Below are 142,452 nucleotides of genomic sequence, written 5' to 3'. Positions count from 1 at the left end.
AAAATTATTTTGGACCTAAAATATCTGTGCTTCAATTTTATGGGTAATTGAACCTAATGTGTTGTCATTCAGAAAGTAATTAAGACCAATATCTAGAATGCGGTGTCCCCTTCCAGTGAGTGATGGGAATGAAATGACAGGATTCATTGTGCTGATGGCTCACTTCTGGGAACTCCCCTTGCAACCTTAGGTCCTCTCATAAAACAGGAATTAGGCAAAACATGGAGGTGGAGCAAGAGGGTGTTCCTTGGGCTACACCTTGCACATGTTATCAGCTGCACATCCAGGGTAGGTGCATTACCTGACTCAGAGAGAGCCTGGAAAAGAGGTTTCCCTGCAATTAGACGCTTCATCTGGATATTGTTGTACTAAGGAGACAGGAATGGTCAGAGAGGAGAGAAACCAGATTTCTGTTGTGAACTCCATGTCAAACAGACTGGCACCCTGAAGGTCTTCTCACTTCTTCTGTGGCACAAAGATACCAACTGAATCTGGCTAAAGTCATCAAATCTATCAACAGAGGTAACACAGACATTGCAAAATCACCTTGGCCAAGAGCTATGCTTAGCATGAGGCTTCTGATTCTTAAACACAAGAAACTACCCAACCCTGAGCAATTCACCATCCTTGATGTGATGGGGAACTGCTCCTAGGCCATGCCTACAGGCCTAGATGGACATGAACCAAATCAGCTGCAGGCCATGACTGGGTGCCCCTGAAGCCCCCCAGCATCCTGCCCAGCCCATCTGCAATGATGCAGCAGGTGCTGTGGTGTCCACCCCAAGCTAAAGTGATGCTCTGGGCTCCCTCAGTCCCCTGTGCAGACCATGACCTGCAGTCCTTGGTGATATGAAGGCTTGTGCTTGGGTCATGCAATCAAGAAAGGTAGCATGAAGGAATCCATTAGCTCAAAACACAAAGGTCAGCTGCTACCAAGGTCAGTGAAGACTCTGAGTTGAGATTTGCTGAAGAGAGAGGCAGGCTTATGTCAGAGTACCCATTTATATCACAATATTTGTTTTATATTATATTATTTAATTTAATAACTGGTGCACTGGGACATAATTGTGATCAAAAGGTTCATGCAAGGTTAGAAACAAAGTTGGTTGCAAAGTAACAAAACCAATCTAATCTCTTGCTGTGTAGTCCTATACTTTGTGAAGAAGATAATTGTTACTTACAATGGGTATTCAACATGAATAAAAACTTCATAATTGAGAATGTGTATAATGCCTATTTCTCAGTGTAACTATGGAACAGGGAAGGAGATAGTAAGGAACAAGTAAAATAAACTTACTTACCAACCAATACCTCCACAAATATTGCATCAAATAACATCTCAGAGATGCTATTACAATTGCACTGACCTAGCCAAACATTGAACTTTTTAATAGGAAAAGTCAGCACCAAGCAGAGATTTCTTATGACATTTTTCTCTTCCTATGTTATTTTTTATCCTGTTATTTGAACGCATCAGCTCTCCCCTTCTTTCATGACTGGGCAGCTTAGCGATAAGCCAGGGCATTACAAAAGTTTTCTCCATCTTTGAGAGCAATATGTAATATCATTAGATTTCCACAGTTTGCTTTGGCAGTGACACATTCAACAGACAAGCTGCTCTCCCCATTGCAGAGCTGGGACCAGCTCTGAGTAAGCAAGATAGAAGAGGGACATTAGCAGAAACCCATTATCTCTGTTCAATTTTTCCCTAAGAGTAACCAAGGCTTCTTCTGTGACAGAGAATAAATGAAAACATTTATTGTCTGATAAAAATTAGCAACCTGCTCTAACACCTGCCCATACCAGCTCATTTCTTTGTCAGCTACATTGGAATAAGGGGGCTTCAGGTAATGAGCAGCAAATGACGGTGACAGCTCCAGCAACCACAGCTCCCACCACTCAAAGACCTGGCTCAGAGAGCATAGGGGTGAAGCTAAAAGCCCTGGCACCGCTAGTGGAAGGATTCATCTAATTGGTGCATAACTCACGTTTCTGCAAACAGAACAAAAGAGCCCGGTCCTGTTTCCCTGCCTGCCTCCATTCACACCTCCATGTCTGAGCTGGCGATTACCACATCACCACTGCCCAAGCTGGTTTTGGGTCACCAGTCACTGCACCATAACGTCAGCACATTTAAACTATTATCATTCTTCCTGGGCACTTCTGGAAGATGAAGTGTCCCAAGGTGCCAGGCTTGCAGCCTGCTGTCACCCTGGCCCATTCACTAGAATATGATCAACAAGTGATCTGCTAATGGGTCATATTTCTGCACCAGAGCCTCCTGAGCTGCTGCACCAGCTGGCAGTGAGGTGTGACACATCAGGAATGTCCCAGTTTGTTGACTGTCACAGATTTGCTTTCACCTTCCTGGAAAACTCAGTCCCAGGAGTCGAAAGTCAGATTTTCACTCCCTACTTCAATGCCTCCGATCAGCATGTGCCAGTTAATGACGGTGTGTAATAATCAATAAACAGCTCCTGGCGTTCAGCTGATGGTGCATTACTGCCAGATAGGAGGGGGAAGCTGAGCCGTGCAATTTCTGCTCTCTCTGCACGTGTACAACCCCAACAGCCTCCCATACTAGTCCTGCTGATGTCGTCATCACTCCCGTAACTCTTTGCTGTCAGCACATTGTTGTATTCTGGAATGACAGCCGCAGTGCCCTCCCTGCATTCAGTGGTATGCAAACAGGCAGCATTTTAGGGATTTCCAAAACCTATGCTCCAGCATAGAAGTGTCAATGAGGGTGACAGGGGCAGGTTATCCCAGAAAGCTTCATGCTTTCAGGATGTGAATTTGGATACAAAGTTAGAAATAAAAAAATTCAAACCTTTCAGGCTTTAACTCCTCTAGTCAGATTATTACTCATTGCCTACATCATCATTTGATCAAGTCTGATTCTGCATATGAGTTTTAATAATGATAATAATGATGATAATAATAAATCACTCTGAAGGGCCTGTGCAGCATCACAGCTTCTGACATTGGAGCAGATGAGGTGATGCAACTGGAGAAGGTGAGGGGACACAGAGGATTCCCATACTCTACTCTCTCACAGTAAGGGACAATCATAGTAACTCCATAGCCAAAATAAGATTCCGTCCCTCAGGTCAGCCTGGGGTGAATGGCTGCTCAGACCTCCCTCATACTGGCACACTGAAACTGGGACAAAGATGGATTGCTGAGATACAGAGACAAGGGGAGCATTTGTTTCAGCTCCTGCTAAAACACTAGCCTGGGAATGCTACAGAATAAGGCCAACACTTTCTGCATTTCTTTTCTCATCAGGAAAAGAAAAATACAAAAGAACAAAAACCAAACCAACAAATGCGTCTGAACATTTCCTCTTTTACTATGGCTTCTTTTCCAAACTAGATTCAGCACATGGCATAAAACCCATTTCAGAGCAGCTATGAGCAATATAAACCATTAACCTGAAGGTGAGAAAAGCCATAGCCCATTCCAATGGACTATTAGGTGCCCTGTGCTGAACCCTTACACAGCGATTGAAGTGTTACATTATTGAGCATCACTTCTCCTACAAGAGTTATGCCATGTCGTGTTTCTTTAAAATACCAGAGAAAGCCATAACAAGAAAGCAGACTTGGCCATGGAGACAAACATAGTCAAATAGATGCCAGCAGAGAACCACAGCAAGCAACAAGCCAACATTTTCATCACTTCTGCATGATGAGACTTCCTTTTGCCACTTGCAGATGTGGCTCTCCAGTCTGCCCTACCACCACCACTTGTTTCCTGCTCAAGTGAAACTTTGGATCAGTTCAGATGATGCATACAGGGACCAGCCCCTACACTCTCTACATCTGTCTGTTGACAATGGGGAGCCTGGTACACTTCATTGACTTATCAACCAGAATCCTTTCACACTCCGGACCACCCCAAGCCTTTGTTGCAGCAAGAAGGGTCTTATTTGCAGCCAGCACACAGGACTACTCCACTTTTAGGGCTCAGTATTCCAGACGCAGCTCATAAGAACCCCCACAGGGTCTGTGACAGACAACCCATGTCCTGATGTGCTGGTTAGTGTGGATTGGACAGGGATTTGTTACTGGGACTGAAGTGACCAAAGTGGGGCTCTGCAGACAGCGCTCCACAGGAGTGACTCTCCTAAAGCCTTGCTATCTCCCAGCTTTCTTCCATCAGCACAAATCCCTTCTAGCAAAGCTTCCATCTGAGGAAGGCTTGTGAAAGATAGAAATGGGTCATCTTCTCCAACAAACACTCTGCCTTTCCCACCCTGGATAACCACTTAAAAGCATTAGGTGACAAATGTTTGTTGCCAAGCACTGCAGAAGGCCCATGGGGCTTGTCTTCTGCCACTTCTGTTGGCAAATGAACGAGTGCCATAACAACATGACAAGGGATTTAAAACATTAAGTCTCCCCAGACACCCCCTGGGGGTGCTTTTGCTATGAGACACAGGCTGGCAGCGCTGCTGCTCGTGAGATGCCACGTTCCCACATTTCCTTGTTTTACAAGGAATGGATTTCTCTGCTTAGTGAATCTTTAATGTGACAAAGGGAAGGGGCACTGTAGCAGTGCTGCACTGCTTTTCTTGGACACCATGATGCAAAAGGCTGCCTATGGAAGAGTGCTCATGTTGCTCCTGGACCTACCTTTGTATGGCCAATCATCCAAATAAATAAATCACTGACAGAGAGAATAAAGAGAAGAGAGTATGAACATTTTGGCTGAGGAAATTTTATTGTGGGAAGTGCTAGGAGGGGAAATAAAGTTGGAGGGGATGGACATGACAAGTCACCTGGCAGGATGGGATAGTCAAGTCCTGGTCTCTCCCCTCCCAGCTCTTTGATACATGCCAATGCTCCCCTCAAGAATGCATAGGAGCCCTTCAGTGACAGCCCACAGCACATTTCAGCCTCCACCAGCTGAACCTGCATTATCAATGGCTGTCTCCTCACTTCCAGTACCTGCCACTGTAAATCATACCGCAGAGCAATGCTTAAGAGAAGGCATCTAAATCACAAAATAAAACAGGTCAGAGCTGCAATTATGATCAGTGAAGCAGACATCAGTATGTTGTGCATAATTAAAATGACTGTAGGACTTTTCTATAAATATCAGCCAGAAAAGTGTCTCTTTGTGTGTGGGCATAAAAATGAGATGCAGGAAACAGCCTGCTCCGATGTGACAACATGACCTTGGAACAACTTTGTTGCCTCCACACTGGAGTAATTGGACTGTTGAAATGTCTGATTGTGTCCCTCTTGTCATCAGCAGCAACAAAGCCTTTGCAGCACTAAACGTGTAACTACTAACAGTTCAATAAAGATACAGAGATAGACTAATTCTGCCGTGGCTGCTGCGCCTTGAAGTTCTCTACAGCTGCAGCTCCAAGAGCAAAAGCTCTTGTTTTCTCCTTTAGAAGTCTGAACTCAGCCAGGAAATGAAATCCACTCAAGATGATAAATGGATACCATGCAAAGCTTGTCTTACACACGTCTTTAAATATTTTACTTACAGACCATCAATCTTTCCTCCGTATGCAGAATTCTCAACTACTTTGCAGTAAGGAAGCCAATTCCTTCAGGGAATTTGGGAAGCGAAACACATTTCCACTCCTCTCAACACTATGATGACAATAAATATGGAAATGTTACATGAAGAGTGGTGCCAAAGCAGAGAGCTGCTCCAGACCACTGTGTTACTGGCAGACTGAGCTGTAGGGCACAGGCTGGCCTTCTCTGGTGACACAGGTCATGGGCAAATCCATGCAGCATATTTGCATCTCATGAATCCCACTATTCATGCGGTTTCATTGGGAAGAGCTCAGAGCCAACAAATTAAGTCAGAAATGCTATGGGCAGGCTCCATTACAAAACTTAACTGGTGAATAATATTAATGGGCAACACAAAAGAAATACTTCTATTATCACAGAGACAACACAAGTTTGGCAAGTGACAACACGCATGGTATGTTTTTATTCAAAGCTATTTCAAAACACAAATACTTCAATCAATAATCACTCACCTCCCATTCAATAACCCCGTAATCCTCTTTTGTCCAGCATAATGCCTAGACACATTTTTATTGACCCAGTAGTAAACTCCTAGGATGTACCATTCTTTGACTACTAATGGCTGGGTATATTTCTCCCTGAGTCAAGTATTTATCAGGCAGAAGGCAAATACGTGATTCATTGACTCATAATACATTACAGATAAATAATAAGGAAAGACCTATGAATCATTCTTGTCAATGTGCTGGAAAGATTTGCTGGATGCATGGGGGGTGGGAGAAAAAATGATAAAAAGTGTTAATCTGAAAGAAGAGGGAATAGGTATTGAGGCATAAGATCACTTAGGGGGCTAACGGGAGCCACCAAGACCAGGCTATTAGCACTACCCAATGCGTTGTCTGATCTGGTGCCCAAAAACACAGCACTGGCACATACTCCAAATGAAATGCTCCAAATTACCCCAGAACTCAAGGTGTGGGTGTAAAATATATATGGTGGGGCAGAGAGTGAAATGGTGGGATTTCAGAAATTGAAGAAATGTTTGCGGATCTTTCACAAGCTGGATGAGGAAAAAAGCATTGAACAAATGTATCCATATTAATGACTTTTCATATGAAATATTAACATGCTGGCCAGCATTCAAAAGTCACAAATTAAAATAAAAGCCAGCAATGAGCTGAACTGGAACACTATGGAAAATGAGAGGGGGGAAAAAACCCAGTGGAGGAAACAGTTGTTATACAGCTGTTATTCTCAATCACTCAAATATAGATCTTCCTTGTAAAGAATAATAGTGCATCAAAAACGGTCATCTCCTTAAAATAAGCTATATAAAGCACTAAGGGGAGAAGCACATAATACATGACATTGTTGCAGCATTGTCAGGTCACCATTTTCTTTTTAAGGTGTTATACTGCTAGAGCTTCTGTTGGGAATTCTCTGTAATAAATTCCCCTTTTATGTCCTTTTTCAGGACTGTCACTTAAAGGATGCTTCTAAAAGATTCAGAGATCTCCAGGAATAACTACAGGAAGCTGGTGACCTCAGCACAGCAGCGCCCTGTCAGATGCCCTACTTAACAGTGATGTGTTTTCGTGCAGGACAGGAGTCAGGAACCCTAATGAGGCATCTGGATGCCAACCAACTCCAGGTTCAGCTCCTCTACTGCTCTGGGAAACCAAAGGTGTGACTGGAAGAGCCCCTCCTAGCAGGCAGGATTTGGGCAAACTGGGGAGACAAAAGCATTTCAGGAAGCTGTGTTGATGGAGCACAGTTATCTTTAAGAGCTTGCCCCCTATAGAGGAAAGGATCTCCCTTAAGCCATTCCAACTGCCTTAAGTTTAGTCCTGAAAGAAACCTATTTTGTAGCAAAGCAGATGGGGCATATTCTGCTATCTTAAGGAATTAATTTGATAGTGTTTTTATTCTTCTCAGAGATACATATGTTGTGTGTGTATGTAGATATGTCCATATACATATATATACACACACATGCACACATCTCACAATCACTGACTCCACTTTACAGGCGCTCTTGGCCTTCACTCAGGTCAGCATTGGATGCTTCACCCTCGCACGCACACAGAGCAGCAGCCAGTTCTATCACAACATACGTGCAGCATTTCAACCCCAGCCATGGTGAGAACAGAGACACAACATCACAGGGAACAGATTAATGTACACTTGCAAAGTACAAGTCCAACACCATTGTAACTCGGTGCTGTGCTAAATAAAGTGGAAGAAATGTTCTTAAGCCCCAGCCTCCACAAGGCACGGCTCCTGCATGGACTCACGCAGCAGGATGGTGGCCAAGCCTGGGTGTCTAAGCAGCACCTTCTGTCTTTTACCAGGTCACCCATTTCCTGTTGCTCAAACTCAGAAAGAAGAAATAAGATCTGTCTGTTAATACATCCCTCTGTCAAAGCCTGTTAACTCCCCATCTGCCCTTCTCCATATCCCTCACCCTTGCAGGAGACAAACTCAATTCAAGCCAAGTAACATGAAGAAAACTCATTTCCTTTGAACTTATTTACAAGTTTTACCATTAAACTTGCCCACATTATGCAAGCTGCTTGCAATCTTCCTAATTCTCTGACTTTAATTATATAATTGAACAACCTAAAAACTCATTTTTTCCAGGAAACATTAAACATTACCATCTTAATGAAATTCTTAATGAAACAGTCCTCTCTGCATGCAAATGACTGGCACTGGATTTGCTTATCACACTGATAGGAAGGGCATTTGTCCTTTTGCCTTTTATCAATCGTCAAGAGTGACAGGCATTAGAAAATGACACTTTGGATGGATGGATGGATAGTGCAGACAGAACCACAGACAGGAGGAAGACATAACAGGGAAACATGAGGAAGCAGCCAGGAAAGGTCAGTAAGCATGAATAAACCCAGCACAGATCCACAGCTAATGCAAACTTTTTCCTTAAGTTCAGCTAAGTCAGAAGGGCTTTGCTTTGGCTGAGCTTTAACACACAGGAAAGGAAGAGCCATAGCTGGGGCTGGATGGATGACACAGCCACACACTCTGCCATTGCCCAGCATAAGGAAGAACATATTGGGCATTTTAGACACTTGACTTCTATAAACTCTTTCAGGACACATGGCTCAGTGCTCCTCCTAATGCCTAAAGGCACTGCAATGCCTTTATCTCTGGTGGGCTCTTTGCTCCATAGCAGCCAACTGTATTGCAGGGACCCAAGATGTCTGCAAGGGCAAAGACTCCAAGGCAGGCTGCAAAGGAGCAGGGGAAAGTACTGAACTACTCACATACCCCCCATCGCCTTTATCACCTCACCCACTAACTCTCCAGTCCTTATTCTATACCAGCTGCAATGCAGAGGAGCATCTGTCCCCTGCCAACAGCACAGAGGTAACCTCCTTGGCTCCATGTCCTCTTTCGGTATCTTCCAATGACACCGCTGCTGCTCCACACAACAGATCTTTGAGGCATCATCCCCTCATCATTCCAAACACGGCACAAGATTTCGTTTAACTGTTTTCCTAATACAAACCCATTCTGCTCCCTTAAAGTGCTTTTTGCAGGAAAAACCCTGCCTGTGGACACGCAGCTCATTTCTTGTGCAGTACCAAGCTCTGCCCAGCTGAAGAAATCTTTGTCACGAACATTTTTGGGTGCATCCATTCCTTCACTGTCACTTTGCGCCCTCTACTTCTTGGTTTTGATACCAGTTCAAAGACACCGGGAATGTCTTTCATTTTTACTCCCATCAAACACATGTGTAGTTCAAAGACACGACCTTGGTGTCTGTGCTTCTGCAAACAGCACCGGCCTCAGTGCTGCACAAAAACCCATGCCACCAAATCAGCTTGCTCGAGACTCGTCTAATTCTTTCTAAATCTAATTCCCACAGAGGTAAAGAGCAGAATAATTTTATTCAATAAGCATTAATTAGTTATTTTTTACCTCCACTCTCCTGTACTTTCGGTGTCCTACCCCTTTGTCCCACAGACACTCCTCACCATGCTGCAGCTCCTAGATTTCCCTGGTTATTTATTGATAATAAAACTCAAGCCCCAGGTGTCTTTCCCTGGTTTACACTTGGATCTGCAATGATGTGCTACATGGTCACAGTAAACTTGAGAATAAACAGACATAGTTTGGGTTAGTAATTTAAAAGGAAAGAAGGAAAACACAAAGCGATGTCAATGTCCTGGCACTACCCTGACCAGAAGGTCTGGGGGGAACCACAACCTGCATGATTTAAAGATCCAGTAGTGCTTTGGAGATGGGGGTCCAAACCTGACCCCTCTGTGGTCTCTACAATCAGCATTCTGCTGCCTCAGAGTCCTCCTGTGTCAGCTGAATGTGTGGCATTTTTAAGATGTGAGGGCAAAATGGTCTCTTCCATTTCAAGGTGAAAAGCTGGAAGCGTTTTTGAGTCAGCTACAAATATTTGATAAGCTAACTGTGGGGTATTATTAACAGAAAAAGAATTAACGTTACTTAGGTCATGCGCGTACTCTGGGTGAATTTCTTGTGCTGCTTTGAAGCAGAAGTTTGCTAAGTTCCTCCCCCCATTTTGATTTCTCAGCTAAAAACATGTGCTGAGTTCTCCCACATTTACAAATAGATTCTATTTCTATCTCTCTATCTTTCCTTGAAGTATTATTCCTCCTCCAGTTGCAGTCCTACTCAGTGTTGCACTATGATACTATCTGTGTTGGTAACACAAAACCCTTTTAAAACACTGGTAAACAAAGAGAATCTCGATCTTGTGACAGCTTACAATACTAATCAACACCAGGAATAACCTAACTCACAACTAACACAGTCCTGGCGCTCAAACAGTCCGTCTGAAACCAACTGATATATTTGCCAGTAGAGGAAGAAAACATCCACAAAGCACAAGGGATCAAAACATGGCCTGCGAGGCCCAAATCAACTCATTAAAAAATAGATGGGAGCAATTCCATCAGCTCCAGTGGGAATTCAATCCTGCACACAGCTTATAAAGCACTCCAAGTGCCTTTCATTCGAGGCTTTCTACAGGAAAGGTGCATCATTATTGCAGTAACCCCAGAACCTTCCCCTCTTCTGGTTTGCTTTTCGCTATATGATTCATTCCACTCTCTCAGCGTATTCCCTAGTTGTGCATTTTTGTCCTTGGCATTGCTTTCTGTCCTTTGCATCCCATGTGCTCTATGCCTCAGCAATTATTTATAGAAGGGACTCATCCACCCCCAGATCCGTGCCCCCAGCCGTATGTCAGCACAGATCCAGCTGTTTGTCTCCCAGGAATTCAATCACCTTTCTGCTCGCAGGCTGCAGCTCGGCATTCATGACAGCTCATCCTCTCTGCAGCAGCTGAGTTCCGTCCTCCCAGATAGAAGATTTCCATTTAGCTTCCATGCCAGCCATTTCTATGTGGAGGTATGAACTCCAAATGAGTGAAAGTGCAGTCCTTGGAACCTGTGTTTCAGGCTTGCACAACACTGAAATCCTATCTTACTCTAGTATAAAATTTGGCTCTATTCATCTCAACAGAAAGCATTATTTTTTTCTTAGTAGCCTTTGTGATGGAAAAGAAAAGCAGCCCAAAATCACTCCTGCTTGAATACACCAACCTTAACACAGGGACAGATTCCAGCCCACTCTGACACATGGACTGTACTTCTGCCCCATTTGATTTTCTCTATTATACTTCTCCCTTTCCCTCTATTCTTTACTTGTATTTTTGCCTTCCCTGGTGGAAGTCTGCAGTGACAGGGTGGGGAAGGGAACCCTTTAGCAGTGGGAAGGAGAGCACAGTCAAGCATCCTAGAAATACACCAAAAAGGTGCTGACTCCGCTCCTGAAAGCCAGGAACGGCCTCCTCGTCACACTCCATAGCTCTGACCAAGGATGCCCTTTCTGAGGAAGGCATACTGATGACAAGTGGCCAGCCCATCACCACCTCCCTTAGCAAGAAGTCAGTGCAAAACATCCTCTCCTCTCACTCACATCTGTCTCATTGACTGTGGAGATTCTGCAGATTACAGCAGAGTAACCGCATTATTCTGACTAATGAGAATGTAATGTTTCATTGCTGACTTCCACAGTCACTTAAATCCATCCTTATCTAATTAATTTTACAAAACAAAAAGTGACTAGCCAAATAAACTGCGCATCATCTTGACAGCCAGTGAAATTGTAGCGATAATGTTTGTTCAGAAAACAGACTAAGGAAGTGTAAGGGCAAGCAAGGAAGAAAGGCTGAATGAACTACTTGATACATCATTTACTTCAAAAATCAGTGCAAAAGTTGAGGAGGGCAGCCATGAACACTTTGGCTTTTCAGACCTCGACCACAGGCACTACAGGGATAACTGTCACAGCATTAAGTTTCCTGTCCCAAGGAAAGCTAGCAACCAGGTGTAGAGAGAACATGTTGGGCATAGCCACTGGCATCCGTACTACCCATATGCAGATGTGTGAACACACAGATGTGGCAGAGGTTTGCTAGAATTACACTGTCAGTAATCTACTTGCAAAGCCTTGAGCTGGCGCAAAAGAAGGGACAGGACTCGCTGCTTCTTGCTGCATCCTTTCTATCACCAAAGAAATATTTCGCATGCCTCATCCACACAAAAGTCAGGAAATTGCTGGTCCTACCTCTCCTCATTTAAAGAGAGGCAGCACATCCAAAAGCACTCAGAACACAGTGATGGGAACAGACTTCATTAAAAGGGTAATTAACAAGACTATTCCCCAAAACTTTGTCCCAAGCTTAGGAGGCTGAAGGCAGGCAGCTGCACAAGTGCCTATTTCATAAGGCTTTAAGCAAGAAGCAAAAGGATAACAGATTAGGTTCTCAATCCATCAAGTCTCACTCAGATAAACTGAACTTTTGCCTTAGCAGGGAATGCAGGCTGACATCTGAGAAGGGAAAACAACCCCACCACTGACCCACTTTAGCTCTGTACAAGTGTCACCCCATCATCCTGCTACTGAAAGGCACGGAGGCTTGCAAGTGACAAACTGAACATAGCCAAGAACACGGAACTAAGGCAGCCACAGCCTGTCTCGGAGAAGCAAAATTAAACAGCATCAGCAATGACCCATTTCCTCACCCAGCAGGGACCAGCGGAGCTAATCTGGCACCGGGAGGGAACACGCCGTGGGTTTTCCCACACGGAGAGAGCGCTTGCTGCCAACATGCACAACACTCCCACTAATCCACCGTGCCCCAAAGCAGTTGACCGCTTATGTTTAAAGACACAAGTGGGGATTAAAAGGAGGAAGCCTGAAATCCAACTGACTTGAAGTTAAACAGCAGGGAAAGCGAGCTGCTGAGAAACAGCAAGGTGCTCTGGGAAGAGATGCAGAGCTGCTGTGGGCCGGGGAAGTTGTGCAGGGTCTTGCAGCACTTACCTCCCAATGACCCCCTCACCACATGGGTTTTGGTAATTTCTGGGGGTTGTTTTTATCTATTTAAAGTTGAGAAAGGAATTCCCTCCCTGTTCACCTCTTAGGGTGAACTACACAGACAGATCTTTCCCTACTGCCATGGGTAGCTGCTTTCACTGAAATAATCCAAACTGCAATCACAGCTGCCCAAAGTGCTTGTTCACCCCCTCGCTGTCCCTGCCACACTTCTTGCCTTGCCTAAATCTACAGCCATTTGCATCCTATTTGCTACCATTTACATCTGCCCGTGTGTTTCCTTAAAAACCAGAAACCATCTCCTCAGCTGGTATGGACTGGCAGAGATCTCACTGCAATCAGAGCAGTGCTCACTTACTCCAGCTGAGGATCTGACCCCGGTGCTTAAGCTGTAACAGAAGTAGAATCGGACCAGGTCATTACACGTTTGGGAGTTGTCCAAGACGCTTCCAGGTGCTACAGAGAGCAGTGCCAGCAATCATGCAGTTCATAATGCTTTCTCCTTCTCGGAATCAAATGGGGGTGATCAGTACAATAGGTATGGGTGCAGGGAGCTTATCCAGAAAGCCTGCTCTTCTGATTAACACCCATGCCATAAGGTTTAGTTGCAAGGTTGGGAGTCCAGGGGCACACCCCAGCCTACTTTACAATTCAAGGCTTACTTGCATTCAGTTTTTTGTTTTCAGTCCAAAAAGCAAGAGAGATCCCATAAGTCAGGCAGCCTGGTGTCTGCTGCGCACGCCAAGACTTAATGTGTGCCACTTCTGGCAAACAGAGCTATCATCTCCACATCCAAATTTAGACAATGAAGTTAAATCTGAAAGGAAATCAAAGCTACCCAAAAAATCCCACCAAAGGAAAACACTGAAACAGGAAGGGACACATTTCACACCCAGCATCCAAAGGAAATGTGGAGGTTTCATTCTCCCCTTTTTTCCTTCAGATTGCACTATTTTATCATGGTTTTTCCCCATCTCTCTGTGGGAAGGACTGCCCAAGACAAAATAAAGGACACCAGACATCACCTGATCATACCCTGAACAACCACATTTCCAGCTAGAACATGTGGCAATTACATTCAAGACCTTGAAAGACTGCCTTCCCTGATACACATGGCCTGTTTCATGGTATTCTATAGTATCTTTGGGGTTAATAATGATAATCTTCCCGAAACACAGCTACATCTGGCTGTGGAATACTACATATTCTGCCTAACCGAAGATACAGAGAAGTCGGAAAACCCTCCATGGAATATTAAAACACTTAAAACAGCCACTCCAGCTCTCACTAGAACAGGCTGCTACTACTTGCTTAATAAGGTGTTTCACAAGACAAAGAGCAGCACAGGATGATAGCAACACTGAAACCAGCCTCAAACCAGAGAGCTGTGTCAATATGTCACTGCATACACATACCAGCAACGAGCCTGACCCTGCAGACACAGACAGCCACTCTTCCTTACAGGAGGAGAATTCAGTCAAAACCTGACAAATACCATTAACAGGAAAGATCCAAGATCAAACCCATTTCATTGTATAGTTATTTTTCCATTCAGATGATGTGTTCTGGCACAACTTGCCATACCCACCACTTCTGCCCCATTCTCCAACACCTCTGCTACACCAGGAACAGGAATACAGCTCTTCTTCTAAGCAATCTCATTTTCTTCCTTAGTTTGTCTATCGCTACTTATGTCTTGGGTTAACTAATTGAATTCAGGTTGCTTAATTGAAACATGTTTAAGTGCAGCGCCTATTTCTAATGCAGCAGGAGAGAGGGGAAGATGCCAAACCGATGAGTTTCAGAGCTGTCTGCATTGGTTGGCAGGTGGGGAGTTTTGTTACCTTGACATAGGATAGGATGCTCAGAACAACATAATAGAGACTATTCCAATTTCTACCCAAGAATGAGAGAGAAAACATTCCTTTTGTGCAACAACATTTCTGTAAGTTTTGTTTAGCTTGCGTGGGATACAGTTAATTACAGCCATTTATCAAAGTGGCACAAGGTAGCATTCACACAAAAAGTTTTTCCTGCAGTCAGAATCCTTAGTTTTATATGAGACTGGTTTGTGCTAATTGAATTTTCACTTGGGTAGATAAAATCTTTAACAACTCTGGAATAACTAAGTGCTCTTTGTTCAATGATGTGGATCAGAATGATTTACAGCACCTTTCACATAATCATGCTAATTTTGCTTTCATATGATTAATTAAAACAATATGTTCTTTCTTCGTAAAATAGAATTAGTGCACCCATGGAGACAGGTTTTATTGCAAACTTCTTTTGCTGGTAATAAAAGCAATTTTCACGCACCATCTTTTTGGCAAAGCTGTGTAAACACACTTAAGTGGGCAAGAAAACTGCAGGTGGAGTCAGATCCCTTTGTGGTGTCACCAGATCGCACCAAAGACGGTTTAGCCCCAGTGCTGCGAAGCAGAGCACAGCCAGCACAAAGCTGGCCTGGACTTCCCAAAAGCAGAAGTCCCTTCCCACTGCCATAGTTTCCTATACACAGGCTCTCTCATCACAACTACAGGCAAACTGAAGGCCATAAATGCAACAAAACAGAAACCCAAGCACTACAGTGGATCATGCCTGTGGACTAATCCAAGCTCTGGATTCAGTACAAATGTGATCTTTCAGCACCATCCAAGCACAACTGGAGGGATCAGATTGTCTGACTGTGGTCATCAAGGCTGACTTAAATGGCCCTTGAGAAACCATCTGCTAAAGCAAAGCTTATGAGCTGATTCCTTGGCTCACTGCTCAACTACAGGGATGCAAAGCATCGCTGAGTCCCACAGCTATTGATGGCTCTTCTATGCCGGGGTGGCTTTTGAAGCAATACTGATGTTTCCCAGCGAGATCAAGAAGCTCAGAACATTGAGCATTGTCAGTAGCACTGAAGTGCTGCAACTCATCACATTAGTGCTGGTTAATAGAAAAAAAAATAAGCAAAAGGGAAAAACAACAATAAAACCTCATGTGAAACCATGGAAAATGTTTTGCATGATCTCTCTCACCACAACACTATGACTCTACTCCTTCATTCAGAGCCTGCACAGGCATCACAGTGTTAAAGATCACTAAACAAGAACACGAGTGTCTTGCAAATCTGCTCAGGAATGCAAGGAAGCAGGGCAGAATCATCTTCTGCCATCCATATTCAATTCAGCAACTTCCCTGCACAAGGCTTACCCACTCTTGGCTAAGTGATTACTGAGAGCCACCAGTTACTTTTAGGCAGGTGCAGTGACTAATGGTATGAACAAAGAGTCAATTTTAACAGAGATACTTGGCAAAGACCTGAAACCATCCAGTTGCAGATGATCAAGCTCAACACAGGTTAATTCACCCAGAAAAGAAACCATTCTGAGCCAAAGCGTCAGGCAAGAGCAGCCCACCACATGATTTTACAGCCTTTAAGGCCAGCAAAGGAGTTCTGCCTGGTGCTGTAACCTCACAGGTGGACACACCACAAGCTTCTTGCACTTTCCAAGCAGACATGAAGACCAGAAACTAACCTGGAGTCTGTGGCAAGTCGTGTAGCACTTAAGCAAGAATTGGGATTAAAGCAAGAAATTCAAGCAGCAACAGGGACCTACATTGCTCATCGGCATTGTCAGAGAAAGGAGAAGAAAGGGAACCCAGAGAGGTGCAGCAGAACAGCAGTCCAAAAGACACCTACAAGTCCTAGAGTTTGTTAATGACATGGAGTTACTGTGCTGTTCCTCCAAGTAGCTACAAACAAGGTGAACAGCGCAACCAAAATAGCAAGTTAGGTAGGGCTACACCATGTCTAATCCTTGGGGTTCAGATATCAAGAAACACCATTGTGGTAGAAGACATTTCAAGAAGGTAACCCACCACCACAGCACACAGAGAAACCTGCACAGAGACATAAATGCAAGGAGAGTGAAGATCAGTCAAAGCAATCACTTGGAGGGGACGGAGGGGAATCAAACTGGACAGATTGAAACGGAATATAACTAGTTCTTGAACCTAACATCAATGCTAAAATAGAGCTGCAAGTGCTGGGAGGAAAGCAAAGTGACTTCTAAAAAGCAACTGTGAAAAATTTAGGCATCAGATAGAGACAGCCCATCAGCAGGTAAAGGAACTTAAGAAATCAAGTTTAGGACAAGCTGAGCGCAGATGGAACAAGCACATCCACTGATGCAAGAAAACACAAGCACGCACAAAGAGACTAGAAAAGGCATCTTCTGAGCAAGGCAGTGCAGCTGATAGGGATACTGAAGAGGAAATATTTAAACCCAGTCCTGATTCCTATCAAAGGGTGAGATGCAGAACAAGCCAGATAAAGAAATAAAAGGAAGAAGTTTGCGTACAGGTGTTTCTGGACCTACCAAAAAGCCTCCAAGGACGACTGCGCAGGTTTTCACTAACAAAAGTGGTAAACCCAGGGATGCTTCAGCTGGAAGAGAATCTTTTAGCACTAGGGCACATTTGGCAATTGCAGGGAGCACGGCCTCCTCTTGTTCTGGTAATTTGTGAGCTAAAATGTTTATACTGATCTTAAATAACTAGAGAATACCTTTCAACTGTACCAGTACTTTATGCACTGTCAGACTGACACAGTTCCGCAGAAAGGTGGATACAGTGCTTGGGTCAAGGACATATCCATAACTGTTTTAAAGTCATGTTTGAGTTCTAGAGTGAACAAACCCTTAACAGAACAAAGCAGCAAGCACACCTCACACATGTGTGGCCATTCCTGGACTCCCAGCAAGCAAGTGCTTAAAGACCAAAGCATGGGCAAGCCTGCACCTTCTGTAACTACATTAACAGTCACACTGGTTTTGGTGGAACAGCCATAAGCTTTGTGGAAAGCACACTTACTTTGTTGTGTTAGGCACAGAAGCCAGCGTCTCCTCAGGAACTGCTCAGAGCCCATGAAGTAAAACATCTTTCGCATGATTGAAGGAGCATCGCTACACTCTCTGCTGCATCTCCACATCTCAACTTGCTCTCTCCAGCAGACATAAAGCTGTATGATTACTTAAAAAACTCCCTACCACTACAAATAACTCACTGTGCACACAGTTGTCTCCGGGGCAGAGGATGAGCATAACAGCAAACTGCATGTGACAGGTCACTTAATGCATTTCATGGCGATGCTTAGGGCTGCAGTCAAACTACCTACTATCAGACTCTAATTTAGGTGTCATGACTGCTTCTCTTCAGCGGCTGATAAGCAAGTTGTTGTCTAGGAGCCCTGTCCAGTTCCTGGCCTTAACTTCTCCATGCTCATGCAATACAGTAGCTGTGGCAGGTAGGGAAGCTACCATTGGCTTATGCCCCTTGGATTTTGTAGCACTGAGGGCACAATAAAACCTCCATCTAGAAAAGCATGGAGAGAACAGACCAACACACTGCTTCTAGCTAGGGGTGGTCTGGACACTGCTGGTGGTCAGACAGCATGGCCAGTGTGTCTGTCCTCTTGCTGCCTCCACCACAGTCCCACTGCAGCCCGAGCAGGCTGTGTGCTTCATGCTCCTGCCACCTCCTCCACTGACAGGCGTTTTCTGCTTCTGTAAGATTAATTTGATGACTGAATTAAACTAATAATTGCCTCACTTCCAAATGTGGTCTCTGGGTGCACTTGACTTAGAACGTGCTTCTCCTGGGAGGTACCAGGCAGTTCTGGTTGTATTACTTATGGAATCTGGGCTAATTTAATTAATTTTTGATGGAAAGTGCTCAATTTTGCAGCCAGTAGCTGTCTGCATGGCCACACACAGTGGCTGATATCTTTTCACTTTCCTTGGTGATGCAAGAGATGATAAAGGGCCCAATTAATAAAGTAATTTTGAAAGGGAGACCTTCTGTTAATGGGAGAACCAAAAGCAATTCACCATTTGGGAGAACTGTGGTTTCCTTATTTCTATCCCATCAACCACTCACCCACTCACAATATGCCTCTAGTAAACAACTGACTCCTGAAGAAGTCCGTATGCCCACACTTTCACAAAGTCTTTCAAAGCAAGGTAATGATTACAAGCTTAATTATAAATGACATCCTGAAACAATGCCATTTCCCTCTTTCATCAAGCATCGCCTCCAGTTCCACGTGTGTTCCCATAGGGGCCAGCCCATGACCACCAGCCCTGCAGGCACGAACAGGGTGCTTGCATCCCATGTTAAGTCTGGCAACTGACAATGCAGCAAGACAGCCACAGTAAATAACAGTAAGCAGTTGTTTTAGAAGGAAGCCAGTGCTGCGCGGACAAATTCCATTTGCCTCTGGGATGCCATAGGACCAGAAAACCCAAACCCAGAAGAATGAACACGCACCCCCAGCAGCATCCACAGACGTTGGCAGCGGCCAGCCTGGTATCTCATGACTCCCCTTGGGACACGGAGGAGGGCTTGAAAGAGAAAAGCTCGATCCAGCATCGCTGACATTATAAGGCCTCTGGTACAATATTAAATTAGAGGCTCTGTACTCCCCCTAGGACCACATACTGTTATTTGTAATGCAGTTGAGCTGCACTTAAAATGAGGGCTTGCGAGAGGAACAGGATACCATAAAAAGAATTAATTTTCTCTACTCCACATCAGAGCCACAGCGCTCAAGTGAGTCCTTTGGAAGCAAATAACCAAAAAGCAATAAACCTATTAAAAGAATAAACTTTTACTGCACCAAAAGGGTGAAATAGTGACCTGTCACATGAATGGCTCGGAATACGTTTTCTGTTTTGCAAATCAAAGCACATTTCCCAGGGAAATGGATCTCTCTTTTTCTGAACAAATGCTTCTTTTAGGATTAGGCATGTTGGAGCTGCAGCTTGACTTTACAACATGGCTGTGCATTAAGCAGATTTTTAGTAGAGCAAAGAACTTATGGATGCAGTTAGTCAGCAAAAAATTAAAAGAGGATGAGCACAGTAGTCTGGCATTAAAAACTGAGAGACGCTATTCTGCATGCAAAATGCTCTGGAGCTGCAGCTTTCAGTCTGTGGCATGATCATGTCTGGTGCCCACTGCTTTGAGTAGGGGCACAGACCCTGTTTAAAGGCAAGTGCCCCATTTCCCAATGACTGTTGCTCCCAGCTATTCTTTGCCAGTGACAGCCATAACCTTGCACCTATGGCAGGTCGCAGCAAGGGCAAGGCCGATTTACTTAAACCTCTGTCCTCTGTTCCCCAGGTTTCACAGCAGGGAATGACCACTTTAACGTTCTCTCATAGGGACCTCCATCAGGTTACGCAGGTCCTGTGTACACAGTCAGCATTCTCAGCCCGACTGCTCCGAAAGTCCTGGCGTCTGATGACAAGAACAGGTTTGGCTTTCCTCCCAGCTTGATGCAGGCAGGTCAGACATTCAAATCCACCCATGCAGATGGAGGTAGGAGGCTCACACTTTATAAGCAAACAAATCAGACATCTTCAGAAAGACTTCAGGGAAGGACTCAGGATTAAAATGGAAGAACCAGCAATGGTTACACGTACCCAAAACACCCCTGCGGTGGTGAGAGGGAACTCTGCCTCACCCACAGCCCCCACACAAATTCATTCATTCTTCCACACTGACAAGGTTTTATTAACCTGAAACAGATGTATCCAGACCTTGATGAGCTCTTGCTGCTTTTTAATCTATCACTCAGTGAGCTGCTTTTGCAGGGAGTGTTTGACACTGAGCAAGAGGCATCAGTGCTGGGCAAAACCTAACTTCCCTGCTTTTATGGGGGCTCTGAGCATCCATCAGGTGTGCTGCTCACACAGCCCAGCCAGGCACTGCTCTATGGCAATTGGGCAGACATCACAGCACTGTCTCTCACTCAGTGTTCCTCCTTCTTTGAGTACTTCTCAAGCAGAAACCCAAGCAGATGGTATCCCTCCACCTCACACCACTTTTGCGCTCTGCATTGCTGAGCTCTACATCTTTTTCTTGCTCTGAATGTGGTAAGGTGCAACATCTTTTTATTCAACCTTTAATAACATGGAAACTGGCATTTAATTTTTAACATTAGCTTAAAACCCAGGTGGTTGCTGAGCTTTACAAATCAGAAAATCAATCTCCTTTTGGGTTATTTAGAGAGTTCAGGAGTCCGACATTTACTGCATTCAACTAATCCCTTCCTCCCGCTCTTCCTCCTCCCTCAAACACCCTAGCAATTTTGCTGGGCTAAAGGTAGGGGTAAGGTCAGACAACACAGGGCTCCTGGGGTACTGCAGGGGCCATAAACCAACAGGAATGAAAGCAGGGTATATATACCCAGTTATCAAGCCCGTTTCCTTGCCAGGGCAGTTCAGTGCCCCACGACACATTCCCTTGTGCTTTATCTACAGCTCTTGAATAGAGCTTGCTACTATTTGCTTCTGGTCACTAGGACTTGGCAGCTTTTAGGATGACCTGCAGGCTGGTTTGATCCTTCCTGCAGAGGCTGTCTTGTCTAAGAAAAAAAACCCCGAAAACCAGTGTGTAAAGGAATAGATAAGAACATGTTCCCGCAGAGATGAGCCCCTGAGGTTTTAGGGTTTCATGCACTACCAGCAAGTTCATCACACTTGTGAGACGTGTCCATGCCACCAGTGTTTTAAAACCTACATTAGAGAACAGACTGCTTTTTCTTCTCTTTGGATTTGCTAAAAGGAAAGATCAAGGAACTGGAATGGAAGGCGGGGGGGAAGCCACAAGTAGGACCAGTTCCAAGAATCAGCTACTTGTCAGCTCTGCAAAACAGCTGTTAATTTATAGAGGAGAAGCGTGCAGGTTCTTTCAGAGCCATATGTCAAAGCTTTCTCACTAAGATACCTGGCTTTATTTGGCCTTCATATCATGGACCAAATTGGATTTCTCTGGTTCTGGCTAAACCGCACAAGGGTGATGTACACTGTGATTTATTGCTGTAAGTGCTCAGAATGCCTCCCACTAAATTTGTTGTGACCTTATCACACTATTAAAACCTGAAGTAAATAAGTGCACTGAGTAAAGGTCAACGACACACCAAATAAAACAAACAGGAAACAGAGGGGATAGGACCTACTCACTCACATCGCTGGCACGCTCTAGGGAATGAGATTGCTGCATGTTCTGGCAGCACAAGGGAAGAGCCCAGAGCACGCAGAGCCATACAGAGATAAGGAATGGGGGTTAACTCCCCAGAGCAGCCCCCAAACCTGCAGCCCACTGAGTGTGACAGCTCTGCTCATGCTTCTCAGCTCCAGAGGCCCCTGGCTCAGGCCCCATGAAGAACAGCATCCCTCTACTTCCAACCTAGGTTCACAGGGCTCCCTCTGCACATAGGATCACAACCCCAAAGCCACTGGAGAGGACTCCATACAAAACCATTCAGGATTACACATACTGCCAGGAGGTAACAGCCTTCAAGATGAGCCTGAAAGGAACCATACAACTTTTTTGCCTGCTTTAGCCAGCTTCCTCTTCCTAAGGGGGAAGATGCTCCCAGCCCATACTCAAAAGTACTCAAAGCAATGAGCACAAGCAGGTTCATGAGACCTTCCCCTTCTCAGACAAGATACCCTGAGCTAGAAGTTCCCCATCTCCACAGCTGCCCTGAGCCAGCTGGACCCAAAGGGCTGAACAGTACAGCAGAGGCGGGAGAGCAGAGCTGCCCATTTCTGTAGCAGACTTAAACCACCAGATAACAAATCAATAACACACCAAATTCATCCCTGTCCCCCTTTTCAGTGCACCAGTTCGCACTCCTCTCCAGACAGGGCAGGAACTTCTACAGCAATAGCTCTGTTGCCAGGAGATGCTCTAGAGAAAGAAACTTTACACTGTGGTCTGAAGGTGAGAGCCACCAGAAACAGATCTAGCTCAGAGTTTTAAACAAGGACTCAGTATTTCTGCTATAATAACTGTATTAATTTGATTTCCTATGAAAAAAAAACATATCTAGGTCATGCCCTGTATTGTCTTTCCCAAAGATTCAGACCCCATCGAACACCTGAACAAAATCAGTGCCAGGAAGCAGAGAAGCCCTTGGAGAAATAGGAGCAATGTGAAAAAATGCAGACAATGACTAACAAAAAGAAAAATAATAATTTAAATGCCTGATTTAAACAGATTCTTTGCTGTTCTGTAGGAGGAGATGCTCTCATCTCCATGTGCTCATTACAGCTAAAGAGACCAATAAAGCTTTGTGCAACTCGGCACAACAGGACACACCTGCCTCAGGGTCAGAGCTGGCTTCAGTGAGAAGCAAAAGTTAGGGGGTGGAGGCATCCTTCATTAGGGAGCATCGAAAGTGTTTGAAAACCACAAGAAAAAAGGAAGAAAAAACCCAAGCAGGCAACAATTTCTGAATAAAAACTGAAGCAAGTTTGTGCCCTGCGTTCAGCTCCATTAGAAAAGGCAGTTTTGTTCCAAAGTAAATATTCACATTTCAGGTTAACAGTGAAGTTTCTCCCCAAATATTAAACTGAGCATAAAATTCAGTATTCCAAACCACATCTCCGATTGGTACATCAGCAAAGGTGAGCGAGGGCATCAGCAGCTCCTTCTTTGTAAGTCCAACAACAGTTGTGATAAATGCGTTATTTTCATAATTGCTCCATTATAATTTAGTAACAAGCTCACATTCATTTCAAAAGTCTCACCATGAGGCATTAGCAAGCAAAATAATTAAAATTAAATTAATCTGAAACCCTACTTATGAGAATCACAGAATTATAAGGCATTAATAAAACAAAACAAGTAACACACCATGAAATTTACCTAACACCCGATTAAAAATCAGGACTTCGAGGTCAAAACAGAGCATTTTTTGTACCTAAAAGCATATAATTGCCTTTTTGTGCTGTGTGAGAGCAGATAACCTGTCACAGCGCTAAAACACCACGGGCGCTGGGCAGCCGCAGAGGGCCACCACGCCAAGGCTGGTCCCAGAGCCCAGCAGCACCAAGTCCCCTCCTCTCACCCATCCCCTCTCGCCCTCTCCCGCGTTTTCCTCCATAAACTGAGGGATGTTTCCCCACCACTCACTCACTTTCGGCAGGGCAGCTCCTTGGGAAGCTTCTCTGCAGGATGCTGCTACCTTCCACCCTCAAGGTTAAGAAATTCCTCCTCTCTGGGTGCAGGGAAGCGCCATGGCTGCTGTCTTCTCCCCACCCCGTAACCAGACCTCACCCATGCTGCTTCCCATCCCTACTAAGCCCATTACCCCCTACAACGAGGGGCAGCTGTGGGGAGAGGTGCGCAGCTCCTAATCACAAACACCTTTTCACCTGGTCTGACCTGGGTCCCATGTACTCAAACCAGGGGGTTTTAAGGAGAAAAGGCTGGTTTTAAACAATAGGCACCTGCTGTGCCTGTCTGCTTTGTGTTCATGCTCCTTCCTTGCATGGAAAAAACCACTGTTTGTTCCTTGAGGCTTCTCAGACTTTGTTGCACCATCCATTACCTTGAAGCTGCTTTATTGTTATCTGTTTTGGGGAGCACTAAGCCCCACCTTAGAGTGCTCTTTCAAATGTCCCTCCATTAGGTTGTAGCCACTTTTAAACTAAACCCCTCATAGTTCTTTTAAGCATGTGTTGAACTGCTCTTGCTGGAGGAACATGTTTTCTCGGCAGCAATGGAACTTGCATTAATGCAAATCAGCCTTTTCTGTAACACATACATGGTAACCTTAACGCGTTTCTCTAGTACATCTCAATATGTAGGTCAGAAACAGCATTAAGAAAAATGCTACAGATCAGATTCCCATCTGCCATGCCCCACAAGGAGAACTAATAGCATCATTTTATACAAGTAACTCGATCTCAGCATCCATTTTTACACTTCAGAACGTATGTCCATGTTCAAAAACATATTAAAGCAAACACTGAATTCCACCCCTGTCACTTATCTCCTGTCTCTGCCTTCCTGAATGAGTCATTAACTGCATTTCATCTGTTCGGTTCCCAAATCCTCAAATTCAGCTGAAAAAATGGAACCCCTTTGATCTCAGATTGCTGCTAATTCATTATTGATGACCCAGTCTGGAAGGAAGGGAAGAAGCTCCGTCCCCATTAGTTGTTCCACTTAGTAAGTTCTGGTGCTTCAATTATGCAAAACCCAACGCTGAGGGTGTGACTGCCTTCCACAATGTGGGTCAATGGGGGGGAACAGAAAAACTGGAATAAAGCTGGATTGAATTAGTCCAGCTGTAAATCTTTGTAATAGCATAGATGTCACCAGAGTGATGCCCAACACTGAACAATCCTGTTTGTTTTCTGAGCTGCTGCTTTGTAGAATTCCCAAGGCATCCATTAAGGGTTTCCCGGTGGAGAAGGACTCATTCTCCCTCACTCACATTTTTCTGGTCAAGTCATTAGGCTGTGTGCTGTAATGACCCTTTCTGGCCCAAGGCACTAAAAGCCTTGGAGTAATATATGAGCTGGTGAATGAGTAAGCGAGAAGGAATAATTAACACAAGTCATTTTGTTCTCTGTTTTGTAGAAGGGAAACTTCCACTTCTTTCTGAAGATGTCTGAATTATAAATGTTAGGAGTATGAGCATGAAAACAGCAACTTGCAGACATCACTGGGCCAAAGTGTGTTTTTCTACAGGGATACTCTGACAGAAGCAGGACTACGCAGCAGGGAACTCAGCTAAAAAGGCTTATACACTTACATCACCTTATATGAATAACCAGCAATCAAAATATGGATATGCCTGCACCTATGTTCAGTCACCCAGCAGGTTTTGGGGCTTAAAGAATCATTTGACTCACATTTCTCTTGGACAAAACTGTACAAACATGCAGCAAGCTCTCAGGAACCAGGGGGAAAGTGAAGATTGCAATTGGATAAGTGCTGCTCAGACAAGGACTGATTTTAAGCAGGGGACATCCCACTGAAATCAGGTGGATCAGCTCTTCAGGACATTCTGGTTCCATAATTCTCCTGAATTCACCCACATTAGCACAAAAAGAATGTAGTTGAATTTTCTGCTAGCTTTTGTCAAGTGACTGATGGGCTTTGTGCTTCAGGAAGGTATCAACACCAGTTGTCCAGGACCAGGACCAGGTCTGTCTTCTGGAGCCCATCACAGCTTTTCTTATAGGATCTTATAGGATCTCTGCTCTACTTGTCACTGGTTTTCTATAAACTTCATTCTCCTCCATACGTGTCTTCACCTCTCAAACTTGGTCAACAGATCCTGGCACTGCTGGGAAGTCTGGCTGATACACAGAGTGCAAAGGCTTAAGCTTCCTTCCTGTAGTAAACTGTGCTAAAGAAAAACACAAATATTTTGCATCAGAAATTCACATCCTTTTCTCTTCCATACAGTGAGTTCCTCATAGTGACAGAGTAAAGTCAAAGGCTTAGAGCAAATAGAGGAAACCTCTTCACACTGCATTTATTGCCAGAGTATGTCAAAGCCATCACATAAACCTCCTTGTATATTCTGGTACATTTTAAGGGCTAAACCATTAACCTCTTATATGGCCAAATGTATCAAGTTCTCCAGGCTTCCCTTGCTTTGTCCATACTTCCCTGCTGAAAACTCTTTCAAGAGGTTTCTTCAACCTGGAAATTGCAGAGTAGACAATGGCCTTTATAGACAGACAGATGCTACCTGTCCTCACAACCATCGCTTTTCCCCTCTTTGCCACATGCTGCAACCCACCCGATCTTTCTTTTGCCCTCCTGCCATTCCCAATTCTGATTCCCACCCAGATTTCCCCTTATTTCTTAAGAGAAAAACACACCCCAGACTTACACACGTTGATGAGAGCAGGATATTGTTATCTTGCTTCCTTCTCCATGCCACAGGCGAGTGGAATCCCATGGGAATCCCATGGAATCCATGGGAATCCCATGTTGAGGCCAGGAGGACCAAGACCATTGATCAAAGGCCAGTTCTTGACTTACATTTTGCACCTCCTGCTTTGCTGCATGTTCTCCTCTTGGTTTTATTTCTCACAGACACCTGGCAAAAGAAAACCCCTGCACCTCATAGGCATTTTGATCATTCATATTCAACTTCAGTGACTGCAAGTGTAATAAACAAGCACTTATTAGAATACAATCACTTCTTCTTAGGGCAGGCAGTTTTCAGGAATGAAATCACAATAATTACCTCTAAGAATATGTATGAATAACAAACATTCAGTCCTCCTGGGCTTGTTGTTTCATTCACTTGCATGGAAGCCTTCCACTATTTCCCTTGCCTTTTTTTGCCTAGCAGAGACCTTGCTTTTAATTGGATTAAATATTCAGCAGGGTTCGACCCCAAATTTGTATGTAAAGAAGCTGTATGTGGCAAGCAGCTCATCCTGGAATCCATTAAAGAGGGACTAAAATGAGATTATTCCAAGAGCTCTCCTGCATTCATAGGAAACCAGATTTACTGCTCCTGAAGAGCAGCTTTTCCAGGCCAGGGAGATGCAGGTGATAACATTGAGTCCTCCTGGTTTTCCCTCTTGTCCACAAAGCGGAACCATGCACATTTCTGAGCTCATTTCATACCTGAGAAATGGCTTCCCATGCACCGATAGCCTGTTATCCCCTTCTACACCGAGACCAATTGTACTTTAAGCACAGTGATGTGCCAACACTGCCTGTTTCTGCAGCCTCTTTCCTTCAGCCCTCCCTTTGTATGCTTTGCAGGCCCCCATGAAATTCAGCTGAGCACTAAATGGAAGCAATGGAGAATACAGTAACCTGTACAAAACAAAAACAAACCAGTCACTAAGGGGCAACTACAATAAGCACACCTCCAAGAGCCAGAAAGCAGGTTGAAAAGCAGCCTCAGCATCACCCTGCCATGAGGGGGCTGACTGCATCCCTACCACCACCCCGGCAAGCACAGCCACCCTCTCCTGAGGCTTTAATGAAACTGAGGCTCACCACATAAGCGGCATTGGGCAGATCACAGTGCCAGCTGCAGCCTGCCACCTCAGCTGCTTCTTCAGAAGAAGAAACCCCACTTTAGCAAGGTAATGAACTGGTTTTGGGGACCTGCTGTGGACCTGTTTAATGGCAAAGAACATGGGGAAAAGGACAATTCTGACTTTCTCAGCAGGGAAAAGTGACACCTTTGTAAGTCAGAGGCACACACTTTCAGGCTGTGGCTCTTTTTGAAGGGCAAGCCCTCTATCAAGACTTGCCTTGCTGGTTGCCCTCCAGGGACCTCATACAGCAGTCCCAAAAGAGGCCTTGAAGTCATCATCTCCAAACAGACAGGCTGGGATGTGCCTCCTCTGAGATAACATTCCTTCCCGGGAGGATGTACATTTGACTCCAGGACTACAAACAGAGGCCAGGGTGAAGCAGCAGCATGTTCTCCTATTTCAGGTGAAGTACAGCCTTTCAAGTTGCTCTTCAAAACAGAGCATCTTCCTTTGGACCACAGAGGCATACACAGCTTCGGCTGCTGGTAAAAGGTCTGTGCTCAGAGAGGCTGTGATTAGAGGCCAAACAAAACAGGATAAATCTGTAGTGGTTTTGAGAGCATGTTTTACTGACTGTCACACACCTTGAAGTCTTGAAAGTCTGTTGATCCCAAAAGGTTCAGGCCTCTAAACAGAAGTCACAGGAGCCAAGGCAGTTTTCTTTGAAGTCTTGCTTCTAGTTGCTGTCAAACCAAATGAGCTGAAGTTTGGCTCTCTGTAGATAAAGGTCTTACATCTGCACTATGCCAGAAGAGCTCCCAGAGCACAGAGTAGTTCTTCTGTGCCATGCAGATTCCTGTAAGAGTTAATCACTATAAAGGTCTTTGGGTGAAGGACATTAAAGTCGTCAAGCCCCATTTTTTCTTACACACTCCACATCAAGCTAGTTCGTTTTTTCCCTAAGGGTGAACAGACCATTAGCATGGCTCAGTTCTGAAGTAGAAACTTAGCTGATATAAATGAACAGAACTCTGACCCATATTCCTAATTCACACCTTCTTGCCAACGCAGGGTTAGATGTTTGGTGGTGAAGCACAACCAAGATAACTACAGTTAACTATAAAAGCCTTGGCTTCAACAAGGTTAAGGACTCATCAACTTACCTTCATTGTGATGTCCTCATTCCAAAACTAGAAGAGGAAATAGGCTTTCATTTCAGTATCCTGGAGTTTTTCCACCCTCCATATGAACCCAGAAGCATTTTATAGGAGCCTGTGACTTCTGTCATCTGCCAACTCATTTTCCCTGGTGCATTGGCATAGAAGCATGCTGGGCAAAAGCAAAAACCAACCCAGCAAAAACCAGTGACCATGTTTGGATCTAACCTAGTTTGGGAATCGATGGGATGCAGGGGAATCTGAACTGGCTACTCAGTTCTGGCTGTGTGGAAAAAAAACTGGCTTCTTTTTAAGCTTATTTATGTACAGATCAAACAAACAGACTTCCAAGTGCTTTCATTTAACTTTGATGCCAAACTTTGATGTCTTCACCATTTGCAGTAATCATTTTTATGTGCATTTAGTATTATTTTTTAAGTATAAAATGCCACACATAAGACCAACTTCATTTGAAATACGCAGCATTTTTGCTATTTGAAAACTGTGTGGTTTTAATTTGTTTCTTATCAGCAGAACACTTCTGGGGCAAAGAGAGCATCAAGTTTAGAATGCCTTTCAGATGACTTAAATTCACATTTTATGTTTGTATTCAAAAGAGCTGGCTAATAGAAGGGTGCTGACATCTTTTCACACACTTTCTTTGGCATGTGTTATATGCAAAGTAATGGTTACTTCTCAAATGTTTGGTGCTCTGCTCCATGATGAGTACCCAAAGGTGACATTTCCACACCGTTTAATACACTTGGATCATTGCTCAAAAGCCTTGTGCCCAAGCTGGGGAGGAGAGGTACCCCAGCCTCTCAGGACTAGGATTTAGTTGATGATATATCAACCCTTTGCTTTAGATGCAAATATCTACCTTTGTGTGCTTGAAAGCCCCATTTCCCCCCCAAAAACAAAGTAAAGGAGCATTTCTCATCCTAGCTCTGTATTTCTGTCAGGCTTTTTCCTCAAGAACATAGGAAGCCAGAGATAAGAGTGCAGCTTTTAATCAAAAGGGGCCTGAATGATTTCTATTGCATTTAATAACCACTTCATCATCGTCACTAGATGAAAGTTCTGTATTGGATTCCATAGCTGACAACAGTGGTGAGGTAGAGGATACTCTTCAATTAGGAAGTGATACCTCTCTCCTTTTAAAACCGATGGAGGAGTACAGTATCTGAAGTTACTTTTTCACTGCTGAACACTCTGGCTAGCTTTAATCTAGGTAGCTCAGAGGCTTACAGCAATCTAGTACCAATAGGATGGAGCTCAGTTTCTATCGCTGTATTTAACAGAATTAGGGTCAGAGTGATGCCATAGCCATAACGACCAGAAATCTTCCAAGATTCTGTTAAGAAGACAGTACTAGATGGCTAAGGAAGCTGGGAATCATTCCCAGCAGGCATCTGCTAGACAGAAACTGAGTTAACTCAGTACTTAGGATTCATGTAAGAGATGACCCCTAGGCTTCCAAAACCAAAAGTAGCCTTTTTAAGTTGGGATTCCTGCCATGCTACTCCTGTTTAGAGCACAGCTAACCTTCATCTCACTGAATCAAGAGCACATCTTGAAGCAGGAAGGATTACCGCTCTGCTCCTGACATAGCCACATATATTCCAAACATTTTCTTTGTGTTTGCGTATATACACTTACAGCCCTAAACCTCCCCATGGGCCTGACTACTCTGAGAACTTAATGTACACACAAACTGCTTATGTTCCTCAGTTGAAACTACTGGAGCCAACCTGGACCAGCTGCGCAAACAAGCCAGCAGAACGTCACCACACACATATGAGAAGTCCTCACCGAGCATCTCATGAAGAGTTTGAAACACTCTGGAAGCATCAATTCTTCCATCGCTTTGGTTTACAGAAGCAGTTGAACAGCTCAGACAGGGGTCAGCAGAGATGCAAGCTCTGACACTATCCCTGCTAAAGCTACCACAAGGACAGACAAGAGCTACAAATTAAGTGAGGAAAAGGAGGGAACTCAGATATATTAGATTATATATTATTATATATTATATATTATATTAGAACATAATTACAGAGCCAACTTCCATGCGGATGTTAGCACCGCATTTTTCCAGAAAGAAACCATTTATGCCATTATCCAAGAGGACAGAGGAGAGAGGAGAAAGTTTTCCTCTCGAAGGCAGCTGAAGGAGGAAAGCACTGAGAAGCAATCATTAGTAAAATAATTGGCTGCCTGCTTTGCACAGTTGCCACAAAATGTTTACGCTGTCAGTGCCATGAATGTGTTGGCTTGCCAAAGGCACAGCTGTGCCAAGGAACTGTCTGCTGCTGGGGCTGCTGTGGCATTTCACCTTGTAGGTACATGATGCACTCCTGGGTCATCATCCCGATTCCCCTGCTATCCCATGAACCATTGGGAAACTTTATTATTAGCCTCCTTCTGAAACCAGGAATGCCATAATTGCTATCAGAAACAAGTAGAACACTCAAATCCTACTTTTGATAAACAAAGACACTGAGCTGTCTGATAAAGGATGTGAATTAAGTGGGTCTTAAAAAAGCAGTAATAAATTGGAAGCTTCCATGTCAAAGAATAAGCCTGTTGTTTGTTAATGCTGTAGATAGAAAGAAACACTGATGTCTTACATTCAAGGACGATGATACTGAGTTTACTGCTCTGTCCTGTAGTGGAGTAGAAGTATTATTTAATGGAAGTATTTTTGTTGCTTTTCTCTCCTCATTTTCCAACTAACTTTAACAACATACACCTTGAAGAATGAAGGATGTCTTTGCTTTGTACCAAAGAGGATGGACATTGAAAAGAGCTCCTAAGAGACCCAAAAGTGGTTAACTGAGCACCGGCTCACTTATCAGCAAGCAATCATATTAAAGAAAGATATGGGCTAGGAAGGAAAGACATGCACCACACAGTAACTTATTCATATATTCCGTGTGTAAAGTAAGCTTCTAAGAGCACAATCCTGAAAGATGCTGCAGGCTCCCTGCAAGTTACTGCTGCTCTCAGTTCTGGTGGTGTGGAGGATACTCAGCACACTGCAGGATTTAATTCTGAGGGCTAACTGATCCAAAAGCCAAACTGTTAAATTAATAAAAGCCCTGCATGCTAGATCAGGACATGATTAGATTGCCTGTGCTGCAGAGAGATTATCAAGTGAATAAATCTAGCATGTGATAGATAAAACAAATACCTATTAAAAATACAAATCTCTCAACACTAGGAAGAGATGCATTCCCAGTACAGACTCTGAAAGCCTTCAAAAAGACAGGCGTATCCAGTATCAGAACAGATGGAGATGAACAATAATTGCTTTTCAAGCATCCATCCCCACAGAAGTAGTGAGCACAGGCCCCCTAAAGAGACAGATAATAAAAGTGAAAGAAAAATGAAGAGTATCTTTGAAACACTTAGGATTAGATGAGAATAGGTGGGAATCTCAGCTTTCAAATGTGACATAGTACAGACAAACCCAGACATTTCTAGCTGCTTAGCTGATGGTTTAGTTGCTATTGCCTTGATCTTGGATAGAAATTTTCACTGAGTTTTTGTAGGTAAGAGAGGTTTCATTGCACCAGACTTCTGACCCTTAATCTTGGCTCCAGTCAGCCCAAGGTAAATCCAGGTCATTTTGTCCCTTCCTTTCCCTGACTTTAGAAATCACTTTCCCCTTACAGGCACCAAAGTTCCAGTTGATTCACACTCAGATTTCTCCAGGTGTATCTCTGTCATTTTACGTTTACCTAAGGCCCTGGGCACACTCAGGATGAAACTTAGCAACAGTGCTATTGAAGAGGTTGCCATCAATAGGGCTCTTGGGTGGCCTCTCCAATTCACATGGCCAGGGCAGAAAGCTAAGGCTCTGTCAGTTATGATATAGCGCATTGGCAAAAGGCATTTAGTTGCTGCAAGGGAAACTACCACAGGGCAGATGTCCCACCTCCGTTCTACACCACAGTGGGGTTCAGCTATATCACCTTTCTGGTGAAAACTTCACTGATGTGCAGCCCTGCCAAGAATTTTTCAGTACATTCCACTGTACTGGAATGATTCAGGGAATTCAAACTCCAGAAGAGAGGGCAGCAGGATGAGACTCATTATTAATGATTTAATCAGCCATTTGGGGGGGTTTCTGGGTTGGTGCCAACTCCACCTTCAGAGTTTTAGGACACACACTGTGTGACAGGAAGTAGGGCTTCTGTACACTCTCTCAAGCTGTTCCACTACACCTGATTTATAGCATGACACCGCTTGTTCTAGCCCATAACCTTGAGCTTGTAAACTATACAGGGGAAAATTTACTGAGTTCATCTTGAGGCACTATTGGGCACTATTTTAAGTGGGAAAAAAAAGAAGGCAAGTAATCAGGGGCAGCTTGAAGAGTTGGTTTTGAACATCAATCCTTTTATGGCCCAGTGCAGTGCACCTCACAGTCCACTCTGTTTTCACTTAATTAAGGTTTTAATTTACATGGCCAGCATACAGTAAAGGCCCATGTTTGTCTTGCTCTGGAGGAGATAATCAATAGAAGAGGTGTAGACACATTTCACTGCTTGTTAGCTGCATACCCTGATGGAGTTTACCATAATAGCATGTACAAATGCCTTTACTCCACTCTTAGCTAGCCTGTTTGATTAATAACAGAAGCCAGAAAACCATTTTGCAACTTTTCTATTAGGAAAGACAATTATAATCCACACAGCAGAACAATTGCCTAGTGGTAAAGGGGTCCTCATTAGTGTACACAGGAAAGCAACAAGAGCTGGGACACAGCTGCCACAGGTACTTACTGCAGTTCTGATGAGCAGCCTAAAAAGGACTTCGTTTTTGCATGATCAGGCTGAATATGAGCCAACATGCTCTCATCACAGTTATAGCAAACTGCATACTTGGCTCCACTAAAAGCATGGCCAGACAACCAAGGGAAGTTATCTCCCTTTCATCGGTGCTGCTGAAGCTGTACCAGGAACATTGAGTCTGGTTTTAGGTTCCCTACTGCAACAGAGACAGGGAAACTAGAGAGGACAGGATGAGGGCTAGAGAACGAGATCTGTGAGGACAGGTTGAAGCTGGGCTTGTTCATCCTGCCAAAAAGGTTATTAGGGTGATATGAGAGCAACAGGAGACTTACAGTGGGATAGTCAACCACTTCTCAGTAGCACCAGGCAACAGAATGAAGGATGAGGATGACCAGAGCTTGGGAGGCTCAGGCTGGGCTTTGTAAGAGGTTCTCAGGGAGAGTAGCATAGCACTAGTACAGGCTACCAGAGGCGTAGCTGGATTTCCAACAGAGACTTGATGCAGTGTTAATAATGGTCCTAAATCCAAGCTGATTTAAAATAAGGGTATTACATGAACACAAATATGGTTTAAGCCTCCATTTCATTATATTTTGAGGAAAAAAAAGGGAGTGAATCGAGGTCCATATATAAAAAATTCATTTTACCACACAAAACTCCTACACAATACACAGAAGTAGCACCCACAGAGGCAGCAGTTATTCAGATGCTTTGCCCCACACGCTTAGTTTCAAGAATGCTCTGTTCAAGTGTATCACACAGACATTCAGCCTAATTTCCTCAGCTAGTATCTGAGGTGGATGCCTAATTTGCCAAATACAAAGTTACACTCTCCTTGGCATGTTCTCTTCAATGGCAGTCTGCCCTCTCTATTAGCATATAACTTCCCTGAAACAAGAAGAGAGTGTTGGTGTTACAGAGCAAATACAAAATTATCTCTGCATTTGCTGACTACTCCCAAGAGAGATCTTGTTCCTTACTTCAGCCTAGTACTCAGAAGTCAGTTCCTGAAACTCTTCTCTCAAGTAGCCCTAGGTAGGGCTCCAGCAAACACTAACTTGTGTGATTGTTATTGCTGTTACAGTCTCGTTTGTTTAGTAACTATTTTAACTTACATGGCTGAAGTGCAGCTGGACAGATGTCACTCAGCAATAACTGCTTGTTCTTTGAAAAGCTTGAAATAGGGGCATTTCCAACAGGACTGTATGGTGAAGAATGTCACACTTTGTTCCTATGGTTCATTGAGGATATTAGGAGCAACAGTATTTCTATTTAAAGGAGAATTTTGTTTGCAAACAACTTTTCAGCATCCCAGCAGTGTGCTTTCATAGGGACTGGCAGAAAGCAAACAGTGATTCCTGTTGTTCTTCACTCCAGTGACTGAAGTATTGCCCAAGCAACTCTGCAATGCGGTGGCAGCACTGTTACACACCTTCCATTTGTGCAAACAAGAGTAATGGGAAGATTTGTGCTGTGTGACCTTGGTCTAGACAAGTTCATGCCATGTACAGTGACACAGCTGAAGCACTGGGCAGAAGCCCTAATGCAGTCCACCTCACAACAGCAGTTCCCAGTACAGACCTGAGCAGGTCCAGTCACTATCCCATTTACCTTCCATGTTTGTCAAGAGGCTGATGACCACTTTATAACGCTATTCCTGAGTCTTTCTTTACCTTTGATGAACCACCTCCCCAGTAACTGCCCAGGAGTTTTAAAAAGGAAGAAAAAATGATCAAAACATCCAAAAAGCCATCAGGCTGACAGAAGTACTTCAGCTTTCTCACTGGATACTTTAAGATGCTTGTGAAAACCTGCTGTTGGGCTTGTTAACTTTTCCTCAATTAAACCTCCCATTGCTGAGCACAGCTCACAGTGCTGCTCTCTTCAGATTTCCCTGAAGCCTTACTACACCTTCAGGCATACTTGTTCCTTCTCCAGCTTCTGACATCAGCACATACATACATGAGTAGTGAGTTTACAGTGCCCCCAAACGTCACTCACAAAATCAGCATCAACTAGAAGGTGCCACTCTCCCTCCCTCCTGGTGATGGCTCATTTAAGAATGTTCCTTTATTGGAGGGTCACAGTAATAAATTATCATCTGCTAAAGACTTGTTGAAGTTAGCATGGCATTTTCTGCCTGAATCTGTATCAAATACTTAACTGAAGTGTAGATGTATCACTTGGCAAGAAAGCATAGCAGAATCGAACCCCTCAAATTTTATTTATATATAGAACTTGACAGTATAAAGTTTTATCTCTAGATCTTACTGAATTTTAGAAAGGTTCAGACAGGTTTTTATAGCAATGTTTTGATACTTCTATCACAGAAATCACTTCAGACACCAGTGGCAGGCAGAATAAGCCAGCTGAAGCCCCTCATGTCACCAAGTCTCCCATCTTTGTATGTTACTGACATGACCATGGAGCTTCCTTGGCCAGCATCATAAGAATCCATGATAGGTGATGCTTAAGAAGGCAGAAAGGGGTACTAAGGAGTAAGAGGAATGTTGAAAAGCATGTCTCGGTCTTCCCACTTAGTATTTTGAGAAAGAAAACACAAATGCTTTGCTTGCTTTTTGCCTGAAAATTTTAAAAGCCAGGTCTGTTTATCTAAAGGAGCGTCAGAGCCACTTGCTGCACAGCAAACAAGCTGGAAAAGACATCAGTGGCATTCTCACTTCTCTCCCCATCTGCAGATTCATAACCATAAGGACACAACCTTGTCTTGGAGGTCCAGAAGGGACCAAAGCAAAACATACAGCATGCAGGAGAAACAAGCCCTGGAATAAAATACCTAGAAGCCAGATTTTACATGCTTAGATAACAAGTGCTTATTAAGCTTGGCTTATTTTGCAATTCCTTAGTCTTCTCCCAGATGATTGACTCCAAAAAAAGATTAAGTCATTTAAGTTTGCTACAACTTGTAAGAGATTCAGTATGACAAAAGAGTTTAACAGCAGCCGGCAGAGCAAAGCAGAGCTGTTTATCACAGCACAACAGAAACAGTTCTTCAATCCCCCATCAGGGACTGCAGAGATAGTTTTATCAGGAACATATCTTTCAGAAAAAAGTTACTAAGTCGGAGGTTTAAAGCAGCTAATGTGTCTGGAAATGCACTGCAGAAAACCAGACTGCAAGCAAGCACCCATTAACAATCCTGAGCTATGCATGTACTGCTTGTGTAACTTCATAATCACTCTTTAACATCATGAGACCTTTTCTCTGGTAGCCAAAAGAAACAGCTGTATACCACCTTCATTAAGACACAAAGATAATATGTCTCCTTACAGGAACTGTCCCAGTGTCATCATTCAAGTACTGCTCAAAGAAAACACCTGTAAGAAAAGCTACCACTGGTTGGTGTGGTAAAAGTACCCAAATTTAAGCAATTTATCTGACATTCTAACGTTCCCAGAATGGAAAAGCAAGGTCTAAATATCAGACATTTACATAAACAAGCAACTACTCATTCTTCTTATGCTGGTGTCATTTTATGCTGATGTTTTTATCCTGATGATCTCTGGCCATCTCAGTTGAAAATGTGACTGAGTGAAATGAGATTCCCCCCTAATGATGTCAGTCTTTTTCTCTTCAAAAGAGTAATGATAAAAATTGAATTGTTTTCAGAGTCTGGATTTGTATATTCAACAAACCATTCCATATTAAATCCATGACGCATCTTACTTGCCTCAACATTACAAAAGCAATTTGTTTCCAAAGCAGAACCATTAGTTCACTCTTCAGCAAGACAAGCTCTTCTCCATACCGTGCCTGTTGCCCACACCAAGTTTCCAGACAACAACCTGAACCCCATGCACATACCAGACTGTTAAAGCCATGGTCAGAATCAAGAACAGTTTCAACACTGAGTTTTCACTGCCACTTCCATCTCTGGCAAACTAAACATTGCCACCTACCGACTGACAAAACCTGAACTTTAAATGGGTTTTTATTCCCCACTCCCAGACACAATGCCCAAGATGCACAACAGACTCTAAGAAAAAAGCATGACAGCCCAGATAAAGAAACCATAAACTGAGGCCTGATAATCTCAACTATTATTGTTACTTGTTTTGTTCCATTGTTGTAGCTACTTTGTCAAATTTTAGCAGTTTTAGTGTAAGTCTTGATCTTGCAAAATGACTGTCAATCACTGATTTTTACAATAAAACACCCAACCATACATAACCAAGACAGCTGCATGAATGTAGGACAAACACAGCTCCTGTCAAGCTTTATAACCGCACTGTATACTCTAGATCTGATAGTCCAAGATAGAGCTTGAATGCTCTGGTTCAAATAACTCAGAAAAAGTAACATCTTTTGCTGCTTTTCCAAGACTTTTCCATACCTATGGTTTAACAAATAAGAACAAAAACCTATGACCACTCTGGCATCATCCAGCTCCAGCAGCACCAAAGGTATCACTAAACCATTATTTTAATTATTCTTTTACATAATTACATTATCAAACAAGAAATACCTAGATAGTCACAAAAGTTTGTCACAGTGTATTAACAAGAGTTCTACTCCGCAGCTGCTGCACGTATTCTTTGGCTTGGTCAAACCCAGTCTTTGGTGGCTCTGGAGGAGGAGGGGGACCTTCCACCAGCTTCACAAAGTAATGGCACCTGACGATTTTCATGATGCCAAACATGCCTTTGGCATGGTAACGAATCCGCTTCGTATAGCGGCCTCTGCCCGTCGTTGACTCAGCTGAAAGAAAACGGCAGGAGGGAGAGAGAAGAGTGTTCAGTGACTCAACTGCTACACATCTGCAAGGAAAACACTGTCTTGCCAGTGTATTTTTCATGGCTGCATATGAAAAGTTAATTCTACTCAGGATTTCCTCCTCCATCTTTCTTCTAATACAGTTAGGAGATTACTGCTATAGAGGAACCTGTGAGTTGAATTAACTCTCTTCAGGAGCACCAAAAATGTGAATTTAGAAAGCATGCATGCAAAGATGAGTATGTAGTAAAGGAAAAATACAAAGGAAACCACACTGAGCACTGACTGGGTTATATAGCTCTTCTGAAGGTGGTATTAATTCCACTGCTTTTCAGCAATTTGTCTCATGAATTCCTGCAGAAGCCTTACAGAATTCATTTCTCTCCTTTCTCCCTTTATTGCATTCATCATGAGTATTTTCATTATCTACACATCCAGTCCTGCACTAGCAGATACACCTTCTTATGGCAGAGGCCTGGAAGACTCCAAAGATTTCTAATCAAATCTGCTCTCCAATCCAGGTTATACTTGAAGCTTATGAGGTCAGCTTAATAACATTTATGCCATATTTGGAAAGATGGAATTTTTCTCCCCTTTGGACTAAAACCACAAACTTATCCTGTAGTCATCTAGAGCAAAGCCTTCTTATAAGGAAATCTACTGTCAATATTCATTTACACTGTTTCAAACAGAAGTTTAGGTTCTGATCCTGCAAATCTAGTAGTACTAAGCCATGGGCAAAGCTTCCCCAGCATCTACATCTACTGGCAACAATAAAAAGTAGTAACTCTTTGCTTCTTGTTGTCTAGTCTTTCAGGATCATGTCAATCATCTTCCTCTTCAGGACTTTCTGTTCACACAGAGAGCAGAAATTCAACTCTAAGATGAATGTCTTAAAAAAAATGCACCCAGGCGTCAGAAGAACACCAGTCAGACACCAACTGTAAAAAAGTGATGGTTGAAGGCTCAACCACCACACTAACTTCTGTACATGTGCCTTTCATGTTTTGGTAAAGCCAAGTGTACCAGAAACTATCCTCTAGCACTTCAGCTGATTTAAAGCAACAAAACCTCACTTGAAAGAACAGGGGGAAAAAAAGTACCTATATGTAAATTTGATTTGAATTCCACGTTGTGCTTTTTTACTGCTAATTCCTGCGCTTCTAACAGAACCTGTAACAAAAGGAAAAGAAATGGAAATGCTGAGTAGGAATTTAAGCAAAGCTATTTCTTATCTCCAGATAACACGGAACAAATTGCAAACTTGTAGAATACTTTTTCTGTAACTGACTTAGAGATCTATATTGTTAAAAGATAAACATCTTGCACATAAATATGTTCTTTGCATACAAACTGAAAAAGGTGCAGTACAATTTTATTGCATTTTTGGGGAGGAAAGGGAGTGGAAAAGATGGTTTTCACCAGCCTTCCATCCATGGACCTTTGTCTAATTACACATCAGACTGAAACAAATTCCACAACGGGCAAAATGAGCTTAGGCCATTCAACATTTTCGGCTAATACAGAATCCTACTTGGTCATTATGATGCCAGAAATCAATGCTTTGGCCAAGAAAATGAGTAATTTGAGCCTCCTAGTAACTACAGTCTATGAAGAGCTTTCATGCCTTTACAGAACGTGATGGTTATCTTTCATCTCTCACAACTTTAAGAACCAAAGCACATACATGGAGCAACTGTTAGTGCAAGGATTCTGCATTGTTTACCATAAACTTAACACCAAGCATTGTTAGAGAGGTACCCAGTGGTTTATTATTGTTTTATTATTATTACAAGTTAAACCGGCAGCACAAGGGACCTCAGCATATTCCTAAGTCACAACATTACATGACTGCTACAAAAGCATTGTCTGACTGTGCTCCCAACGGGCTTAATAGAACAGAAAAACACAGAAACAGAAACAGAAACATCTCCAAACTTCTGGTGATGGGTATTGATTTGACAGTTTTCTTGAAACTAGGAATGTTAAAGAATCCTACTGCATACCTCTTTGATCACCTTAGCTCCCTTTTTATCATTGAATTCCAGCTGAGCCAGAGCCTGATCAATGGACATCCCTTTTATCTGCAATCAAAGTGTTAAAGTTACCTTCTGCAATTACAAACATTTCCCTTCTCTTATTCAGAAGACAGTATTGAAATTATTTTGTGATTATAAAAAGCAAATCAAAGAGTTTCTCTAATTACAATTTCTTCAATGTAATATCTTAAATACAGAACTTCTAAGCTAAATATTCAATAAATCTTGATAAGACATTTAATTATCTTTTCTTTAAAGAGAAAACCAGTCCATTACTATCCTTCAAAGCTCCCCTTGCCAGCTACTACTAGGCAGAAGCAAACACAAAAATGCTTCCACAGTGCATGATCTGCACCTGATCCTGGGTACACATTTGAGAGTGTAGTAGGATAAAGCAGCTAAACCAAACTACACACAGCCGCTCGCCTGCACAAATGCATGTTCTTCCCCAGGACTCTATTACAAGGATGCTGATTAGACTGTGCCTGAACAAGGCTGTTAAGGCAAATACAGCACTTAAATTTGGTGTTCTAACAAATACAGTACAAAGCACTTCTTGCTTACCAGTTTTGCCAGGTACCACATCTTATCTTTGCTGTATTTTATCTCCCTCCGACAGTGATATATTTCCTAGGTGCAAAAAAAGAAGTGGGAGGATCAGTAATTTTGCTGTGAAAACAAGAATGAAGAATATAAGTCCTATAGATGTTCTTACTAAGAATAGAATAAGATGACTTCTCCTACTATACCATGAATATCCCAAATCAGGCATACTTTTGAAGCTGAAAGCATTAAAAAAAGAGAAGCAGCTAGACAATCACAAACTTCTTTTCATCATCTCTTCACTTCCTCCTCCCCACATTTTGAAGCAGTCTAGGACTGACATGCCCATTCAGTCTTACAAATACTACTCCTGCTGTCAAGTCAACTTACTGGAACAGCAACTAAACAATATTCCAGAGTGAACTTCATTAGCTCTTCAGAAGTGAAGAGGGTTTTAAGTCTGACTGGCATGAAGAGCTGTCTCAAAGACCCAGTTAACATTATTACTGTACTAACAGGGATTAAAACTAGCAAGTTTTAACATCAATATTTTTTTTTTTAAAGAGGTGGCATTTGTTATGAACAGGTTAAAAACTGGTTTAATAACAGAGTTGGTTGATAGCAGCGTTTTCATAAACACTGTATTAGCCAGCACAATATTTCCATGTCCTAGGCCATAATGTCCACAGAAGCGATAAATGCTTAAGGCCCAGAAAAGCACATGTCCAAAAACCCCCAATCCTTTTGAGATGCAAACACTTTGCAGCCTAACAGAGGCCACAGCACATTAATTCCTAATGAAGAACAATGACAAAAATGCAATTTCAAAGTATCAGTTCTTGAGAGTGAGAAAATACTGAAGAATAAACCTAAAATTCTCCCAGGTTGTGCTATAGAGAAAGCAGCACTGGTTAATCCCTTCAGTCATCAAACACAGGACACTCAAGTTTTCAAGCACAACTTAAGAGGCTTGCTCCTGTTCACAGGTAACTGTACTTCCCAGGGACAGGGAGAAACAGGCATAAACCTGCTGTTATCAAAACCCAACCTATTATGACTGTATTGAAAAAATCTGACCAGGTTATGTATGCTGACTTTACCAAAAGTTGTCTTGAACAGCAGCAGAAGACCCTACACTGAGCATACAGGTAACAAAAGGATGTTTAGATTCTTTGCTGCAGTTTATGGCTTAGTAAAACACAAGTTATTGTGCACCAGACTGAAGAAACAACCCCACTGACAGCCTACATAAAACAGTTTCCTAAGAAAAACACCTCAATAACATGCCACATCTGACTCACACATCCCTCCCCACAGAACTTTAGAACCTCTCAGTACATACTGAATGTTTTGAGCAATGGCTACGACAGAAAACATCTGAAGAGCTTAATTAAAGGGGAGAACACAGCAACAGGCAATGCATTTTATATTCTGAGGTCCGATAACGCAGAGAAATTAAGAAGTGAAAAGAGCACGTCCTCTGTTGTACCTACATCAAAGGCACCACTAGTTCCACTACTCAAGGAAAGTTACATTTATATCTTTGTGCACAGAAGCAACAATACAGTGACATTCCTCCCTAGTTACTTACTGTCACTACAAACAGTGTATAATGACGCATCCTTGGTAACTTCTACCTCCTTGTAGTTCAGACTTCTACACAGAGTGAAGCCTCAGCAGTCTGCATCACATACTTGCAACGTGAAGCTTCAATATAATTTTGAAATAAGAAACATACAAATTGATGTTTTTACAATACAAGTGTGTCAAAATAACTAAAATCTTAAATAACAGATGAATAAACTATCAAATCAATGTCTTGTGGAGTCACTCAGAGACAGAGACAATCACAATCTAATCAGAAGCTGCCAAACACAAACAGGTAAGTAAATTCCCTGGGACATCCTTACAGCTGGTCTGCGAGGTTCTCCAGGCAGTTGTGGAGGGTAAACAATCCTGTTCTTTTTCTCCCACTTTCCAATTTGCTGCAGAGCTGTGCATGATGTATGGATGCATGACAGAGGAAAAAGGCTACTGGCTGCTAGCCACCTGCAAGACAAGACCACAGTGTTTGCTGCTGAACATCAGGGCTCTTTGTCCCTATCCAGTTTATCTGTAAACTTGTGAACTTACCTGTCCTGACAAAGAGAACTGACACATCTGAGTACTCACAAAATAAAGCTGTTCAAGTCCTCTATAGCTTACATTGAAAGGATGTACATTACTTTAATTCAGTAAGAAGCCTCAGGCTTCCTAAAGCAAACCATGATAGTGGTTTGGTAACTGACAGGCACAAAGCATGAGGTTCCACATTCAGTGTCCCAGGACTGTCACACAAGGATGTAGTCACCTCTTTGTTCTTATGAAGAGCTTATTACTCCCACAAACCATTTACTTCTTTCCAAGACTATCCAGTACACATTTACCTTTTACCTACAACATTTTGGCAGTAAACAGTTCATTTTTCAACTGTGGACTGAGTATCCACGAAATAATATAAGTTCATAAACCTTCTGAAATTTGAAAGGAAAGATAATCTAAACTACTTTCCAAATGCAATCACATCAATGTAAGCCAGTGACAGCAAAAACCTCCAGTTCCGAGCCGCTCACCTCAAATTCAGAAGAAAAACCAAGCTCTATTTTGCCCTCTGCTGACCAGATGAAGCAGTACAGGGCAGCCACTCCTCACTACAAGAAACAGGAGCTCAAGACCAGATATTGCGAATTTGACTAAGGCTTGAACAGCTTTGTGTACATATTGATCAGTTTCAAAAGGCCGTTGTACACCTTAAAGGTTTCACACATCCTATCAGTAGGGAGTAGCAGAATATACAGATTTAAATGTTACAGAATATTTTTCCAAATATTTAACAAAAGCAATTTATTTGCTTAATACTTAAATTTTTTCCCTCATCAGGACAATAATTTATCATAACCAGACACGTTATCATGCACTAATACAGGGAAATATTTGACAAGCACATGAACATTATTTTGCCATTGAACAACTTAATCACTAATGAACTTCTGGTATTAACAGAACATTAATACATTTAACAAACTAAAGAATCATGCATTCCCCCCAACCTTAAGGTAATCCAACCTCATATGAAAAGCAACTCTATCATAACGTTAGAACAGGACACAAACACTTGTAAGCAAATGGTGACAAGCAACAAACAAAACCACATTAAAGATGGGCAAATAATGGGAACAGGAAATAAAGCTTTCTAGAAAGCATCATGCATAAGCAACAAGTGGGACATACACAGACTAGAAGAACTGAGTAAAACAACATCAGCACGTAACTGTTCAAATGCAAGTCAGTAAAGCACAGGAAACAGACACCCATTTCTTCTTCCTTCAGTGACACATTTGGAGTCAGGGATACAGCCAGAATCAACCAATGCTCCCCCAGCACCACTCTGCCACTCCTCCAGAGTGACCAGAAAGACCAGCAATTACAGAAAAGCAAAGACTAGGGAGAACGCAGAGAGAAGCAACATGCACTACATTCCTCTGACCTGCACCGGACACCACACCATGTCACAAGCACATAGAAAGACACTACAGGGTCACGGAGCGGCCTATTCCCCGCAGCTCCAGGATCACGTCAGCGACACACTCACCTCTCCGGCCGCACCCAACCGAGCAGACCGCGCACACAGGCGTTACCTATAAGAAATCAGCATAGGTATAGGCGACGAATGAGCAGGCGAAACCTTCCTGACACCAGCGCTCTGTCCCGGCCCCTCACACTTACCCGCGCCTGCAGCCCACCGCGCCGCCATCTTCCCGGCCTCGCTTCACGACAGTCGTACGCGCGGCGAGGTGCGTTGTTTTGCGACGGCGTGCGGAGCGCTTGGCGGCAGCGCTCGTGCGGTGGGCAGAGGGGTAGTGATGGCGGCGGCAGGAGGGGTGCGGGTGCTGCCCGCCTCGCCCAACTGGTACAGCAGCCGCTGCAGCGACGCCAGCAGCGACGGCCGCCTCTTCGGCTTCGCGGCGAGGCACCGCGTCTGCCTGCTGGAGATCGGCGGCGCCGCACCTAAGTTCTACGGTACCGTTACAGCGGGATGCCGGGCCCCGAGTTTCCCTGTTTTATACGAGCCCCACGGGGCCGCGCTTCCGCCGGGAGCTGCCGGTCGGACACGTGGGGGGCGGCGGGACCCATGGAGAGGGGGGGATGCTGAGGATCTCATGGGGGTCTGATGGCGGTCTCTGTCGGTGCAGGAGAGCTGATCGGGCACACGGAAAGGATCTCCGGATTCGCGTTTTGCCACTGCCCCGGGCAGAGCAGCCTCTGCGCCACCAGCTCCGACGATGGGAGCGTCAAAATCTGGGATACGGAGGCGCTGGCTCCCGTGGTGGAGCACAGTCGGCACCAGGTGGGGTGTCCCCGGGGGCCGCGGTGCTGGGGAGGTGGAAGAAGGTAGGGAGGGATGTTCGGGTGTTGCACACAGAGCGGAGTAATGTCGCTGTAACCACGGTTGAATTTAACCGGAGAAGCTGTGGCTGCCCCATCCCTGGCAGTGTTCAAGGCCAGGTTGGACACAGGGCTTGGAGCAACCTGCTCTAGTGGAAGGTGTCCCTGCCCGTGGCAGGGGGTTGGAACTGGATGAGCTTTAAGGTCCTTTCCAACCCAAACCAGTCTGGGAATTGATGATTTCAAAACCAATGAAATAAAAAACACTGAACGCTTCTGGCCAGCTTTTTGTTGTAGCCTTAGGCCAGTGGTGTTGTTACATCACCTTAATAAGCTGTTGGTTACCATCAAAGCCTCAGTAAGTGCCTGTGCTTGTAGTGTGTACTCATTGCACTTAACCCAGCTTGCTTTAAATCTGTTCAGCAAGTTACTGTTTCACAGAAGACAGACCAGCATTTGAACAATTATTTGACTCAGGACACCATATCGGCCAATGCCCAGAAGAACTGCAACCCTCTAGAACAAACCCAGCTGATGCTGGGGTGTACTTACAGATTATTTTCTATCTGTTATTCCATGTTAGATGGTAGCAAAACAGCTTTGAAATGTATTCAATCCTCTTCTCTTCAGAACACGATTTCAGCGCTGCACTGGTCACCTCTTGTGAAAGATCTGATTGTGTCTGGTGATGAAAAAGGAGTCATTGTTTGTTACTGGTACAACAGAAGTGACAGCCAGCAGTTCTTCCCTGAGCCTCGGACAGTTTTCTGTCTCACTTGTTCGCCTCATCATGAAAACCTGGTGGCAATTGGGTAAGTATTCGTTAAGTTTTGTTTTCCATTCTTCTTATGCAAGAACCTTATTGTGAGTTTTTGCTACACAGTTGTAAGGTTAATTTTAAGTGGTTTTCTGGTATAGAACAAACTAGAAATAACATTTAGATTTGGTAAACCTGCCAGACCCAGAAATCTGTAACAGTGTAAGGGCCCAGGTTTGGTTTGCTGCTGTGGAGTATCTTAAAACTGTAATTTTTTTTATTAGACTTGACTGGAAGCTGTATTACTAATGAATTGCTGTCATTCTTTAAGCCAAATATACTGGGTCTTGAACAGGTAGCTGCAGGTACACCAGTGCTAAATGGAGCTCCCCTGGACCGTTAGGCTACTGCTGGTCCCCTTGTGGCTTGTGATTTGGCTTCTCTGAAATACAGTAATGGTGATCCTAGTAAAGAGCTTGAAAATTGACTTAGGTTTTATTCCAAAAGGATCCAAGAATCTCTTCATTAATTTAAATCTCTGGTTTTAGCTACAAGGATGGCATGGTGGTTATAATTGATATCAGCAGGAAAAGAGAAGTACTGCATCGGCTGAGAGGCCATGACGATGAAATACATTGTCTGGCCTGGTGCCCTGTGTCTGGTGAAGAAAGGTTATCTGCTTGGCAAGATGAGCTCCCAGGTATGTAGAACTGATTAATAGTTTATAAAGTTGGGTTTAGTTTGTGTAAATGTCCTTCTAGTACATTGAATTCCTTATAGAAAGTCAGAAAGTCGCTAAGCAAAGGCAACTGATAAATTCAGTAATGTATATTCTGCTAAAAATCAATATATTTTCAGGTAATTTCTATAAAGCTTTGACTTTTCAAGTATAATAACATGACTTCAATGGTATTCAGTTGTTCCTTCAGAGGAAGGCGAAGTTCCAAATGGGGAGCTGACACCGGACACAACCACGAAGAAAGGTTGTTACCTGGCTTCAGGAAGCAAAGATCAGACCATACGAATATGGAGCTGCACTAGAGGCAGAAGTGAGTAAGACTGATAATGTGAGATAACAGTAGGTGGAAGAACTCTCTAAATGCAGCCTTGATTGGTTAACTTGATAGTATAAAGCATGGGGAGCATACTTCAGATTGACATGACTTCTTTTTCTCTCCGAGAATGTTGATGTGTTTGATGTTGAGGGTCTAAATGATCCATCTTGCTTCCATAGGTGTAATGACTTTGAAATTGCCACCCACAAAGAGAAGAGGTGGAGCTGTTGATCCCACTGTTAAGGAGCGCATTTGGCTGACTGTTCACTGGCCGCCTGGGCATCCCACTGAAATTGTATCCAGCTGTTTTGGGTAAGCAGGGCACACAAAGCCTGGGTACCAGCAATAGCTGTGGATTCATTTATTGATCCTTAAGGAAGAACTAGGTAGGAAACGCTGACGTCCCTTTCTTCCTTCCTAGTATAACTAGAGAGAATACAGACCAAGAGTTAACGTGTGAGTTCAGACTTCTAGAAAACTACTAGTCCTGTAATTTATCTGATAATCGAACTTAATATTGACTGCTAATGGTACTTACTGGGGTTTTGTCCATCTACTGGGAGGAAATGACGTCAGTTTTCAGTCTAATAACTAAGGATATGGCTTGTAGGGTGAAAGTTGCATGTGTATATCTGCTTATAGTTGCACGATGAGGATGTGTGTCAAGCTGTATTACTCTTGTACTTGCAATACGTATACATGTAATATAGCATCTATTATTATATTAACCTATATTACAATTTTGGAGTGAACAATGAAGTACACATTTACATCTTGCAGAGGAGAACTGCTGCTCTGGGATTTGACCCAGTCTGGCAAACGCAAGTGGACTCTTCTAGGATCTTCAGAAGGACAAAATCACTCCCGCATTGTGTTCAATCTGAGTTCTGTGAAGCACCAAGACAAAGAGCTGCTTTTTTCCATTTCAATGGACAGAGATGTAAGAACCATTCATAAAGTTAACATAAAAACAGCCCTACCTGTACACTTTGACTGAATGAGCCTACCTCATTTAGGGCCGCAGATTTTGTCCTACAGTTGGTTTACTGCAGCTTTTTGTAACACCATTGCTTAAAATTTGTCTGAGTTCATGTGTATATTTTTGTTAGTTTATAAGCTCAACCCTTACCATGTTGGCTTGAATCATTACGACATTCTAGACGTGAATGGTAAGCATTTAATAAGGGAGTTTACCATCTTTTTCCTGAAAGTTTCATTTTAAAAAGGTCTTTTTCCTTCTTAAAATCACTTACTTGGTATAAACTAAAGGGGTTTTGGTTTTGTTTTGGTTTGGTTTTTAACTTTCTGCCTTTTCCAGGCAGGAGAGTGCCTCGTATTTTTAAGTTAGAAGAGGATCATAGGATTAAAATGTAGTCATTTTGTCCATTCCATTACAGTCTTCCAGCTGTTGCAGCCCTGTCTGTGACATGTAACCTTTAGGGTGTAGACCACACACTAAGTCAGGCCTTGAATCTGACCTTTTATCTCACTCATGCTTTGCTTTTCCTTGTCATACCAGTCTCTCTAACCATTCCTTTTTCCTTACTCTTCAGGTGAAGTGCTGGGACCTATCAACTCTTGATTGTACCTGGACCATGCCCTCCCTTGGGGGATTTGTCTATAGTCTTGCCTTCTCCCCTGTGGACACGGGCTGTCTTGCCATTGGTGTTGGAGACAGCATGATCCGGGTGTGGAATACTTTGTCCATGAACAATATTTATGATGTTAAAACCTTCTGGCAAAGCATAAAGTCCAAAGTTACAGCAGTAAGTGTCCTTTTGAGTCCCTCTTTTTTTATCTTTTCACTCCCATTTTTTTCTTTCACTCCAAAGAAGTTTCTTCCCAACTAACAATATATAAAGCCAGGTTGTTCCTTTTGTACTTGATTCTTTTGGTACACAATGCATTTTAGAATCTGGCAACAAATTTTCACCTACCCTAGGTACTTGCGTTACATCTAGTGAAATCAGCTGAACTCCTGCTGGCTGTTTCACTGCTCTTTGACTTTTGTCCTCCTTCATGATCCTTCGTTTCTTTATCCATGGCTGCCCTGGCTCTGCTAGGAAGTTTGACATGCTCAAAACCCAACATGGATGTCTTCAGTTGGGTTTAACCAGTGGTTAGCCAGAGGCTACTGCCTGGTGAAATTGCTCACAAGAGGAAAACATGGGAGTTATTCACCAAAAGTTTTCTCACCATTCTACCACAGTCTCCATTTCTATTTTGTAAGGCTAATGTCAAATAGTATTTCAGTGATTTTAATCCCTTTCATCTTATCCCATTATAGCTGCTAGGGGGAGAGCCTTTGCTCATAGCAGAGTGATCAAATCAAGTGGCTGTAGTTGTAGTTTGTGTCATTCTGAGTCTCTTTCTGTTTTGCTTGCAGTTATCCTGGCATCCAACTAAGGAAGGCTGCTTGGCTTTTGGAACAGATGATGGAAAAGTTGGAGTATTTGACACCTTCTCCGGCAGGTAAGAAAGTAGCTTTCAAATCCATTAGTGTCAGATCCGGCTGGTACGTTACCATGCAGAGGGGCTGTGGTCTTTTCTGAGGTGTATCTTCACTGTTTAACAAGAGTAGGATTAAATTAAAACTAGTCAAACAGTTGGATTGTCAGTGCATCTTTTAATCTCTCCATTATTATTTGTTAGCTTCTGAGGTAATCTTTAGTTAAAATGCATCACCAGAAATCCCCTGTGCAAGAACATCAGTTGTAGAAGATGTTAGCCAGAAAGGCATTTTCAGAGAATGAAAAGCAACATGCAAGTAAAGGTCATCAGAACAATTTTGTTATGATTTTAGTAGTGTCCTGCAGGAGATGCTAAGGAAGGCTTGGCTGTGCCATGGCTTTAGGATGTTAAAGCACCTGGTGTCTTATTTCACCACTGGAAATATGTTGCTTTTATTTTGTATTCTTCTCTGCTGAAATCTGACTGTCTCTGCTTCCTTATCTCCCTGCCTAGTGCTAAGAATAAGCCACCTCAGATCTCCAGTACGTACCACAGGAAGACCGTATACACATTAGCTTGGGGGCCTCCAACACCTCCTCTGTCTCCTGGTGAGTCTTCCAGTGCCTTGTGACAAAGTAGAATATCCATGCAGAGCATACAGATGCCATGATGTTGGTATAGCATCCCTTCATAGGAAAAGGAGCCCTATTTACTTGGTAGCAATCCTTTCTAGCAGCTAAGGATGCATTCTGCTGAAGGAGCTGTTAATAGTTTTGCAAGGGAGCAAAACAACCTTTTCCAGTTTGAAATCTAGGAGCTTCAGGAAATAGGTGTGCACCACACCTCTGTTCTTACTTCAGGGTGTTACAGACCAGTAACTGTCTGCACTGGCTTCCTGCAAATATGTGTTCCTTAGCTCCAGAAATCTGTTTCTACCATGTGAACTGATCAAAACAACTCCATTAGCTCTTCACAACTTGAATTTAAGGACTAAACTTTAAAGGGAGTTTTAATGATTGCAGTGATGATATTATGGAGAGTTCTGCTGGTAGAAGCAGAGGATTGAATTGTGAGAATTTTAGTCAGTTTCAGTACAGGCAACTGAAGCATATCTATATCCTTTTAAAATGTTTTGATTTATAGTAGGAGTGATTCCTTCTGGGAAGACTGATGAAGAACGTGGTATATTTAGCTTTTTTTTCTCCATTGGATAGGAGGAGACGGTGAGCAGCCCTCTGTAACGTTATATAGTTGTGCTGGAGAAGGTATTGTTTTTCAACACAACCCCTGGAAGCTTAATGGAGAGGCAAATGACATCAACAAAGTCATCCGAGACACTAATTCAATCAAAGTGAGTACAGTTTTGAGGGGGTTTTATGGATTCATGGTAACCAAATCATAGTTTCTATGCCCTTGTAGTTGTAGGTTTCTGATTTTGCCTTCATGATATATCTGTAACAAATTAAAAGTTTGAAACCCAGTCTCCACAGATGAACTTCAGACATGTATTGACTCAAACCATTTAAACAGTTTGTGCTTGTCTCTGAAAAAGGGTCTCTTTTCCCCCTGATCTCAACATGCGCATCTGTTTCCAGCATCAGTTACTCCATTTTCTTAACCAGAAAAATGAAATTGAAATAGAGTCTGGTTTTAAAGCTGTGTGTGGCTGTTCGAAACAATCAGTTCATACAGAGCTTTCTAGTTTCAAAGCACTTGAAATAATGTCCTGAATAATGTCCTGAATAATTGCTACTCCATCCAGTTGCACATCTTGCCCTGTTGAATGAATGTGAAAGAGATTGAAGAGTTTTTGTTTTCTTTCTACAGCACAAACTGCCTGCACGTACAGAGATCAGCTGGAAGCCAGATGGCAAACTCTTGGCTCTTGGAAATGAAGATGGGTATGTGTCACTTGAAGGTTAAGGTGGTTTATGTGCTGATCTGTCATGAAGCAAAAGTACTTTTTGTTGCCCTGGTTTGTCTCTGTTTTTTCACTGATGATGTATTTGAATTGCGATAATACAGCATTCCTTGCTGTTAGCTGGTTTAGTGCTCTTGGCATGGAGGATCCACATCATCATGTTAAATTACTTTTTAAGGATCCACTCATGATTAAAATGTGCTTTTGCTGATGTGCTAAGGGAGGGTTTGAGTTGAATCCAGAAAAGAAACTCATTTAGTTATTCTCTTTCATATTCTGTAATTCTGCTCATGCAGGATAACAGAAAATTCCCATTTTCACTGACTGCTGGAATTCTTACACTTTTGTTCTTACTTTCCAGCTCAATTGAAATATTCCAGGCACCAAACTTGAAGTTGCTCTGCACTATCCAGCAGCATCATAAACTGATTAATGCTATTCGTTGGCATCACGAGCATGGGAGCCAGCCAGAGCTGAGTTACCTGATAGCTTCAGGCTCAATCAATGCCACTATTTATGTGCATAATCTGAAGAGCGTCATAGGTAACAGATTATATCCCAAGTTTTGGCATCTTGTTCTGGTTTACTCCCAGTTTGTTTTGCTGCCCATACCTGATGCTTTTCTTTCTTGTTTCAGAGAGCACTTCAGAAAGTCCTCTGACAATAGCAGAGCCTTTTCGAACTCTGGCTGGGCACACAGCTAAAATCACAAGTCTCTCTTGGAGCCCCCACCATGAGGGAAGATTGGTGTCTGCTTGCTATGATGGTACTGCTCAGGTATTGCTCTACAGCCTCTTAGACGTGTACTTCTAGATCATCCATTGTATAGTGTTTTAGAGCTGACTAAGCAACAAAGCTTTTGTGACATAAATGACTGAAGTAGTGCACCTTTACCCTTGGGAACCATATCCTGGTTCTGGATACATGATTGCAGGTATCTGTATGGTTTTGCAACTCACAAATTGATCTGTAAGTCCAGTTGTTACCATTTTCATATTGGCACTTTTAGATCCTTAAAAAAGATGTTACACAAACGTACCAAAGGCAAACAAAGGAGGCTCTGATTTTTCTCCATGGTAGTATTTGAAATACCTGTTCAACACTCATAGAGAAGGTCCTACAAGTGCAAATCACTGAAGAGAAAATGCAGAGTATTAAGGAAGATGAGACTTTCTGAGTAACTGGATTTCTTCCTTGTTTCTAAGGTATGGGATGTTATGAAGGAAGAGCCACTCTGCAACTACCGAGGGCACCAGGGCCGGCTACTGAGTGTCCAGTGGTCTCCAGTGGATCCAGATTCTGTTTATACAGGAGCAGACGATTTTTCTGTTCACAAATGGCACATTTCAAAGCAGGAGCATACACGGCCTCCTCAAGGTAAGCATATTCAAACGTCAGATCCTTTCCTGAACACGATGTTGGAACTGGGAAATAGAGGGTTGCCACACTACTGTGATATGATAAATTCCAATGCTGAATTCCAAAGAATAAACTGTATCTAGGTTTAAATTGAGTTGTATCCTTACTTGGAAACTAATTGTTGATCTCTACAGATAATACCCAGGTAACTTTTGCAACCTTTTACAGGCAAAAAGAGTATAGAATTGGAGAAAAAAAGAAGTATGCAGCCAAAAGTCAAAGCCAAGAAGAAGAAAAAGCCTATAGGAAAGAGCCCAGGCAAGCAGGATCCAAGTGATGCCATGAATGGAGATGAGAGCGCAAGGGAAATGTTGCCAGAGGAAAATGGAGTGTCGGACCATGAAGGAGAAAAAGAAGCTCAGGAGGCAGAGTTGCCTGATAAAGTCTCCACAACTCGTAATAATCAAATCATCTTAGTTCAATGGTTCCCAGACTGTTCAGTGCTCAGATCATCATCAAGTTCAATATTTTCATGGAGATTTTCTCATAATACCTATTGAAATAGTCCTGGTGAAGAAGTATGGTTCTGGAATGTATTTAATCATTTTCTAAACTAATTTGGGCTGAAACAATGTCATTTTTGATCAGTGTTGCCTTCTGGTCATAAATCTTAAAATACTGGTGGACCTTCGTTAGTGTCTGTTGACACCTTATTCAGCTTTCTGACAGTTCTGTAATGTTTTCTTAATACTTACTTGTCCTAAAAAGCTATTCAGTGCCATGACAAAACAAAGCTTACTTTCTGCGTATTTCAGAATCCATGTAATGGGATGTGAATATGTCTTAAGAGTTCTGCTGTGGGCTCTTTCATGAATTGTTTTTCCTTTTTTTTTTTTATCAGTTACCTCCACGGTGTCCAAGGATACATCTTCCTCTGCATATGATTATTCATCACTAAGCTTGCCAAAGCCTTTTGTGACCCAGAAAGCCATTCCTGTGAGGAAGGATCCACCTAAAGAGAAAGCAAGTTAGTATGTTTCAGGTCCTGCACCAAGGTCCTCATTCTAGGCACTCTCAGAGCGCTTTTAAAATCTCTTGAGCATTTTAAGTTGCTGCTTCTTTTACCTGCCGTGATTGTCAGCTGTTCAATGTGGGCTTAGATGCTGCCTTTTAGTTGCTAGTTTCACTCCAGGCAACATGGGCAGAAAACTATGCCAAGTGATCAGTATTCAGAAGTCATAATAGAAGTGCATGTGGCACTTGGCATCTGGTTTTTGTTTTCCTGTGTGAGGAAGAGGGGGTTTGGAATACTCTGAACTGGAGAGTTCTGCTGTAGGAAACTCTTGTAGCTCTGCAGCAGCAAGTAAAATGTCTGATTTTTCAGCTCCTGATGCTTCTCTGAAGAAGAGGAAGCCTCGTTCTATTCTACCCTTCAGCACATTCCTGGACCACAGATCAAAAGACGAAATGCATCAAGACTGCTTGAGGCTGGCTGCATGTCTGAAAACCAAAGGTATCAGTCTAAAATTAAATTACTTGGAGGATAGGGGCTCAGAAGTATTCAGAAGCACATGTCCAAGAACTTGACTTTGACCAGTAAGCATTATCTTTATAAAATCCTTCCCTTTATCCAAGTGTGTGACTAGTTGTGGTCTCTTACCTGACTTCTGCAGTGTTCCAGCACTCTGTAGCCACTCCAGCCAGGTTTTGAGTAGGATACAGCCAGGCTTTGATTTGTGGAGATAGAGTAGAATTCTCTGTTCATGTGCAAAGTGTTTTCACCTGCAGAGGCATAATATGGGCAGGAGAAAATAAACCATGAGGAAGGTGTTAGTCTTCTCACAGTATTGCTTCTTAGAGCATGCAAAGGGATATGCTATGTTTCAGTTAGAATAAATGCTCTGCACATATATGGTCCTGATCAAACGTAGAAGTAAGTTCTAGGTGCTCATCTGACAGAACATAGAAGACTAAAGTATTTGCCACCAGTTGAGTGCAATGTAGTAGTAGAGTGACATGGCAGGTCCCAGTTCCCAGTATTGTACCAACTATTCAATATTCATTCTTCTTACCTGGTTTAGATCATAATGAAGATGTGTCCCCTGACCTCAAGGATCGCATCCACTTGGGGCTGTTCACAGACAGGGCTTCTCTGCACAAAATGATTGACGTGGAAGGTAAGTGGAATAATGAATCCACTTTGACAATACGTCCATTGTAACTTATGTTCCAGGAGAAAACAGATTGGGAAAAATGCTTGAATAATGCTGTTGCATTCCAGCTGATTGGAAGTGTGTTTGCTTCCAACAGGAAAACATCACTTGGAGAATGGACATCCAGATCTCTTTCAGCAGCTCATGTTGTGGAAGGGAGATATGAAGGGTGTCCTCCAGGCAGCTGCTGAGAGGGGAGAGCTGACAGACCAGCTGGTGGCCATCTCACCCATGGGTATGTTTGGTCTTATAACACATAAGCAGATGGAATTAGCTGCCAAGGGAAGCCTCCTTCTGATTGCTCAGGGTTGGAAACTCGTGATTGTTCCAGACTGGAAGCTGCTTCTTTAACTGCCTGATAACAAAAATCAAACACAAAACACATCCTATTTATGACTGAGACCTGAATATTTCCACATAGGGATAGCAGGAAACAGAGTGGCTTCCTTTGGGACTCCTTGAAGGAGCAGGCCCTTACTTCCAAGCATAAAGTTGGTACTTTGTAATATGTTGTGGTCCTTCCAGCTGCCTGATGTTTTAAATATGCTTTAAACTTACTTTACTGGTAGTGAAACCCCTACAGTTGGTTAAGAAACTAGCCTGAGGCAGAGAAGAGGTACATGATGTCATCCCACAGGAGTTCTTCCAGTTTTAAAACTTTGTCTTCTGTTTTGCAGTTGGGTATCAGGCCTGGGTTTGGACGGTAGAAGCCTTTGCAAAGCAGCTGTGTTTTCAGGAGCAGTATGTGAAGGCTGCCTCCCATCTCCTCTCCATCCATAAAGTGTATGAGGCCATTGACCTCCTGAGAGTGAACCAGTTTTACAGGTTGCTGTACATTTATGTTTTCTAATGGGTTAGATTTGATATTTGGGTTCACTTTTTGTACACAGTCAATTAACTTCCCTATCTTGCTTCTTTTACATGCATTAGGGAAGCAATTGTAATTGCTAAGGCCAGGTTGCGTCCAGAAGATCCAATGCTGAAGGATCTCTACACGAGCTGGGCAGCAGTATTAGAAAAGGATGGTCATTATGCTATGGCTGCCAAATGGTGAGTGGGACTGGGAAGAAGAATTGGTTCCATGCCTGAAACAAAGAAGGTTCTTGGTCTGTAGTAGCTGAAATCAGTTAACTGGTCTGGTTGTTATTTGTCTGAAGTGGTTTCTGAGCCTGATCTCACTTGACTCCCTCTAACATAGGTGGGAAAAGAAGCTCCAGAGGGCATTTTAGAGCAGAAGGTACAAATGCTGTACTTCAGGAGAGCCAGCTCCTTCCATAGGCATTACTGGAAGTCTTTGAAAATGAGTCTAGCAAGAGTAAGAGTAGGATGTCTATGAAGAGACTATAGGGTGTTCCCAACCTTTGCACTGAAAATGTGCAGTGTAGCACATGTATCCTGATCACTGGGTCATACTGCTCCAGTCAGATTGTTTCAAATTTGTGACTACCAAAATTACTAGCACTGCTTGAAATACTTTGGCTTGGAATAATGTCGTTTGCTTGATACTGATTCCAGTTCTGGCTTATGTTCACTCTTGTGAAAGTATTCAGCTGAAATCCAGAGAAATGCAGTAAGGATAAACTACCGTAACCTTCTTTCTTGAGTCTATCTATTTCTATTCCTCATCCAAGCCATGCATGGTGTGCACATCACCGGAGGTTTCAGTCCAGATTATTAGGCTGTGTGACTTCCCCTTTGTAGCTTTGCAGCAGATCAGGTACTGTATGTCTGTTGTAAACTCTGGTGAAGCAAAGTGATGACAGCTCTGAGAACCTGTGGAAAATACAGGTTTATCTCTAATTGTGTGTGCTGCAATACAACTCAAAACCAGTATTTAAGTACTAACCAAGTTGACTTGCCTTTCTCTCTTTTCAGTTATTTGGGGGCTTCCTCACCCTATGATGCAGTTAAGGTGCTGGCAAAAAAGGGGGATGTGACATCCCTTAAAACTGCTGCTGAGCTTGCGCTGATATCTGGAGAGGAAGAGTTGTCAGCAACTTTGTCTTTCAGATGTGCCCAGGACCTGCTGCTATCCAGGAACTGGGTGGGAGCTCAGGAAGTCCTTCAGCAACATAAAACTCTATTTGTGAGTTTGGTAGTTTCCTCTCAGCTTTCTTTAGTGTTGTCTCACTTCAGATTAACATGTACCTCTGCAGAGGCAAAGGGCTCATGGTGGGGTAACAGTCTATCACCAAGCTGCTGCTAGCCATGATGTTCCTACGTTTGTCTATCTGCAGTGGTCAATAAGGGATTGCTTTCTTTGGGCAGCAGCTCAGTGCTCTTGATTTATTTATTTTTCTTCCTTGTTAAAGGGACAGAGACTTGTTTTCTGCCTTAATGAACTGCTTTGCAAGTGCCTTAGTGAAAGAAATCCCTGCAACCGAAAGAGCCCCGTACCTCCCTGCTATCACAGCTGGGAGCTCAACAGAGAGGCCTCATTTTTGGACATGGTGATAGAAGTGTGGCAGAAGGTACTGGGCATGGACACCACTGAACAAGCCACATGTGCATGGGAGCAGCTGCACAGTGTTGAGCATCCTCCTTCTACCAGCAACACACACCCAAAGCAGGTAAATGGATTTAGATCCATATGCACACTAAGCTTTACTATGGCATATGCAGGAAAACACAGCCCATGGTGCTGTGCCAGCCGTTCCTAAGGGCTGATGTTGGCACCCTGCTGCAGAATGAGGCTATAGTGTGGGAGATTATAGGCAGCTGGGTCAGCTTGCATACCCACCAGTTTGTCTACATTTGTTTCTGTGCATAGTAAGAACTATATGGTTCTATATAAAATTTTTATATAAAATATATATTTATATATATTTATTATATTTATATAAAATATATATTTATATTAAATATATATAAATATATATTTATATTTATATAAAATTTTATATAAAACTATATAAAACTATATAATATGGTGTCGGTGATGAGCACTGAGATGTGCTGGCTGTGACTGGCATAGCTGAGTGGGCTTGGCACTGAGTCAGGGCTTTGTGTCAAGCTGTTGGAGTCAGGGCTGCTTGTTGTTAAAACAATCTGGAGTTCAGAAGGTCTGTTCATTGTCTGGTGCTCCTGCAGCTCTTGTCATTGACCTTTGATGTGCTCCCATCTCTCATCTGTTTAATAGGACACAAGGAAGCACAGCTGCTGAGTTTACCATTATAAGTAATGTTGAAGTGCTCTATCACCTGTGTAAAGACGACTGCATAAATTGCACTGTTGTTAAAACTGCTTTTGGTTAAGTGCTGTGTTTTTTTGCTCCTCCTCAATGTTCATACTTTACAGTATTTATCATGCTCCCTGGTGCTTCCTGTAGGTGCTTTTCCATATCTCCCATGACCTGAGCCTTGCAGCCCTGAGCTGTCAGAGCGCTACTTGGCATGAGGCAGTGAAGAGTATTCTTGGAGCTGTGACCCGCAGTTATGATGCTGGTAATTTCACTCTGATGCAAGAGATTTGCAGGATCATCCTTCCTGAAGGTAAGGTTCTTCTTGTGTATCTCTTGGCACTGACAGACAGGAGGATCTTCCCTATAAGTGTCCATTATTATCAGTAGGCATAATAACGCTTGGAAGGAGCAAGACAAACCCATATCTGTGGAAACCTGTGGAATTTGGCTAGTGCAAGGGCCATTGGGGTGTCAGAATTCAGACATGCAGTCTCATGCTAGAACAGAGTACTGTGTTTAAGATGCCAGAGATGTCTGCCTTTGCTTCCTTGCTTCCTGCACAACTCCACCAGCATCTGAGTAACTCTCTGGTTTGGATCTCCAGGATAGCTGTTAATTTACCAAACCTGCTCTTTTTCTTCAGAAAGTTCTAGAACATATTTGTAATCTTTGTTGATTTTTGTTTTTTGTTACTAGGCTGTGATAACTTGAGACACAAACTGGACAGCACACATCCTCAGAGCATGGATGCTTGCAGAAGTTTAGAGGGTTTTGTGGCTTACGGACTGCTGTATGACCTCTGGTGGAACCCACCCAAAAACTCCCTTGCCTCACAAAAGGCTGGTTTGGATCCTGTGCTGTGTCCCAGTGAGCGAACAGGTCTTGAGAAAAGTTACATTTCAGGTCAGTCGTCCTCTGAAGAAGCTCCTGATCAAAGTGCAGTTGAGATGGATGAAACTTGCTGCCATACAACTGAAGTTCAGAGAAGCGAGGCAGAAAGTGATTCAAGAGCTACCTCGGTTGATTTAGTAGACAGACAGTCAGAACTGAATGGCTGCAAAGTGCTTCTTGTAGAAGAGATTGCTGCTTTACAGAACACCCAGAGAGATATAGCTGAGATCCAGCAGATTTTAGCAGATATGATCCGTCAGCATCAGCAGGAGAGGAATAATCTCCAGGAAAACACAACTGGAAGCACCCAGGAAAGTAACCTGGAACAAAGTTCAGAGACTGAATCAGACAAACCACACTCTGACAGCAACCAGCTGAATGGGTAAGCTTCAGAACATGAATGAATGGATTGAAAGTTTTGCTGTTTATGTATGTTTGTGCAGCAGATTTCTTGCTTAGCTCAGATTGCCTCTAATCTCAAGCTCATCACCCAGGGACACTTCAACATACAGGTTTCAACACTTCAGAAGTCTTGCATTTTTCTGGGTCTCAGCCACGATGTGCATTCACTTACTGCAGCTGGAGAATTCCCCGATACACAGAGTCTGTTGTTAACAGTGAATAAATAGGGCAGCCTGAAAAGGGGAGGGATAATGAAAAGGTCAAGTGTGGTCCAAGAGGTCTGTCTGTTTGCTGAACGGTTACTTAGGACTTTGGCAAGAATGAGCTAGAGCATGTTACACTTGTCCAGCTCTCTCCTGTGCTTGCTGTACAAGGAGAGGCGATGTGGTCAGTTAAGCAAACCAGTTGCTCACAACACCTGCTCTTTTCTTGACAGTAAGGATGAAGTAAAGCAACCAATTACACTACCTGAGCTCACAAAGCAACTTCTGAAAGCAAAGGAGAAACTAGCAGAATTTCCAGACAATTTGAAGGTAAGTTTTCAGAAGAGGCATTGTGGTTCTGGAAAAAGACAGTCTTTTTGTAAGGGCAGCCTCCTCATAGAATCCCTTTCATACAGAAAGTAAGGAACAGTGACTTTCTTTCTGATCCTGTGGCAGTTTTGAGAGAGAATTGACACATGGCATCAGGGTGATAACTTTCTTTAAACTATGAGTTTCTCCATGCAGTTGGAAAGTATAGGTAAAGATCCTGCATGGAAAAATTTAGTGAGATATTCATAGAGTCATAGAATGATTTGTGTTGGAAGGGTATTCTGAATGAATCTCTCCCATGCATTTTAGAAGCAATCCCTTGCTACTTAGAATTAATTATGTAAACAAAATCATTGTGATAAACAGATCGTAAATTTAAGGTATAAAATGGCCTTTAGGAGCTATAAAAACTACACATCACATATTTGAAAACAGTGTTGCCTAGGTTGTCTCATCCCCTGTGTTCTCCAGTCTATAATATAACTAAAGGTAATCATGGTGATTGTGCAAAAGGGGGCAAACCTGGTTATAGGTAATGCTAATACACTGGAAGAAGATTCAAAAATACATTCAGTTTATGACTATCTGTTCTAAAGATACTGCAGAGCAGTGTCTTTGGAGAGCTGCTGCCTCAAGTATGTTATAGCTGAACAATTATGATTGAAAGACATCACCTCATGTTTGTTGTCTTGCAGATCTTCCCATTCCCCGATGTGCTGGAGTGCTGTCTTGTGTTCCTTCACACTGGGTCTCAGTGTCCTCCTAAGCTGTGGGAACAGGCTCTGGATCTCCTTAGGAACCATGGCAGTGCTGGTGCCTACAGGAAAGGTGGCAGGAGGTTCTTGACGTGACATCTTGAGACCACACTGTCTCCCTTGAGCCGCCTACACTACCACGGCTCTTCTTTCTTCAAGTGAAGGCTTATTTTGATGGCTGGGGTAATTTTGGATAAAACCACAATAAATCGCTTGCAGTCAACTACTACTCCTTAAGGAGATTATGTTAGCAAATTGCAAGGCAGTAGGTTGTGGGCTTGAACTGTATACAGGACTTTTGTATAGTCTTTTTTTATTTGATGGTAGTTATGCCAATGAAAGCTCTTACTACTGACATGCAAGAGAAACAGTTTGGAGCAGCTATATGTGTCTTTCAGCAGAAAAGGAATAGTAGCTATCCTGAAGAAAAACAGCGGTTTCTGTAAGCAAACGGCCCTTTACCCGAGTATTGTTCTTAAAACTATTGTGCGTTTATCTTCCCTCCTTTCAATAAAGTCTTCTACCAGCATGAACTGGCATTTCATTTGATGTATAGAAATCAGTATCAGTCAAGGGCACAGGCACTGAAAATAAGCCTGGGGTGGTTTTGTTGTTAAACATACTCTGTAAATCAAAGTTAGTAGGTAAGACAAGTGTGCTATGATTTAGCTTTGCATGGTGAAGCCACCTGTACAGCATAAAAGGGAGGGTGAGATCTATATTTGTTTCCAGCACAACTAGCAAAAGGTAAGGGATTTTTCCAGGTCAAGAAAAGTCCCTGCTTTTGGCAACATCCATGGCTGAACAAACTGCTTTCTGCTCCAGCAGGGGTAAATGTAAGGTACTGTATCAAGTTCTCTAGAAAAGATGCTGTTTTAGAAGTGCCAAAACCAACCCTAGATTATGGGGTCTTGAACATTCAACATTTCAACCACTCTTACAGCTTACCTGGAGGGCTTTGCCTGTCTTGTTAGCAAAACTAACTCTTCTTAAGAAAAGAACAAGGCTGCATAAGCCTTAGTGACCACAGCATCTATCTTAGTAATTTCTAGATGCAAGTTTTTAAATGCAGCAAAAAATGATGTGGTAGGATGGGGTAAAGGGTGTCATTAATCTAGAAAGTTTCTAAGTACTACATAAGAGTAGGAGGAATGGATGTATCAGATCAAGATCTGTTCCAGATTCTTTCCAGCCAAAACGCAGACTTGCTACTGATAATTTCCTGCTCCAGGCTGAGTAAGGCCTCAGAACAACTTGAAGAGCAGTAGGTGAAAGCTGGGGGTTATACTACAAGATGTGGTGATGCAGTAAACCGCTGCCATTAACTTAAAATTCCCCCATTCTATACAAAGTATTTGCAAACCAGGAGGGGGAGCCAGTGCTTCACCGAACAGCCTCTTGCCCTTCAAGCAGTAAGTTTAGATGGAGCACGAGAACTTCTAACAGAACACGAGCGAAACAGCTTTGGCTAATGCTGCACTGAAAGAACACTCAATACCACCAGCTGTGTTAAGGTGAGCAGGAAGAGAGCACCAGTTCCCCAAACTTAAGCCCAACTCCCATCAGCTCTGTACAATAATCTCCAAAGCAGATTTTGCTAAGAACTACCACAGCAACACATCATAAATGGTAAAAGAAAGTTGAGCATCTTTGAGCATGTATCAGAACTTCAGATAAGCCTCAATTCTGGGAATTTTAGTGCTTGATGGAAAATCCAAGCCAAAACCTGGTTTAAAAAAAAAAATTTATTTTACAAAAATTAAAAACAAGTAGTATTTACAAGCATTTGAAAAACCAGCTCTAAACCTCAGCTCCTACTCATAAATTGGTTAAGCTTGTTTAAAATGCAAGATAAAGTCTTAACATTTTAAGCTTGCCCTGTTGAAAAGGGTTAAAGGGGCTTTTAAGAAATATTAGAGCTGTTGAAAATAGAATAGCTCATTGTTTAAAAAGTCAGAATCCCAAATTGTTCCTCCATCCTTTAATGACTTCAGATGTTTATAATGAAAAGAAAGGGAGCTATTTCATTTGTTGTTAAGCAGATAGACAGTAAAATTAGGGGCTGGAGAAGAGGAACAAGTATTGATCCTGAAGTTCTTGTGTTGCAAGAAGAAGAAAATTTGGAGGTTAACTGAAAACTGAAGTCAAAGCCTTGGTCCAAGTCTCTGCCAAAGGCAAACTTCTAGGCCTCAAGCTATTTCCAGAACCGTTTCTTAATACCCGTAAGAACTAAGCTGAGGCTCAGTGTGGGTCAACCTGTACCACACAGAATTAGAAACTATGGAGAGCTGCTCAAATCAGCTCCAGGAATATCCATCCCCACTGTTGTTCAAGCAAATCTCTGAATATTTTTAGCTGCAAGGATCATTTTTAATGTCACTGTTCCCAAACCTCCGCAGTGATCAAAGGGAGCCATTTCCACAGACCACACTAAGATAAAATAAGCAACACATGAGGTGAAGCAGTCACCCTCACAACATGCAAAAGTTTTAAAATAAGCTTTATAAAGCACAATTTACAAATCTGTGTGCATGTCTGTGTCCATTTTCACTGGATTTCCAGACCCTTAGCCCTATTCAATATTCTACCCTTCCTTGCAGATTCTGTACAGTATAAAGAGGAAAAAAACAGAGGTATATACAGTAGGTTCTTTTGCCCTTGGTATTAAAAAGATGGCAAACCACAAATGCTGGCAGGAATTCAGTCAACTCTCTTCTTCTGGGTTTCAAATGAAGATGTTGCTCTTCAGCAAAACTGCAGGCCTTGTGCAGGCTGGATGTGCTGTAGATGCCTTTTGTTTGAGATAGTATTAGGGAAAATGGTTGAGGACAGCAGCTGCCAATATGGTAAAACCACGTTGTGCTGAAGGGTGCCACTCATCACGGCTGCATGTTGTTGATAATAGCCAAAATGCTCATTTTCTCCTGGGCTGAGTCCACATCTTCATTCTGTTTCTGAGCCACTCCTGTGCCGAGGCCATACAGCCGCCCGCAGTACTTTGCATCATCAATTGTATCCTCAAAAAACAACTGCAGGTTAAGAAAAGGAAGAAATGGGTATTGTTTAGCTGTGCCTCCAAATCAGAAAGCACCCAATGTAAATTAAACAGTTTGTTTGAAGTCAGCCACTTCTAAGATGCAGCATGTGAATTAAAGTAGGCACATGAAAGAGGAGTAAACCAAAGTCTGTGCCAGTATCAACACTTCCTATTGTTGACAGTTTGAAGTGTGATGGCCACAAAGCTCAAAAAAAGCGCCCCCCCAAAAAAAAAAAAAACCCCACATCGTGCACGTTGACATTTATGGATAGGAACTGGAGAAAGGAGAACTGTAAAGAAGAACACCACAGTACCTCTTTCATTCTGAAGAATGCCATTCCCGTGAGGAGAGAGTCCGATCCTGCCTGGTGCTGTCGTCCAATTCGCTGCAAATCCAGCTGATCCGCCACTTCCTGAAGGCCACCCTGCAATGAGAACACAACAGTGTTTATGTTGGAAGACCCACCTCTTACCAGAATTGCCACACTTTTCCAAAGCGTGCTGAGTGAAACACAGTAGTAAATATTGTTCAAGAATGCATAAATACTCATCCCAAATTCAGGAACCTTGCTTTCCTGCTGCAGATACTTCAGATGACTGTGGGTACATTCATAGGTTATAAATGCTGGCCCTCTCTCTCCCTCCGCTCCCTCAAACAAGGCTGTGATTCAGTAGATAAGTTATTTTCAAGCCTCTGAGTGTCTACCAGTTAATCAAGTTACAGACCAGTTCATGTAAGAAGAAATACTCCACCTTGCACAGGGAAGATAAGCAATGCTGCATTGTAATTAGCTTCTGACATTACTGATACACAAACCGGAAGGTTATGGGAACATCCCCTATGTAATATACATATTGATAAGGCTAAAGCCAGGGAGGCATTATCTATGAGATACCAACTTAGTCATAGGTGCTTATGTGTGACTATGAGCATTTAAATACGTTCCAGTTCAAGGATGACATCTGCAGCAGTTCTGTCACTTGGCTTTACAATTTACAGGGTTGATGCCTGTCATCACTTGCTTGCTAGGGACATACAAGTACCTTGAGGTTTTTGCAGCTCTTCATTAAGTACTTTACATCATAGATAGATGGGAAGAAAAGGTTTAAGATATGGAAAAATTCATGTTCCTCTTCTGGTAACCTGGAATCTGTCAACAACTTCACCATGTAGCCAAAGTCATAACCACTGAAAACAAAAACATACAGAAAACCAGATAAGCAGAAAACACCTACACTCGGTATCAATATCTCGTTTTTCACAAGTTTTACATCCTGTAGCTTTCAGACCTTCACATTTTCTGACATTCATAAAACTTCTCTGGATCAGAGCCAGGATTCACCCTGATCATCTATGTCAGTGTAGGACTTCCAAATGCTCCCTGGGTGCCTCACTAACCTCTTGTGGAACAGCTAAGCCACTGGGAAGAACAAACTTTTCTTCCCAACGCTGCAAGTTTCTGTAACTATGGGCAATAGAGAAAAGCAGGAAACCCTGTAAGCATCTGTTGTCACTACCTCCTCCTCTCTCAAGTCCTTTCACTTGCGATGGTATCAAGGACCAGAGGATTTGTCATCAAGTTGCTTGAAACTCTACAAGAAAGACATCTTAGCTACACAGATTTACATAAACACAAGATGGAAGTTGGGAACACCATCAACACTGTCAGGAAGAAGACACAAAACCCTTACTTTACAATGCACACAAGTTACTAAGTGTAGAAACCATATTTCAACTTCTTCCATAGAGGAAGACTGTAGCAGCAAAAGGACTTGCAAGCAAGGCGTACACAAAACCCAGACCACAGCAAGTGCCAACTGTCCCAGCTTCTCAAACTTGGCCTTCATATCTTTAAGCTCATTTTAAGAACTGCAGAGCTAGTAATTCTCCCTAGAATCTGTGTCAGTCTCCATGGACAAAAGCAGTGGTATTTCAATCAGAAAGATTTCTCACTTGCCAGCATCAGTGACCATCCCAGACCTACCTGTGAAAGGACAGCCACTTCACACTGTCACTAAGCACGACCCCAGATGTCATAAGCAGCTCAGCAAAATGCAGAGTATCGATCCCTTCTTCTTCATGCTTCTGGAACTGCAGCCCAGAGCTGGCGAGGAGGTCTATGGAATCCTGAGAGTACATGTCCTCCCTGAAGGAGAAAAGCAGCTTTGCACTTCAGGTGTTACCAAATTTCATCAGTTTTAAAACTACTGCTGCAGCCTCCGACATCTCTAACAACCTGCTCTGCAGTCATTAATAATTCTGTTGCTACTGCAATTTCCAAAGATTCTTCTGTAGAACTGAATGACTTTGAGAAATGTCACTTCCGCACAGCAAACGGAAGCACCATGGATGAGAGCCCAGAGAAAAGGGGAATTCTCTCACATAGGCAGATGTGCAACTCCAAAGCACCGATCATCATTCCTGTCTACATTTTTCTTTTTCACTTCACAGCACACAGCACCGTATCATCATCTCCAGCTCTATCTCTGGGAATAAACAAAATTGCCTAACACTTGACTCAGGAAGGAAGGCAGGGATGAGTGATGAGACACTTGGTGGAGAGCTGAGCAGGAACCCGACTTCCACCCTGGTTGGTTTCATTCGAGGGTTGGGGGAGGGAAGGACGTGACAACACACAGCAAAATTCAGGCCAAATATGATAATGGAGTCACATGAAGTGATCACACTGTGCAAACTTCACTGCGATTTCAATACTTCAAGAGGCTCACAAGTTTGTGGGAGTAGACATTGCAACTTTTGGGTTCAAGAATTGTATGATCAGCACACACTAGCTATGAGCTGTTATCATGTTCTCCAATGACAGTTCCATAAAAACACTGATTGTTTTCCTAGAAATGTGTGGGTTTGCCAGATAAACCCTCTGTTTTATTTCCAGGCAGCTCTAGTGGTAATTATGCTGAGTTTACAATTTACAACTACAATTTTACAAAAAGTAATTACAATTACTTTACAATTACAGGGACAGGGATAATGAAACTTGTTTCAGCTGTAACCCAGGATATTGCAGTATGGAGGAGACAAGAACAACTGCCACACTCCATTAAGCTAGATCCATTTCCCTGAACTGGTGTGACAATTACATCAACATTCTTCTTTAGATCCCAGTTTATATTTTAGCAAGGATCTCTAAAGAGGCATTTTTCTTTCTGCTGAAAACAGCACATCCATGTATTTTTAACTAAATATATAGATATATATAGATTTAGATAAATCTATATATTCATATATGGATACAAAACATATATATCTATATATTCATATATGTACACAAAACATATAAAGTTTCAGACTCTAACAGTGTTCCAGAAAAAAAAAGTTTAAGGAACACAGAACTACAGGGAAAGGGTATTAAGGGTATCAAGGGAAAAGGTATTAAAGATAGGATTCTGGCACAGCTTTGGCTTCCAGAAATACTGCAAACTCCATTCATGCCACAGCAGTTTCCCACAAAAATCTGTGTTAGAATCTGAATTCTGAGTTATTGCTTAGAAACAGCCAGTAACGAACATACGGACACCTGTGTTTGCCAAAGGAAAGCATCACTACAGCAGGAGAGAAAAGGCAATTATTACTGAGCTCAGAAGACTCACGTGAGATTGAATTTGAAATTGAACTGCCAGGTATTGATCCCGGAGGGATATTCTCCTTTCTCATTTGTGAAAGTCAGGCCCAGCTGGATAATTTTCAGCAGGTCAACGTTACACCGAAGGAGCTGGTACTGATAGTCTATGGAGTTGCGGAATTCTCCAATCGGCCTTACAACAACTCCAGGAAACTCCGTGTCCTAGGAGAGAAGGGAAAAGCTTATTGCATCACTCGTTCTATTAGGAGTCATTATTATCACTCTATATGGAGTCTACTCAGTTCCACATTCACAGGTCTCAGCACTGCATTCCCTGAACTGTTTTGTAAAAATCACTTCCCCCCCCGCCTTTTTCATATTCATAAAGGTTTTAAACTGCTACATGTCAGACACTAAAAAAACCCCACACAACTTGTTAACCATTCCATTCATGCAATAGTTCTTGCAGTTTTTATTCCACAACAAAAATGTTACAAACTTATCCAATATGCACTACTGTATAATCTAAACATCTCTCTCGCAAAGGACTCTCATTTTCCCTAAATCTACTAAAATGGACTTTTATTTATTCAGTGTTCTTTCATGCTCTAAATACAAGTTAAATTCAGCACTCTGACCATCTTCATTTGATAGTCCAGGTGGTGATAACCTACCTGGTTTTGAGGAACAGCCAATGCCTACATGAATGAACACTACTACCAATCAAAACAGAACAACAGAGAAACCATCAAGTAGATGAAAAACATTTTACTTGGCCAGTGACCATGAGCTATCTTTGCTGAAAACCCAACTTTCACACTATTTTTATTCTCAGATGAGGTCATGTCACTTCTACTGACTAGAGTGTGTGCAAAATCTTTCATGAAGGATCCAGTGCTGCATATGTGGCAAAATCAATCCCAGGCTCAAGATCTCTGTGCCTCTGGCAGCACAGCTGCTAACACAGGTCACAAGCACACTCTCAGTGAGGTCAAACAGAGGCAAGACAGCCCATTTCCCACTGACATATGGTAACAAAAAATCACATTCACTTACACAGCTGTGTTCTACTCTGAAATACCACACACTCTGCGGGGGCATGTGGTTTTATGCTATGCTTTTATTTAGGACTTCTCATATCTTGAAGTTTAGTGTTCCTAAGCAAAATTAGTGTAACTTTCAGTATCATAACTAACCCCAGTTATCTATGTAAATAACTGACTCCAGCCAAGACTTTTAAGGGCAGGAAGAGATTCCTCCCACCTGGGGCAGATTCAGGTCTTCTTAAACAGAGCTTTCTGAACACGCTGTTGTACTTACAGCCAGAATGTTTCTCTTCTCTAACAATCAACATCTGAGCTCACTGAAACCCCAGCTGACTAGTTGTCACTTGCAGACTTTTTGTCCTACAGGACCACAGCATCTTCCATAACCAAACAGAGAAAGACATTCAAAAGACAAATACACTGGTGGAGAACTAAAGATTTACACCCAATTGTACATCTGACCCATTTCATTTTTCTGTTCTGCAAACTCATAAATTATAAACAGCTAAATATTAACTGAAGTCATGTTTTTAAGGTGTATAACTCTTCTCTTTCATTCAATCCATACTCAGCACTACTTGTATTAGACTCCAGAAAGCTTCTACTGAACAGCTTTTTACCACTTCTGGCTCAGTTTGACTCAGTTTCTCACTCAAGAATCAACTTCTTCCTCTAGCCTCAAAATCCCTTAACTAAGGCAACTAGATCCTACTGGAAAAAATAAAACACTTACCATTGCAATGTAGCTGTAACTCAGAACAATCTCTCGGATTTTCCTCATCTCTTCCTCCAGGTTGTTTGCCCACACCTCACAGATCACCTGGCTGTTCTCTGCCAGAGCCGCCGGCATCTTGCAGGGACTGGAGGAAAGGGACCAATGCTGAATTCAGATGAAGGGTTGAATTGCAAACTGTGAGATCTTATCGGTGTGCTGCGTTAAAGAGATCAATAAATAATGCTTTATATGCAGAAACAGCTACATATAAGAATGAATTGTAAGTTGGAGTCAGTCACACTTCCATTTTCAGCTTCAAAATAGCCCATTAATGTTTATACCAACGCTTTTTCTTGCTTTTATCACCTCCCATAAACATGCTGAGAGAGATCTAGAGCATCCGTTCAGGTTACAGGAGCGGCCACACAATTAACAGAGCAGTTATTCATTAAGAGAATCCTTCTCCCCGTCTTTTTCTCCTGCCATAAGCTCCGAAACTTCCGGCCATCAGCCGTACAAGCAGAGAATCCTGATGTTTAACATTCACCTATTGCAACAGCTTTTAGAAACAGCTACACAACGCCTTACGGACCGCACTGATAGACACCAGCTCCTCCAGCGTAACCCGGGAAACACTGAGGTGAGGTCTTTCAGCTTATACTACCGGCAGCTTCAGCGGTAAACCGCCGGCTGTTCACCATTCCCTGAACCAACACGGGCACAAAGACCCCAGCCTCTGTCATCGGCGGGAGGGAGGGAGCTCAATGAGGCCGGGGAGGGGGGAGCTCAACGCTGCCAGGGGAACACAATGCGGCCCGGGGGGGACCCAACGCGGCCGCGGGGGCTCAGTGAGGCCAGGAGGGGCTCACAGCTGCCGGTGGAGCCGCACTGGTGCCCGCTCTCCCTCAGCTCTCCCGCCGTCCCCTCAGCCGCGGAGGCCCCGGTCCCGCCCCGCCCGCACCTTCTCGCGCGCGGGGCGCCGTTCTAGCCCTCTGTCCCCCCCGCGACTCGTCTGCTCCGCCGCTCCCCATCGCCATTCCCTATCCGTAACCCCCCTCTTTACACACACACACCGCTACCTGCCCGGAAGCCCGGGCCCGACCAGCCACTGCGCATGCGAGATACGGGGCCCCTCCACAAGCACCCCTCTGAGGGGAAAGGGGCGGGGTTTCGGTTTAGCCCGTTAGGGGGGGAGTTGGTTTGGCTCTCGCGAGACTTACGGTGACACCGCCCCGGGGCGCGCGGCTGACTGGCGGCCGCGCGCGCGCGTTCCCGCGGAGGAGAAAAGGGGAGGGGAGTGAAAGCCACGCGAGACTGTGCACGCAGTGCGCCTGCGCACAGCAGAGGGACGCGTGATGAGCTTTCTACCCCTGTTCTCCCCCCAGTGCGGGTAATGGGATCGCCCGGGTTTCCTGAAGAGGAAGCCCGGGCGAGTCCATTCGTTGGACTTGGGAAGGGTGTAAGGGTGGTGGGTGTGCACCTCTGCCTGGGGAGCACTGCTAGGAGTGACGCAGCCACAGCTTCTCTGGGCACCCTGTGCCAGAGCCTCGCCAGGGGGAAGAGCTTCTGCCTTATATCCAACCCAAATCTCCCCCGCTTAAGCTTGAACCATCACCCTTCGTCCTATCACTACAGTCCCTGATGAACAGTCCTTCCCCGGCATCCTTGTATGCCCTGTTCAGATATTCCTATTTAAATTGCTATCTAAATATTTGTATGGTTATTTAAATGATATTTAAATTATATTAGCACAGATGTCTGTATTCAATAAAGCAGCATAATATAACTTCTTGTGTAACAGAGCCGCCAACAGTTGCTTCGGTGGCTGATGCTGGTGGCAGATACGCAATTTATTTGGAAGCTTGTCCACTATAATTAAGCTTAGATAGTATTTCCTTTCTTTTAGAGGGCAACGTTCTGGACAGGGTTGTATTTGCTATCAAATAATGCAGTTCTGGTATTGATGCAGAACTGGCCACCAAATCTCAGCTACTTGCCTACTATTTTCATATAAGTATCTGGAAACCCAAATCGTGGCATCATAGTTCAGTGGCGCACATTTAACGCTCATCCCTCAGCACAAATGTAACTTGTGGAACAGGTTTTTTCCATGTGCTGCTCTCCCATCAAATGACCTTGCTGCTGTCAGCATCTTATGACATCCCATTATTGAGCGCTACTTTGACTCACAGTTTGTCTTCATGGATGATAGATAGCCACCATTTCGCCTTAGCTCTGCAGTCTCTGGTGTTGCATAATTTATATATTAGGCAATAATAATACTCTGCTATACTGGCAGAATGTAATCGCTTTTCTTCCCGTGCTCACTTGAGGCTGGGATATCATGCAAGAAAACACACGTTGGTAGCAGGTAAATAGAGTAGGTTGGATTACAGCACTCTCTAAGTATAAGGTTAGGGGTTTTCCCTATAGAGTTCAGAGCAAAACACAGATATCATTTGTCTCGCTCATAAACTCAGCCCTTAAAGGTATGGTGAATCCAGGGGGAACAGGGAGGATGGATCATCTCAGCACAGGAAAAATATGTGTGCCTTGCTACTGTAATAAAAAATGTATTGCAGGAAATAATCACTTGGGACAAATTGTGCCTGTAATGTTTAACAGTTTGTGTGTAGTTGGAAAAAAAGCTATCCAAGGATATTTAGAACCATTGCTGGGGAGAGCTGGAGACATATTTTACTGAAGGAGATCAGAATTTGTTTCAATCATGGCTAATTTTGATCACTGCTAATGAGGATGAAGAATAGCAGGAAAAGGCACCCTGCTCCTTAGGAAAGTCCCATAGTTCTTGTATTTGGAAGTAACCAAACTTGCTTTCAGGTCCAGCCTCCAAAGCCGGCTTCTGAAAAGCCCTCACACCCTCTGTAGTTAGGACCAGAGTTAAAATGCTTTGTGTAGATGTAATACATCATAAGGTGGAATAAAGGGCCATAGCTCAATACTTTCATATTCGCCAGCTGGAGCCCCATGTCCTGGATCATGCCCTGTTGAAGCAGTTCTGCATTTCCTTTAGAGCTTAGTGACAGCACCACAAATGGTAAAAAACTTACTTATGGAAGCCTTAAAAAGTGAATAAAAAGAAGCAGCTATTGCTGAACATGTTTGAACTGTAACAACAAAGCCATCGTTTGCATTTTCCTAACCATTCTGTTGCCCAGAGACGCTCCCAAAGCCTGCCACTGCAGTACTGAGTGGTGGCACACATCTGCCTGGCAGCTGGGTAGGAATACAGTTGAGAACGCAGGGGGTTAATGAAGTGAGGTGCACTCAGTTCAGGTTCCTCTTCCATGTTAGAGGAGCCATCAGTGTGGGTTTGCACAATCCTGAGAGGCAATGCGTAGGTTTTATCCTTCTAATGATTTTTTCAGCCAGTGAAATAGTGACTATTGCAGAAATGGAGAGTGAACAAAGAGAAGTTATTTTATGAAGCATCAGATCCAAAAGCCTTTCTGCTGAGAAGAGATCAGACTTTGTGCATGCCTCAGCACTGAGGTTGGGGTGTTTGTAGTGAAGACAGCAGAGCAGGACGCAAGCCACCTGACAGAGGCAGCTTTTAGACTGCTGCCCACCTGCCCTAGACACAAACTTGCAGTAGAAGGTAAATGATGTTCACATCCTCATGACTAATATGCTGAATCCTCTGTTCCTGTTGGGTATAAATATTTCAGACATAATCAATGTCGGAATCAAACAGCACTTTAAAAGCAGCACTGACCTCTGTGAAATTCACCGGCTTATCATCCACTTTTGGCTATTGGATGAACGGTCCTCTCAGTGCAACCTCCAGCCCAAAGAAAGGTCATCTCAGGACAACGTTCATACAGCACCCCTCTTGAAATGCCAATTCCCACTTCCTCCTCTGCACGTGTGGAAATACCTGAAAGGAATCGCATTCCTCCCCGTTGAGTCTGCTGTCTTATGATAAATAACAATGGGTAGCATCAGCTGAAAATTACAAACTCTTTTCCTACTAGAGAATAGTTTGGATTAGTCAAGAGAAAGTGACAAATAAAACAGTAACAGAGTCTTAAATGTGAAATGAAGCAACATCGAATGTTTACTGTGCTAAGAGGACAGTGTGAGGGGAGTTCTGGGAATACTCTCTTTCCAGGATGAAGGCAGTAGTGGTAGGGACAAGGAACAGGGCACAGACAATGAGGCATCAACTGTTCTTCATGCTTGCAAGTCTCTCTGCAGCAATAGCTGCTGCTAGCTTGAGGTGGTGCTTCACCTATGGATGGCCATACAGTGCTGTGAGACCAAGGTGGTATTCCTTGTTATTCCTTGTGTGGAAAAATAAATCTCAGAAGTTATGGCAAGTAACACCCTCAATTCTTCACGCTTAATTCATAAAAGAGCACTGTATATGAGGTAAGTAACAGAGATTGGGGCCACATTTGCATAATAAAGACCAATGCTACTGCAAATTCCATCTTGCTCTTTGCAACAGCATAATTACAGACTTTGTGGTCTGTAAACATTGTATTTAAAGACAACTGAGCCCAACCACATTTTAACCTATTTGCATCTTGTCCTTACAGATGGAAACTGTACCTGTAGCTGATTGAGGACACCATGTAGCAGCAGCATTGGTATAACTGATAGACACCAGGAAAACTGGACTGCTGGGGTTCACCAAATTCTGCGGTGACCCTTATTGCTTTTAGCAAGTACACTTTTGACCCATTCAGTTGCACTGGCTATTTTGGGCTCAAAACATGAGTTAGTGCATTATAAAAACTATTTATCTTTAAGGGTTAGGTGGCTTTTTTATTCTCAGATACAGCCATTAAGACTCTTACCTGCAGAAATGTATTCCTAATGCTTAACTGAGTGACAGCTTGTGTATGCACGCCGGGAATGCTGCCAGTACTAACAGTGACATGGCACTGGCTTCACATGACTTGCCTGGGAGGGGATAGCCAGCTCCTGCTTGGAAACACACCCCCGTCTCCTTCACCTAAACCCTCATAAAGTTTCCACAGCAGTAATGAAAGGTGAGGAGCTGAACCCCAGGCTCTGAATGGGCACAAAGGACCTCTCTTAGGCTGCTGTCAGCAGGAGAACGGGCAGGCAGGAGTCAAGGGTGTAGCAGCTTGAAAAGATGTGATAGAAACATTGAGGAAGTCGTTCAAAGGCAATGTACGTCTGTGTAAAGGATGAGTGTAAGCTCTTCTAGGAACTCTGGCTGCCTTCAGACCTGTGCAGTGCTTGGCACAGCGAAACATCCACCAAACACGACATCTAGTCCTGTGTCTGCCCACATAGCGTGGCTGATATGAAACTCTTTGGGTGACCAGGTAAGCTGTCCTTATGTTTTTCCCTTTCTATACTTGCATGGATGGTTGTAGCCTTTCTCCCTCTCAGGTGGGTTGTTTTCCACTGTCTGGGCACTGTAAAGGTTGATTCAAGTGAAATAAGGTTTACAACAGAAGAATCAAGCAGGAGGGAGGAATACCAAGAAGCTGGGGTGGACAGGCAGTCCATCACAGCGATGTACTTAGTAGTAGTGTAGTGTATTACTGCCTGTTAGTGTGGTGTATTACTGAGCTGTGCCTGCCAGCAGCAGGATGGTCTGGCTGCTGTCAGGACACAGGACTGGGTATAATATGAGGAGAAGCCTCAGCTTGGGGCAACAGAAATTGAGGGGACAGCAGAGATGGGTTATAAATAATAATATAAATGTTAAAACAGATATTAAAAATAGAGCAGTTCTTTCCTTTTCAGATGATGTTGAGCATTTCAAAACATGACTCAGACAAACTGGCTTTTTCTGATACCTGAAGTGGAAAATTCAGTAAAAATACACCTGTGACTTAATGAACAGTTGTTGGACAAGCAATGAAGTACATGGAAATAATTAAACAAAATGTATTGGAATTCTTTATGGACCAGTGCATGTTTTGTTTCCCCTTTAACATCAAGGCGCTGATTGGAAAAACAATTACTTTAGGGGTGAAAATTTAGTTTGAATCAGATTTTGTGTTAACTAATTTGAAATAACCAAAAAGGAACCTTTTTTACCCTGCTTTTGAATCAGCACCAGTTCTAGCTGATATTTGGAAATAGCTGCAGGCAGCTGAGATCTTCACTGGTTGATTCAGGGCTGTGTAACCTGCCAACATGAGAGCAGTGCCAAGAAGCTGAATGGCTTTTTTGTTTGCAGAAAGAGCCCTGGTTACACCAATGTTTTTTTAATGTATTTGGTGTATTCTGAATCAGAAGAGCTATTTTCCAACAATAAAAGAAAGTAGGCAATGATATATTTCGGGAATCCTCATCCATTGAAGTTTATCTTGGTTTAAGGCACGCAATGTCAATTTCTATCCTGTAAATATGACTTACCTGAGATTCTGGGGAGAGGGAGGGTAAGGAGATGCATAGGATTGTTTTGAACTGGAAGTCTTTGCCCAAGCAAGACTTGTATCATAATTTGGTTATTTAAAAGGAGTACTACTAGAACCATGTTTATAATTTTAACTCTTTCCTAAACTCACAGAATGTGGGACTCGATCAAGCAATGGCTCTTTCTCCTCCTAAAACCTCAAAGCAGAATCACATTCTCTGCTGTGCTCTGCTTGTGAGCTCATTCACACACAAAGTTTTAGCAGCCTTCCATCAAGCAGCTAGCAGAGATCACAGAATCACAGAATCCCGAGGGTTGGAAGGGACCTCAAAAGATCATCTAGTCCAACCCCCCTGCAAGAGCAAGGTAACCTAGAGTACATCACACAGGAACTTGTCCAGCCGGGCCTTGAGTATCTCCAGCGTAGGAGACTCCACAACCCCCCTGGGCAACCTGTTCCAGTGCTCTGTCACTCTCACAGTAAAGAAGTTTTTCCTGATGTTTACATGGAACCTCCTATGCTCCAGTTTACACCCATTACCCCTTGTCCTATCACTGGACATCACTGAGAAAAGCCTAGCTCCATCACCCTGACACCCACCCTTTACATATTTGTAACCATTGATGAGGTCACCCCTCAGTCTCCTCTTCTCCAAACTATAGAGACCCAGCTCCCTCAGCCTTTCCTCATAAGGGAGATGCTCCACTCCCTTAATCATCTTAGTTGCCCTGCGCTGGACTCTCTCCAGCAGGTCCCTGTCCTTCTTGAACTGAGGGGCCCAGAACTGGACACAATATTCCAGAGGCGGTCTCACCAGGGCAGAGTAGAGGGGAAGGAGGACCTCTCTTGACCTACTGACCACCCCCCTTCTAATACACCCCAGGATGCCATTGGCCTTCTTGGCCACAAGGGCACAGTGTTGGCTCATGGTCATCCTCCTGTGCACCAGGACCCCCAGGTCCCTTTCCCCTTCACTACTTTCCAGCAGGTCAACCCCCAACCTGTACTGGTCCATGGGGTTGTTCCTCCCCAGATGCAAGACTCTACACTTGCCCTTGTTGAATTTCATCAAGTTTCTCCCCGCCCAACTCTCCAGCCTGTCCAGGTCTCGCTGAATGGCAGCACAGCCTTCTGGCGTGTCAGCCACTCCTCCCAGCTTAGTGTCATCAGCAAACTTGCTGAGGGTACATTCGGTTCCCTCATCCAGGTCGCTGATGAAAATATTAAACAGCACTGGTCCCAGCACCGACCCCTGAGGGACTCCACTAGTCACAGACCTCCAGCTAGATTCTGCCCCATTGACCACAACTCTCTGCCTTCTTCCTTTCAACCAGTTCTTGATCCACCTCACTACCTGATCATCAAGCCCACACTTCCTTAGCTTATCTATGAGGATGCTGTGGGAGACAGTATGAAATGCCTTACTGAAATCAAGAAAAAACACATCTACCACTCTACCATCTGCCTCCCTGAGAGGTAATGTTGTACCACAAGGTCATCAGAGCTGAATAATCTCTTTAACCACAGAAAACTGTGACAATGCTATTTGCTGTACAGTGTCAGCAGAATCATTTCATATTGCTGTTTTCATCTCCCTCCCGGGTGGTGGTAGAGAAGACAACATAGCAAAAGGGCAAGGGATATGAGATATAACAAGGGACATTCTGATTAGGTACTGCATGGGGGAAATCACAGCAAAGGTAGTCAAATACCTGGACAGTTTTCCCAGAGAAGCTTTGGAATCTCTCTCCATGCTGACACTCAGAACTCAACTGTTCAGGGCTCCAAACAACCTGCTAAGAAAGCTGGAATGGAGCAAAGCCTCATAAAGGAATGGATTATTCAAGTTGGACATGTTTTGAGCATTAGTAGTGCTTTCTTGGAGGCAGGGCACACCTGCGTTGAGAGGACCTGTGTGACAAGATAGGTGTATAGTGCATGTTTCATAACGTGAATACATCACTGCAATCAGAAGGGCTTTTGGAAATGAAGATAAGATCCATTTGTCCCGTGGCAAGTGATTTATGCTGTTCTGTTCAGGCTGGCAAGTTATTCGTGGTTGCTACTTTCAGGTATTCCTCATAAGATATGTTAGAGTCCAACTATATTTTTTCAATCAGGTTATGTTGGCAAACTTGATATAGTGGAGAAATAAAATACACAGAAGACCTTTCATACTGGCTCCAATAGCTCACAAGTCTAATAGTGAGGAACTCCAGATCTCAGGAAACATGAGAAGGCCTAGGACACTGCGACTTCCTTAACACATTCTCATTTTAACCAACACCACCTCAGGGCACTTCTCTCGCTACTGCTCTGGCTAAAGGAGGCAGAGTTAACTTGTTTATGTTTTTCAAGGCTGCTACCAAAAGTGAGCATTTCCCATAGGAGCACACAGAGCCCTGTTTCGAAACAGGGGGTTGGGAGTTCAGATCCATGGCCTCAGGTTTCAAATCACTTCTTGCCTAATTATATTTCTTCTTCTCAGAACCATTTATCATCAGCTTCTTCCACTGAAGTACGTGGTGTGGTGGCTGGCCTTGTCCTTTTCTGTCCTTGGGAAAACAGGAATGCGAGCAGAAAGAAGGTGTCCAGTTTTTGTCTCATGCTCCTTGACGTGCATAGTAACATAGGGATATAACATAGGGAACACAGGGAAACAGAGCTGGAAACTCCTATAAATGAACTGAGTTGCATTTGTAAGGGTGTATGCAGAAAGCTATCATTTCAAACCTTCTGGCTAACATAGGGACTTCTTTTTGGCAGTGTATTCCTCCTCTCTGAAACGCTGCAAGAGGAGTACTCCCAAGAGGCTTGCTACCATCAGAAGGGCAATGGAATATCATCTTTCTAATGAATACATTTCCAACTGTTTCTTTTTATACTTTAGGTAACACATTTTGCCTCTGCTTGAATATTCTTCTGAGCATGAAAAGTAAAAAAGATTTAATTCTGCAGCCATGAGTAATCTGGCCGTCATATTAGAATTCATGTGTTTGTGTTCAGGTGAAACCAAGAAGTCTTTAAGGAACGTTTTGTTAGCTTTTGCTTATTATAATTTATAGTAAGAATGCAGCAATATCAAAACAGTTACACTAGGACAGCAACAGCAGGTCCTGAAATACAGAGATCTTGCCATGGCCATGGCCAGCAGTGAAGCCCCAGCAGCTACTTTAACCTTGGGGCTTATTTTATTTTAATTCTATTTTATTTTTTACCAAACCCAGCAACAAACGGTCAAATGCAGGGACATTTATTACAAGATCATGTCCATTTAGGACCACTAAACTGACCATAGCAGGACTTGAAGCAAAGATGATTTTCTCACCGTATTCTTAAGCTGTAACTTATAGTTCCTCTGCCATGAGCGAAGGCTGTGGGGGCCTCTACTGTGTTAATTCTTCATGGCACAAACTCACTTTGTTGTAGCTGGATTTTTGTTTCCATCCTTGTTAATTTAACAACATGTCACCGTTCTGGAAGAGCACAGGTTCCATGTCATTATTTCCCTGCAGTCAGTGAAGGGCTGGAGTTCTCACTGGGTGCAATGTATTCCTGGGCCAGATCAGGGGAGGAAGCTGCGCCACAACACACGAGTGCCACGACCACAAGCTTTGGGTTTGGCTGTTCTTCCATGTTTCTTTGTTACCCCTGCATCCCTGTTAGTCTTGTAGACAATACTCATCAGGACATAAGGGGATTTCTCTCCTCAAGAGCTCAGTTTGCTCAGTAGCCAAGATGAAGGAGGGAGCAGGACGGGACAGGGCACAGAGAATAAATATTTGACAGTTTTGCAACTGACCTAGAAGCTGAGGGGGTTGCTGTTGTCAGCAGTGTATTCTTCCACTTTCCAGCTGTACAGGGCTCACTTACTTAGATCACTGTTTATTTCAGATGAAAAGAGACTCTGGGTATCCCACCATGGCTGAGCAGCAGAAGCAGGTAAAGACTCAAGGTTATCTTTTAAAGTATCATCTCTTACCACTACAGCAACAGCTTCCCAGCATTTTTGCCTTCCAGTGACCTGCAGCTACAGCACCAAGTGCCAAAGGGTCTGTTATCTTTGCTTGTATGGCAAGAGATCACAGCACTCCCCTGTAACCAGAAGCTGTGCCATTTAGCTAAGCCCAGTCCTCAAAGTGGTCCTGCTGAACAATGTTTCCCTCTTCTACACTTAAGGAATATTCCAATTTCTGCAAGCCCTTTAAAGGCAAGATGGATCAAAGTTTGGCAACTAATGTGCTGGAGCTGTTGTCATGAAGAGAAACAGGGTGGTAGCACTGGGACTTGATGAACAAGATGTTTTTTTTCCCTATATAAATTTCTGTGCTCCTACAGCTCATGTAATTCCACAGTGTGGGACTCACTCAGGTAATCACTTCATCACATGCAATAAAAACACAGCCTCAAAACAAGCCAAAGGGCTTTTAAAATAGCTTAAGTGCTGAGCTTCAGCCACTTTCTGTCCTGTCTCAAAGCAGGACACACACAGTGATGATGAGCACTAGGAGTTAATAGTTTTTGAAACTCAGTTCTTCAGCTGCAAGGTGCTAAATAACTGAAATACCATTTGGTCTAACTAAAAATCCTGACCTTGTAAAACATCAGTTTTTAATTTGGTGTGTTCTTCCTTCATCCCAGAAGAAGGATTTATGGATACCATTCCCTTAAGAATGTTACAAAAGCTTTGTATAGCTTTTGTAACCTTTTTTCCAGATAATAAGAAGATAGTGTTCCAGGGTCTAGAGATTAAGAGAGTCTTATCTCATGTCAGCAGACACGAGATGCAACACGAATGCAAATGGAAGTATGAAACTGCTGAGAGAGCAGATCTCCAACCCTGAATCCAGCAGGCACCCTCTGAAGCTGGAATAGGTGGCTTTTGCCAGCCTTCCATCTGTAGCTCAGTACACCAGTGATAATGCTGGCAACTGATTGCATTGCTTCCAATGTAAAACTGCAGGGTTCACAAACATCAAGCTGTAGGGCAAGAGTCCTTTAAATTACTCCCAGTTCCTAACTCGATTAAAAATAAATGATAAGAGATGAAGGTTGTTTGTTTTAACAGGGAAAGTTTCAGTGCTAATGAGCAAAGTTCTGTCCTGGCACAGACAGATAGTGCTGACAAGTCCTGGGCAATGTTTAAGGTTCTGTAGCTGTTACCTAATCTTAAAGCACTGAAAGCCGTGTAGAGAGGATTCCTCCATATTGCATTACCCTAAACACACCTGCATTTAGCATTTACTAGTGAGCTGTTTGTCCTCTCTGACAGGAGACAAGCAGGACAGCAACTGTGAATCATGCTATTTTTACTCCAGTCTGTTTGTGCAGCACAACAACAACAGCTTAAAAACAGGAAGGAGAGAATAATGAAACAGACACTCACTGGTTAGTACACTATAGTCTGTTAGAAGTCCACTGATTTCTTTTTAAACACTTATCCTGGATATAAATACAATGCACACCCACCCAAGAAAACCCAAACTAAGACTGCTGAACTCTAGAACCAGTTCCACCTTGGGCTACTCTAAAAGATAGATAGTTAATGATACAGTTGTCATATATTTGCTAAACAACTTGGGTTTGGATCTTTAAATGCTCACATTGAAGTTGCTTTTTGTAGTTAAAATCCTTATTGTGATAAGAAAGTCACAGTAACATCAGATTTTATGTCCTTATACTGTACACAGGAATATTTGTTCAGTAGATAACATTTCTGTGACTGAGAGCAGGGAGTTATTGCACTTTATACTTTGGAGTATTTTAGCTCCTTGTTCATGTACAGTTGTTCCATACAGATGGCACTTATTACCCAAGTGGTACTCTCAGTACTAGAGCTTAGTTGTACCTGTGATGGCCTAAAGGCACACAAAGTGCATTATGCAAGGAAAGGTATTAAACCTCTCTTACACTTGTGGGGAAAAGAACAGGCAAGGTTCTGGGCACAAGAGCCTGACTTCACAATCAGTCTTCAAAGCAAAGAGGAAAGTGGAGAGGAGTGATTCTGGATTAACTGGAGCTGTTACTCAGTTCATCTGAGCACAGCGGCTCTTGACTACTATAGGAGGAAGCATAACTGCATGCCAAGAGGGAGAAAATACAGAGGGAGGGAGCTGTTGAGGTGGAGTTCTTTACCCTTTCTTCCTTTCCAACTGCTTGTGGTTATCCAGAAGCCCCTTACATTGTAGTCCTCCAGGTACCAGGAAGTATGCCAAATGAAAGCAAAGAGGGAAAAATCAGTGGCCCTTTCTCTCCCTTTGATTATTCCAGAGAAATTCCATGTCAGACCCTTCAGGTCTCTGTAAGCATGGCAGATGGATGTGTGCGTACTTCCCCCTGCTCAATCACACACAATGTCCTATAACAGCTTTGTTGTTGTGCTCTTTCGAGTGTTTGTGAAACAAAACAGCCCATCATAGGACTGCCTTCATAGCCTGCATTTCAAACACAGAAAGTGCTAGTGCAGGACACAGCAGCACATGCTCACTCTTGTTGCTTGCTCGCAGGAAGAGAAGCTCTGGGACGCCGTGAAGGTCACTGCCTGTGTCCTCGGAGCAAGTCTGCTCCTATTCACTGCCTTAGAGAGCTCTGCTTGGTAAGATGGTTTGAACAAGGGGGCTTGAGGAGAAGCTTTTTTGTCGAGAGGGGAAGCGGATGATGAAAAGACGAGCAACCAAGAACACTTATTCCTGCAGGTATGTGCAGAATATCTGGGACACTTTGGGCCATTTCTGTCAAACAACGTGGCTAAAACTCTACTACCTGTTAGAGGGAAACGAGTCGACACTCTTCTTACTTGGTGAGTTTTAGCAGCTCTCTACTGTAGGAACCATCCTTGTGTTACATCTAAAAGTGGGACGTGGACATGCCTGCCTAAACTCACTAATCCTCTCACTGAAAAAGCACACGTAAGCTTCAAAGAGAGACAGAGCTGACACAGTGCCACTGTGCTGGCTTTGGACTCTTCACATTAGACACCCTGTACAGATCAAAAGGTTGATCTTTCTGCTGCTGCTGAAAAGGCTTCATAAAGCAGAGACACTTTGCTCCTGTGAGAACTGAATGACTCAGTAGAATTACTGAAAAATGGAGTAAAATCAGTGAATTTCACTCTTGCCATAGCACCTATATAACTTCTCTGTCTGCGATTACAGCTGGTGAACAGGCCTGGTAGGGATCTTGCAAGGTCCAAGAGATCAACTCAACCTTATCCTACTTGCATTTAAAAACCACCCATGACAAAGATCCCTCAGCCTCCCAGAAAAGCCCTTTCTTGGCCTCAGCTGTGGCACGTTTCAAACTATGAGACATTTGTCTATAACATTCTCCCATTTCCTAGGTCTTGGATAATGAACGTACCCATATTCCATTTTAAAGCACTTCAGTGCAGGGGATATGCATCCGGCACATCTGGGTCCCAGCAGGGTCCTCTGGATATGATGCCACTGTATTTTGTTTCCAATTTAGCCTCAATTTATTCTCACATCTCTGCCCTTTCCTCATGCCACAGGGGCTGCACTGGTGCCTGCCCTGGCTTTCTGGTGCTTCAATGGAATCCTTATGGTAGCTGATGTAACAGGAAAGCCAACTTTCATTACTCGCTATCGCATTCAGCTGGGCAAGAATGATCCTGTAAGTATTTCTCACTCTGCCTTTTCTGCTTGCTAAACACTTCCTGCTGTCTCTCAAGCTAGGAGCAGGGGGAAGAACCCATTACACTTTCCTCTTGCAACCAGGATTCAAGGACAACCAAGCTGTATTTTCCATATATACTGTAGAGGGGAAGGCAGTTCTTGTGATGAAGCTGCTGATCTGCTCTGAATTGGCTGCTTATTAAAAAGCTGATCACAAAACTAACATGGGAACTGCCTACAAAACTTACAGCTCTTTCTCCTTCCCATTCAAAGCTGCATTGCTCCTGACTTAGTCTCAAATCCCAAATTCTCTTTTGCAGGTGGACACAAAGAAGTTGCGCCATGCCATCTACACAGCGCTGTGCAATCAGGTCTTTATCTCCTTGCCCATGCTTCTGCCCATGTTTTACATCCTGAAGTGGTGGGGCAACACCTTCAGCAAGGAGTTACCCCCCTTCCGCTGGTTCCTTCTGGAGATGAGCACCTTTACCATAGTGGAGGAAATTCTCTTCTATTATACACACAGGTGAGCTGAGCACAAGAACAGGACTTTGTGGTTTCCTCCATGCCTTTAAGCTCATGCCCATCTCATGCAACAGCTGTAGTCCCAGTCCCCCCCTCTTCTACCTATCTTCTACATATATGAGATGACTTACAAGTCCTGAAATCCACCCTTACAACGTGAGGCTTTGGTGCTGCCAATAACTACAGTAAGAAAAATGGGTTAAATTACAAAGGTGGAGCAGCTTAAAGGCTAAGGAAGAAACAGCCCAGACAGCTTTACACCAAAGCTGTGACCCAGTGTTCCTTGAAAAGAGAAGAACAAGACTGTCCTGAAAGAAAAAAGCTCAAGAGGTCAATGATTGAGGTACTGTTCACTTGTACGGCACCTACGGAACAGGGCTCCTGACACTGCAGGCTTTCTAAGCACTAAAGCAAGGAAGAAAAGAGCCTGCGAAAGACCGCTCAGGAGCAAGTGCAGCATTCTCAGCAATAGGTTTCCCTTTTGGACAAATGCAGATAAAAAACTCAAAAAGCCATTTCTTACAAAGAACCCCCAGAACCTGAAGTTCTGACTCTGGTAGCTGCCAGCAGGAAAAGTCAAAACAGTGAAAATACAAAGTACATCTTCCCCTAAGGAGTGCTCCCAGGGTTGGGCAAGAGTCATTAGGGACTTATTTGGACTTAAGTTTAACATCAGCCAGTGGCACATCAATTGAGTAAGGCCACAATATTCAATACAGAGAGGGAAACCAGGACTCCTACACTCTTATCCCACTGCTCCAAAATTGTTATGTTAGAAGGGGCATGAGCAAGTCCCCAGCAGCAATTCTGTGTTATGTTCCCCCATGTTCCTTTCCTGCAGAGCTCAGACCCTGCCTTTCTCTGTGTTCTCTGCTTAGGCTTGTTCACCTCCCACTCCTGTATAAGCACATTCACAAGAAGCACCATGAATGGACAGCCCCCATTGGCGTGGTCTCGATTTATGCTCACCCAGTAGAGCACATAGTAAGTGGATTCTCTCATGGTCACCCTGCACAGAGTGTGATTGCCATGGGATGAGAAGGAGTGGTAAGAAAAGCAAATTAAACAGCACTTCTTTCTTAGGAAGTTCAGCTGCACTGCCAGGTGCTACTTGGCTGTAGAAGGGCTGCAGTATCTGTTCATACCGAATGCTTTAAGAGCACAGATCCAAGGACCTCCAACAGATAATTAATCCGGGCAGCAACGGCCATTTGTGCCACTGGTAGGACACGATGAGGTGACGCAGCTGAGTCATCACATTGACGCTGTTGCGCATGTCCACAGGCTCTGCCCTTTTACACTGAGGTTTCCCAAGAGCAGCTTCAGATTATTCCAAGAAGATGAAATTCAGACCTCGGGCTCCAGGGGGGATTTACTGGAATGATGCTGCCTTCACAACCGTCGGTTGATCTCAAGTCTAACTTCTAGTACAAGCTTAGAGCTTGGGGTGGGACTATGTTAGTAAAACTCAGCTCACTAATTCTTCCTTTGATGCTGCTGTGATTTTAGCAAGGTGTTTGAATCTGCTTGTCATGGACCCATTAACAAGGCTGAGTTTGCTATTCATTTCTAGCTCTCCAACATGTTGCCTGCCATGACCGGCCCGATGCTCATGGGCTCTCACATCATTTCCATCGCAGTGTGGTTCTCCCTCGCTCTGGTAACAACGAGCATCTCACACTGTGGATACCACCTGCCCTTCCTGCCGTCACCGGAGTTCCACGACTTCCACCACCTCAAGTAGGTTTGGGCACTGCTTGGCTCCCTCTTCCCCTCCTGCAAAGCTCCTTTCCGAGGGTCAGGTGGGCTTGCATAGGAGAAGCTTACCCCATCCCGATAGCCAGCTGAATGCTGTTGGTTCCTAAAGCAGTTAAAGAGACAGGGCTTTGGAGGACTCCAGCCCTACGGCTGCTGGGCACCTCATTGACATCCAGCCTCCTCCAGCAGATGACTTTGAAACTTCCTCCAAAGCAGGAACGCTGAGGCTGGCGTTCCAAGTTCCTGGAGATTACATGGGAACAAAGCACATAGTAGGCTAGAAGTAGCAGCTACCACTGGACTTCCCCCAGCATGAGCACAGGGCAGACAGTTCTGTGCAAGGCTCTTCCTAGGAGTTCAGGAGAACTGCATGTGATCTAGAATGAAGACAGAGCAAGGGCAAGCCACAAAGCTGGAATAGATTTGCAGGAGCCTCTCTGTCCCTTTCCCATAGAGGGGGATTAGTAACACTGATCAGATAACACCTTGCTTAGGCAATCCCCATTAACCCGGAGGTTCCAGGTCACCTCTTACAGTGGAGAGAGCAGGGTTCCAGCAGGTTGTTCTGGGGATATAATGCCACAGCAGTGCAAGAGCTGTTCCCATCTCTCACATGTGCTCCCAGTTCAGACTTATTCCCCTCAACAGCTTGCCCCTCCTGCAGAAAGAGCCAGCGTGGCAGCCCTATCAACACCCAAGTGCTGGACATCACCCACACCACAGTGCTGGTTCTCATTACCAGTCCTATCCTCAAGCTCAGCTCATGTCAGCACTGCAGAGCCAAGATGCTCTCAGTGGCAGAAGTTGCATGGATCATCAGGGCTCCGAATGGAGATGGAAGTAGGGAGGTCAGGGTAATGCCAGTAACATCCAGTGATGCTCATTCCCTGTTTCCCAGGTTCAACCAGTGCTACGGAGTGCTGGGAGTGCTGGATTACCTGCATGGAACGGATACAGTGTTCAGACAGACCAAAGCCTACGAGAGACACAGGGTCCTGCTCAGCCTCACGCCGCTGTCTCAAAGCATTCCTGACGCACCCAGGAGGGCAGAGTGAGCCAAGGCAGCAGCCAGAGACAATGATTTGTGCCAAACAGTATTTGCATTGGGACCCAAGTTATTGTTCACACATAGCAGAGCCCAAAGCTGACCGTAAACACGCTACTTGAGATGCCTGCGCTTTTGCTGCTGTTATTTTCTCCCCAAGACACAAACCACTGCTCTAGGAAGCTATTTTTAAACAAAGTTGAGTGTTTTCATTACTTGCACTATTGCTTGGTTCCAGCTGCCTGCGCTGGGGCACTGTGTTCTGGGCCACGTGGGGAGTTCCTGGGGTGCTCTCATTATGAAGGTTTTAACACAGCAGTGTTCACAGGCTCTGCTTTGGCCTCTCTCAGCAGCATTCTATAGAAATACCAACCAGATCATGGCAACCACATGGGATTAAACCCTCTCTTCTGAGACTCAGGATGCCCGGGATGTGGGATGCAACCCCATGGGAAGTCACGGGGCTTTAGGAACACTTTACCTTGCACATGCAGAGGCCTGACTTCCCTTGAGCAGTTTCTTTGTGCCAGCTCTGAATGAAGGGTGGTCACATCCTCATTTGTGCTCCACAAACCTACGCCTGCAAACAGCGAGTTTCCCCTCATGGGACAGGGAAGGAGAGCCGGCAGCTGATGCGTGACATGGCAGAAGCCTCCTCCTGAGCCGCATCTCATTCCCCACACCCCCAAAGGAGACAGAACCCAACCTAGTGTACAGTGACAACCTATGGAAAGAGACTTGCCAAGGGAAGAAGATTCCAACTGCCCGAGTTGTGTGGAGAGCAGTGGAACCCTAAGGAAGGACCCAACAGAACACACCTTCATGCACATCTGTTTGTATCTACACAACCAAGATGCTGCCAGTTCCCTTCAGATCTTTTCAAGCCTCCATCTTGTCTGGAGGCCTCGGACAACAGTGATGCATCTCTCACCACCTCTGGACCAGGCCCCCCGGGGATGCACACACAGGGCAGACTGCTCACTCCTCCCCCTGCTCAGCAGGACACAGCTCAGGCTCCGTTGTCTTTTGAAGTTTTTATTTTTATACATTTTTTTTGTATTAAAAAGGAAAAAGCATAATTACCACAAATTACAAAGGACTAAAGCATTACTAGAATAATGAATCACATCAGCCTAGAAAGCAGATACTCTGAATAATATTAATGTTATAATACAAGCTCTCATTCAAGTATTTTACATTTTTTTTTTCCTCTTTTCCTTTTATACGTGATGATGATCCTAGCACATGGGTCAAAGATTATGTACTATCGACAGAGGATGGATCATGTACAGCGGGGCCATATTAACAAGATTTTTCCTCCCAAGTGATACATAGTCTGTGATGAGTCATTTTAGGTTTGTCTCTACGATAAATGCAGCTGAAGAAGGTTGCACACACTTTCTAGTTTGGGGGAACAGAAGGCTGAGGTTGGGACACACACGGGGCTGGAGAAGGGCCAGCACATGGAAACATCACCCCTTTTGCTCCAAGCGAGTGCGCAGCTCAGTGAGGGGCTCTGAGCCACGCATCCAAAGGTTTCCAACCCCAATGGGACCAGGACAGGAAGAGGAGGAGCAGGGCTGCTCCAGGGAGGCTCGAGGGACCAAGAGGTGCCACTTGGGCTGTCACCCAGAGGGTAAACCACAGGGGACAGTGCAGGGACCCAGGGCAGGTGGTACCCAAGGTGCTCCCTGCTCCCTCTGGAGCTTCCCACTGAGGGGATGTGCTTGTCACAGATACATCGGTCCTATGTTCAAGTGTCTGCAGAAAGTGAAACTGTAAACTACTCATTGAAACGCTGCCCCCCCCGGGCCCCGAGATGAATGTTGTCTTTACAATAAAAAACAGAAAAGGAAAAAAGGAAGTAATCCATCTATTACCTGTACTGGAAACTTAGGGGGGGAAAAAACCCAAATTAAAGAGTCAACGAGGCATTTAACACCAAGTGTAGCAACCCTCTCTTAAAAAAGAGCCTAGCAATTCATTTCAGAACAGTGACAAAGGGACATAACCAGCCTCGGAGGAGATGGGGGGAATGAGCATTGCAAACACAGCTTGCTACATGTACAGTTTTCTTTTTTTTTTTTCCTTTTTCTTTTCCTTTTGATACAATAACTGGAAAGGCATTAACAGCTAAAGGCCCCCTCTGCTCTGCCGTGCGGAACGTGTAGAGACACGTGGCAAGATGCTGAGGTTAACACATCGTATTGTTACAGTACAATCGACCAGTCCCAAGCAAGACGAGCAGTTGCCGAAACTTGAGGGACCCCAAGGGCTACAGTGGCACCATTGGGGTGCGAGGGGGGCAGCAGAAGAGGGACAGGCAGGCAAATGGAGCAGCAGGATTATTACTTTAATCTATACCCCCCATCTCCCCCCAGATGAACATGGCAAAGCAATAAAGCCTTCTCCAAACACACCTCCTACCTCCGTGCCAGGGCTCTGTACCTGTTGCAATTGCCTGCATCCCAAAGGCAGGCTGACCCCGCAAGGAGCCCTAGGCTGTGGCAGCCTGGATGTCCCAGGAAAAGGGGTGAGATGGGGAGCGCTCCCCATGCTCTGCATCCCTGAGCCTGCCTGAGGGCAGCCGGGGCTCCCTCTGGCTGTGCCTGTGGCACCAGCACCATGCAGCCTGTGTGAGCTGCGGGATGGAGCCATGCTCACAGGAGGATGCCACGGAGACCACTAGAATTAAACACAGCACAGATATGATCATGGGCAAGCATCCAAGCTAAAAGCAAGGCCAAACACAGGAGGGCAAGAGCTTTCTCCAAAGCACAGCCCCTCTCTGGACAGCCTGCAGTGGTGCGAGCACTGCACGATGCCTTCTGCATGCAGCTCTGTGGCACGAGGTCCAGTGTCTCTGCAGACCTGTCCCCTATGCAAGGCACAGGACAGGCGGAAGCCTTGCTGCAGCCAGCCCTGGCACTGACCACACACTGCACAGGGGCTTTGCCATGGCCACCAGCAGCACAGGGGTGCAGGATGCACCATGGAGCTGTGACCGGTGGGCACTGCGCCCCGATGTGAGAGAGCTGGGAGCAAGCCATGGCTACCTCATGCTGTCGCATCCTTCTTTCCCTGGCTACACTGCTGTCCACAGTGAAACAAGGCACATGCTCCACAAAGCTGGTGGGTGATGGGACCACCGGGATTGATGTTCTGATCCACCTCACCCTGGGAAACAGGGGAGGGGATTCACACAGAGCCCTCAGCCACACTGATGCGACACACCACTGACTCAGCAGAGCAGGGGAAATATCTCCTGTGCCCTCTTCCTGTGCCAAGAGCCTCAGCCTTAGAAAGAAAAGAATAATTTAAAATCAATTCAGATTTGGGGAAATTCTCTGGGAAATTTCTTCTCTCTTCTACCACCCAAGCAATTCCACAGTCTGCTCCACAAGCACCGACTCCACAGCAGCAGCTCGTTTCTCTTCACTTCGTATTTCGTTTGTGGCTAAAACGCAGACAGTTGGCTTTGAAAGAGAACACGCACCGACAAGGAACATGGACACGGCAGCAAGGACCACCCTCGGCACATCCAGACCTGCTTCAACTTGCAAACAGCCAGCAACGCATCTCCAGTGTCCTTGATCAACCCCTATCTCCGAGGCTTCTCCTTCCCAGATTGGAGTAAACCCGGCCGCATCTGTAACCTCAGAGATCTGACTCCATCCAGCTCACAAGAGAGGGGAAATCCAGGGATAACAGTCATGGCCACAGCACTGTACAAGCGTTACTTGCCTGTCTTGCCCAGTTACCACACTGCAATCCCAGAGCACTACTGCTGTAATGAAGCAAGCTCCGACAGGTTGGTGTGCTGAAATGGGGCCTGCGAGCGGTACCACGCTGCAGGGTGACGGGGCAGGGGTGGACAGACCAGGGCAGGATCACACCAGCGGAAAAACAGCAATCATAGCAGCTACCCTCACTCAAGCCCAGCTGTGCTTCAGTTCCAGCAGCAGTTCACAACGCTGCCCCCCGCCTGCCCTGTCACCAAAGCAGCACCTTTGGTGCAGTGTCAGTTTGGGAAGGTGACAACTTTAGCCAGAGCCCCAAGAGCATCCACAGCCGCTGATGGACAGCCTGCCCCAGCTCACCCTCTTGACCTCTGCTCACCCATCAGCCTCGCAGCTGTGTAGGGATTGAGATCACTCCTCTCTCTCAGCTATGAGACTCCACATCAGCTGGATACAGAGGGGAGACACTGTTCATTACCAGCTTGTGACTCTGCAGATTGGGTAACGCAATTAGCTGCATCCGAGTAGCCCATCTGCTCCACACTGTACACAGAAGTGTGCTTTGCAGCTCAAGAGTGCCAGAGCCACAACCAAGCTAGCTGCAAAGCAGGTATCCCAACCCAGGAGCACAGCAGCAGCAAGGCAAGCGGCTGTGGCTGCTTCTCACCCTTATGTTGCGAGCACAACTTTCCAGTGCTACTTCTGGGCCCCAGGAGAAGATCTCGCCCCCTGACACAAGCGCCATGTGAGGGAACACAGCTCACAAGCCTGGGGAGGGTTCGCCTGCCAAACCCACCCGGTGCTGGGTAGAGCAACCAAGTGAATGCCCCAGCAGCTCTGCAGCCATGCCCTTGCCTCGGCCGAGCAAGGAGCAGCACGGTGTTAGCTCAGCCCTCGGAGATGCACAGGGAGACTCCGGGCAGCCGCCTGCCAAGACACGGCGCACAAGGAAACCCAGCCGAGAGCTCTCCTTTGCCAGGCAGGTCCCCAGTTCGCACCCAGCACAAGTCCCATGAACAGTGATGCTGTGAGAAACGGGTTCCCTGGGGCTGCATCAGCCCTGTGTCAACAGCAAGGACCAGTCCCTCCAGGTGCTGTGACCCCCTGACCACACTGGAGACACAGACAGGATCAGAGCCACATCCAGCCCCAGCCTGCCAGAAGAGGGGCCACCAGCACGTGCAGTCGCAGGGAGGATGCTACAATGGTCTATACACAACAGAGCGGCTTCAACTACTTCGCAAGCACAAGTCTTGGATTCAGCTGTCCTCGGCAGCTTCCCCCGTGAGGAGCAGGGCTGTAGGGGCTCCGGGCGAGCTGTGGGGTCGGAGGGAAGGCCGCGGGGCAGGATCAGCTCGGCAGCAATGCCGTGAGGAGTCTCTGGGCCGAGGGGAGCAGGAGCCCAGCATGCCCCAGGGTGCAGGGAGCCAGCGGCTGCCCCGGGCCAGCTCCACCATAAGGCAACTTTTTTTGTTGTTTTTAATTATTTTTTGGGTTTTTTTGTTGTTTTTTTTTCTTCAATAATATTTCCAAGGAAGAAAGCAAAGGGAGATGTGTCTTTAAAAGTTTTTTTTGTTGTTTTTAGAGGGATTTTGGGTATTTTTTTGTTGTTGTTTCTTTTTTTTCAAGGGAAAAGGAAGAGAAAAAAACCTCCAGCAAAGTCCTGTCTTTGCATGTGATGGGCATTCCTGGGGCAGCTGGCGCACCGTCCATGCAGGCTCGAGTCCAGGTGACCTGCCGGCTTCCCACTAGCTGTCCTTGCAGGAAAGGAGTCAGAACAAGCCTATCCTTGGCAAAGGTCCTTTGGTTGACTTCCAAATTGTCCGTGACAGAAGGGAGAGAGGTGGGCAGAGGGAGAGCCAGACCCTTGGGAAGGCTGGAGGTGAAGACACTGGGGAGGAAGGACCAGGAGGACGAACAGGACGATGCTCCTGTTGTGGCAGAGGGGCACCGCCATACGTGGAATGGGAAATGTCAGCCAGGTCATGGAGATCAGAGGCTCCGCAGCATCGCTGTGGCATCGGTCCCTCATAGGGAACCTCGCTCCTCCGAGCCTCCTGAGCGGGCTGCCCTGCGATGCGAGGGGGGACACAAAAGGGAGGTGTTGGGGCCGCACAGAGCAGACTTGTTTTGGTAAATCCAGACAAACTTCTAGCAATAATTTAAAACTTGATATATATATATAATAATAAAAAAATCTCCCCTTTCTAAACCCAGCCAGAACGTATTTGTTTGTTTGTTTGAAGAGACACTAAGACATGAGTGTGCGCACAGGAGGGGAGGGAAGGGAAAAAGCAAAGGGGAGTGGGTCTGGCTCTGGCCATGGTGTTGTAATAGCAAAATGGTGTTTCAGATGCAGATCGTCTTTGCTTTCCAGCCACAAGAGAAAAGAAATCGTGTGCGTTGAAGGTTTCTCCAGAGCAGCCTATTCCTGGGCACCCACCTTCCAGCTCCCTTCCTGTCTCACCTCCTCACGTCTCCCCTTCTCTGAGCCAGTCCTCCACCAACCCACCCCATTCCCTGGCAGGAAGCAGATGCTGCAGCCTCTCTACTTCCCCACTGTCTGCGATTCTGCAGCCGCCAGGGCAGGGGATTGCTGGCTCAGGTTTTTGGCATCCTCTTGTGCAGGCTGGCTGGGTGAGGCGTGGGCTTGGCTGGATGGGCACTGGCTGACCGTTTTGCTGGAAGACTGGGATGGGTAGCGCTTCCTGCCGTCGCCTCCTGACGTCGTTGGGTATCTCTTGTGTCCACCTTCCTCCCCCATGGGTGGCTGGAAGAGAAGCACCCCAGGATCAGCACAGATTCCCCTTGGATCAAAGAACCGTTTTCCTGCAAGCTTCCAGTTACAACTTCTCTCCCTGACCCACAAAGAACACACGTGCCCACCCCAAGCCCATGGATGCCCTCCTCCCCAGTCTACTGCTGCCAAAGACAGACTGGCTTCTAATTAAGACCAATGGTGACGACTCGCTTCCCACCCAGGCGCACAGCAAAAGCTCCAAATGCCAGCTCCATTCAAGCCAAAGCTCACTTTTAACTCCCTCCTCAGCTCATACAGAAAGATGGGCTCATCCATGGGTCACTGCCCACAGCAGGGGAGTTGGAACTAGATGATCTTTAATGTCTCTTCCAACCCAAACCATTCTATCATCCAATCCCCCAGAGAGCTGTTCTGAAGGGGATCTGCAATATTCCAACCCTGCAGCTTGTTCTTGGCCGGGCTGCAATGATCGGGCATGACACTAGGTGTCACTGACTTCCCCCAAATCCTCCATCGTTTGAGGGGGCCAAGGAGCTTTTGCAGGGGCCATCGGTGTGGTGCAGGCATTGTGGCTACTCACATCCACTCGGAAGTCCTCGAGGCGCTTGAACTTGCTGAGGTATTCTTGCAGTTTGCTGTTAATGTCCAGATTTTTGGCTTTGGAATACTTTAAGAAGGCCCAGAACTTTTCCAGCCCATAAAGCTGTCCTGGAGGGGAAGAAAACCAAAAGAGACATCAGAACACTTTCCTCCAGGCTTCCCCACCACTTGCCCCACAGACCCTCCTGTTCCACTGGCAGACACAACTGAGGCAAGATGGAGAACCTGGAGGGAAGCAAACAACTGTAACGGGCAGCCCTCTTGACAGGGGATGTCCTGGTGGTGACAGAGTGTTGAGAAATCCCTAGAGGAACTGGTGCCTCTAGCAAAACATTTTGGGAGCTACAGCCTCTCATTGCTCTCTTCCATCCCCCCAGCAGTCTTCAGCATGATGAGCACTCACTCAACCCTCTATCATGAAGCAACAGGACATCCAGCTGATCCCTGTTGTACGTGTTAATGTACAGCATTACATGGCTTCCCCAAAGTCATGGGAAGAGGCCCAGAAGCAGCCATGCAGCTGGACTATATTGCTGTCAATCCCAGGGGAGGCCAAAGGAGGCACCTACCAGCTTCGTAATCCTTGATGGTCTCTTCTTGAAAGTCCTTAAATATGTCTGGGCGGAATTTCTTCTCCAGCCCATAGCTGTAGTATCTGAAAAGGCACTCCAGACCGTACCTGGAACAGAGCAGCACGTGGTGCTCAGACACTGCATGGAACACCCAAGCAGAGAGGCTCTTGAGGCAGGAGCCCTGCTGTGCACCAGCAGCAGGAGGGGACTGAGAGCAACCCCAGTCCTACTTTGGAGCAAGGCAGAGATGCTGCCTTTGCTTTGTTGTGAGCGCTTTAAAAGGCTGAACCCTTCTTATTCCCTCACTCCCCTCCCAGGAAAGGCCACTCTGCCCCTCTTCTCCTACCTGTATCCCTCCTTCCCGTCCTCCACAGCAAGTTGCTTAAACTCCTCATACATTTTCTTGTTGAAGTGATCTCGGAGGAAGAAGGACCAGAACCGGAAAAGTGTGTTCATCTCCTGGGACTGACCAATGCCCAGTCGTTTCCGCTCTGTTTGGGAAGAGGGTATGATCACAAGTCAGATCTTCTCCCAGGGACCCAGCTCTTGCACAGGGGCTCATGCAGAGCACCCACTCCAGTGCTGGACACTCTGAGCCACCACCCGTGCTCAATAAACACTGGGGTGAAACATAAGCTACCAGCAAGGTTGCCCTGTAGGACCCTGCTTATCTCCATGTGCTGGGAGCACAGACACCCTGCCCCACACCCCAGTGTCCCTACCGTTAAGGCAGCGCCGACGGTACTTGTGGTAGACGTGTTGTGTGAAGCCATTCTCCTTGAGCAGCTCGTGCGAAGGATGCTGGAACTTAGGCAGGGACTGCGGGGTGCAGCCGTAGCTTCCAATGGCCGGGGTCCCCTCCGAGGGGCTGGAGCTGAGCACAAGAGACTCCCATCAACACCCTTCCTTGGCAACACCCAGCTGGCAGTGGAGTGGGGTCATACTCCACCCCACAGCACTTGCCTGTTGGTACCACTGACTCCCTGTGACTGTCCACTCTGGGTTTGGGACCTGGGCCATGGGGATATCCTAACAAGAAGGTAACTAATATTTCCAACTGAGTCTCATCATGTTGTTCCAAGGCTTCAAACTTCCTTCCTTCCAGGAAGGACAAGTTGGGTCCCAATCCTTTCTGCAGCCACCTAAATAGGAGACCTGCAAGACCAGGGACCTTCCCTTCGTGACATGGTTTAGTGGTGGACTTGGCAGTGCTGGGGTAAAGGCTGGACTCAATGATCTTAAAGGTCTCTTCCAACTGAGCTGATTCTACGAGTCCAGGCTCAGAGCCTGCTTTTTCTCTTCCTTCCCACACTTACTCTCTTTCCCATTTCTAGCTCCTCCATGACCACATAAAGCCCATCTCTAGTACCTGATGGAGGCAGTTCGTGGCCTGTGCTCCCGGGAGTCCATCACCCAGCCCACGTGGCACTCCATCGGAGGGTTCGAACTGTGCCTCGTCTTCCTCTTCCGTGGAGTCTGCAAGACAGAGTGCATCACGGATGTGTCCGCTTCCCCACCAGGCCCCAGCTGGGAAACCACATCTCCCACCGCATCACCCAGCCCTGGTCCCAACCTTGGCATCTATCGTCCTGCCCTCTTTCACCACTGGGTAGAACCGGGGCGTCTGTGTTGGGTCCTTCAGCTGAGGCGTGCGAGGGGTCCGGGGGGTCCTGGCGTTGCGGTAGTTGGGTGATTCTGGTACAGTTGTAGGCAAAGACCGGGCAATGGTTGAAGGTTCGGGGGCTCCAAACAATTTGTTAGCCAAAGCGTCTGTGGGTACTGCAGAGAGAAATACCCCTGCCATGGGTCAAGCTGAGCTCTGAGCATGAGAGCATCACTACAGCCAAGGGACAGCCATCTGGCAGTTGGGAAGCAGCAGAGACTGGAACAGAGACACATCCTGGCCCTCTGAGAGAAGCAGCTTCAAATCCAGCATGCCACCAGCTTGGCCACACAGCCCAAAGCCTAGCAGCAGATCCAAGGACTGAGCTCTCAGGGATCCCACAAGGTCTCTGCTTCCTAGTGGTGAAGAGCAGCAACAAATCCCCCCATTCCCAATAGAAGGTGCCAGGCACAGACAAACAAGACCCAGCAGGCAGCTGCCTTCCAGCTACTCAGAGGGTGCAAGAGGAAAGTCACAACCAGGGAGCTACATCAAAGCCTGCCAAGGTTTCCTCACGCAACTGGGACACCCCTGCTTTTGGGTCTCCTCTTCTGAAGCCCCAAAACATTCAAGCTGGGAGAAAAGTGCTGCTCTAGGAAAAGATAATCCCACATTCCTGTGGCCACAATTCCTTCTCCCCAGCTGGTACCCAACCTCCGAGGGCCTCTTACCAGGAGGAACAGGGACAAATTCAGTCCCAATTGTCTCTTACCTTGCTGGAACCTCGGGGGACCAGGAGGGACTTCCTGGTTTGGATCCACCGGGGGCTCTGGGGTCAAGGTGTCAAACTGCTCCCTGCTGATCATGTTCACCTTCTTGAAGTTCTCCACCTCTTGCTGCATTGGAAGAGGAAGATGATGAAGCAACCAATTGCCCTCTTCTCCCCTCATCCCATCAGTTCATCGTGACCCCTCTCCCCATGTTCTCAGCTTCTACCACCCCAGAGAGAAGCACTGCTTCATCAGTGTGCCAGGTACCAGCCATGGGAACATTGAGCCCAGCTGATAGCTCCAGCAGCCACCCCACCTCACAGCCAAAATGATTTCCATCACTGAATATGTGTAGCTAAATCCTCAACCGTGAGAGTCACCAAGCTGGAACTCCAAGGCTTCAAAGCAGCAGATGGGCTTTCTATGAAAAGCCCAAGTCTGTGCAAACTGGCACCAAAATGGGGAAGAGCTCAGGCCAAGTGCAGCCCATCCATCTATGAACCAGTAAGTGCAGTCTCCAAGGGACTAATTTCCCCCACAGACCTGGCACTGCCTGCCAGACCCTGGCAGCAAAGGGAGCAATGGGCCCCAAGTCATCTCATTATTGTCACTTTGTTTACCTGGCTGCAGCCTTACAACCATGGACTCAATGAGTTGTGACTCAAGAGCTGTGTTTATTACCCCTGATACAACAGAACATGATGCTGAGAGCCAAGAATCAAGCTCTGCAAGAGGACTAATTCCAGCTTAGCTCTAACCCATCCCACACCAAGGCAATCAGCCTCCTGCACACGTGCCTTCCTACACCCCACACGCACTCCCTTCCTTCAATCAGCTGTTCTCACCTTAATCTGCGAATACTCTGGCTCAAACTGCTCTGTCCACAGGTCCTGCTCGTAGTAGTACAGCCCATCGTTGATGACCTTGGCCAGCTCCGAGCTCATTTTAGCCCTGGATGTGTGGTTGCCAGTCCGGTCCCCGCCAGGATGCCGGCGCAGGTAAGGAGGTGTCTGTGTCACGATGAGGATCTTGTTTACATCCCGGTCGTCGATCTCGTAATCAGAGTCTTCGTCTGACCAGTCGGTGAAGGTGTTCTTGCGGCCGTCCATCTGCTCCATCTCCTCATCAAACAGGAAGTCTAGCTCCTCTGGTTCATCTTGGTCCTTCTGCTTTTGCTGCTGTGGTGTCTTTGACTCCTCTGGTTTCTACAGGTAGGAGGACAAGGGTGACAAAGAGTAAACACCACACAGCAACACAAGCATCCTGCTTGGAGACACAGCTATTGCCCCTTGTTTCTTTACTGCAGCCAAAACTGCCCATATAGGGAGAACACCTTGTTTACACCACTGAGGATCAGCTCCAAAGTGGGTCAGATGGGGTCAGGAGAGACCTCGGACATCACTCCCATGACAAACAGACCCTATCTGATTTGAGACCTGCCTACTTAAGATTCACTCAGACAACCGGGAGACCCCCAACCCAACAGCTCCTACCTTGGGCCTGGCTGGCGAGGGCCGAGGTCTCTTCTTCACTTCAATCCATGTCTCTGAATCCAGGTCCGGCAGACTTGTGGACAGGCCCTTGGGCATTGTCTTCAGGTTACTGACCTCCTCTGTTTTGGTGGGGACCGGGCTGGCAGCACGTGGGGAACCAGGGGCAGACTCTAGAGCCAACAAGAGCCGCAAGGTGCTTTAGAGGAAGCAATGGAGCCTGAGGGAGTGTGTAAAGCACTCGACCAAAGAGGGGGTTATTCTGGCAGCACGGCACAGCTTATCTCCTGCCAAAACTAAGTCTTACAACAGCACCAAGAAGATTCTTCACTTGGCCTCCTGGGCCCAGCCCTGGGCTCCTGACAGCCCCCATGGGATGGGAAGACAGGAGCAGGGGGCAGCCCGTAAAAAAAGACAACAGACCCTTCCCCTGCAGTCAGCTGACAGCTCCATACCTGCTGCCCCGTTTGTGTTCAGCATCTCCTCATCCATTAAGGAAAAGGTGCATTATGAATGTCCTCTGCTCTGCCCAGCAGTAGCAGAGTATTTCCAGGCACAGCCAAGAGACTTCCAGCAGGAATAACCCCTCCCTGAATCCCTTCAGTCCCCACAGACTCAGTCTCTTTCATGTTTCCCCACATACAGAGGTAGCAGAGCTCCAGAGGTCTGAGGATAAAGCCCATGCCAGCTCGCACCACCAAGCAGAAAGCAAATGACAGAGCCTTGCCTGGGGAACACCCCTGACTCTCAGGGTCTCAGTCCTGCTGCAGTACCAACACTGCATCCCACACCTCCCTCCATATTCCCCAGTGCCCACCTGTCTCTTTCTGGAAGCTTTGCCGGGGCACAAACTCAGGGCAGTTGATGAACTGTGAGAAGTCAGTCTGTGTGTAGTCTGCCATAGGGGGGCCAGGCAGAGCCCATTTCTCTGGCTGCTCTTTTCTCCTTATCTTCTCATCCACAATTTCCACCACCTTGCTGTCCTTCAGAGCCTGGAACCAAGGGATACCTGGTTAACTTATAGCCCTACCTTGGCACACTGAATGGCTCAGCCCCAGCCCTTCCTCCCTGGGAGAAACAAGAGGAGGAGGGAGCAAGAAAAGGACAAGGGAAGGCTCCACTTGCATCTCACCCATAGCCCATCTAGAAAACAAGCCTCAGAGAGGGATGGTAAGAAGGAAGTTAATCTTTCTTTGCCCCCACCTTGATGATGAGGCTGATGTCAGTGGTCAGTGCCTGCACCCGGTGGAAGCTGGCGATCAGGGTGATGGGAAGGAAACCATCCGAGTCCATCTTGCGGCGCAGGAAGAAGTCTCGCTCCAGGTTGTCCACACTGAAGTAGTATTCACTGTATGGACAACAGATCAGTGCCAGGCAGCTCCAAGCCACCTTCCTCTGGACACCCCATAGGAAGTAATCCCCCACACTTCTGCTGCTGCAAGACTGATAAGAGAGCCTGTGGAGCCCAGACTTGGGGCAAGTTGGCGCTCTAAGGTGCGTGGCACAGAGTTAACACACCCTGGCTCTAACCCTACCGACAGGATTAACTACACAGACCCCCGGGAAAACATCTGTGAACATCCCCATGATCAGAGAAGAAGAGGTGGTGCTTACATCTGTCGCTTGATGTAGTCTTTGAGCAGCTCCTGGTCCACGCTGTAGAGCTCAGCACTGCTGATGTTGTCAAAGTAGTAAGTGATGTTGCTGGCATACTTCTGCGTGCGGGAGCCATCGGAGCCCTCGAATTTCCGGTACCCATACTGGTAGTCAAAGTGCCCTGTGTGACATGAGGAAGGGTCAACACAGAGCTCCTGGGATCTGCCAGACAGGGCTAGACTCTTGCACAAACAGCTCCCTCTGCACTGTTCCTGGGGCCCCATGGCAGCCCACAATGGGGCATTACACCCACATCCCTCATCCTCCTGCTCTCGGCCTTTGTACAAAAGGGATCTCAGTGAAGTTTCAACATACCAAGCCAAAGAGAGGCCAGGAATCCTCTTACCCAGGAGCAACTGGGCAGCCCAGATGGCACATGAAGACCCTACACTGAAGCTGTGCCAAGGTTAGACACTGCCCTGTCAAGTACCAGTGTAGATGCTTCCCCATCGAAGCCATGACTCCTGCTGGGCTCTTGACATAAAGCCTACACGGAGTATCAGCATGCTTCAACTCCTCCATGCAGGAGTACTGCAGCGGACAGAAAACAGGTGGAGGAACTTGGCCTGAGTAGCAGAAGGGCATCTGCCTTTATTAAAATACTAGAAAGAATAATTTGCTCTCATTAAAATCAGCTCAATTTACCGGCTGGGATGACCCGCCACAGTATTTCCCTGTATCCCTACAGTGCTCTGCTGCCCCAGGTCTCACACACACATAGAGCCACACACTTCAGCACATGCTCCCTGCTGCCACAAGAGCACACATCCAGGGATCACCTCCTCTGCCCCGGCCCCGGCCCCTGCCGCGGCCCCGGCCTCTGCCCCGGAAGGTCCCTCGCACGGCTCCTCCCTCGCTCTTCACGCTGGAGGTTTCATCATGGTCCTGCCAGCTGCGCTCGTGCTTGTTGTCCGGGTGCCAGCCTGCAGCAGACAGGGAAGGAGGGGCAGGAGGAGTGTTACAGTGTGAAAACACCCTCCTGGAACAAGCCCACTGCACCCAGAGCGCTTTGAATGCAGGAAGGGTGCCCACTGTGCCATGCCTGGGCACCAGGGCCTGCTCTGACCCGTGGCCAGGGCAGGGAGAGGGGTCCCCAGGCTGAGCCCCCACCTTTGAGCTCGCTGCGGTTGTTGGAGGGGTGCCTGTGCTGCTCGTTTTGCCGGTTGTTCCGAGAGGCCGTTTTGTCCCTAGGCACCTCTGACTTCATGTCTATCTGCAAAGGGACCCACTTGTGTTTGTTGCCTGCAAAAGGACAGGGTTTGGGTGTGACACAGGTTCAGAGAGCTTCTGCTTCCTTCCCCACAGCCCCATCTTGTCACACAGTCCCCACCCATGGAGGGGAGAAAGCATCAGGGCCTTTTGGACTGATCCTGTCCTCAGACATCCCTCCAAGCCTTACCGGATGGAGAAAGTCTCCAAACAGAACTCTTGGGCATGGAGGGACATGGCACAAAACTCCCCTGCTGCTTCACTGCATTTGTCCTTCTGCCCCCTTCTGCTCACTGAGGCTCAAGCCAGAGTGAGCCCATGTGTCATCCATGGCTGATGCAACCCACAGTCAGGGAGCGTACTGTGTCTCCAGAGTGCACATGGAAGGGTAGACCACTGTCACACTGAGACACTCAGACACCCCTGCTTGGGCCCTGTTCCACCAAAATGACACTCAGCCCCCCTTGAAGCCTGCAAACATCATAGCTGTCCCTGCACTGGGACCATGTCCTGCAGCAAGGCCCCCAGGGAAGGCAGTGGATGCTTCCACCTAGCTGAGAGTCACAGAATAGGGGACAGATTGTCTTCACCAGGTCCTGCCTTACCTTTCTTCTTCTGGGCTGACTTCTGGTTATCATCGTCACCATTCTTCTCTTCCCCAGACTCATCCGATTTGGTTTTCAGGCTCTCTTTGCCATCGCTCCCATCTCCTTTCTCCTGCTCTTTCATGTCTTTCTTGACAGGCAGTTTCCGAAGGGATGGTGCTTTATGTGGCTGCTGGAGACACACGAGTTGGAGGGAAGATGTGAGAGGTGGGAGAAATGAAGAGCTGGAGGCAGACCTCAGCTGTCCCGGCAGCAAAAGGAACCAGAGGACCTTGCCCTAGGCTGGAAGAATCCCTCAGAGATGTTCTGTTCCTGGCAAAGAGCAGGGCAAGGGCCTCTAGAGAAGCTGGGAAGTGCTCAAGCTGAGACACAAGCCCCAGGCACAGAAGTTACTAAGATGGACTGCCAGGGAAGCCTGGTGCTCCTGGACAGAGTTATCCTGCAAGCGACCAGACTGCCCCAATGGCAAAAGGGTGAGTGAACCTCATGCCCTGATAGACAGGAGCTGGCAGACCAGCCTTTAAAAATAGAAAGGTTTCAATGACACCCATGTCTGGAGCAGAAGGCCATGCCCCATGGGCACATCAACCCTTTCTCATGCATTTTCTCCTATAGAAGACTTCTGCCCAGGCCCCTTCTTGCACTGAGCACCCTGAGGAGAGCAGGTCTGGGAGCTGCCTTACCTGCTGCACCCAGCCCAGGGATTTAGACAGGGCTCCAAGCTCCCAGAATAGCACTGAGGGAGGGAGCTGGACAGACAGAGCAGCCCTAAAAGGAAATCCCCTGCACGCTATTCCTGGCTGCCTCTGCACTGACACTCAGCACCCCAAATGGCCTGAGCTCAGCCAGTGCTTCCAGAAGGACGGGGAGGTCTGCAAGGGCCTTATCCTGCTCATTGGAGTGATTTTGTGTTCTCACCTGGACGCTCTTGTGGGCTATCTCTCCTGGTGTTGGCCAGTTTGTGGCATCACCAAAGTCACCAACCTTGTAACCAAAGAGAAAGGTTTTGTTAGTGCACAAACTGCAGATGCCAATTCCCTGCATCAGACAAACCTGATGTCTATAAGGGGTTGTACTGAGGCTGCCAGCAGCCCCATAAACTACCAGCCTCTCAGCTCCCACCATTTTGCCCCAACAGCAGCATTTGGCACCAAGTTGCCCAGGTTAACTCACTCATCACAAGCACTATCCCTTGGACAAGGAAAGCACACAGCTTTCAGCATCCTAAATCCACCTGGAGCAACTACATCCCATTAAAGAAGCTGCTTCCACCTAGTGGCAGGTTACAGCCAGGCACAGCTTCACTTCAGTGCCCAATGCAACCAAGGGCTGGCAACAACAAAGCAAAAGGATCATGGAGTAGAAGTGGCGGGAAAATTCAAGCAGGTGTCTGATGGTGATGGGTGCTCCCTCATTCCAGACACCACATCAGGGACCCACCAGGCACCTCTCTGCTAAATAAATGACCTGGCCACTACCATCATCTCTACCTCTTCCAGGTTTCAGAGAGGACCTGCAGGACACAAAGGACCCGAATAGTTGCCCAGACACACCATGAACCACAGCTGGGCACTGAGTTTACCTGGGCACAGAAATGCCTCCTTCCCCTTGTGGGGTTATTAGTTCTAAGTTAATTTGGAGTCACTGAATCCCTTGGATCACATCTCTACATGCAGGTGACATGCTCCTCTCCCCACAAGGCAGGTTTCCTTGGAAAACTACTTCCAGTGCAAGGCCTGTTTCAGCCAGGAGCACCTTCCATCCCAGGACCCTCCTCTCCCTGATGTGGTACAGATAAGGAAAGTCTTATCAAGTTTTAGATAGGTCTTCACTAGCTGCTGGGAGCCAAACCAACAGCCCGCATCCCTGCCTGTGCCCCAGCTGCATGCAACATCCTCTGAAGCAACTGTCCCTCCATCACATGCTGATCCCTGGAACAGATTGCCCTGGTTCCTCCAAAGCAGTTGAATTGTTTTGAAATCAATTACCCTGACTCTCCATGTGCCAGGAAAGAACAGATTGCACAAGAAAGGACCTGCAGACACACTGCTCCATCACACCACTCCCCTGTCCGCACTGCAAAGCAGGGCACTGGCTAAGCTCCCAAGGGATTTGTGTCGAGGGGAGAGGGTTTCCACATCAAGGACTGTGCTTCAAGTGCCTCCCTGTGAAAGGTGAGGTGAGGTCTCCCCTGGCCTAACTGGGCAGAACACCATTCTTGAATGGGCAGCATTCAAGACCATTAAAACACTGAAGAGGAGATGGAGGATCAGGATGCTCTTCTTGCAAGTGGCCAGGCCAGTAAACCCTCCACAACCAGGCTTGTGATGCATGTAGCACTGCCAAGGGCACCAGGCGCTGGAGGCCAGCGATGGGACAGCAGACACAGCCTTACCTTGCTTCCTTTCCGCGGTCTCGGGTTGGCAGCCCTCACCACCTTCGCAGGAGTTGTATGTTCTGCAAGAGGAGGAGAACAAGACTGTTAGAACACAGCTGAGGGTTGCGGAAGTGTTAGCCCTGGAGGAAGCAAAGAGTGGCCAAGAGGAAAAGCTGAACAGACAACAGAGCCAGCTTCTGACCTGGATCTCAGAAGGGCCGCAGCAAGATCAGAACACTGCTGATTCATCTAAGTGGCCAAGAAATGGACCTTTACCCCATCCTGCCACAGAAAGGCACTCCCTGACTTAGCTCAGCCCTCCCCACTTGGCCTTGCCAGCCAGGGAGGAGGGGTGGCAAGTTCAGCTCGCTCTGTGCAGCACCATGCAGAACTTGATCTGCTGTTATGCACAGCAAAACAAACATGCCCTTGAACAGGCGAGGCCCATCACCACCAGTGTGGCCAACCCTCCCCAAGGGAGGGGAGAAGGGCTCTGACACAGGGACACACATGGGCGCTGCTCACCTTGTGCTTTGATCTCTAGTGCATCCCAGCACAGGGCAGTGACTTAATGAGAGGGAATGTACAGAGAAAAGCCAGACCTGGGAAGTGCTTCAATCCTGCTACAGGCAAGAGTATTTAGGCACTTGAGTGCCGCCAGGAGGTTGTAAGTAAGAGTACAACTGCTGGGGTCTGCGCCACTATGGACCCATAGCAAGTCAAGACCTCAGTTCCACCATGATGTGTCTTGCTTCCTGCTCACACACCACCTCCTTATAAGCAGGAGAAGAAACCAGACTCATTTTCTCCCTCCTCCCAGGGTTGGCTGCAAGGTCTGCGGATCAGGTTCACGCAGAATCCAACAGAGCAGCAAACCACCACCCAACACAAACCAGCCCCATGAGGGCCACATGAGTGTCTGCTCCACAACAGGGAGAGGAGAGTCCGCTGGCCCCTGCCTTGAGGGGCATTTCTGCTGACTCCACCGGTTCAAAAGACAAGCACCCAGGACTGGGGTGGGGGTGAGGGTGGGAGGTGAAGGTGAAGAGCCCTGAGGGATGGCAGAGGCTATGTGGGGATGTCCCTGGGAACACCCTGAACAACCTACCCAGCCCCACTCAAAGGTGGCTTTGATCTCCTGCGTAAGGAAGGACAACTTTGCCTAGATGATCAAAACCGGCCCCTTGCTAGCCTGGAAAGCTGTGATTCATCCTGCCAGCCCAGCCTTGCTCAGAGCTGCAGGCTTTGAAGTGTCAGCAAGGCAGAGTCAGCGACGGCAGGACGGAGCCACATGTGCTCCCCTTCCCCAAGGTTCCCAAATGGGGATTCCACCCCCAGGAAACACCAAAGCTCTCAGATAGGTCCCTAAATCTTCCCCTTTCCTCAGAGAGCCTCTCCCCATGAGCAGCATCAGTCCCACGTGTCCCTCACTTATTCCACGTGCACCTCATTGAGAATCCCAGCTCCACAGCACAAAGCTTGCCACGAGGCTTTTAAACTTCCCTGTTAGTGTAGGAAGAGCGAGCGCTTTCCAAACAGCCCCTGAAATCCTCCACTCAACACCCACAGATGTCACCGACTAAATATAGCTTCAAAAGGCACCCAGTGCTACAGCACAAACCCACGGCCAGCCCGTTTTTCCACAGGTACGGAGCACCCCTGCCTGCTCCTACAGCACTGACATGCTGGCACCACAGGGAAGGAGAACTGAACTTGCTCTGCAAGCTGATCAGGCACCCATCTCAGGCTGGGGGAGAGCAGAGCTCACTGCAGGCATCCCACCCGTGCCTGCTCCCTCCACACTGCAGCCCCAGCCTTCACATCAATGGCATCCAGCCGTTTTCTCCAGCTGCTTTCAGTTTAGAAGCCTCATGGCCATCGATGTCCTTTTGGGGGTCCAGGCAAAGAGAGGACCCGTCACAACCCCTAGTGAAAGAGGCACACACAGGCTGCAGGGGTGGGTGCCACAGACTCCATGTCTTTGTGGGGGAGGAAGATTGTTTGAAACAAGTTCTGCTGCTTTCCTTATCTGCAAGATAGGAGCAGGGATCCCTTATCTAGCCGAGGTGCTGAGAAGACTCATTAGCATCTGCAGAACGCTTCATAAGACAAAACACAAAGCAAAGCAAAGCAAAGGGCTGCAGCCTGGCAGGGAGGCTGCTCCAGGAAGCGAGGCCAGGCCAGCACCACGGCAGGGGCTGAGGCACCTCTCAGCAGCGTGGATGAAGTCAGGATCTGCAAGTCATGGTGGAGAGCACTCAGAGCAAGGCCGGAGGCTGAGGGTGTGACTGTGCTATGGACACACAGAGCCAAAAGTCATGGCAAGCAGAAGCTGAGCGTGCCTGGCACTCCCCAGGGCACACCAGCCTAACCAAGGGCCCCAAGCTCCTGGACATCAAACCCAAAACTGCTCTTCATGTTTCCTTGCAGAAACTCAAGCAAACCCAAGTGTTTAATAAACCAAACCCAAACCACATTTGGGCTAATCCAGGTGCTCAAAAACCTTCCTACAAGGACAGGAACACATCTTGTGTTCCAAACCCCATTGGCCTTCATCACCGCATCAACTTGGGCAATAGGGAGCAAGTAGGTGATGCTCACCCCACTCCAGTAGCTTGGACAAGGAGCGCAAGTGAAGGATGCTAGATACTGCCCTGGCTGATAGCTGAGCCCTTAAAAGCTGCTCACAGATGTCTCAGACCTCCTGGCATCTCACAAACCTCCTCTGGCATCTATTTGGTGCAACTTTCAGTTGCACTAACACTGCCTGACAGCCCTCCCCTCAAAAAACAGGGCCCTTCTGTGCAAGAGGACAGGCAAAACAGCTACAGCAGGAGCCAGGACTTTAGCGGTGTGAGGCTGGCAAGGGAACAGTGGGCAGGGAAGGAAGGAGCAGCTTTGCCTGCAGCCACAGAGCAGCTGCTGGCACAGCCAGGAACAGAAAAGCAGGTTTTGATCTGCTGCTTAAAGCCAGAACCAGATCCTTTGCCCGTGGGGTTGCCCAGCCCCGAGATTATTTCTTAGCAACCAAGGGGATGATGCAGAGGTGGGAGCAGCACAGCCCCATGCCAGCACTGCAGCCAAACCCCTCCTGTGACCAGGGCACAGCAGGAGCATTCCTTGGCTTTTGATGCTCGATCCCCAGTGAACACCAAGCAGGGCGATGCTGTGCAGACACCTTGTGCTTCCCGCACAGCACACCAGAGCACAGCAGTCCTCCAGGCAGGAAGCTCAAAGGGATGCCCAAGTGAGCCAACACCTTGTACCTGGAAGGAAAAGAGCTGTTGGACAAGGACCAGACAGGGTGACAGCAGCTCCACAGCTAAATGTGTTATCCCCTAATGCTGAGATGGACACGTGTTGTAGGACCACTGAGCTTGGCCCAGGAGACCTATCTACTACCTCAGCTGGGAAAATCCAATCCAGTGCTGCCAGCCTGTTTCCCTGCCTCTTCTTGTACCTAAGTGCACCTTCTAATGGGTTTGTAGAGAAGGCAGATGAAGAGGTGGAATAAATCTGTAGGGCTGGCATTATACTGCAGGAATACCTGCACCTCTGTAAGAAAGCTGTAGGGCCTGCTCCTGGTGTATCACAACATAGACAAGGACTCAGAGCACCCCAGCACCAGCTGGGACAGCCTCAGAGGGCAGCCCAGGCTCTCAGCAGGAATGCAAGGTGCTCAGCTCCAGCTCTGTGAGTGACACAGCAGAGCCCTCCTTTCCCACATGAGCCGCCGCAGCCCACAGGACAAAGTGCTGATGAAGGCCATTCTGGAGCCAAGAGCTCGGACTTTGCGCTGGAGAGGCTGAGGCAGGGCGCATGCTCCGTGCTGCGGGTCCTGCTGGGAACGGGAGAGCTGAACTGGTATTTCCAGAGCCCCGAGGGTGCCGTGCGGAACAGCCGGACACACGCCCTGCGATTCAGTGGGATCCGCTTCACTACCCAACAGTCTGAGTGATCCCTTCTCCTTCCCGTGCTCCATGGGACAGTCTCAGCACACAGGAGAATCACAGTTCATAACCAACATGATGGACACCCACTCTGACAATGCTTCTTCAAGGTCTTTAGGTGAGGAAGAGCAAGCGCAGGTTGGGCAAGGGTGAGCTGAGTCCTGAGCAGTCTGGGCAGGCTGCAAGGGGAATAATGTCCCAGTCAAAGTGACACAGCAAGGAAAAGTTACTGCATTAACCTCCTGAGAAACTATGGACACCCAGGTATGACAGCTTGTGAGAGAAGACAGAAACCATCAGACAGCTTACACTGAAGAGGACTATTACTTGCTCACAATTACACATACACACTCACTGTCCAGGCAGAGAACATCAGCCTGAGAATTAGCTGTTTCCCTGGAAATAGCTAGAGTCTTTCCAGGAGGGTCCCTCCTGGGGTACAACACACAGGACAGAAGTGGTGGGACAGCACCAATCTGCAAAGCAATTCCTGTAGGAAAGGAACCCAGCAGGCAGCCAGAGCCAAGGCTGCAAGGACCCCACTATGCCTGCAAGAATCCCCTTGCTAGTCTCAGAGGGGACCCCAATGCAAAACAGCTGCACAAAGGCGCATCCCCACCTTGCCACCATGGGAAACTCAGGGCACTAATCCTGCCTCAAGCAAGCTGTGCAACAGGGCGGCCTGACCCACACAGCAGCAGGGACAGGACACTGATTCAGAGGCTCTCTTGTGGCACTCACCACTTCCTATGCTTTCACACTCCATGACTTGGCATTTCAGCCTGGCTGAGCCAGAGGACACAGCTGGTGAGCTTCATGCCCACCAATGCTACACTTTCTCCAGAGACATTTGCAGAGTCAGTCGCGCAGACCAGATGTGACTTGCAAGCCAACAGCAGCCTTCCCCCTCCCACCAGCAGCCTCCCGTGGCTGCTGTACCCAGTTCTTCCTCAGCAAGACAGCAGCAGTGGCAGCACATCCTTATTATAAAGGTGTAGGGAAGCACAGGCAAACAGGAGGCGATTTCAGTCTCTGCAGCCCTGCATGCAGAGAGGTGCTGATACCCCCAGAGAGGAAGCAGCATCTTCCAAGGAGCTGCTCCCAGCACAAGCTTCAGCCACCTGTGAGAACTAATGTCAGACTGAGATGGGAAATGCTTGTCTCTGCAGCTCCATGCACGAGCCTGGGATTTACAGCACTGACTGCTTGACATGCTCACATTTTGCTGGACATTGTAAGGCACATAAAACCCAGCAAGGATCAGGGCAAACCAGGCACACAGACTGCACTCCTCTTGGTTTACAGTGTTTTACAGCTCTACTTCTTGCCAAATCGCAGTTGTAGCTGGAGGTGCATGAAGAGGGAGATCAAGGGAGCATTGGATGGAGTTCTCCAACAGCTTTAAAAGGGATGTTATCACAAGGACATCTTCCAGCATAAAGGAGTCTGTGTGTCCACAACAGGGGCTCTCACCCACTGCTAGGGACTGAAGAACCACACCACATGCTGGATGCAGTCTGGTGACTCCCTGCTGGCAGCCCAGGGCCTGGCCCTGCTCACAAAGGTAACAAGAGGTATTTGAAACAGCTCTGTAACACCACAAGTTTCCTGCACATCCAAGAATGGACAAGGTCAGGACCAAGCAGAAGACCGGATCCCTAAGCTGCATAGCTGAATGGGATTCAGGCTTGTAAAGCACGTGGGAAGCCTGTTCAGCAGGAGCAAGAGACAAGCTGCAGACACCTCAAAGGCTCAAAGCCTTCCAAGCCATTTTTCTGCAGCTCCTCATCAGACAGCTCCACCTTCCAAGCCCCACTGGAACAGCAGAGGAAGCAGGGAGCTGCCTACACTTCTCTGCAATGTAAGCTCTGCAACTGCTGCAAAGATCACCCGCTAAAAATAACTTCAAAAAGGGCATCTGACAGCTCCGCAGAGAGCACGAGGAACGCTCCCTCCCACCTGGGTGTCCTCGCAGGATCTGGAGTCTGCCCTGGAAAACTGCACGGGAAGAGGTCGGGGTACACGCAGGTTCAATACCGCGTGTGTCAGGCACCGTCACAGGCTGCAGTGTGGGCACACGAGTTATGTTCCCAGCTCTTCAAGCCCTCACATCCCTCAGCTGTTAGTCCTGGGACAGCCCGGGAGCAGGGGGAGGTAAAGCAGCTCGAGACTCTTGCAGAGCCTGTCTCTCTGCTGACAGCACAGCACAGGCCTTCCAAGCATGCAGGGGCACCACATCTAACAGCCCTGCTCACAGGGAGCTGATGAACAGTACTGCTTTCCAAATGCATTTAGCTCTGCACACACAAGTTATCTGCAGGGTCTGACTTATTTTCAAGGAGAATGAGGGACAAGAAAGGTCTGGACTTACCAAAGATGCACAACTGTCCTCTTTGCAGCCTCCCAGTCCAAGACACAAACCCTTCAACTTGTGGCTAAGATACACTGCAGAAGGAGCGGGTTAAGAAACACTGAGAGGCATTTCTAATGTTAACAGTGGCAGCAAGGGCACCGTGGATTCTTCCTGGCACAGAGAACTACTATTAAAGGTAGCAAATGAACTCTCTCTAGGGTGAGTGACATCTTCCCACTGCCTTTTCAAGCCAGGCTCTTCCCTGAAGAGGGTTTCTAGGAAACTTTTGACACACGATCCATGCTCATTCCACCATACCAGTCCCAGAGACGCAGGGCTCATGCAGAATGAAGAGGCACAGGAATCACCGACCCCCAGTTTTCCAAGGAAAGGCACCCATCATCCCACCACCCTGCACAAGAGGCTACACCAGCACCAGTGCCTGACTCAGCTTGTCCAGCGCAGACAAATCTCCAGCCAGCAGAGCATCCATTTAGCCAGCAATCCCTCTGCATTCACAGAAGAGAGAAAAAGCCTTCTAGCCTCCTAAAAATGCTCCATCGCGTTAAATGGCTCAGGGCTGGAAAAGGCAGCAGCATTCCTCGGCAAACACCAAGTCAGTCCATTATGGAGGCCTGAGGAAAGGCATGAGTTGATCCAGCTGCTGCTCAGAGTAACAAAGCAGAGCAAGGACACCTCGGCATTGGGAGAGGAGGGCACCACAGGCAAGGCTGCAGGGGCTCAGGGCATGCCAAAGCGTGGAGGAGCCGGAGGGTCAGGCTCTCCTCCAACCAAAGCAGCTCAGGGACCAGCTGGTAGTTCATGACCTACAAAACAGAAAAGCAGTGGTGGGGAAGAGGGAGGCGACAGGAGCAGGAGCTCCAGGACAGCAAGGGCAGACACACAAGGCAGGGCAGGACTGAGACTCCTTAGAAAACACAGCAGAACCCAATCCACTCACCTCTGGGGGCAACTGCTTTGCAAATTAAAGGGGGGTGTCCACCCTCCAGGAGGGACTAGAGTTTCCTCTGTTCCTGCTCAGCTCTGCTGGAGGGCTCTGCCTGCTCCGCCAGGCTCTAATGAAAAGCTAGTTAACAGCTAATTACTACCCATTCAGACACACGATCCCCTACTCCTGACCAACTGTGGGCCAGAAGGATAAGGCAGTCACGTGTTGCAGAAATCCCGGCCTTATGAAAGCACGGGCAACTATATTTAGTCAGAAAAACGATGACCTAGCGAGCTTGTCCCTCCCTTACCCCCCCACTTGGAGGAGCTGACCTGTTACCTACACAGATCCTACCTCCATGGCACCCAGGAAGTCCTCTCATCCAGCCAGGACTGAGACTGGAACATCCCGCAGAGTGGGAGTGCAGTGTGCAAGCACATAGGCTGCCCTAGGGAGGCCAGGCTAGCATGCAGCCTGGGCCAGGGGGATCTTGCCTCCCATCCTCAGTGCTGCACAGCAGGTCACCTTGTCAGCAGCAAAAGCTGATAAGCACCAAGAGCAACAAATAGGGCCCAGCCCAAAGTCCTGGACCTTATCTTGAAAGCGAGAGGCACACTGGGAACCTGACCAGAGTGACCAGCTGAGGGGCCGCATTCAGCAGTGATGCCTTGGCTGCCGGCCTCTCCATGCTCGTGGCTGTGGATGGGAGTTTGCCTCACCTGGACCAGCTCACCCCTCTCTCCACAGTGTGGCTGGGCAAATGAGACAGACACGGCCATGCTGAGAATGGAGAGGGAGCAAAGGCAACCATGCAGTGCTCACACACGTGCCTCTGCTGCAGAGATGGTCCTAGAAGCGAAAGTGTGCAGCAACAAAAGCCAAGAGCATCACCCACTCCCCCTCTCTCACTGCAGTGGAAGGGCTTCAAAGGAGAAGAAGAAAAAAAGAGCCCGAGGACCAGACATCATTAATCTCTTGTCACCAGCAGAGGGGTGCTCTCCGCCCGCATCCCACTGCGGCCGATGAGACAGCACAACTGGTGGTGCCCGTAGCACCAGCAAGAAGAGGTCACTACATCTCAGCCGAAGCCAATGCTGTGATGCCTTTAATAGCCGTCAGCCTCTTCTGCAGCTGCATCTGGGGACTTGGAAGCTGACAAAACCTTTCCTGGGAAGCATCTGGTTCGTCTCACTGTAAATACTTCACATTGAAGAGACAGGAATTGAGAGCCAAGCGCCTGCCACGAGTCCCTCCCGCTGAGCATTTGCACTGTCAAGAAGTCTGCGCAGCTCCTGCTGTCTGTGCCAGTGGAGGGGAAAGGGGTTGTACAAGGCAAAGGTGCAAATGTGCTTCTGGAAAACCTGGCACCTCAAAGACAACAGAGGCCAGGCTTCTAGAAATGCAATGTAATCTAAATAAGACCATTTCTAGTTCTTCCCAATGCGATTCCTGCTCCTGCCTTGGGCTCCTTCTGCAGAGGGATCTCTGCAGGGCCAGTGTGTCCCCTGTGCGATGGCCGCTGGGCAAAGTGACAGCTACACCTCACCCTTGAATCCTGCACCAGGTCAGCTGCAAGCCTGCCTCCATGACTGTGTATAATGCAAAGAGACTGAGCAGCAGCAGGCAGAAACCCAGCTCCATCTCTTGGGACAGGGGAAAGCAATAGAGATTCAGTGTTGCAAACATTCCCAGGAATTTAGCGAAGCCAGACCCAGGTCACCCGCTAAGCAGGGTGTCTCAATATAGGAGCTGAACAAAGCCTACAGTCCCATAACTACCTGGATTGAATAAACTAAGCACAGGTATGGGGGCCTCTTCCCATTGGTGAATCCAGTGACACCAGCACAGCAAGCAAAAACCCTCCCAATCTCTGAGGGCAGGCAGAAAGGCTCCTTTTCTGCTACCTAAGCATCACTGTACCTCAGCCAAGCTGATTTCAGGACATGCTCTCCAAGCACAAGATACAGCATCATCACTTATGCTGCCCACCTTAAGGCAGACACAGTGAAACTCAAGATTTTTCTAAATAACTTGGATACAACGAATGCTGCCAACTTCCTTCCTGGGTGCACAATCACACGGATCCTGCTGCATAAACCACTCTCTCCAACCCAGCTAATTCCTGTGCTGTAGGTGGTTGCCTCCCCTGCCTCAATACACAGCATGAAACAGTAAAAACACCCTGATCAGAGCGAGCCTTTCCAAAGGAGTCAGGAGTACCCAGCTACAGGAGTGCAACATGGCACTTTCTCTCCTAATTTAAAGATCCAGCTCCCTTTTCTTTATCAAAAGGTTTAAAAACGGCTTCCTTGCAGTGGGAGCATCACCCACATCTCTGTACAGAAAACTTCACAGTGTTCCATCCAAAGTGGCATTTATAACTCAAGACCTTGGCCACTGCTGACAATTCTCCAAAGAGAGAGCATCACTTGCTGCTCTATGGAACACCACTGCATCCACAGCGGTACCCTGCAGTTAGCTCTGGTCTCTGCATTTCAACAAGGGCACAGCAGTGCTACAGACGCACAGAGCAAAGCAATTAAAACTGCCCAGAGGCAGCCCCTTAAGAGGTGAGGCTAAAAGGCTGAGATCCTCCACCACTGAGGAGGGCTGGCTGCAGCACAGGATCCCAGGAGGGGACAGGAACAGCACTTGAGGCTAGCAGAAGATCCATTTAAAGCAAGCAAAGTATTTCCCTAAATTGCAGGCAGCAAACTTCAGCACACCATGTGGCAGCAAGTCCTGGAAAGCAGAGAGCATCAAGAGAGCATGAGCAGCCTTGCAGAGGGGTTAATGTTCAGGTCCCTCGTGTGCAGAGGTCCAGGTGGAGATGTGCCCTCCTCTGTTGAAGAGTCCATCCCTCTGCTCTGCCACCACACTGCTGGATGTGGGAGAGGACCAAGGAACTGCTGTGCTAGACAGAAGGGAAGTCAAGATGCCTCTCTGAGAGCAGCTTTACTTCCAAACGCTGTTAGGTAATTAGGATGCAAACACTGGCGCCCTTCCACCTCCACAGCACTGGCTCGTGACACCAGGCTGAGGGCAGAACACCTCCAGCACCCATACACTAAACAAGCAGGAACACGCTTTGGGGCACGCTACAACTACTGTGCCTACAAAATGGCTGAGTTTTGGCTCAGGCTCCCTACCTATGCATACAAGTCCCAGCTCTGTTACCACAGCTCAGTATCCTCAGTCACTAAGCTAACCACTTCCTTGGGTGGAAGGACAATGGACTCCTCATCAAGAGGCAAAACCAGCCACACAGACCCACCTGGCTATACAAGATTCACCTTAAAAAGTAGGCACAGACACAGATATGGGAGCCCTGGGGATTTGCAGAAACAGACATGAGTGAACTAACTCATTAAACAACCTCAGCGATGAAAGGGAGGTGAAGGAGTCAAAGCCAACAGCCTCAGGAGTGCACAACTCTGATGCTCAGAGCAAGTATGCTCCAGGCAAGGCTGCTGCCTTTGCCTGCTGCCTTCGCACTTCACTGTGTTTTGAGATACGAGCCTTCCAGATAAGCTGGAAAGAAAAAGCATGGCACCAGCTTTTCTGGAGAAGGCATAAGAAAGGACTCTGCAGTGTCCTGTGAAGCGACCATTAAAAGGAATCCTGTTTAAGCTTTCATTTATCTCCTTAAAAACAGAATTGTCAAAAAACCTCTCCAAACCAGACTCCGTAGGTAATGTTTTGTGCAACACTACTGACATGCAACATGCACTTGCTGAAACGCTATTATCTGCTGCAAACACACACTCATGCCCCACCCTGGAGGCACTGAAGGTCCCCAACCAGCTGGAAAGCAGAGGATGGAGTTGTGCCAACCAAAGGACACCTCAAGAGTCTGAAGCACAGGCATACAAAACCCAACACCCAATGACAGCAGATCTTCAAAAGGGTGGAGAAAAGCCTGTTGTGAACTGGACTTATGGGAATGTACCTTTGTTTCTTCAAAACCAGTCTTAGTACTTCACTCACACACATGCTCTGAAAGCAAGAAAATCATGACTTATGAATGGGCTGAGTTACTACTGGGGTTACTCCTCTAACACAGGCATTTTCTGTTAACACTCCAGTGCACCCAGTTATGCACCATGGCCTTGTTAGCTAGCTAAAGCTCTGGAAATACATACATACACACAGCTTTAAGCCCTCTGTTCAGTTCACGAAGCCAAATTATGTTGTCTCAGGTGTTACATCAGATTGTTCACAACCAGGGAATTATTTTTAATGAAATCAGCTTTAAGACAACAGAACCTATTTCCATACCTCCAAACCTCGATCATGCAATACCCCACAATCAGCAGCGATTTATCCTCACACCATCATGTGAGCTGGGGAAATGTGATTCCATGCAAAGCCACAGATGCAGGTAGGAGGTGGACACAGTGATGTGTCTAAGCCAAGCAGTGACCTCCACTCCCAGATCTTTTGCTCTGGGACATCCTCACCAGGCACTGCAGGTTTGAGACAACAGTATCTTACTGACTGATCTTGGCACCACTGGGAAAAACAAACCTGTCCTTCAGTCTTGGCATATCAACAACATCCACCTGAATGAAGAGCTTCCAGCAATCCAGGAAAGGCAAGAAACTGAGATCACCAATACCTGCTTTTAAAAACTATACCTCCTAATTCGGGACCTCCATCCAGAGTAGCCTCCCTGGCCTACCTAGGGCACCAACCCATTTGTGCAGGGTCCCCTCTAGCCAGGCTGCACACACTACTGGGCCCAGGAAGTTTTCATCCTGCACTGATGGCAATGCAGTGTGTATCTCAGTTGTCATTAACAGTGATGCTCAGCAGCAACACACAGACTGAACAAGCCAAAGGGGAAGTCTGCATCTTTTCAAAGTATTGCAAATTCAAATATACAACTTCAGATTCATGGACACATCAAGCTGTACATAACAAACATACAAACAGCAGCAATTCTGAGTTCCATCTGCACCTTGACACATCAATGTCTTCAGTTGTGTGTGATGATCAAGACTGACAAGTTCTGAAGCTCTTTCACCCTGGACACCCAAACTTGTCACACTACAATGCATGGGAGGACAGCAACCTTCCAGCAGTTGTAGTCAGTCACTGTGGGAAGCATAAACCATGTCACTGCCCACAGGAATGGCAAAATATTAGAGGGACTTTCTTGGTTTGAGGGTTTTTTTGAGGAGGAAGGTTTGTTTTTTTTTCAGTTACTGTCTGTTGCATTTTCCTGTAGCAGTCTTCTAAATCTGGATAGCGCTGACTCTGCAGGAAGAGAAGGGCAGGGGAGAAGGAGGACTGAAGAGCTCCATTTGCAATTAATACATACCAGACTGGCTGTCAGCTGGGAATATATCTGTAAAAGAGAAAAAAAGAGAGAAAAAAATCAGTCCTGGTTGCAGCTGGAGTGTGAATCATTTAAAAGGTCCCTCCTTCCTTGATTTGTTTGCTTTAACTAAACAGAGGAAGTATTTTCTTAGTATCCCAAGTTAAACAACAATCCAGCCTGGAACCCACCTCAATTCAACCACTTGTTGGGAGAAAGATTTTGAAGGAGGCTCTGTTTACCTGGATGTATTGCTCTTATAAATAACCTTCTATGTTGGCTTCTAACAGACAGCAGTGGGCAATAAAAAGCTCATAGAGATGTACAAATATCCACACAATGAGCTCCCTGGTGCCACCCTCATGCTCCCCTGGCCAGCATTATCAAATGGAAAGCTGCACAGAGTATCTACCATGGTGACCAGCCAGGGAGCAGAGGTGGCAGCCAAAGCAAAAGCAAAACGAGCATTTTCCTGATGATTCTTGGTTTTCGCAGCCACAAGGGACATCAACAGCTGTGCCCAGCTCCAACACAGCTCCTATATCAGAGAATCACCCGAATGGATGTCCTGCTCCTCAGTACATCACCCCAGGGAGCACCTTCCCCATCCTATCTCAGGTGGCTCTACCAGCAAGCACAGACCATTGCTGGAGTCTAGAGGGCATCCTGAAACAGATTATTCCACCTTTCCACTCCCCCAAGTTCTTTCCAGTTAGAGATGTGGGTTCTTCTCCTGATGGGCCCTATTTATTGCTGGGAATATTTTTATGAAGTAGCTGGGAAGGATCAGATTCTTTTGAGAAAGGAAAAGATCCTTTCTTTTGAGGAGCACACAGGACATGGTATGTGGAGAAATTGTTGGTAAAGGCTCCCCCAGAAGAAAACAGCACTTTTGGGAGAGCAATACACTGTTTTCTTCAAGAAACTTGGAAGAAGAGTGGAAGGGAGGCTGCCAGCAAGGCAAGGTCCTCCTGGGACAGGGGCAGGCCCCTGGCTCGGGCTTATCAGCTGCTCAAAACACACATTCATCTGGAAAGTCACAAGAGTTGCAGCAAGGCCTACCCCTTGGACAGGGCAGTGCTCTCTGGCCTGGGCTCAGTCAATGCAGCAACAGCAGAAACACGCCTCTACCAAAATAACTCTAATTTCTCTATCTTTGGCAGTGCACCATGTTCAAAACACCCTCAGGCAGGGATGCTTTCATCCCACCTATGAGCAGCAGAAACAAAGGGACACACACAAAAGTGATCAAAACTCCCTCTGCCATTATACACGGTTATAGTGTGTGGCCATGCTGAAGGTGTGATCCCAGGGAAAAATCCAACACATCCAAGCACCAGTCTGGATCCTTTGCAGACTGCATGTTCTACTGCAATCCTTCACCAACACATCACCTGAGCGCATCTAAACACCTTGTATTTCTGTGATCGATGCTGAAGAGGTCAACCTTCTACAACAGTGAGGACAAACACCCTGTACTCGACCTAACAGGTCCTAAACAATGGGGCAATTTCTGCATTTCCCTACTTGGGCAACTCCTGCACAGCTTCTCCACAGAGGAACAATGTGGAAGCACTGACACCTCACCTGTCTGCGTCGGTTACCTGGATCAGCTACTACCAAAAACCTCCAAGTCAAGTAACAGTAATACAGTGGCTGACAAAAGGAATTCCTTTGAGTCAGCCAAGAGCTATAGGTCTTGGTAAGCATACCCTTGCTATACCCCACCAGTAGCAGTTCTCAAGTGCACATCCCTGCTAGCTGCCCAACCAGCTCTTCAAATGCACAGCAAGGTTCACCTGGCTTCTCTTGAGCTCAGCCACAATAGAATGATAGCACATTTGCCACCACATTCACTAGAAAAGCAGTGGAAACTCCTCAGTGCTTAGACCAGTAGAACACAAGGACCATGCATGACAGCCAGGGGCAAATACTGCTCACATTCACCTTCAGGGTTTGCCAGTGCAGCTCTTGTCAAGAAAGGACACTTGCCTCCAGTCCTCAGCCCTCTTGTTTGGAGGATATTGAGCTTGTCCAACTCATCACACCTATGATTAACGCAGCTTTGACTCCAAACTCTCCAGAGCAGAGAACCAGAGTGCTGAGTTTGCAGGCAGCTTTTCCCACTGCTTACAACAAGCACAAAACAGTGTCTGCAGGACTTGCTCTTCTCAAAAACAGGGCTGCTGAGAGGACACATATGAGGCAGGGCTGGTCAGGGACTGCCAGGCACAACAACCCTCTGGGACACTTCCTTCCCTTGCAAGCACAAGAGACGAGGTTAGAAATTAGCCTGCCAATTGAGAGCAGCACCTGAGGTGCCCAAGAGGAGCCTAAATCAGGCAGAGCTTTCCTTTCCCAAGAAAACCATGGTAGGGAATGAGGCAGAAACACATACGGCCCACAGGGCAAAAGGGCTGCTCTCCAAGGAGCCTGTCTAGCACACTGCAGGCCTGAGGTTAAAAATCAAACATGAAGGACTCAGGCACAGAGACCAGGCTGGGCTTTTGCTCAAGTAAAGTCCCAGTGTGGAAAGCAGAAGCCTTATTAGTCCCACAGATTCCTCCCACCACACACACCGCTTTCCCCCCAGGGCACCCCAATGTCAGGTATCCTGATACAGGTCAGATGCTGTGGAGGATGATGATGCTCCAGCTGAATCCAGCCTGTCCCACTGAGCTAATACAAGCTAGCCGCAGACAGCCAAATGGGAAAGAACAAGGAGTAATAATATGGTGATGCAGGCAAGGAAGACCCATGAAATTTGGACCCTATAGTCTTACATTTCCTTTCTCTTCTTGCATGCAGACACTTTGCTTCTCAGTATAGGCTCAAACCCAAAAAGATGGTGTCTGAACAGAGGTATTAGAATCGCCACAGGAACCAGTGAGCTCTTCATTTTAACACCAGTCTCTGCCAAGCCAAGTATTTCCCAAGCCCTTTAACAACCTCCTCAGCTCTGTGCATTATCCATACAGCCTACAACATCCCAGCGGAAAACACGCCTCACAAATCTCCCTGTTATCAGCAAATGGGGGTGGAGGAAGGAATGAGCAGGAGGAGGTCAAGGCTGTATGCTGCAGCCAGCAGGATGTTGGGATGGATGCGGAGCATCCCCTTCAGGACAGTCACATGAGGGTGCAGATGTGGCACAGCAATACCCAGAGTTGCTGCACAAAAAGCCCAGGAGACGTAACTAAATCCAGGGCACTTGTCCTTATTGTACGTGATGGATACAGAATCCCAATTTTTGCCTGATGGTATTTTTATACACAGGAGGAGCCATATGCTAAAATGGGGCATTTAAAGAGAAAAGCTGATGCATCCACACACACACCCCCTTCCCCAGGGGCTATGTGGCCACCACTGCTATTCAGGTATCTGGGACAGGTCCAGAAAGGCCACCCCATTTATGAGCCTACACCTCCCTTTCACTGCAGAAGCACACTGCCAGCCCAGCTCCTCCACCAGCCATGCTTCAGTGCCAAATCCCAACATCCTCACAGGAAGCCCGCCTTCTCCCTGCTGAGAAGGGACCTCCACCACCAGCTTCCCTGCCAGCAGCACCCCTTTTCCACCACAGACACTGCTTCTTCCTCGCTGGGCCTGAGAGGCAGCGGCTGAAGACCAGCTCATCAGCCCTGATGCAAGAGAAGTGCTGATTTGTTATTACAGCAACCCGCAGGCGTAACTGCCGAGCATGGCCGGGCCAGAGGAACCAGCTCCCTGCGCCCCATTGCTCCCCCCTACCTGCAATTATCCTTCTGCTCTCCAAACTGGGGCGGGGGGAAACGACCTCAGTGAGCTTTATGTCACCTACCAATCACCAGCTTGGTATCACTGCACCAGTGTGCTGAGCGAGGGCTGCCCCTCGCACGCATGACAGCCGACTCCTTGGCTGCTGGGGGAGGACACCAGCTGATTTGTCCTGAAGTTGTAACTGAATCATCCTCCACATTCTGCAGACAAAAGACTTGGACATCAGCACAAAAATGACCTCTCCAAGGTCACGTGGGGACTCAGCAGCAGAGACGCGACCAGAGCCCGGTTGCAGTGGCTCAAAGGCTGTGCTGGCTGCCCAGGAGAGGGACAGCGAAGTGAAGCGCTGGTGGATGCAGAATCAATGGGGATCTCTCCTCTAACCCGACCTGCTGCCCAGCAGAGACGATTCAGTTCTGCTCCTCTGGCTATGATGGCAATCCTCCCAGTGCAAACAGCACAGGTGGGGAAAAGGTCCAAATTACAGAGTCCAGCGTCTGCTGCAAAGATACCAGTGCTGCTTGAATCTCTGCCCCAGGCCAATGTTTCAGCTCAAGTACCCACCCCCTGGTTCCCCCTCTGAAGCCAAGGCAGTGCCCACACAGGTTCCTGAGACAGTTACCTTTGTCTCTCTGTCTCTTTACCTCTCTTTGACAAGCCTCTTCAAAGCAATGCTCAGCAGAGAAGGGGGCAAGGTCTGCTAGTAAAAAGCAGCAAAGCAAGAAACCCCAAACCCCAAGGATTAGCATGGACAATTAAATATCTCATGAGATCTTGCTTGCTTCCTGCTCCCCTCCTTCGTTACCTGCCAAGCAGGCTCAGGGAGGGTCCAGCTCTAAGCCACCCAGATCTTCCCCAACTCCCCCTAAGCTGCCAGGTCCCGGCAAAAACCTCTCATGCCTCTTTACCAGCTCCTGTAATAAGAAGTATTTGTACCTCCTCAAAGAGAAGCTGAATTTTGAAACTGACATATCAACCAACCTGGTATGGTCAGGTCCTAGGACACCAATAAGGTCAGTGCAAGAAAAAGATAAAAAGCCACAGAAGCATTATCAGCTCCCAAATCAGTTTGTCTGCAAGGGTATCCAGACCACTGGACCCCGGGGTAAGTGATTTTCTGCTCCCCACCCAGAGGAGAGGCTTGGTTCCTCCTCAGACACCTTTATCGTGTACACTGGCTGAAGAGCTGCAGCCAGTGTGAGCTCCAACATCAATTTCCCACAAACCACGTGGAAACAAATGCTGGAAATAGGTTTTCAGTGTATAAACAACTGTGGCTTTGGTGAAGTTCAGCTGGGGTGCCCCTGCTAACTTCATGTACTTGAAAAGGGATGAAGACTTCCAGCATCACCAAGTTGCAAGAGGAACACCCCTAGAAAACAAATCACCTACTCCAAAATCAAAGCATTATCTGTGCAAGATAGCTCCTAGGGTTAACTTCACACCACACACTGAACTACCCTAGTATCTTAATGCTGACGTTCCATCTCTTCCGGACAGTAGGGGAGCAAAGCTGACCAAACGGGGCTGTGACTCAGGCTTGAATACACACTCACCAGTGGGACCAGCGCTGCACCCAGCAAAAACACTTTTCTGAGATCCACTTGCAAGAGGGCCCAGGTCTGATAGGGTTCTGGAGAATGCATCTGGTCAGCCTGACCAGAAAACACGAGTGCTCTCCAAACAGACAGTCCTGTGAATCCAACACTCGAGTATGCTCAGGCACACAAGGAATAACTGTAAGGTCACTGCTGTTTTTTCTCCCATCCACTTATCAGTGCTTGCACTGGAGAGGACAAACACTGGCTGTTCCCTCCTATTAACCCCTTCTCCCTCCATCTCCAAAACAGAGAAGCAGCAAAGTGCTGCTGCTCCAAGCATGAGTCCTGACACTCCTATTCACACAACCAACAAAAAGCTGCAGAGAAAGTACAAGGCACCTTAGAAGAGCTCGATTGCTGTTCCCATGAAGCCTCTCTGCCTCTCACATCCTTTGATCAGCAGTAACTCTGAAGTGACACTGCTGGAAGTCTTCAGCCTTCCACAAGGCCAATCCTTCCATGAGTCTGGGCCCAACGATCACATTCACCCTTCTTTAAGCTACTGGATATTGAATGAGCAATAAAATTTCAGGCATGATCCAGCAAAATTAATGTGTCTTGGAGACTCTTCTTGAAATCCAGGAACCATTTTGGTGTGGCCCGAAAGCCAACTGGATCCCACGCTATGGAAACCAATACAGGATGGCATTTCCTTCTGACAGGCTATCACACACCGTGCCGCAACACATGCACATCAAGGGTAGGCAGGCTCAGACACCACAGTGAAGCTTTGCTTAAGGACAGCTCAATAAGCAATAGGCAGGAAAGATTCTTCTCCATTGCTGGAGCCAGAAACCCAGCTTCTCCATGAAAGAGGATCTCCCCCACCTCCTCAAAAGCATCAGGGTCAAGGGTTTGCCCTGTAATGTCCAGCAGGGATGCCATAAAACCCTGTGAAAACCCCAGGAACTGAAAACTGCAGGATGTTCTTCACCTCAGGGCTGCAGGCAGCAGGCCAAGCAGGGGATCTGTAGGATACACAAAGCAGCACAGTGAAGACAACATAATTAAATCCCTTAACTGAATTAGAAATCATCAGACTCACAGTCTGAGATGTTCCTCTGCTCTGGTCCAGGTTATCTGGTTGGTTTCAAACACACAGCTTTTCCAGTCATTCTCCAAACTCCATCCTTGCTTGGTTCCACTTCTCTGCTGATAACTACACCAACTCAGATTTCAGCTCCAGCTCAAGTTAGGAGGGTTGTCTGTCTGCCATCTGCCACGTCTCTTCCAAATCACCCTCAGTTGTACTTATTAGTTTTTCATTTTAAAAACATGGGTCACCTACTGCAAACTCCCTGCACGGCACACAAGTGTCCCATCTGTCATTCTCCAATGAGAAACAGGGGTGCTACAAGAGTTCCTGGGATTGGGAAGCCAAAACAAGTCAGTCCCCCTTTTGCTAAGCTTGGTGCAAGACCCTGTGCAATGGCAGAGGATTTCTGAGCATTCGGAAGATGTGTTAGAGTATATTGGGTATTCCCCCCAACTCTCAAGGTTTAGCTGGGAGATGGGAAGTGAAATTTAATATGGTTACAGCCAGCAAAGCCTCATGCTTTGTCATCTGAGCACGTGGTGGAGTCACCTCCATGAATCGCTTTTCTGTCTTGCTGGGTGGGATCTCCCGCACAAATATCCTACCAGTTCTGTTTCACTCAGTTCACTCCCAACAACAATTTGCGGATGCATTTCTCCACATTTCAGCATCTGCTGCTACAGTCAGTGATACACATACTGATGTCACTCACCACTTAATTCTTCACTCTGCTTTTACCTTTACATGCCTCCTTGCACAGCCTTGTAGCTGACTTGTCAACACGAGCCCGTCTGGAGGTACGCTGGTAGTGAAGTGCTTCAGTCACTCCTTTACACATCTCTTTGTGTGCTACATGAAGCCAAGAGCATTGCTATTTATTACGGCCAAGCATATTACTTTCAGCAGGCTTGTTCTGTGAGCCTGGGATAGCTGACAGAGACATCGCTCCTGAGCTATGTGGACTTTGTGATGATTTGGAAGGGCTACAGTAAAGATATAAAATTACTGTAGTGAGAATCCTAAGTGCCCTGCAGGAATAAACTCTGCTTCTCTTCCAACATTTAATACAAAAAATGGAAGCTCTGACCTTGGAGAATCTGAAGAAATTAATTTCCTGGATGAAGTGAAATGAATGTTGGCTTATCACACTGAGTGTTGCTTATTCTCACTATTTCATTCCATCACTAGCTTCATCATCTGTAAGTGCACAAAGCAGATACATTGGTAACTAACATTTGGTAAACTGAGAATCACTCATCTACATCACTGACCAGAAGCTTTCAAAAGCAGAGTTATAAAAAAAGTAAGGAAAAATAGTAATAGCAGAATGATTTAGTGTGAAAGCTGAAAATACATTACAAATAATCTGCTTAGAGACTAAGTATTTAGTGATGTACCCACTTTCTGGCAGCACCTCTGAGTTACCAGGCAGGTAAAACACCAATCTCCCCACACACCTTTTGTCTTACTTTCCCATCAACAAAACTCTACCCTTTCCTCATTTTTGTGGCTTTTCCAATTTCATACTTGTTTTCCCACATATTTAGTCAGGAAAAAACCTCACCTCTTTCTCTCTGTGTTTCAGACTTACTTACAACCTAACTTATCCAGCCCTGAAACCCCTCTGTTCCCTCCACATGTGCATCCGGCAGGCAAGTCAAGAAACTCAAGCGACTGCCAGGAAAGAAGAAGAGATAAGCAGCCCCCTGCGCCCTCCCCCTCCTGCTGGCGGATCCCTTCCAGCACGCAGCCATGCCCTGCAGACTGCAGAGTCACTCTGCAGGAGCTCGGCACACGCTGCCGCTCAGCTGGAAAAACGTGCTCAGCAGTGTGCAGGGGATGGACTCAGCTCCATCCCTCCATCCCCCAAGGCTGTACCCCCATACCTGGGAGGGAAGAGTGAAGCAGCACCGGGCTCCCACATGTGTGCAGCCCCCCACAGGATTACAAAGCCCCTCCGGGGCACACAGAGGGAAGGACACGCAGCACATTTCCATCCCTCCGTTCGCCTTCCCAATCACAGTTCAACTCTGGCACGTGTGTCAAGGACACGTGAGGTTCACAAGCCCCACACAAGCCCCTGTCTCTCCCCATTGCCCCCTCTGGCTATTGTGCTCATCATCACCAAGGCATCTCTGCAGAGTCTGCTGGAGACCAAACAAGTAACGCTATAGGGCACCAGAGATGCTTTTTCTCCAGCACATTCCTTCTGGAGCTGGGATGCTTTTCCTGGGCCCTGTCAGAGGCCAGGGCCACTTTGGGGAGTAAGAAATGGAGAGAAGCATCTGCAGGCATGTGGCCAGGTCATGGGCCAGCTCTGCCTGCTAAAGCAGCAAGCTGCAGACCTGCTCCCAGCCACTTCCAAGTGGTGCCCGGCAGGAAGCAAACGCGCTTCCTGGGAGCACAGGTCGAGGCAAGCTGAACCCGTCAGCCCACTGTGCCACACGTGCTCTGGAGAGAACCAGAGTGCCATTTTCTACATCAAGGGCTCCCGTGTCACCTCTGAGTGCCATCAGAACCACACTGAGCAGCACTGAAACCTCATTCACACCAACAACCACCTCTGTTGGCCATTCCTAAAGCAAATGGAGGCTGCCACCTGACCTGTTGTGCCAGAGCATCCACCATGGTCATCTCTCACAGACGGTCAGCCCCAAGCTATCTGCAGCAGAGATGTCTACCAGCCCTTCTGACCTGTAAAGGAACAGGATGACTCAAACCCAAAAGAACAGAAATCAAATCACAACCACGCAGAGTGCTGAAGCCCGTACAGTGCTGCAGCACGTGGAAGTGTCAAGGCAAGCTGCTGCTCCTAAGTCAGCTTTGCTCCAGAAGGACACTGAAGGTAAACCACTGGTAATGCAGCTATTAGATCAGCCAGTTCACAGCCCTTCCTCCTGCTCCTTGCATGTCACAGCAGAATATCCCCCAGCACACGTAGCTCTAACGCTGCAGGAAGAGCTCCTGATTGAGTGTCACACCAATGCTGGGCTGGATGACTTGCTTAAGGATGGCTCCAGCAGCTCAACCAGCACCATCAACCCAGTACAATACTGAAACCAGAAGAGCTGAAACCAACCCATCACACACTAATTTGCTCAGAAAAAGCAATCCACACATAATCAGCCCACAGAAGCCCCCCAAACCACAGCACAATGTATACTGTGAGAGAGAAAAGTTCAGTGAGGAGGATCTTCTGGGAACCTGCAATTACAGGATGAACCTGTGCTTAGAAACATGTTGCCACTTGACTTGACCACCCTTTCCACAACCCTTCCTGAAAAAAAGAGGTGTATCTTGTGCAGTATTAGGATTGCCATCAGCAAACCTATTTTCACCAAACGCTTTGTGACAGTTTTTACCCCATGTGCACACCCACTTCCCCTTCCAGCCAAGCAACCTGGACTGACCCTGACCCAGCACTCTCCCCACAGTCTGGTAACTGATTTATTCAAGGCCAAATTCAGCTCCCATTTGTTCTGGTCACCAATTACTGTTACCTAAATACACAAGTACCCACTTTAAGTTCTCACAGCACTACATTAACTTCTTCAAAGCCCTTCTTTTACCTTTCCTCTGACCCGCTCAAGTCATGCAGCTGTATCATTTGCTACTAGATATTCAGATTAGCCAGTTGTTTCAATGCAAAGAGATAAGCCTCCCAACTCCACTCAGAGATCACTAACAAGGACCTGGACCTGGCAGAATGAGTTTGGAAGTGAAGGATGGTCTCAAGTAAAGAAAGTGACATGCAGAGCTGCCCATGCTGGAGACCACATCCACTGAGTACTCAGAGCTTAACCCAAGCCCAGGACATGACTTCTTGCCCACACAAAGCTCTACCTAGACAGCATTATCACCGTGAAAGAGCCCAGCAGGTATGACCACGGCAGCACCACCTCTTTCCCTGAGCAAGCCAGGGACTGACAAAGCCAGCAGCACAGAGACTTAAGCCCTTGGTAAGAAGTCAGCAATGGTTCCAATGCCAAGATGACCAGAGGATAAATAACATTTTAAAGACCAGAATGTAAATGCATATTGTGGTTGGGAATGAACAAAGCTCACCACTCCCAACTGGACTTACAGTAAGAGCAGAGCAAAAACCCTTCCATAGATTATCTGCTGTATCTACAGCAAGGCCACATACCTCCATTCACCTGGTTACTGAGGTGAAAGCAGAGCTCCTCCAAGAGGTGCACTACCATAAAGGCCACCACAATCCCCTGGCACTATTCAAGTATGTTTCAGTTTTCATTAGTATTATTTGGTTTTTTAAACCCTTGCTATTTGCAGCTGTAGTAACTGAAGGATTAAAACACTCAACCTGCTCTACACAGCAAGGCTTTGTATCAAAATGCGCCTTGTTTAGCCAAACAAGCACCACCACTGAGGTGGTGTTGGAGATTCATTCCAAAGAAGTTTCAAGTATGCAAAAAGCAACCTAACTCTATCCAAGCTGGCATTTGGCATTCCCCTGAGGATAATTTCACACTATCTGAATGCAGCGAAAAGATCAGGTGTCATAATTAGGAAGGGAGACCAGAGCATTGCAGTCCCAGTGCCCCCATTCCCAGCCCTGCTTTTTGCACTTGATTTGTCTTCATGTTTAACCCAAGTTCTGCTGCTGCTCAGGCCAGCGATTCCAGATGCAATCCTGGTGGAAACCTCCATGGCACCACAGGTAATAAACGGCTTAAAAGAAGAGGTGCAAGGGTAAGGAGGTGATTGGTGACAATTCTCCAGCGATGCCTTGGACCTGGCAATCTGGAACAGGAGGTCACAGCAGAAGCGAGTATTGAAGCCCAGCAACCAGGGCCAGTGAGTCAGCTCTCAGGAGCTGCGCTGCATTCCCCAGCCTTCCCGAAACAAACAGTGCAGAACAGGGCAAAGGTCCAGCACAAAGCTGAAGGGCAAAGGTACGTGGGGGGAGGGAAAATACTAAGCTTCAGAGTTTTTTTGGAGCAGTGAGTTCCAGTTACCCCCATCCTCCCCAACAAGACGGGAAGAGTTACTCAAACCTGAGTTGTGGGATTCAAACAGTATTTCAGAGAGGAAACCTGGGGCAGTAGGGGTGTGGGGAAGGACTCCTGCTGCGATAGCAGCTCTGTTGCAACAGCCAGGAGAGCTCCGCAATTACATGCCACGACAGAACAAGAATTGCCCAACACTTTGGAAATAGGTGTGTGCAGCACTACCGAGCTGGATATCCAAAGCAGGCAGATGCATGCATCTATTCTGAAGGCAAAGAAATGCCGAAAGTAAAATAAGCTTCCTATACACCTTATCTCCTGTACTGGAGGCTGGTTTCAAGGAAAGCCCTATGGGCAGTTAAGTCAGTGAAGGGTGAGGAGCCAACACATCTTTCCCTGCTTTCTCCTCAGTTCCGGTAGCCAACCTAGCCTCTGCTCTGGCATAAAGCAACACATGCTCTCACTGAACAATAGTCAGCAAGCCTCTCGTGCTTGCTGCTAGGAACTAAGGTGTGCCTTCTGGAAAGTACTGCTTATCCACCCAGTGCATTTGCCAAACGACACGCAAGAAACTCTACTCAAGAAATGAAAACACCTCCTGCATCTCCACTAGGAAATACGCCATTTTCTCCTGGCTGAGTGTTTGCAATAAGAACACAAAAGTTAGTGCAGGCAAAGCTCAGCAATCGCAGTGCCAGGCATTAAAACTGAGTGTTCTTATTTCCAAGATACAAATGGCTTTAAAAATTAAGAAGTGCCAAGTGCCTTGATGCAACATTTCTTGAACTAAATCCAGCAGGTTTTCAAAACGGGGTGCTGTTAACACCTGCCTGCACCAACGCTTGCATCAGCACCAGCCCTGGTGTAGGGCACAGTGGAGCAGTACAACATGTTCCAGAAGGTCGAGCTGTCTTAACTGCAAGCCACTCTACTCTAGAGAAGAAATTGAGAAAATACTTCGAATTTGGTTTATAGCCAAAAAGTGCAAAGCTGTTTTTGCCAGAAGATGTTTCCTCTGCTACTGCAGACACACGCTGCCATCATGCCTTCGCCAGTCAGGCTGCTGGCTGCATTCATTTACATGATAAGAAGAGAGCATGCAACAACCAAGGGACAGAGGACAGATCTCATTCCTAGATCATTAGAGACTAAACACAAGGCACCATCACTAGCTCTGCCAATGTCCCTCACAAGCAGTAAGCAGTGTGCAGTGCCAAGCCTTGACATATAGGACAGGACCATGTGTTTTCTCAGGACTCAAAAGACCCTCTTTGCTACCCAAACTCTGAAATGCATGCGAACAGAAACGTAACACACATCTTGTCAAGACAGCAGGAAAATCTGCTGTGCCACTCCAGCTGAGCCCCAGCCTCTGCTGAACAGCACCAGTTGTCTAACCCGATCTAATGGTTGCTCCACTTAACTGCCACGCCGCTGTGCTTTTGGGAGGAGGGGTTAAGCAGCAAGGAGAGGCTTTGCTTCAACAGTCCTTCCTGAAAAAGCAGAAGCATTGACTCAAACACCCAATTACAGACCTCACTGACAACCTTGAGCGTAAAACCACCACAACAGCTAGGCAAGACACCAGCTTCTGAAGATAAACCCTAACTCATCAAATCCTCCAGTCCCTGCATCAGCCTCCCAATGCATTCAACTTTCCCAGCTGCAGAGACTCAAACACCTCAGAACAACCAGAGGTGAATTTGTTAAGCTTTTTCCTATCCATATTCTGACACACCAGAAACTCATAAAGATCTTGAAGGTGTCTCTGCTTTCTCTGGGCCAGGGCTCAATGCTCAAGCACCAGTTCCAACACAGACCATTGCAGAACGGGTGAACACCTAAGGAGTAGGTCTTGTCCATGAAATCTGCTCTATGGGTCTGTAATTAAATAATCGTTATTAAAAAAAGAGGGGTTTCAAAGCCTGTAAAACAAGTCATAGAGGAATCCCTTTATCTTTACAGATACTAAGCTCCTTGGTCTTCTCACTACCTCAGGGCTGGAAACATTAAGTATCTCTGGCACACTAGCACTGCTGGATCATGAGGATGGTCTTCTAAGCTCCGCTGAAAAACCAAAAGCATCCAGCGGTGACGTTCTGGAGCTTAAAAGCTCTCAGTTTGCTTCAAGTGTACAAAGGACTCACTTTTCTTAAGCCATCCTCCCGCAGGTCACTGCAACACAACAACTCACCTCACCACCACCGTCTTTCACACTAACTCACGTTCCAGATCTTGGTCTCTGTAACCTTCTGCCAAAACAAATCCTCCACCTGAAGCAGTGAACACCCAACGGGAGCCTGCGAACTGCACAAGAAGGTTCTTGGGCGAAGGGCCACCAGGCAAGGTCAGCTGCCAGCCTGCCTCTCGTGGGAGATCACCAGCAGTGTTTGTTTTACGCATTTTCCCTTTTGCTAACCAACAGGCAGCAAAAGAAACAATGCCCCAAGAGTAGAGAGCCAAGTGGCAGCGTCTGGGGCACAGCAGGATCCAGTCACGGCTTCCAAGCGTCCCAAAACATGCTACTAACCAACTCCATTATTTAAACACCTTTGGGAACATTGAGATGGACCCAAGAAAACCCTGAGTCTTGCAGCATTACCCCATTGCCCTACCATAGGGTGGACATGCTCTTGACACATTCTCTCCCTCATAAAGTCATGTCAAGAGTTGCCAGGGCCTCTTCCTCATGCTGGGCAGACTTCTCTGCTTGCTTTGACGAGTCACCCACTTCTCTGATGGGCACTGGAACGAATCTGGAAGCATCTTAGACATGAGCCTTAAACAGGTACATTCAACCATGTGGTTTTGCATGTTTTCATTTATTTCTAGGGATTTTCACTCAAAAAGGCAGCACGATGGAGTGCAGCTTTCACACAAAGAAGTGATTTGATCAGTTTTGCGTCATACCACAAATGTGGACAGCAATGCCGCCCTGGATTTCCTTAGGCTTTGCTTATGGTGGTGCGTATAATGACGAACCAAAACAATCCGGACACAGACTTCTAACTGACACAATTAACTTCTCCTCCATACTCCCCATTGAGGTGACAGCTTTCCAGGTGGAAACTGCCAAGCTGTCCTTCTTCCAAAAATCGATACCTCTGATGAATCATGCTAGGCAGTAAGAGTTCTTGCAAAACACCAGCACATACAGTAACTGGGAATCTGATGTCATTATCTGGCAGCACGATTTTACAGTTAACAGAAACAGGAAGGAAAAACGCCGATTCCTTCCCAAACAAGCCCCTCAGTGAAAACGTCTGTGTTTTCCCCTCTTTGCACCGATTCACTCGAGCCAGGTAGGAGCGACGCCCTCCAGCACCTATCCCAACTTCCCCACAAATGGTGCTCGGCAATTCCAGCCTTTGCTGACGACAGCAGCGGGTTGCAACCGCGATTTGGACAGCGTCGCCCCGTTGCTACCGTTGGAGCCGCGTGGGGAAGCAAAGGGGCAGCGTCCACTTAGGGATACCCCCCCCCCTTCCCCAAGCCATCCAGTCTCCACTGCCGACCCCACCATCAACACCCAGTGCACGGGCGCGCCGGGGCAGAGCTGCGCTCGGGCGCAGCCCCCGGCCCCGCCGCCATGAGTCGGCAGAGAAAGGCGGCGCGGCCTGCGCGCCGGGGGCGAGCCACCGCACACGTGGGCAGCGCCAGGCCGCGGTGAAGGGAAGCAGCGGCACCACTGGGGCCGGGCCGCACTCCCGAGGGAAGCCGCTCGCTGGCGGTGCCCGGGGAAGCGACCACGTTGCTCTGCGGCGGAATGCTGGGAGCTGGGGGGGGGCACCGCGTGCCCGCCAACAGGCCCCGGGTCCGTCCCCCCCCGCCCTCCACCGCCTCATGGCTGCTGCCCAGGCCGCGCTCCCCTCCCCCGCACACGCGCTCCCCGCCTCATGGCCACGGACGGCGCCGCCGCTTCCGACTTCCACCGACCGGCACCCCCCCCCCTCCGCAACCGAACCCCGCCGCGCTGCCCTCACGCCGGCCGCGGCCCCGCTGCCCGGCCAGGCCGCAGGCGCCGTCCCCACACCGTGTGCCGCATGGCGCGGCCGGCCGGGGCGCGGTCGGCGGCGCAACCAACCACCCCCCCCCCCCCCACACACACACTCCCCCGCTTCCCCGGCTCCAACCGCCGGCACCCACCTGGAGGCGACTGCCCATTGACCGCGGGCGCGGCGGCGTTCTTCGTCCAGGGGTTCACCTTGGGCGGCGGGGCCTCGATGAACTCCCTGCGCCCCGCTCCGCCAGCCTCGCCGCCGTCCTCCGCCTCGCCGCCGGCCCTCAGCAGGCTCTCCTTCTCCTGGTTGTTGCTCTCCTCTTTCTGCTGCTTAGCGCTGGGCGGCCGCGGCGCCGCGAGGCCGCCGTCGGGGCCCATGGGCGGTTCGCCCTTCTCCCGGCTGCCGTCCTGCGGCGGCTTCAGCACCAGGGCGCGCTCCTCGCCGGGCAGCAGCGGGGCGCCGGGCAGCAGCGCCTCCACCTGCGTCGCCATCTGCGCGCACCCGACGGGGACCTCCCCGAGCCCCGCCGCCGCTGCCCCCCCCACCCCAACCCCCCCGCGCGCTGCCGCCGCCGCAATATGGAGCCGCGCGGGGACCACGCGACTGCCGCGGGGGCGCGCCCGCCCGCGCGCGCCGCCGGGAGGGGAGGGACGGAGCGGGGCGGGGCCCCGCCGGCGGCGCGCACGTGCCTGATGCAACGCCCGGTTGCGCGAGGGGGACGGGAGGATGTTGCGGGGCGGGGGGGGGGCTGTTTAAAGGGGCCGCGCGGTCGGAGCTTGAGGGGGAGGAGGGAACCGGCCCCGTTCCCCGATCCTCCGCCGGGCTTCACCACGGGGCTGCCGTCGGGGAGAACCCCGCGATGCGCTGCTGCAGAAACACGGGGTGGGGGGTGTGGAGCGGGAGGCAACGCGGGTATTGCTGCGGGATCAACCCGGAGCCGAGGGATGAAGGTGGTCTCGGGTATCCACACCCCGGGGTAGCGGACCAATGGAAGGACCGGGAAAGGAGCCGGTGTGTGACCGGGGGAGATGACTCTGTCATGGGGAAACCCCATCCGGTGTCGTCAGCTCGGCAAAGCACATGGGCTGCCATCCGCGGAGGTTAAAATCTGAGGCTGATGGGATGAGCAATGGGATGTCACCCACTCGGCATCGCCAGTAACATCGTTGCTACTTGGCCCTTTATTCTTATAGCTATCTAAACAGAGAGCCCAGACCCCGCGGGTTGTATTTGTAACACACGTTTCAAAGGCAGACTCCACTGCTGATACAGTTTTAATGTAACCCTTCCGGCTCACAGTGGCCCTTGGTGCTTTTTCTGTTCTGATCAAGCCTTTCCCAGCCTTTTCCCTCTACCAGTGAACACACCGCTCTGCTTCTTACCAGAAAGGTTCATTTGGGAGCCCCTTGTGTGTCCTGCAGCCCTGGGGATACATATGTGCAAAGCCCAGCAGCTTGGCAAGGCACTAAAGATGTTGGTTCACGAGGGATAAAAACCTGATTTCCCAGCGGAGCTGTTAGAAGCAAAGAAGAGAGTGAGAGACAGACAGAGCTCAGCACTCCTTTTGGAAAGGCAGCAGTGTCAAGGGTCTGGCAGGTCTGCAGAGGGAGTCTCAGGCTATCAAGGATGCCCCACTGGGACCATCTCTGCTCACATGTCCCTTGGTACCCAAGCCTTGTGCTGCAGCCTCCAGGATCACCAATGTGTGCTGCATCCAAAATACATATAAGAACTTGGACAGTAAAATTACAAAAGGAATCATAGAATCCCAGAGTGGTTTGGGTTGAAGGGACCTTAAAGCTCATCCAGTTCCAACCCCTGCCACAGGCAGGGACACCTTCTACTAGAGCAGCTTGCTCCAAGCCCCTGTGTCCAACCTGGCCTTGAACACTGCCAGGGATGGGGCAGCCACAGCTTCTCTGGGCACCCTGTGCCCCCGCCTCAGCACCCTCACAGGAAGAGCTTCTGCCTAAGAGCTCATCTCAGTCTCCCCTCTGGCAGGTTAAAGCCATTCCCCTTGTCCTGTCCCTACAGGCCCTTGTCCCAAGCCCCTCTCCAGGTTTCTTGTAGCCCCTTTAAGCACTGGAGCTGCTCTAAGGTCTTCCCTTAAGGAGCCTTCTCTTCTCCAGGCTGAAGCAGCCCAGCTCTCTCAGCCTGGCTCCAGAGCAGAGCTGCTCCAGCTTTGCAGCATCTCTGAGGCCTCCTCTGGACTCTCTCCAACAGCTCCACATCCCTCCTGTGTTGTTCCCCCCAGAGCTGGATACAGGACTGCAGGGGGTCTCACGAGAGTAGAGTTGAGGTGGAGAGTCACCTTTCTCAACCTGCTGATCATGTTCCTTTTGACATAGCCCAGGATAGTGTTGGCTTTCTGAGCTGCAATCACAGTTTAGAGGACGTTTCTAACTCCTGAAGAGCAGGCCAGTGTCCTGGCTGTCTGACTGAACACCCAGAGAGGATGCTCTGACAGCTTGCAGTAACACCATCTACATCCTGTACTGCATATAGCCCAAAGCTCTGCTTCTCACAAGCACAGCTCAGGGGCTACACAACTCCCATTGGCTTGGACCACCTTCCTGCCAGCCATGCTCACACCTTCACCCTCTCGAGGAGCCCTTGGTGGGGAGCACAGCCTACTGCTGGTTGAGGAAGGTGTCTGTAGCTGGGGGACATGCAGCTCAATGGGGTTCCCCTCCTGTTCCCCATTCCTGCTGCTTGGTTCCTTTGGGATGCTGTTCCACCTGCCACGTGAGTGCGATAGAGCCCTTAGTGAGAGCCAGACTGGCTCTGGTGCTGGCAGGAAGGAGAGAGGTGGATGAGCTCAGTGAACGGCCAGGCCAAACCTTGGCAGAACTTTCAGTGATAGAAAAGAGATGCATGGGCGAAGGGGGAGAACGAAGTGTCTGTGCAAACTTTTTGCATCCACTACAGAATCAAACCGCCTTTGCTGATCAGCTTTCAAACACCCATCCTTCACGTGGGTCTATCAAACTCCACACACCCCAGTGCTCCTCTGCTGGACTCATTTTCTCCTGCTCTGACCACATCTCCAGCACTGGGATATTCTGCTCCTCCAGCAACTTGCAGAGAAGCAGCCAAACAGTCACCACTTTTCAGCAGCACAATTCACTGGGAAAAAATCCAGCTTTGCCTTCCCCAAATTCAATGAAAGCACCTAACTGTCACCTCCAAGCCTGCTTCTCCACCTCATCCCTCACCCCACATGTGTCCCCAGGACTGCCTGGCTCACACCAAGCTCTGGGTGCTGCCTCCCAGCCCTGTGCTGGTCGCGCAGGCTCCAAGGAAGCAGTCTCCAGGGAAACTCCACTGGCAAGCAGTGATTTGGGCAGGAGCCCCCACCTCCCTTGCTCCATGCACAACAGCTTATTTCTCCATGACTGAAGCGTGGCTTGCATATTTATCACAGATGCCTGGCTGCTTTGACACTGGCCTGGAGGTTTAAAGATGCTTTGATGGCAGCCGCTAATGTCTTTGAGCATCTCTGGGTCTTGCTTGGCCCTTAATATCCAAGTTTCCCCTTCTTTAATCCAGCTTTTAACCTCTCCTTACTCTAGGTTTGTAACCCCAGAGCTCACACCCCTGCTCTAGGGAGAGGGGCTATGCACAAAAGCACAACACACAGGCAGAGCAACAAACTCTCTGCTTCTCCTGCCAGGGCAAGGGGATGAGAACACAATGAGTGCTCATGGACAGTCCCATAGGCTTGTTCTATCTGTAGCTGTGTGATCCAGAGGGATGGAAGATACTCGCTGGCTCCAAGATAAATGTGTTTGGACCCTCCTAGAGAAGCATATGAACAATCAGCATGAAAATGGAATGCGTTCACACTAATAGGTAATTTTCAACCTGCGTAATAAAACAGCAGACACTAACGAGTTCCATTATAACCCCATTAAAAAGTGCTTTCACATAGCAGGGCTCCGCGGCCCTGGGGCTCAGGCTCTGCGGTTCGATGCTGCAGCCAGCTGAAGGCACCGTGCTGCTCAGGGCACTCATGCCACGTGTGGGGTGGGAACCAGCTCCCATCAGCACTATATGGAGCCACTGACCCCTTGCTGCTTCCACCCATCTTCTGCCACTGGGAAGCGGTGCTGCAAATGTGTTTTTGTCCGGAGTGCACCCCATGGATTTTCCTGCTTATTATGGAGCTGTTCCTGCTTTACTTATTAAGAAGTAAGATTGAAAGGAGAATAAATATCCCATAATTGAAAAATTTGAACTCTGCTATGCAGGTTTTGCATGTTTTTTAGTGATACAGAGCTACTTTTATCACTGAATCATAGAACCCCAGATTGGTTTGTGTTGGAAAGGACCTTAAAGCTCATCCAGCTCCAACTCTTGCCACGGGCAGGGACACCTTCCACTGGAGCAGCTTGCTCCAAGCCCCTGTGTCCAACCTGGCCTTGAACACTGCCAGCGATGGGGCAGCCACAGCTTCTCTGGGCACCCTGTGCCAGCGCCTCAGCACCCTCACAGGGAAGAGCTTCTGCCTAATGTCTAATCTGAATCTACCCTCTTTCAGTTTGAAGCCATTGCCGCTTGCCCTATCACTACTTTCTCTTATAAAAAGTCCCTCAAAAAGTCACAGGTTTTTCCTCCAAAAGCCACATTCTTGTAGGATTCTCCCAAAGCCAGTAAATAACTTGTCTGCATGAGAAAAATCCTGAAAACATCCCCATTTCCTAGCTATTGATGACATTGGCTGTAGAAAACAATACCTCCTCTAGACCAGAATTTCCCACCTTGTCTGTTTTGCTGTAGATATATTAGCCCAAGATTGCTTAACATGTCCCCTAAATCATTTGAGTTTCCAGGTGCTTGGAAATGACACAAGTTGACCTCTGATGCTGATACTTTCTTTGAGGGATATTTCCCTTCATGCCACCCCTCTGCCACCAGAAATCTCAGTAAAAATATTCCAGATATACTCCTGCTCCTTTCGGTGGCTTCTACAAAGAGAAATGAGGTATAAATGCTCTAACATCCTTCTTCAAAATGCCTTAAGCATTCTGTGGTTCAGATGAGATGTCCTGCATCCCTCCGAGGTCCTGCTGCTCACAGCAACCATGGAGGCCTCTGGCTCAGCCCAGCCAGGGATGTGCCATTCCCATGGAGAAGCAAAGCATGCTGGCAATATGCTGTGAGTACCAAGAGCCTGTGTTTCTCTGCCATCAACACCTTGTGCCAGAGCTGGCTGGGGACATACATCTTTCTACCTCATACCTAATGTGCAAGAGACACAAGTGGCTGCTTCATGGAGCTCAATCAATTCAAGCGGTGGCAGCTTGTGCAGGTGCCCTAAAAGCTCCCAAAGCCTCAAGGTGAGAATCAATAAGATTTATGGGTGGAATTGCTGGGGTGTTTTCCTCTAAGCACCTAAGGATAATTAACAGCCAAAAGGCTTGGAGTCAACCACCAAAGTTATGAAATACTAAATCAGAGGCAGCTCTCAGCAGCATTCTTTGCTCCCTTTGCAGGTTGTACATTCACAATAAAACCATCAGGCACACACGGCTGCAAATTCTCTCCTTTCCCATGGGACCCCTGCTCCTTCCAGTGCCTGGCAGTTATTTAAATATTGTTTTACCCATCTGCAGTCAAAGCAAAGCCCTGGGCTTTGCCATTCAAATCCGAGCCTGGCCAGCAATACAATTACATTGCTGCCGGGTGTTTGGCGGGCAGTGCTGCTCCGATACATATGGATGTGATGGGTGCTGTTCTCCTCAGATCGCTAGGGGATTGAGGAACAGTGAGAAGAAAAGTTAAAAGCTGCTTGTTATTTTGTGTGCAAGGATTCAGACTTTTACCTTCTGATTTCCAAGGGTACCAGGCATTCTATCATGATGCTTTTGCAGCCACATGTACACCAGTGCCAGGCGCAAGCAGCCTAGGCATCACAGTGGTACCAGAGGAGGAGGAATCAGGCAAGACCCACACCAAAACCCAGTCCTGAATGGTGGAGACAGCTCTCTCACATGGAGTCCAGGTCTCCATCACCAGCAGTGGAGGGTCTGTGCACCCATGGTACAGGGGGGACTGTGCTTCAGCCTGCTCTGAACATCCCTCCTCTCCACTTGTGTGTGCAAGTGAGCTGGGCTCTCTGGCTGTAACTCCCACCCAGCTTCACCAGCTTTGTGTTTGCTTTCCCAAATATTTTGCTGGTGCAAAGGAAACATCAGTGTGCTAAATCATGTGCTGAGCCACCTCCACGTTCGAGCTGAAGGCCCATGATGTGGGTGAGATGATGCTAAAGAACAGCAATGATGCTAAAGAATAGAGTGGCACACACTGGTCCTCCCCATTCCTTGACACCAAGTCAATCTAAGGACCCTTACCCAGGGTGCTGGCCCTGCCACTGAGCTCACCACAGCCTCCTGATAACACCCTGTCAGCAGCTGATCAGCGAGTCAGAGGTAAAAGGGCTTCAGTAAAGTGCAGTGCCAGCACCCAGCTGTGGCCACTGTTGTACAAGCACGGTCCGTGGGACACAGGCAAGGAGGATTAAAGGATCTGTGTCAGCAACAGGCCTGTGTATACAAACAAAGCAGCTAAAAGGGCTCATGTTCATGCTTTGTCCCCAGGGAGGTCATCAGGGATGGGAATGGGTTGTGGAGGGGCAGATATGCTATGTCTGTGTCAGCCTTTGGCTGAGCAGTGATGGGACTGGGGACAGCAAAGAGACACTGGCCTGGGTAAGGACAAACCCCTCTTCCCCTTGCTTCCCTCCCTGCAGAGACTTGGACAAGGGATGTCAGATAATGCTGTAGCACCTGGAAGGCTGTAGGGAGCTCTGTGGCTCTGTAGTGGCCCTCAGGAGAACCTCACCTGGTTCCAGACATGGGAGGAATGGAAAGGAACTGCTCCATCAGTGGTTTTAAAAAGTCACCCTGAAGCTGTTGCTGTAGGCAAGGCTCACTGAGATTAGCAGCTGTAAAGACATCAGCCAGAGTATCTCTAATTAACCCCAGAATATAGCAGGTCTCCTTTTTCAGCTCCAGGGGGCAAGCAAGACTACAGGCTGCTCATGGAGGTGCTCATATAAAAAGCATCGGGAGGATCCTGAATCCATTGCCCACAGACAGCCAGTGGACTAGGACTTCAGGCTGTGAGATACTGTATTTTATGACTTTATACTTGCCCTTGCCTCTCCTGCCCTTGTGCTTCCCAACGAGGCTCTTGACACCAAGCAAGCAACAAGGGAAAAAGAGACCCAGCCCAGGGACCCGAAATATCCTCTGTCTCGCAATGCTTTTCCCATTTTTCCCAGTGGAAATTACTGTGGGATGGGAAGTTTAATTGCAAACCTGGGGATGCAGGGGCTGTGCTCTGCATCACTGCATCCATTTGTACAATTATATCAAGCAATATCAATTATATCAAGCAAATGAAGAAGTCCTGATGATGTTATAGATACTTGTTGCACAGTGAAGCTACTGCCCAGCTCAAATCACGCTGGGTGAAGGGGATCTCAGGCCAGAAATGAAGAATTTGCAAGTGGATTTTGTTATAGTTTAGCTGCCGGATTTCATAGTGATACAAGAGGTGCTCCCTGTAAGTGTCTGACCTCCTGCCGGGCTGGTTGTTAGACTTTGAAGTTCAATCACAACCAACCTAAATGTGATGTGAAGCTGCGTGCAGCCACAGCCAGGATTTCTCACCTGTGCTTCAGTCTGTTCAATTTTCATGCTTGTCAGCAAACCCCACTTGTTCTTGAACACATTTTCACCTAACAGCAGGCAGGGCCAGGACTTCAGAGTGGAAACAACAGGAACCAGGCAGGAGTTCACCCTCTTCAGAGAGAAGCACCTTTCAGTTCCTCTCCGTCCTCAGAAAGAAAAGACGGGGGAGATGCACACACAGTGCCCCTCTCCACCGCTGAGAGCTGCTTCTAAGCAAATCTTGTCTCTGTTTCAGTAGAGGCAGCGCAAGGTGAGCACAGGACCACCCCACAGCACCACTGAGGGCTTTCCTGCTCTTCAGGAGCCCTCGGCAGCAATTTAAGTCCTAACCCAAGTCTGCCAGGCAGAAGATGCCTCTTTACACTCGGAGCAGGGTTTTCTGAGCTTGCTTCCACTCTACAGCCTTATCTTATTGTTTGTAATTCCTCTGCTAAGGATGCAAAACCAAAGCTTGTGCCAAACCAAAACATCCCCGGGCTTTATCTGGGCAGGGAGGAGCCCATAGTAGAGGCCTGGAGCATGGAGTGGGACAGCAGCTTGATCCTGCAGGGCAGCCAGGGGTTGTGAGTGCTGGTGGGGCACGAAACCTGCCCAGAACAGCACCAGAGAAGGACAAGAGCCACGTCAGAGGCTGCTTTTGACTTTCTCCCTTTCTTGATGATATGAGGCCATCAGAGAGGGGAAAATTCAAGGCAGCACCAGTCACACACCTGACTGATGATTACTGTTAATGTCATAATTTACCTCAGTGATCCCCATCAAGGCACCTCCTGTCTTTCTGCACCTGGAGACAGACTGTTATGATGGCTGATAACACTGGCAGAGGCTGGAGCATTGAGCCACTGGTGCTCACAATAGCTGCAGGCACCCAGGCACATCGTCTGCTTGATATTCAGACTGATACCTCCTCCCAGGGCACTCCAGCCTGTCTATTCCTTCCCATGTTCCCAGATACTTCCATGTTGTCCCCTTTCAAAGCAGGGACCCCAGTTGCTGTTTGAGATGGCACTGTCATTTCAGAAGGCAGTGGAAGATGCTCCTGTGGAGCTTCCTCATGTGATGCTGTTTTGAATGCTTTGCCTAGGGAAGCTGTTCTCCTTGCAACCCCTCTAGTGACCTACTTGGTTGTGTGATAGCCCAAACACCAGGAAAACCCCAAGGGAAATTGCAGCAAGGTCAGATGCTCACATTTAAACATTTCTACCACACTGCATAACCCTTTTCATCCCATTTTGAAGGTCTGATGGCTGCCGGAGGGCAAGCCTGCCCCTTCATCTCACTCCCAAAGGCAGGACCTCAGGCTCTAGGGCTGGACCTGTCCCAGGAGCAGCTGCTGGTGTTCAGGGGATCACAACACCAGTGTGAGAGCAATCAGGACCCATCCTTCCCTGAAAGACCCAGTTCCATAGGCAGCAGCAATGTCCCTCTCCTCTGTGCAGAGGCCAGGGACCGTGTCCTGCTCTTGGTGCCTGTCAGATAGGCAGGCTGCAGCTTGTGTGGCTCACATGAAGAGGGGAGATAGCACAGCCGGGCTCTGAGCACGGGGCTCTTGGGGAGCCCGCTGCGCTTTGCCCATGATAAAAGCTGCATCACCCCTGTGTGTAATCAGGAGAGGGCAGCCCCGGTTCCAAATGCATCTCTGGTGAGCCAGGCTGGGTGGGGTGACCAAGGCACCCCGGACACCAGTGCCAGAGATAACTCAGAGCCCCAGGAGGAGACAGAGCTGGTAAAGGAGAGAGGGGCTGCCTCTGACAGGGGGAATTTCACACCACAGCACATGCCGGTGCAGCTCAAGAAGTCACGGAGCTGTGGTGGGCTTCCCTGCATGGCTGGTCCTTTGGGAACTGGCAATGCCAGTGCTGGCGCTCCCTTACTCTGGACCCTGTAAGAGAAATCCCCCCCATCCCTGCTTCCAGGGAGAGGAGAGACAGGGAATAAAAGAGAGATACTTGGTGGTGGCTCAGCACTGAGGGATGCAGATCCTCCACTTCCAGCATCCTCAGCTGATCCCAATCTCCTCTCTCACTCAGAAGGAATCGCAGGCTCAGAGACTCACTACAAGCTGGCAGCAGCTTTCATGTGCCCCTGTGGCCAGGTTTGGGCTTCCTAAAACCATACAGCACCAAAGCAGGAGCTCTGCAACCCCACTATGCTTCTGGGGACTTCTTGACCCCATGCCTGTGCCCACCTTCCTGATAGGAGCTGTTCCACCAACAAGAGCTCCATGCTTGCAAAGCAGACGTTGCTTTCTCCCTATTTAACTCCTTTTCAACAAGACAGAGTGTTGGAGGAGCCCAGGAGGCTGGAGAAGATGCTCCCAGCTCCCTGCCAGGGGTTGCACTTTCTTTCCCTCACTGTTTCTTTGAGGGTGCATGGCCTCAAGCCTCTATCCAGCACTGGGTGCTTGCCAGCCCTGATCCATGACTCGGCAAAACCACCCATCCCTGTAAACAGACACCTCACAGTGCCCTAAGAAGGGGGTGTCCTTGGCCTCCTCCCTGTCATCAGGTGCCAATGGAGAGCTTTGGCTCTCTCAACCAGCCCTGCACCCCCATGGGCCCTGGCTGTGCTCCCAGCCCTAGGGCAGGTGCCATGAAATCCCACTGGGAACCTGTTCATGCTCTCACAGCCTTGTGCTTTGTTTCATTTATACTTTCCCAGGGAATTTCCCCCTCTCCCTGACCCCCATGGTTCCCTATTGAGAGGGATGGGAAACCACTGCTCAGCACAGTGGGAGCTGCTTATCCTTCGCAGGAGGAGCAGGGAGAGAAATGTTTGGGCTGTCACCATGCCC

At 46.9% G+C, this 142,452-nt stretch overlaps 5 protein-coding genes across 18 annotated transcripts; 2 read left to right on the top strand and 3 right to left on the bottom strand.

The window, feature by feature from the left end:
• Positions 1 to 23,913: 23,913 nt before the first annotated feature.
• On the bottom strand, positions 23,914 to 44,789 carry MRPL22 (mitochondrial ribosomal protein L22). 11 transcript variants are annotated; one of them, XR_013957816.1, is made up of 11 exons: positions 44,750 to 44,787; positions 44,616 to 44,661; positions 42,895 to 43,033; positions 41,006 to 41,071; positions 40,409 to 40,486; positions 39,506 to 39,575; positions 38,155 to 38,387; positions 27,732 to 28,554; positions 27,351 to 27,545; positions 26,602 to 26,811; positions 23,914 to 26,109 (listed from the first exon to the last, which is right to left on the bottom strand). XR_013957816.1 is itself a non-coding variant. In XM_080627389.1 (9 exons), exons 5-9 carry the CDS (start codon positions 42,603 to 42,605, stop codon positions 38,176 to 38,178), a joined length of 456 nt encoding a protein of 151 aa, XP_080483515.1. In that variant the 5' UTR covers positions 42,606 to 42,691; positions 42,895 to 43,033; positions 43,597 to 43,792; positions 44,511 to 44,661; positions 44,750 to 44,789; the 3' UTR covers positions 38,094 to 38,175. The 11 variants fall into 11 exon arrangements, 8 of the variants coding, with proteins under 8 accessions (XP_080483514.1, XP_080483515.1, XP_080483516.1 ...); XR_013957817.1 differs by having other exon boundaries at positions 23,914 to 26,104; XR_013957818.1 differs by lacking the exon at positions 27,351 to 27,545.
• A 97-nt stretch (positions 44,790 to 44,886) lies between these two features.
• Positions 44,887 to 61,533, top strand: GEMIN5 (gem nuclear organelle associated protein 5; the record flags this gene model as incomplete). Of its 3 annotated transcripts, none has more annotated exons than XR_013957810.1 (28): positions 44,887 to 45,043; positions 45,217 to 45,371; positions 46,040 to 46,221; positions 46,715 to 46,866; positions 47,084 to 47,215; positions 47,401 to 47,533; positions 48,002 to 48,161; positions 48,775 to 48,987; positions 49,608 to 49,693; positions 50,186 to 50,280; positions 50,887 to 51,023; positions 51,500 to 51,573; positions 51,955 to 52,136; positions 52,231 to 52,370; positions 52,799 to 52,970; positions 53,181 to 53,408; positions 53,854 to 53,979; positions 54,337 to 54,465; positions 55,034 to 55,129; positions 55,263 to 55,400; positions 55,843 to 55,990; positions 56,096 to 56,215; positions 57,041 to 57,251; positions 57,478 to 57,735; positions 58,494 to 58,656; positions 59,043 to 59,619; positions 60,080 to 60,172; positions 60,868 to 60,912. XR_013957810.1 is itself a non-coding variant. In XM_080627273.1 (28 exons), the coding sequence occupies 28 exons, from the start codon at positions 44,887 to 44,889 to the stop codon at positions 61,021 to 61,023; spliced, it is 4,614 nt and encodes a 1,537-aa protein (XP_080483399.1). In that variant the 3' UTR covers positions 61,024 to 61,533. The 3 variants fall into 3 exon arrangements, 2 of the variants coding, with proteins under 2 accessions (XP_080483399.1, XP_080483398.1); XM_080627273.1 differs by having other exon boundaries at positions 50,890 to 51,023; positions 60,076 to 60,172; positions 60,868 to 61,533; XM_080627272.1 differs by having other exon boundaries at positions 60,076 to 60,172; positions 60,868 to 61,533.
• A 990-nt stretch (positions 61,534 to 62,523) lies between these two features.
• Positions 62,524 to 70,457, bottom strand: CNOT8 (CCR4-NOT transcription complex subunit 8). Its single transcript, XM_080626832.1, has 7 exons — positions 70,389 to 70,457; positions 69,328 to 69,525; positions 67,577 to 67,770; positions 65,950 to 66,111; positions 65,009 to 65,153; positions 64,279 to 64,389; positions 62,524 to 63,956 (listed from the first exon to the last, which is right to left on the bottom strand). The coding sequence occupies exons 2-7, from the start codon at positions 69,442 to 69,444 to the stop codon at positions 63,807 to 63,809; spliced, it is 879 nt and encodes a 292-aa protein (XP_080482958.1). The 5' UTR covers positions 69,445 to 69,525; positions 70,389 to 70,457; the 3' UTR covers positions 62,524 to 63,806.
• A 9,114-nt stretch (positions 70,458 to 79,571) lies between these two features.
• On the top strand, positions 79,572 to 86,649 carry FAXDC2 (fatty acid hydroxylase domain containing 2; the record flags this gene model as incomplete). Its single annotated transcript, XM_080627372.1, has 8 exons — positions 79,572 to 79,619; positions 82,184 to 82,272; positions 82,373 to 82,476; positions 83,188 to 83,309; positions 83,632 to 83,837; positions 84,715 to 84,820; positions 85,410 to 85,576; positions 86,493 to 86,649. The coding sequence occupies 8 exons, from the start codon at positions 79,572 to 79,574 to the stop codon at positions 86,647 to 86,649; spliced, it is 999 nt and encodes a 332-aa protein (XP_080483498.1).
• Positions 86,650 to 87,658: 1,009 nt separating this feature from the next.
• On the bottom strand, positions 87,659 to 132,477 carry LARP1 (La ribonucleoprotein 1, translational regulator). 2 transcript variants are annotated; one of them, XM_080626972.1, is made up of 20 exons: positions 132,107 to 132,477; positions 116,598 to 116,624; positions 104,041 to 104,102; positions 102,564 to 102,629; positions 101,646 to 101,817; positions 100,942 to 101,073; positions 100,611 to 100,754; positions 99,790 to 99,952; positions 99,379 to 99,523; positions 98,993 to 99,167; positions 98,179 to 98,348; positions 97,531 to 97,890; positions 96,688 to 96,811; positions 95,886 to 96,109; positions 95,682 to 95,788; positions 95,035 to 95,186; positions 94,659 to 94,803; positions 94,310 to 94,419; positions 93,721 to 93,848; positions 87,659 to 93,149 (listed from the first exon to the last, which is right to left on the bottom strand). In XM_080626972.1, exons 1-20 carry the CDS (start codon positions 132,450 to 132,452, stop codon positions 92,928 to 92,930), a joined length of 3,174 nt encoding a protein of 1,057 aa, XP_080483098.1. In that variant the 5' UTR covers positions 132,453 to 132,477; the 3' UTR covers positions 87,659 to 92,927. The 2 variants fall into 2 exon arrangements, with proteins under 2 accessions (XP_080483098.1, XP_080483099.1); XM_080626973.1 differs by having other exon boundaries at positions 95,886 to 96,091.
• Positions 132,478 to 142,452: the final 9,975 nt, after the last annotated feature.

Source organism: Psittacula echo, assembly GCF_963264785.1.
Source record: "Psittacula echo genome assembly, chromosome: 11".
In the NCBI taxonomy this organism is placed as follows: domain Eukaryota; kingdom Metazoa; phylum Chordata; class Aves; order Psittaciformes; family Psittacidae; genus Psittacula; species Psittacula echo.
Note: the sequence above shows the minus strand (reverse complement) of the source record. Positions and strands in the feature narration are given on the sequence as shown.

Bases quoted from the DNA above. Each gene is read 5' to 3' on its own strand.
- MRPL22 (XM_080627388.1), bottom strand. From the start codon at position 44,777: ATGGCGGCGCGGTGGGCTGCAGGCGCGG. The intron at 41,072-42,894 runs GTAAGGATGTCC...TTTTGCACCTAG, and splicing joins GAGAACCTCGCAGACCAGCT to GAAATATATCACTGTCGGAG. The intron at 40,487-41,005 runs GTAAGCAAGAAG...CTTTGATTGCAG, and splicing joins TGTGGTACCTGGCAAAACTG to ATAAAAGGGATGTCCATTGA.
- CNOT8 (XM_080626832.1), bottom strand. From the start codon at position 69,444: ATGCCGGCGGCTCTGGCAGAGAACAGCCAGGTGATCTGTGAGGTGTGG. The intron at 65,154-65,949 runs GTAGGTCTGGGA...TTTTGTTTTCAG, and splicing joins AAGTGGCTGTCCTTTCACAG to TGGTTATGACTTTGGCTACA. The intron at 63,957-64,278 runs GTACTGTGGTGT...CTTAACCTGCAG, and splicing joins CATTCTTCAGAATGAAAGAG to TTGTTTTTTGAGGATACAAT.
- LARP1 (XM_080626972.1), bottom strand. From the start codon at position 132,452: ATGGCGACGCAGGTGGAGGCGCTGCTGCCCGGCGCCCCGCTGCTGCCC. The intron at 99,524-99,789 runs GTAAGCACCACC...TTGTCCATACAG, and splicing joins GACTACATCAAGCGACAGAT to TGAATACTACTTCAGTGTGG. The intron at 93,150-93,720 runs GTGAGTAGCCAC...CTTCTCTTCCAG, and splicing joins TCGAGGACTTCCGAGTGGAT to CCACCCATGGGGGAGGAAGG.